The following is a 143,654-nucleotide window of genomic DNA, read 5'->3' on the forward strand; positions in this document are numbered from 1 at the left end:
CAGATCACTTTTGAATTGACAACTGACCATGTGATAGCACGATCCACGTTCCTGAGTGGGTCCGATGTATTAAAGTATCCCCACTACTTCATCTTTGAAACCCCGAAAGATTCTATATACAAACATATTTTTTCTTTCTGAGAGTGTACGGTGAAGTTCAGCAGAGTGGTTGAATGTACTGTGTGACTCGCAGTTTAATACAACTCTCTCTCTCTCTCTCTCTCTCTCTCTCTCTCATATATATATAGTCCCCGTCCCCACACGCTGGGGAAGCTGGTGTGGGTTGGCCGATTGTAATCATTTGCCAATTCATCCCCAACACTAAAGACGTTTCTTACCATCTGCTCTACAGGCGCCTTCCAAAGGGTTTATTTATTATTATTTTTTTTTTTAAAAAAGCCTTTTAAACTAATCATTTTTCTTTTTTTTTTTTTTTTTTTTTTATTTGATTTTGGATTAAAACCAAAAAAATAATTAAAAAGTAGAATGGGGTGCTACCTGAGAAACGCTTATTTTCTGATGCCGTTTGTCGCGCTGCACTTCAGTAAGTATAATTTAAAAATGTTTCCGGTGTGGTTGTGTTCAGAAAAATAGATATTGGCCTTTTGAACAACTTTGTAATAGTTGTTGTTTTCTGTAATTACATTGTTGCTTTGATTGGGGTAACAAGGGGCCAATGCCAAGAGTGTTTGCAGGAAAGAGTCGGCTTGTATTTTACTTAAGTGGGCGTCTTCCACACATGAATTCATTTTCGGTTTAAAAAAGTTTAACCCTAATATAACCCTAAGCAACATGCTGAGTTGCATTTGCATTCTCATGCTTGTGCGGTGTAACAGAGAGAGTTAATGCATTACTCGTAAGTAATTTCAATGGAAGAATCGGGCAGGAGGTGTTGTCTGGCCGTTTCAGGAGAACCGATTGAACAGTAGAATTGAATCAATCATTTTCTGTTAACGGTAATTTCCAGCATGATCTGAATCACGGGTCTGCGTTGTTTGGAGGAACGGCAACAGATAATTTGTAAAGAGCTGTTTGTGATTGACAAGGGACCGAGGTGTGTCGACAAAATCCCTTTTACTATGTAAAATCTGGGTAGTTTTCTAACCGATAATCTGCGCAGGATATATCGATTATATAATAGTGTTGTGAGAGCGAGCTGATATCACAACGCATAACATTGAATCTAAACATATTTTTACGCAAGATTTTCAAACGGGTGCCTGTTTGCACGCCGGCATTTTGTTAAACTCTTAGCGAGGTATCGGGTATCCGATAGGAATTGCGGGAGCTCTCATGTATTCAGAGTCTACAATTTACTCCATTATTCAATCCTATTCATCACGGAGCGACACGGGCAGCATTGTCCAGCGTTTGCAATCAGATGCAAGATGACGTGACACAGTCCCCCAGGTCAGATTTAAAACACATGAATGGATCGCTTTCTTTTCAATCACTGGGTTTCTAATAATAATAATAATAATAATAATAATAATAACACTAATAATAGTCAATTTTAGTAGGCGCGGTGTGGGGCAGTATTTTGAACAATGTAACTTGGTAATGTCACACAACACTACAGTGTGTGTGTGTGTATATATATATATATACAAGGAAATATACATAAATGAACAATACTCTGACAGCGCTGGGAGTTCAGAGCTGTCAGTCTTGAGCTCAATTGAGTGATGTATAGGAGACCCTCTGTGACCCTGTAGCTGGTATTGATGCATAATGCAATATACAGATCCGGCATTTACAGGAACTCCCAGTAATACACAAAGTTACTTCTGTTGCTTACAGCACATTTTTTTCTTTGTTTTATTAATGCTGTCAGTCATTGTGGAGGAAGCAGGCGTGTAATAAAGCTGGGTGTGTGGCTTGAGCTGTGTGCTAATGCAAGCTCTCCCACTGCTGCTGCTAATATAAGGCAGCGTTGGAGCGAGTGTCAGCAGACTTGAGTGCAGTAAAGGAATGGGTGTATAAGGTGGGGAGGCTCTTGTATGCTCGTACAGTTTCAGACTTAATGGATAGTTTGAGCTATAGCTGCTCTTAGAACCTTGCAGATAGACTTTTCTTGGTGAAGTACACTGGACAGGGGTATATTTGCAATTACATTTTGAAAATGCATAGGAATGCAATACCTTACCACTGAATCAGGCGCCACATACTTCCCCGCCTCTAGAATGTACAAAAAAAATCTACAAGTATTGTGCAGTGTCACTTCAGTTACAATGTAGTGTGCTGCAGTGCTGCTTTTCATACAGGGCTGGGGTGTAATCTTGAATCTATAGGATTTCCTTTGTAAAAGTGCAGATAATAAATTTGGATTGATTAAAAACCACAATGGAAGGGAGGGTAGGGGCTGGCGGCACGTCGGTGATTTTGTAGCGAGGAAATTTCACCCGTCCTTCCCTGGGGGGGGGGAACGTGTGCATTGTAAATCACTCCCAAACTTCTTTTTTGCAAGAGAGCTTGAATCCTACAAAAGCTGTTGTGTTGGTGTCCAAACCCTGTAATTCCGTAGCATTGAAATCCTGAACAATTCCATATCATCTTGAGTCTAGTGCGTCTGCATAATTAGGAGAGAGCGAGAGATGATACTTTGTAAGTGGGTTAGCATCCAGTAAGTATGTGCAAGAAGATTCATTATATGCATACTCATGTCCTGCATGTGGGAGGATTACTGTGTTTTTGAATGATTTGCTTTCCATTATTCAGTTACACATGGCAGGTGACGGGACGAAAGCTAATTTGGGAAGCAGCAGCAGCAGCAGCAGCAGGGTACTGTAGGTGCAGCTCAGCCCTGGCTCTGAAGGATGATACACGTGAAAAGATTTGAGCTGGATGTTGTGAAGCGCATGATGTCTGAGAGCGGTGTGTTCGACAGGGTCTGATTGAGAGTCACCTCCCAGCAGAACACAGCGCACACATTGCAGCCTACTTGTGAGATTCTTCAATTATAAAACTGAAGGCTTGTGAACTCGCACTTCGGTCTTGTGAAGGGTCTTCATTATCGCTCTTTCCGTCGCCATGACGTCCTGCAACGTGGGGGGGATGAGCAGAACATCAAGTCACACCGAGCCCAGTCGTTTCCTCCAGTCTGTGATTAACTCCTGGAGAATTTTTCAGGATTGTCAACTCAGAAGTGAGGACTTGGTTCACGCCAGCAACCTTATAAATGTTTCCCACAGAAAAAGCATAGCAAAGTGTAATAAAGCACAGTTGAAAGGATTGCAAAGAATAGCGAGGTATGGTAAAGCATATTAGTAAACATGGCAAACCAGGGTAAACTATGGTAAACGAAGAGTGTTATCATGGACAAAGCATGGGGAAAAATACTGCAGTAAACTTTTAGAAGGGCAGCTTGACATGCTATAACACAAGATGAGCCAAAAAAAAAGATTAATCAGAAAGTTACCATCTTAAAACAATCACAAACAAAAGCCCAAGTCCTTTAAAGCAACATCTGCAATATTTTTAAATCAGGTAACACATTATTGAATGTTTACTTAAATCTGTTTGGATTCAAGGGACACCTAACACTCTTAAGACTAGAACTGAATTGTTTCAGTTTTTCTCTTTAAGTTCAGATTATTGTTCTGAGGAGAGAATAGAAATTCTCACAGGAAACCGAAGTGACTGTGATAAGTTACGGCCGGTAACTCAGGTGTTTGGTCAATAAAGCCTCATTAACGGGTCGGACCGGTCCTGCCTGGCGATAATGAGCAATGAGAGAGATCAATACGCTGTAGGGGGATCGTTAATAAACAGCCTGTGATGAACTCTACAGCAGGCAGACATGAAGAGAACACTGCAGCACTGGGAACGCTGGACACAGGCACCCATGTGAAGCAAAGACTGGGCACGATGCGGCGACCAAAAGAGCCAGGCTTCTTCACTCTGTACAGAATCATAATGCTGCCTGTAACGACAAGCAGTGATACTACAGTGCTGTGCTGATACCAGGGTGCTGAGAGCAGGGAGGGAGTCCGCAGGGGGAGTCACAGTAAACCAGTTGGAGGGCAGGGAAGAACAGTGCAATGCTGTCTATAGTGTTTGTAGACAGGCCCCTGCAACGCTTTAAGAGAACCTGACAGGTGACTGCTTTGTGTCATTCCTATTCAACCATCATCACCTGGTAAAAGCGTTGAAAACCATGTCTCTGTTTGAATTCTGGTACAGCCCAGATTTGCTGTGTCTTGTAACTGGGATGCAAAAATGCTATGGTTAGTAGTTGCTTTCAAATAGGAATTACATAATTCAGCAGTGTTTTAAAATATTTATTCACACAGAACAATGCAAACATACGGTACATATTGTATTTTTCAGGCATGGTTAGAAGTACATGGCAAAGCATACAGTAGGTAAGCATTGTAAAGTCCAAAGATGTGTAGTGTATAACCAGCTACAAAATTACCATGCACATTTTTTGGACACACTACCTGAATTCTATCAGTGTTTATGATGCTGCCGTAGCTCATAGATGTGGTGAGATTCAATACAAATACAGTGTGCAGTGCTGCTGTAGTCTTGAACCAAGAACAGAAGGCATGAAGCAGACACAGGCTGCATTAACAATCGTTTCTTAATGCCACTGTAAGGCAATCCTTTCTATTTTTGTCGTATCATTTCTTTTTTTTGTTTTTTTGTCATAAATTTATCATGTTGTCAGCGCTTTGTGGAAACAGTATGTCACTGCTGTGCAGATTGTCAAAGCTGGAGCCTGGCTCTGAATTGGGGGGCAGTGGTTGTGATAGGAAGCTTGCCCCCTCCCTTGGTGCCTGGACCCCGCTGGGACAGGGGGAGAAAGGAGCCTAGAGGAAAGGGGCTTGCGCATGTGCATGCACAGATGAAAAAACATTTACATTTCAAATCTGACATCCCTTAATGAGGGGCCTTTGGGGTTTCTGGCAGAGTAGTTTTCGGTTTGGAAAGTGATGTAACACTTTGCAGACTGTAGCACGTTTTATAAGAGGTTCTTTGACCTCTTGAAATCAAATATTAAAGCAGATTCATCCCGCTCTGTGCTGCACGTTCTTTATTTATTTTATTTATAGAAACATCCTTTTATGTTAGTGTAGCATTGGGATGGCTGCTTGACTAATAGATCAGTAGGGCTATATATAGTAACCACTTTCCTTCATTTCCTTCCCTGTGTCAAAGGAGCAGAGCCTGTGCATTTTCAAAATGATTTAGATACATTTAAGAAGGTTCTTACTTTAGGTAACCCAATCTCAAACAGTTCCTGTTTTGTTTTTCTTTTCTATTGCATTGTAATGTGTTCTGATTTACATGCAAGATCATTCGGTAAAAATGCAGACGTGCCTATTACTGATTTTGAGAAATATATATATATTATATGAGAGAGTTGTAGTCAAGAGTATAAAAGGGTTAGGGTTACAAGGACAATTGCTTAAAGTTTGCAAAATGGCATTTGAATGATGGATTTGAGTTCTGGTCAAAGGTTTCGTGGAGTGAAAATTGAGCTGTTTGGTCATGCTAATAGTTGTTACATTTGGAGAAAGTCTGATAAAATGGATTCCATAGAATACCAAAAGATATTGGCCAATCATCTGAAACTCTCCGCTACAGAACATGGTTTAGTGCGTAACTGGACATTCCAACATGGCAACAATGCTAAGCACACATCAAAAGCTACTTCAGAATGGTTGACTTTTCTCAGAGCGGTTGTCATAGTGCTGTGACATTAGAGTCCAGGTTGGCGTGACACTGAGCGGAGCACTCCAGAGTCCTGAATACCACTGCGTTGTCTGCATGGACACTGTACCAAGAGCATATTCTTGAAATGCCAATAACATGGAAGCACAAGAGCTTAATACTTTGCTGGTAATAGTCATTAAGGATGCATGGTACAGGCAGTGTCTGTTATCCCAAAATCAGCTTAACTCAGTTCAGTAGCCATCAGTTGTTAAAAGTGATACCTGCTCATCACTATGCATTTATGGATTGAAGTGCATACTCACTTATGGTTCATGTTCAAAGGAACCCATTTCATGAAAAGAACTTGCTTTGAGCCACATCACACACACACACACACACACACACTTCAATGAAAACGAGCCTGCAAGTGAATTCAGTTACATTTTTCTGAACTGATTTTTTTTTTTTTTTTCGCCTTGAACTGAAACATCTGAACAGAACTCTGCTTGTACGCCTAGGCAACCTCAGAACGTTTCATGAGTGGGGAGTACTCCTAAAAGCTGCATCTCAAATCAGTCACAAGGAGCACGACAGCCAATCTGACAGGATGACAGCGCGCACCGGGTTTGAGTGAAGTCTCTGGTGTAGGGGGGAGTTCAGAACACACGTCACTGCAGATTTCCTGATGCGCAGTTCTTGAAGGCTGCCTCATTGGACTCCTACAGTTGTAAAAGTGGGGCTGCATTTTCTTCCTTTTGAACTTCCCTTTATGAATTCTAACGAGATTAAAACATGTGCAGCCAGCCCCTGGCGCTCCCTGTACACGACTCTGGACTGAGTGAATGTCTGACGCTGTGGTTTAGCCCAGCACAGATTAGCAGAGCTATTGACAGCTCTCGGCTTCGCGGCGTGTCTAGGGAGCTGCTGTACAATGGTAACAATCCTAAGGGGGTGGTAATTTGAAGATGGGTCTTCTTGCTAATTGCTAATTACCTGAGCAGCTCAGCTTCACATGTTGTTCTCACGCAATGTGCCCCTGCCTTCATTAATCTTTCCTTAATAACCAGCCCAGCACCCAACTTATATAACGCAGTGAAGAGGTAATGCTAGCACGCAAGTGTTTTTCATTTTCGTAGTGCAGCTTGCTTGCTTCCCCAGTGTATGACGACACCACTGCACTGGGAATTAAAAAACAAGGTTCATGATGAAACTGGCACAGCGCTATCCATACAAAACCAGCCAGCAATGTAAGAGTTAAGCAGGGATTTACAAGTGCTGCTGCACACCATGCAATTGCATTGCAGATCTCATTGAATGACCTTTTCATAATCCCTGTGCACAACAGTGTTTAGATTGGGTTAGGGTACAAAAAACACAAGCAGGGATAGACATTGTGGATCTTGTCACAATCGGCATGGTAACAGAATGAGCATGCGGTGACCAGTGAGGGCAAGTAAGGGCAAGTCATGAGGGTTAAATGCATGACTTTTTTTTAATGTGGGTTCTATTGATATTGTAGTTCTAGAACGTCGGGTGGGAGTGAGGGTGTGGGTTCTGTTGATATTGTAGTTCTAGAATGTCGGGTGGGAGTGAGGGTGTGGGTTCTGTTGATATTGTAGTTCTAGAATGTCGAGTGGGAGTGAGGGTGTGGGTTCTGTTGATATTGTAGTTCTAGAATGTCGGGTGGGAGTGAGGGTGTGGGTTCTGTTGATGTTGTAGTTCTAGAATGTCGGGTGGGAGTGAGGGTGTGGGTTCTATTGATATTGTAGTTCTAGAATGTCGGGTGGGAGTGAGGGTGTGGGTTCTATTGATATTGTAGTTCTAGAATGTCGGGTGGAGTGGGGGTGACTGTAGATATTGTACAGAAAGCACTGCAATGTTTTTTCTGTGATGTGCAGTGGCTTGTACTTCTTTAACTGGGGAGCTTGGACCTGAACGAGGCTTCAGATCCTCACAATGATTGATTCCCCACAATGCCCCTTTACAAATAAGACTGCGTGTGTGAGCATTTTCTACACGTGTAGTAAATTCACATGAAGCTGAAGGTCCATGGTTCCGTGCTTCAGAAGCACTGTGTGGATACGGACAGAGAGAGGGCACAAGGTGTGCAAAACTCACAATGTTACACTAAATTGTCCTTCTGTAAAAAACATTGAAAAAACAAAACGCTTACAAGTATGTTTCTTGTATTACGATTAACTCAACAGTGTTTCTATAAGTTTACGTTATCCGACATGGCAGTCGTTATATATCTGAGATAATAAATATGCAGTAACTGAAGTAAAATACTGTATAGAAAAACGCTGGGATTTTTTTTCCCATAGACTTTTCAGGGTTGAAGGGAATACTCTGTTGTATTTATCATTACAGCGTTGTGATTTAAAGAGAAGTGTTATTATACTGAACCAGGGCTTGACTGACTCATCTCGGGGCAAACCCCCCGAAAGTGAACAGTTTACCCTGCTCAATTCTTCAGTCGGAAAGGTCCACATGGTCTCATGGTTGACCGCTGCCATCTGTGTGCTTCCCCTCGCTTGCTCTGTGCTTTACACATTCACACACAGCAAGACAGGAGGATCTCCATGACTCAGGGCTCAATCCGCTTGAGTGCATTGCTGGATATTCCTCTGTCTGACAGGTGGAAACTGAGCTAGGGATCAGCTGATCACATGCTTCAGAGGTGAGGTGACAGTGTCTAGCAGTTGACCCTGAACAGACAAACCAAAACTTTTATTTTAAAAGAAAATTTGTATGCAAAAACAAAAAGTCCACCTCCAGTTGTCAGTGTGCCTGGAGCTGTGCAGGTAACAGAAGTGTTCATCTCAGCGCGACGCTTTGAAGCCCCACTCCTTTCTCCTCTCGTCTTGTTTGCTCACAGGAGCCTTCATTAAATTTTCATGCAGATGAATGAAACCAATGTTCTTGCTCGCTGCCTAGACCGACCTAACCTGGAACATTTTCGAGGAAATCGATAACTATGCCTGTTGGGAGAGAAATATTCCATCAAATATTAATCAGGCTTGTCTTGTACTTCTGAGGAGGTGTTGGGTGAGTTCCAGATTCTGTCTGGTCCAATTAGGATCCAGCTCTGAGTGCGCTGTCAATACCCTCCCTGGTGTGTTTGTTAAAGGGATGTGTTCCCTTCGATTGCCTTGCTAAAGGTGACAAGTTCATGGCCTCTACTGCCGCCCTGATCCTTCTCCTACCAAACCTCCATACAGCCCTGCGATTTATACAGGTATTTCATGCAGGTGTTTATAGGGGAATCTGTTTAAGAAACTAGAAATGGTTCAGTAGGAGCTCTCAAGTTAGTATACTGCTTGATAACACTGGAGCATCAGTAGCATGGGGTTTACAGCATGGAAGTAGGGTCGCTGAATGTTTTGACTCTGCTGATTAAGGAATACATCTAAGCTAAAACTGAAGCTGTGTTTGTTCCAGCCAGTGCTGCGGTGCTCGGGTGCTGGTTTTCGTGAGCCCAGTTCCCAATGAGCACTCAAGAAAAGCAAGCATTTCTATCCTGCAGGGTTCACAGCAGCTCATTGGTGCACTTTGCTGTGTTTGTGAGGGTTAGAGGAGCATTCTGCAAAGGGCAGCTGATTTACAGACCTGGGTTCAGGGGCGTGCATCTTTGCATCTGATGCGCTGACTGATGCTTTTGCTTTGGATATTAAATTGGATTGCTTTTCAGATAGACTTGGGGAGGTGGTGGTGTAAAGCAATACAGAACAATGTTTAGTGTATAGAACACACTATCACTGCATGCATTCACATGTGTTTGTGGCAATTTTATTGTAATATTCGTTTTGCCCTGCTTGTATTGCATATTTTGCTGAAGGCTTCAAAATCAATTTAACAAGCAAGCAAGCAGTGTATAGCTGAACTGCACACAAATTCCCCCATGCAGAGTATACAAAGCAGTTGCAGGTTTTGCAATCAAAGCCGATTTTGCAGCAAACCCTGCAGCCATTTCCCTAAGAAGATTTCTGAATGAGGCCCTGTTATTTGGACGCGGTGCCTGAATTCGCTGGACTGAGCGGGATTACATTCAGATTGTGTGGATAGCTGGCGCAGGCTGCCGTCACACAGGTTGAACACCCTTCTCATTTGTCCTCTTTTATTCCTGCAGTCCTGGCCCCCAGCCTGGTGAGTGCGGCCGGACGGAAGTGTGGCTATATCTACAAGGGCTTCGCGGAGTGCCTGCTGAGGCTGGGGGACAGCATGACGGAGAGCATGCAGCAAGGCGGCGAGGAGCTGCTGGAGATCGACTCCGTCTGCAGGTGAGCCTGGAGCCACTGGCGCTCACACACACCCCCTGCAGGAGAGTCATGCACACTGAAACAGATTGCACTCACACACAACTCCTCCAGAAGAGTCATACACACTGCGACAGACTGCAACGGGATTGAGTTACTGAGTTTTACCTGGGCCCCGCAAGGAGAGCTATGTTGTTCTTTGCAAACTCTGCTCTGAAAAGATGTGAATAAATAAAAGATCTTCCCAATCATCTCTGAACATTAGGTGGATCAGAAACAGTCCAAGGTAAATCCCCTGCGGTGTCACAAATTATTTATTTAATTTTTAGTAATTTTAAAACAGTTTATGTAAACTCTATGAAGTTCAAGAAGAACCATACATGCATTATAAAATAGATCCACAGGCAGAAAGCTTAACGTGGTTAAGTTGTACATGCAGTGACTGAAGGGGATAGAGAATGGATTATTTTTGCCAGTGATAATGTGAGTTAGTTGGAGAAAGCAGAGGCAGATGGCTGGTTTTTGTGGATCTCTGCGGTGGTGTGGTTCAGCTCCCCAGTGTTGTTTATTCTACGTTTCTCTTCAGGCTAGAAGGGGAAGAAAATCCCATAATGTTGCTTCCTGCTGAATCTCATTCATGTGATTTCATTACTGAGTATTACTATGAAATTCAGCTTTCCTACCCTGCATACATAATGATCAGAGCGACATGCATTGCCTTGAGGGATTGAGTCGGCAGGTCTGTTCCTAGCTGTATTGTATAAGGATGCATTCACTGTGTGTCTGTTATATAACTGCCTCTCAGCACGCACACAGCAGGAGAAGACAGCTGCTGATCACAAATTAAACTTCTGCTTTGCATAGTCACTGTGTGTTTGTATATATGACATACATGTTATGTGTGTCAGTCCATCTGCGCAATGACAATGCGCACACCGGACACATTAAGGTTTACATAGTGGCTTAGCTTTTCCTCTGGAGTTTTTACATCTGAAAAAAAATGTTCTTCTCAAATCCAATGAAGTATTCTTTAACTTGGGATAAAAATTCTAGCCTCGTTACTCATTTTTTAAGATGTGCTGTGGGACTCTTCTCCCCCTCCTCTCCCCAGGTCCTGGGATGAGTTCCACCGCTGTGCCAGCGCGGCTCTGGCGGGCTGCCCTGATGAGGCGGCTGTGGTGTGGGAGTCTCTGAGGCAGGAGTCCAGGAAGATGCAGTTCTCTGGGAACCTTTACGACATGTGCAGCAACCGAGCCAAACCTTCCACCAGCGTGCAGAACCCCAACCAAGAGGAGACCAATCAGGAGTCCCTGCGGGGCTCCGCCTACCTGCCCGGTCCCGCCCACTTGCTGGCGCTCTCGCTGGCTGCTCTGGTGGTCAGGATGTAGCTGCGCTCGCTGGGCTGGTCACCTCGGACCCCAAGCCGCTCTGGACTCCATAAACACTCCAAGACGATTCACAGCATCTCTGCTCTGCAGAACACTCAAACTGTGTTCCTTTATTCAGGAGCCAGGTAACGGACACGCCACTCTGTTATCTGCCAGCCCAGTTTCTTGTTAGAAGTTCATTGCGGTACATTAATGTTGGCCGACACCTTGCTTCTCCTCACCTCCGAGTCCAGAACTAATTTTGTACCGTCTCTCCTGCCCCCTAGACACACTCCGCACATTACACAACAATACCAGCTCTTTACATCTATACAATTACTTGCTGATTCATGATTATCTGTGGCTTTATTAGTGTCAACGGAGAACGGAGCGGACTTTTCCACTTCGATTCACACCTTGGTGAGAAACGAAAGTGTAATTGTCCGTTTACAATCCCAAACACTGGGTATAACAGACATCCTTTAACATATGGTCCTCAAGGGCACTATGATGGCAATGCAATGGTTCAGTGGAGGCACAAAGGGCACTCTGGTGTCATTGGTAGAGTGGAACTAGATTTTTGATGTACTTTCCTCATCCCAGTGGTGTGCCCCAGTAGACGGTGGGAATCCATTGCAGTTCCATGATACCGTTTTCAGTGCAGCAGTCCGTCCAAATCCATTGTGTTGCCATTGCAGGTCCAGGATATCATAGGCACAGTAGTAGTACAAGTTTTCCATATTTCTCTATAATAGCTTCCAGGGCTGTTCAATATCCCATGAGTGTCCCTCCTTTATATCCAGCTATGGGAGTGTAAAAGCTGGTGTACCCCACAGCATTTACCAGCAGCTTGCCATAATAGAAATCTGTATCCAATAAAAATGGGAAATGCACTTTCACTGAGCACATAATGACTGGGCCTTTCTATTTATTGACTCTCGCAAGTTTGTAATAAATATTAGGAAAACCAAGCCCACTAGAGAACATGGTGAGAATGGATAGCACACGTTATTTTGAAATGCGAAGTGGTACTGCATTGCTTCTAGGCACCCCTAATTATAACAGTTAGTTATAATTAGGGGTGGCTGGAAGCAAAGTTTAAAATGGATATGCCACACAGGTCCGCTAGCAGGACGGCAGCCCGTTCGAGTGAGCTTCAGAAGAAACCAACACAGAACGTTCAGGCCGCGCACATCGTAATCTAAACTAGGTGTAAGGGAGGGGGTGCAGAAGATAGACTTAAATGGAGCTTCTAGATTAGTACTTGCATGTATAAAATGTCAATATTTTATAAAAACCATTGGTTCGGAAGTTATCCTTGGTTTCATAATATCTACAAATCAATAACGAGGGAGTGCGGTAATGAGACAGAAACGAGATTGAGAAAAGGGGTGAGTGGAGCTCAGAAAATAGTCCCAAGCATGCCCTGCCATGCAGCTCTGTTCAGTACAGGCCCTGCACTTTGAGACCTGTGTACTAATGGAAAAGCAGAATGGGTCGATGGATGGAATGGTGTTCTTAGCTACACTGAAAGTAGATTTTGTAGATGCCTTTGGGGATGTATATGTAAGGTTTGCATAATGTTTACCCAGCACAATATCACATGGGACTTGGGTTACATCATTAATAATAATAATAATAATAATAATAATAATAATAATAATATACATTACCTGTCCAGAGGCATAAATAAATAACTAGTGATTACACGAAGTGCTGGCACAGAAACTAGCCGTTGTGTTTTTTATTTTTGAGCAAAGCATCCGTGGCATGAAAATGTAACTGTCAAGAGGATAGACAAAGTGAGGAAACATTCCAAATTATATTTTTGATATCAATTTTTTTTTTTTTTTTGTATCAGTGGTTTGTATCTCAATATTAAAAAAAAAAAAGTGTTTTTTTTTTTTTTTTTTTTTAAATATGAAATACATATACGAAATATCTATTTGTTTATCTGTTATGTCATTTATATATTGTATGTTTTGCAAGTATGCAGTGGTACAAAATAGTATTCATAAAACTTCGGCTCATAGCTTTAATTGTGGGTTTTTTTTTTTTTTTTTTTTTTTAAGCTCAGGAGTGAAATCTTTGGACCGGTATTCTATTAGTAAATCTACACACACAAATAGGTCTAGAATTCGATTTATTTCTTTATCTATAGCTCTATATTGTATCACACTCTGACTTAGTCAAAAACACAGTGGAAAAGAGGCTGAAGACAGATAATACATTCTGTAAAAACTCAACTCAATTTTTCAAGGCGTGCATGTCTAAACAAGGCCGACAGCAGCGGTGCTGTAGGACGAGAGATCCATCGATCCTGTGTTTGTTTGCACCCTCAAACACAGGCTAAATGCTAAATGCGATTATACATCTTATAGCCTGAAAGCTGGCTCCACTTATCTTTGTTGTTGGTGATTTGTGACTGCAGGCATGATGTGCAGTCTGCAGCCTTTGCTATCTTATTGTCATTGTTGTTATTGTTATTTTCAGTAGACTAAGCTCTGCGTTTTTATTACCAGTTCTGCGTAATTCCTGCACGCTTTTGGAAATGCTGCAGAGGATTTGACTAGGAAGTGGAGTTGTGGTTTTTAAGAACGTGTAGTGTCACAGAGGATTGGAGTCTTCAGCAGCTGAGCAGGATCACAAGAGCAACATTGTGTCATTTGTGTTACAATAAACTCATTACGACTCGCTGTCACTTTCTTGTGTGGTCAATTTTATCTGTTGTGTTTAAATTAAAACCCATAATTAAAAAATACTTTAGTTTTCTATGGCCAAAACTCTCTATCTTACTGTAGTAAACTACAATCCCTCCCCCTTTGAGACTCAGGTTCTGAAGGGATGTTGTATATGCAAGGTTAAAAAGGAATTCATTATTTACTTACATGCACGTATGTAAAGACATGGAACTGACCTACAGTTTATGTATAAGCACAGGAATTGTTTTCAGTCAATATCTGTAAAAAAAATAAAAATAAATCCATTGAGTATACTTTAACAATTGTCTTGTGTCCACTATTTTAGGATACTGCAGTGTTGTTTTTGGTTTTTATATTTACTCTTTATGAGAAATACTTGGCTGGAAGACTATTCAACCTATTGCGTTATATCTTTACCGCTGGAGTCAGGATTCAGGAAGTTGCTGCGTTCCAGAGAGCACTGTGAAGAAGCTCCTTCAACTGGCAGCTTCCTGTCCCGGGCCTTCACCCAAAAGAATCTCTTTCAAACTTCTATCCAGGCTGTCTCTCAAACAATGTCCTACAGCTTCAATCCAAAGGAGTTCCTGCTGCTTGACTGTCCAGTTACAAGAGCCAAGAGCACCATCTGGGGCAGGCAGGAAAGACAGACCCTGCTCACTGCTCCAGAGCTGGCAGTGGCTGCAGTATTGCACTGACCTGTCTTTATGTTTTGGATCACGTTATTATTTCCATGCTTGCCCAGACTGCCTGGCTTCCTGCATTTTTCATATTCGGCAGCTGCTCTGATAAACAGCAGGGCTCTTTCAGAATAACATTTCCATCCAACAGGTCGTGAGAATCTAATCCCACTAATGCTATCCAAACAGCGTTTATAAGAGACTGGGGGTAATACAGGATAGCAGCACCGGAAGCTTTTATATATACATAATGATTTGGTTTTCTTAATGAAAGTATGTTGTATCTGGCCAGATTCAGCTTTAAGATTTTACGATCTGTATTAAATACCTCTAAATATATTTTGTATCGGGGAGGAAGGGGTCCGTTTCAAGACACCCTCGAGTGCTTTCAATCGAAGCGGGTGTGAAGATTTACCTCATGAAATATTGAATCCGGAATCAATCAGAGATGCAATTAGGCTGGCTCCTAGAGCAACTGCCACAGCTTTTGTCGCTGTTTACAAATGCGTGTCTGGGGCCATCTGGGGTATGGCAGGGAAGTTCCTAGAATATCAAACAGAAAAGCAGGAGAAATTGGCAGATCTGCTTGTGTGTCATTTAATCTGCAAATGTCAAAATAATATTTCTTTAGTAACATCCGATTACCTTAAACACACAGCTTGGGTAACTGAGTCCCTGAAAGACCCAGAATGGCTTGTATGATGTAAATAGTGCACCTCAGGTGAGCCAAGGGATGTTTCACCCACAGAAACCTTTATGAAAGGAACTTTTACCAAACCTTCATCGTGTTTCATTATTCTGCTACTTTGTTTCCCATTTCTGCTTGGACTGTGTGCTCCCGGGCTGGGCTGAGTGCTCCCGGGCTGAGCTGTGTGCTCCCGGGCTGAGCTGTGTGCTCCCGGGCTGGGGTGAGTGCTCCCGGGCTGAGCTGTGTGCTCCCGGGCTGAGCTGTGTGCTCCCGGGCTGGAATGTGTGCTCCAGGGCTGGGGTGAGTGCTCCCGGGCTGAGCTGTGTGCTCCCTGGCTGAGCTGAGTGCTCCCTGGCTGGACTGTGTGCTCCCTGGCTGAGCTGTGTGCTCCCGGGCTGGAATGTGTGCTCCAGGGCTGGGGTGAATGCTCCTGGGCTGGGCTGAGTGCTCCCGGGCTGAGCTGTGTGCTCCCGGGCTGGAATGTGTGCTCCAGGGCTGGGGTGAGTGCTCCTGGGCTGGACTGTGTGCTCCTGGTCATGATTTATGAAGCCCTGGCATGAACACTATTTGAACTCCTGCATGCCAGTTTATTCATCTCCTATAATGACACAGGGGGCCAGATTCACAAAGCTCTTTACGCCACAGCACAGATCATTTTTTTCTGAAGGGAAGGGAAAAATAACACATCATTCAATTCCAAAAACAAATCAGAAACAACTTCAGACTGCCCACAAGCCCTCACTGTACATTGCATACAAAGGCTGCAAAATACCCATGTCACGGCCAAAATCTACTTTTTACACCCGCTATCAAATTAGCACTTTGCCATTGTTAATCCAGTTTAATGATATTGAAATTTATTCAAATGAAGATAAGAGCATGGAATTGGGCGGGGATATAGAATACTAAGAGGGTGCAAACATTCTAATGAGATGTAAGGATTTTGCCTTGCACTTGGGCAATTGCTGACCCTCCAAAAACTTTGTACCTCCTCTTACAAGGCGCAAACCATTACAGAAGCGAGTAACTAAGAGCTGTACAAAACCACACACCTTCAGTCATTGGCCTCAGAATGGCTGCTGTGGTACACTTCCTGATGCAGCGACGCTTGGTTCTTGTTGAGTACAGAAAGGAAAACCTTTGGAGGAGAAGGAGAAAAGACAGAGAAAACCCTGCATATTCAATCCCAGGGTCACTTTGTTTGGGATGCCGGAGGATAGGGTGGTAAGGTGCTATCGTCTCACTCTGCAGGTCATCCTAGACCTAATAGATGAATTTCACCCTTCCATCATCTGGTTGACTGTCCTCCTGGTAACACCAACAGCATTGACTTTCTCCACTATAGAGGACCATATGGCCTCTTTGGTAACATAAGTGATGTTGGCTGAGGCTTTTCCAAATAACTGCTTTTCATGCTGAGTGACTTCAGCCGTAAGGACTCTCAGCCAAGAAGACTTTGCTTCCCTTCCTTTGACATATTTTTTTGTTTGGTTTAATTTTCGTGGTCCACAAATCTCATCCAGCGCCTACTGCTCTCTGCACTCTTAACTCTGTCACCTCTGGGCTGCAAGTGTGGCCACTAAGAGTTGTTTGTTTCTGACTTGGTCTCTTTTATGGGTGCGGTCCTATCTTGGTCTTATGGCGATTTGCATCTTTGATAATCTTGATAAAAACAAGACCCAGTCACACATGCTGTGGTGTTCTATAGGCAGGTACACCTTGCACTTAGCCTTGATCCCTCATATATATATATATATATATATTCTGCCCTATTTTCAAAGCACCTCCTTTAATTAACGGACGAAGGATGTTAATTTTATAACAGGAGAAACAAACGCCTTGAGGATGAGAGCTGGGATTGTATTATTTAGTTGCGGCTCAGGAGTTAATTAAAGAATGGAAGAAACACTTTGAAAACATGGCCCATTGCATCTTATTTATCTATTTTCCTAATTAAGGAATCAAGGAGGCAAACAAGACAGCACTGCATTTGAAACAAATGGGCTCCAGTTTTTGTAGTCACAGTGTGCCTGAGCTGCTCAGACATAACTACATCGTAACTTTACTGCAGAACCCCGCCCCTCCACCTGGCACAAGGAAACATCACATTCACAGCAAGAACAAGCAGCCCCTAATCACTGACACTGCTTCAACAGGAATAGAAACACACAACTGAAACAAATAAATATATATGTGCCAAAGCTGCTTGCTTTAAGGTTTGTGTTGTATATGCATGCACCGTTTGAATTCCCTGGCTGCAAGTTAGCATTGTCTTATTCATATACTGAGGCACAGATAATGCGTTTTAGGTCTTTTTTTTTTTTTTTTTAATTAAATCCCATCAAACATGTACCATTCAAGGGCTCGTTATTTGTCGATTGCATGTCAGTGAACTGCTAATGACTACCTCCAGAGTCCCATGAGCTGGGTCAGCCATTCTGCAAAGTGGAGGGGGGGGGAGCTGATTCGACGTGATTGATGTTCCTTCGTTTTTGTCATTTTGATTTTGATGCAGCGGATTGAACAGTGTTAGTGAGTCCCAGTGGAAATCATATTTCATTTTTTCTGCATTATTAAAAACACTGTGATAGGCCAGAGAGCACTCTGTATGCAGAGTACAAGAAGAGATAAATAATGAATCCTTTGAAAGCGGGAGTCAGCGAGCTGCAGGATTTTTGTTTTAAAGGGGGCTTATAGAAACGTTACAATGGCTCAGGCGTTATCTTTTATACCGCTTTTCTTTTATCTATCTTTCTTTTTTAAAACCATTAATGATGAATCACTTCTTGAAACTATATTAGATTTGCGGCATTAGCGTGGTCCAAGGAAACCCAGTTTTGCCAAGCGCCTGGTAGAGAGGATTAAGAGAGATGTATTTTCAAAGCCAGCTGTTATACAAAATGTCATCTTTTGCTTTTGTTACCTTGTAATACAGTAAAGCAGTTATTGGAATTATAAAATAACAATAACAGTTGGGTGGTGTTTTACGTATGTAAAAAACTAAGAAATTTCCCCATTGTTTCCGTTTAAATTCACGGTTCATATTTGCATTTATTTAATGAGGGTGAAGCGCATCCTACAGACAAGAAATTATTATTGTCATTATGAACAGCCTATAGCGGTACCACTACACATTATAATAAACATTAAAACACCAAACCCTCCACCACTGTCTCAGTCATCAACGTCATTCAGAAATATGTATCAATGGATCTTCACACCTATTATATTACCTTACACACATAATGCAGGTTCGGTGTCTGAAAGTGTCATCGCTCCTTCCATCTTCCTGTTGAGGAACATGAAACACTGTTTCAAATAACAAGAGGTTAGCTTAACAACGCAAGCTTCTACCTCTAAAAATAGGCCTGGAATGTGGGTTTGAGATTGCAGAAGGACCAGGCCCAGGCTAATTGATGGATTTCTGCTCGCTTAAAAGCTTTTGTTGGGAGGAAGCACTTTGTCTGATTGAAACCAAGCCTCTGCTTAAGCCTCAATCTTGTTGTTTGGTCAGCGGAGAAGGGTAAAGAGAAGAGCTGCAATTACTATATATATTGAATTTCTCCTCAATAACCACATCTGCCTGCAAGCAGGGTCCTGTAGATTAACGCTGCAGAGGATGTGAGTCTAATTAGTCTAATTGAAAATCAGGATACCCCTTACGCTTAGCAAGCATTTTAACAGCTGCACAAATGAAATAATGATGATTAAAGGAGCGATAGTCGAGGCTGCGATAAAAATCGACTTTCTTTCCTCTTGTTAGTATTAGCAACCTCATCACCGTCCGGAGATTGTTCTGGAGAATTGATTTTTGTTCTTTTTTTTTTATTTGAGATGTGCCGATCAGCACAACACAATAGCGAAACTGCATTAAGAATAAACCTTGGTTCCTTTTATTATAAAAGGGAAAGTTAATATCGATGTGAACCAGCTTAAAAAATTTGATCAATCCATTCCTCGACAGCTGGATTTTAAAATAGATTTTTACAGTACTATGGAGTCCACTTGAGTTGCATACAGTGTATGCCATAAACCACCTATTATAGAGATAATCCCTTGCCAAGATCGATAACTTGGCATGAGTATGATTGGAAAGTCACTCGTGTGATTCACTCTGCACTACAAACAAACAGCAGTGTTTTCCCTGGGGGAGACTGGGCCCTACTGTTTTCTAGTGCTTTTGAAGACTACATCGACATCTTGATGACATTGATAGGTGTCCACGTCATAAAGACCACAGGGACAGCAGCACCGGAGGCTGCAACTAGAGCAGCCTGCATTGCCACTGCCTGTGTTGTACCTGCTCTGTGGTTTTCAGACCGCCAATCCAGCAACATTCACAAGCACGAAAATAAATATATCATGAGAGAAAAATAAGCTTCATGACAAGTGACAGATGAATGACGAGAGCTTGTCGGGTATAAACCTGGGAGACAGAAGCAGTTGGAGTTGGGTGGAGAGAATTAGACTGGATTACAAGGTTGTACTGAAGCCAAGGCCAAGGCCAAGCTTTTAAATTGGGCTTACTGATCTCTTTCTCTTCTACCTGAGCAAACCAAGCATCGATCCGTCAGTCTCATTACATGAACCCTGTGACCTGCATATACACGCCAGCCTAGATGATATGAAACAGCACCGTGACCCTGTTACACTGGGCCTTGACCTACGCTTTGGATACATCAACAAACACTATTAATGCCCCTGACTAAACTGAGCTGGGTACTCTGCACTGACCCTGAGTTTGACCTGTGCTAAATAAACTCTTGTTCATCAGTTCCTGTTCATACGATCAGTAGAGGTTGCCTATTGAAATTATAACAGTGTGGCAACACATGCAGTAAATGGCATGGGAAGCTTTTCAGAGGGCTGTGAGCGGCTCAGTCTGTGTTCCTGCAATGAGGTGTTTACACCTGGGCCCAGGAGCAATGGAAGAATGAAGTCATCTTTCAGCCGGTTAAAATTAGCACAGGTGCGTGCAGGGGGTCCGCAGGGAGAGGGAGCCGACTGGGTTTATAAACTAGCACAGGTGCGTGCAGGGGGTCCACGGGGAGAGAGAGCCGGCAGGGTTTATGAAGTGACAGGTGCGCTGAGTGGTGAGAGGAATTAGTGCCACAGTTGTATAAATGGGCTGAACATCATCTTCACAGCACAGGTTAATACTGCTCTGAAATGTATTCTGTGGTATATAAAATCTGCATCTTCCTGTTGCTTCTGTTTCAGCTTCGGTAACAATTGGCCATATGGAAGATATTAGAGACTTTGCTAGTGGGTGATCGGTTGGCAGGTGCTTATCAAAAACTATGCTACGTTATAAAAAGCTATATGAAAACAGTGCTATCAGTTTGCACGTCTGTGTAAAAAGTAAAACTAACACAGACATCAGTATACTGCACATTATTGCAATATTATTAACGGATTTGATACTTATGATAATACATGACTTCTAGACTGCACTAGTTACTATTAACAACAACAATTCAGTAGTTACTTAGTAAACACATGTGTACTGACACATAATTACAACGTTATCATGCTTGATTACAATGTACTTAATCTATAAATTACTGAAGTACACTGTAACTATGCATAATAACATTGCAATTGTGTGTAAGTACACATGTATTCACTACGTAACTGCTATGTGAATACACAGTACCCAATCTGGAATGGTCATGCAACTCTCCAAAGCAATTTAAACATGTGCAGTCCCTGCTGCCCATGGCTGTCCTACACACCCCTATTGACAGACGCTTCACAGGTTTTGGTGCTAATGTGATGATCAGGTGTGCATGGCTGCAGTGTGGGGCTGGGTTGGAGTAATGTGATGATCAGGTGTGCATGGCTGCTGGTAGGGGCTGGGTTGGAGTAATGTGATGATCAGGTGTGCATGGCTGCAGTGTGGGGCTGGGTTGGAGTAATGTGATGATCAGGTGTGCATGGCTGCAGTGTGGGGCTGGGTTGGAGTAATGTGATGATCAGGTGTGCATGGCTGCAGTGTGGGGCTGGGTTGGAGTAATGTGATGATCAGGTGTGCATGGCTGCAGTGTGGGGCTGGGTTGGAGTAATGTGATGATCAGGTGTGCATGGCTGCAGTGTGGGGCTGGGTTGGAGTAATGTGATGATCAGGTGTGCATGGCTGCAGTGTGGGGCTGGGTTGGAGTAATGTGATGATCAGGTGTGCATGGCTGCAGTGTGGGGCTGGGTTGGAGTAATGTGATGATCAGGTGTGCATGGCTGCAGTGTGGGGCTGGGTTGGAGTAATGTGATGATCAGGTGTGCATGGCTGCAGTGTGGGGCTGGGTTGGAGTAATGTGATGATCAGGTGTGCATGGCTGCAGTGTGGGGCTGGGTTGGAGTAATGTGATGATCAGGTGTGCATGGCTGCTGTGTGGGGCTGGGTTGGAGTAATGTGATGATCAGGTGTGCATGGCTGCAGGTAGGGGCTGGGTTGGAGTAATGTGATGATCAGGTGTGCATGGCTGCTGGTAGGGGCTGGGTTGGAGTAATGTGATGATCAGGTGTGCATGGCTGCAGGGTGGGGCTGGGTTGGAGTAATGTGATGATCAGGTGTGCATGGCTGCAGTGTGGGGCTGGGTTGGAGTAATGTGATGATCAGGTGTGCATGGCTGCAGGTTGGGGCTGGGTTGGAGTAATGTGATGATCAGGTGTGCATGGCTGCAGTGTGGGGCTGGGTTGGAGTAATGTGATGATCAGGTGTGCATGGCTGCAGTGTGGGGCTGGGTTGGAGTAATGTGATGATCAGGTGTGCATGGCTGCAGTGTGGGGCTGGGTTGGAGTAATGTGATGATCAGGTGTGCATGGCTGCAGTGTGGGGCTGGGTTGGAGTAATGTGATGATCAGGTGTGCATGGCTGCAGTGTGGGGCTGGGTTGGAGTAATGTGATGATCAGGTGTGCATGGCTGCAGCGTGGGGCTGGGTTGGAGTAATGTGATGATCAGGTGTGCATGGCTGCAGTGTGGGGCTGGGTTGGAGTAATGTGATGATCAGGTGTGCATGGCTGCAGTGTGGGGCTGGGTTGGAGTAATGTGATGATCAGGTGTGCATGGCTGCAGTGTGGGGCTGGGTTGGAGTAATGTGATGATCAGGTGTGCATGGCTGCAGTGTGGGGCTGGGTTGGAGTAATGTGATGATCAGGTGTGCATGGCTGCAGTGTGGGGCTGGGTTGGAGTAATGTGATGATCAGGTGTGCATGGCTGTGGGGCTGGGTTGGAGTAATGTGATGATCAGGTGTGCATGGCTGCAGTGTGGGGCTGGGTTGGAGTAATGTGATGATCAGGTGTGCATGGCTGCAGTGTGGGGCTGGGTTGGAGTAATGTGATGATCAGGTGTGCATGGCTGCAGGTGTGGGGCTGGGTTGGAGTAATGTGATGATCAGGTGTGCATGGCTGCAGCGTGGGGCTGGGTTGGAGTAATGTGATGATCAGGTGTGCATGGCTGCAGCTGGGTTGGAGTAATGTGATGATCAGGTGTGCATGGCTGCAGTTTGGGGCTGGGTTGGAGTAATGTGATGATCAGGTGTGCATGGCTGCAGTGTGGGGCTGGGTTGGAGTAATGTGATGATCAGGTGTGCATGGCTGCAGTGTGGGGCTGGGTTGGAGTAATGTGATGATCAGGTGTGCATGGCTGCAGGGTGGGGCTGGGTTGGAGTAATGTGATGATCAGGTGTGCATGGCTGCTGGTAGGGGCTGGGTTGGAGTAATGTGATGATCAGGTGTGCTTGGTTGCAGGTAGGGGCTGGGTTGGAGTAATGTGATGATCAGGTGTGCATGGCTGCAGTATGGGGCTGGGTTGGAGTAATGTGATGATCAGGTGTGTATGGCTGTGTGGATTTTGCTCAGTCACAAACAATCCCAGCTGCCACACTGAAGACCACTGGTTGAATTATTTCATGTTGTTTAAGGCTTTCATTGCTAAGTACCTGATAATCCCTGTAATCCTGGTTTTATTGTATTTAAAGGGAACCTCAATTCTGGATAATCTACATATTTTTTCATTAGTGTCCCTTTCAAAATCCCAAATTTGAGGCTGAATTCAGGGTAGACTTCAGCACAGAGTTTGAGGCTGAATTTGAGATGGGCTTCAGCATGGAGTTTGAGGCTAAATTTGGGATGGGCTTCAGCACGGAGTTTGAGGCTGAATTTGGGATGGGCTTCAGCACGGAGTTTGAGGCTGAATTTGGGGTGGGCTTCAGCACGGAGTTTGAGGCTGAATTTGGGATGGGCTTCAGCACGGAGTTTGAGGCTGAATTTGGGGTGGGCTTCAGCACGGAGTTTGCTAAGAGGGTTATCCCCCTGCTGCTAATGCCTGTTTAACGCCACGTCAACTGAAGCCAGATTGTGTTTTTTAAATCAACTCTTCTACCCAATCAGTGCTCATGCAGGTGACTGAGGGATTGTGTTTTCTGTTTTCTGTTTCAGCTCCGGGACATCATTTGATTTACAGGAAGAGCAAGATCTACAATGAGCAGAAATGAACTAAAATAGTGTCATCATTGTGAATTTCTGTTTTAACATTGACAATTATATTAGATTAAAAAAAAAAAAAAAAAAAAAAAAACAAACAGGTATATATATATAGTAAATGATTATACAGTAATATTATTAACTGTATCTGATACCTTTAATGACATTTGACTTATAGACATTGATTATGAAAGCTATTACTTTCTCTTTAATTTCAAGTCCCCTTAAGTATAGTACAGGGTAAACCTATATATTATATATATATATATATATATATATATATATATATATATATATATATATATATAAAAAAATACATTTAGGTGTCGGTCCAGACCGTCTTATCATCTTGGCGAAATTTACGTTAAGCAATTTCAGGATGTTTTTGTCATGCACGCTATTAATGAGTACAGGCTTAACCCAGACAAGCCTGGTGCAGATTGTAAAACTGAATGATTTGAATTTCCTTCGCTCTTTGGAGGATAATGCATTCATCCCTTGTGTTGAGGTCCAGGGCCAATACATTAAAATAAATAAATAAATAAATAAAAGGTTTTTAAACTCAGCCCACCCTTGCACATCGTTAAGTGTAATTTACTTTCTCTGACATGTAATCCCAACATCTGGTGTGTGTGTGGGAGTGTGTGTCTGAGTGCCTGTGTGCGTGTGTGAGTATGTGTGTGTGTGTGAGTGTGTGCGTGTGTGTGAGTGCGTGTGTGCATGTGTGAGTGAGTGCGTGAGAGTGTGTGCTGTTTCCAGATCTGCAGTGAAGCTGTTGTATAGTTCACAGACAATAGCAGAGTGCACTACAGTTTAAATACAATGGAACCACACTGTGATTGAAACACAGACACCCCCCAGCTCCTTTAACCATTCTAACCATAGGCTTCACGTCTTAAAAAAAATAAATAAATAAATAATAATAATTACTATGCTTTTTCTCCAGTGCATGATTTGCAGTTTTTTTTTAATGACAAAGAAAAATTATTAGAACTAAATAAAGATATTTGCCTCAGAGTGCACTTTCACAATTTTTGGAATATGCATACAGGAGTATTTCACAAAAAACAAGATTCAGTAATCAGGCGCCCTCTAGCTACTTCAAAGGGTACAACTAAAATCTCATCAACCTTTCAATTATTTTTAAACTTCCAACACTGTGTTGACAGTCCAGTTTGCTTACATTTCCTAAAGTTAGTTTTAGTTTCCGGGGGTGTGTGTTCCTTTGTGTGTCACAAACTGGCATTTATAAAACCTACAAGTTCTGATATACCTCAGGAAAAAAAAGAAAAGAGGAATAGCCTTTGTCTGATCATATTGATACTATATTACAAAAAAAAAAAAAAAAAACTACAAAGCTAAAGACGTATAATTATTTTCACACATGTTCATTATTTGCAAATAAAGATAAAACGAAAAAAAAATAGTTTTTTTTTTTTAAACTATTAAACGGTCTCCAGGAATTGATAGATGAAATGATAGCCGTATTAGTCCACAGATGATAGACAAAGAGAAGGACGTGTGATACCTTTTATTGGACGAACTAAACAATAATTAATCACAGCTTTCAAGACCTCGAAGGTCTCTTCAGGTGAAAGTAGGGCAGAAACATTGACATCAGACAGCTGTCACCAAAATATATGGTCTAAGTCTGCTCAAAATCGATATAAAGTCGAGGCGGGCAGGAAACAGGGGACATGTTGGTTCTACAATAGAGAACACTGTATTTAAAACTACAGCGGTAGTGGTGCCAACATGGCGAGAACTGGGATGCAGTTTCCTAGCATTCGACTCCCAACAACAAACTTGGAATCTAAGGAGCTGTGCTTGGTATCCAGGAAGTGAGATCAGTGGCAGTTCGTGTAGTTGTGGGTCCAAGATCGAAAATAGCCGAGTTCTTTCCAAAAAAAAAAAAAAAAAAAAAAATTCCCCTAAAAAACTGGGGTGGTTTAAGACCTACATTTTTAAAAGAAATGGATACAGAGTTAAAAAAAGAGCTTTAAATATTTTGTATGGTATAACCATGCAAACATAGAAACTAAAATTGGGTAGGCCTTTAAACGATGTTCATAGACATGTTATTATTCTGCTTCGTTTAGGAGGAAAGACGGAAGAAGCGAAATAATAATAAAAAAAACAAAAATCTGTAAAAGCTAAAAATGGAGAGAGTAACCAGCAGAGAAGAGAAGAGGGGAGAGAGGCAGGGAGAAGCTGAGGGATTAGGAAATACACCTGGTTACAAACGGATGTAAATTAAAGGTAACATGGGTCGTCTTTTTCTTACTTTTCACAAAAATACAAAAAAAATAAAAAATGATGTCAAATTCTTTTTTTTTAATTATACGTCGTTTTTTTTTCATAACAGAACGTAAAACACTACTAATAACTGTCAAGTCGTTTTTGTATAACGTAACTAGCAAATATTCCCTGATGCTTGGCCTACTAGTGCAGGGTACTGGCTTGCGCTGCTCAGTATAACAACATTAGATACAGCAGGTTTTGAATCTGCATTATTTTAATCATGTAGAAATATCGCTTTAACTGCTAATTTTTCAGATTATTTGTTTTGTGTTGCTCGGGACAGTATTGTAATGTATCTGGACTTTTTATTATGATTATTGTGCAACAGGTAATTAATTCTCCCATCTTAATTGGATGTCGTGACTACATACCGTTTTTTTTTTATGTATATGCATGACTATATGAGAAACATGCTCTGCGTGTTATTTCGGTAGCTACAGGTTTTTAATTCTGTTTCGAAAACACATTTAGGCACTGGTTTTACAGTTGGCTGGCCACTGGTAAATTATTAGCCTTTAAGTTTCTTTCAATGGATTAGTCATATGGACCTACAAAGTACTGCAGTTGATTCAGTAATTGCATTCATACTAAAACTGTTTAAAAGTGAACATTTAAGTATGGACTTTTTTTTTTTTTTTTTTTTGTATTTAAAATTTAAAAACAATCTTGTGCAATAAAACCATTAATCTTTAAAATTAAAACCATTAATCTAAATTGATTTCACCCTTTAATTCCCAAGGGATATATATAGATATATATGCAACAATTGAAAAAAAGTTTCAACAAACTGCTCAGTCTCTTGTGGACCTTAATGGGTTAAAAGCTGTAGTACCAACCAGTTTCATCTGTTAAGAGACATCATTTTGCCCTCTAGGGATTGGACCCCTAAAGTGTCAGGGGTAGTGGAGTGGTAAAATATTGGATGATATCGATTTAAAATTAAACCCGATGTGTTTGTGCCACCAGCATGGAATAGCTCTGCAGGATACAGTTTGGTCTGTCTCTGCAAACCTCTTGGAAGCTTTGTATCAGGAATACTTCCAATGAATAACCATGGCAGCTATTTGTATTTTCCTGTGCTAATGCTTAAGCAACATGAAAGTACGCTCATTTTCAACATTATTAAGCATGTCATGGACATATGTGTTCCTCTTTCAGTCGTACGGCTGTTTAATGCATCTGCCGTGTTGTTTTCTTTGGCAGCCCATGGGGTTCACTTTAATTGTTGATTCTTTTTAATGTATTAAGTTTTGAAAGCAGTACTTTGACAATTTGTCCTGCTGTAGGTAGCTGCAAATGAGACAATTCACGTTAAAATATTGCATTATTTTTGTTTTATTTATTACAGATTTAAAAAAAAAAGAAGCAAAACTGTTACTTCTAATAACGAAACCACGCCAGACTAGAAAATGGCACTACGGTAACCATGCCCGTTTGGACCAGCGACCCAATCGTTACGTGATGGGCTGCGGGGCGACTAAAGTACTTCCTGAGCCGCCCAAGGATGTCCAGCTGGACCTGGTCAAGAAGGTGGAGCCCTACACCGGCCAGACAACTGACAAGTACAAGCACTTCATCAAGGACGATAACAGCGGGGGCAAGGCTGTTGACAAGATGGGCTCTCCCTCCCCGCCACAGGCCACCAACAACCCCAACCCTGGGGGACTGGTCAATGGCCACCCAGACCCTGGCGACCCCAGAAGGAACAAGGTGGCCAAGTACCGGGCCAAGTTCGACTCTCGGGTCACGGCCAAGTACGATATCAAAGCCCTGATCGGCCGTGGGAGCTTCAGCAGGGTGGTGCGGGTGGAGCACAAGAGCACCAAGCAGCCGTACGCCATCAAGATGATCGAGACCAGGTACAGGGAGGGCCGGGAGGTGTGCGAGTCGGAGCTCAATGTGCTCCGCAGGGTGCGGCACACCAACATCATCCAGCTCATCGAGGTGTTCGAGACACAGGAGCGCGTCTACATGGTGATGGAGCTGGCCACTGGCGGGGAGCTGTTCGACCGCATCATTGCCAAGGGCTCCTTCACCGAGCGGGATGCCACACGAGTCCTGCAGATGGTCCTGGATGGGGTGAAGTACCTGCACACCTTGGGGATCACGCACCGCGACTTGAAACCAGAGAACCTGCTCTACTACCACCCGGGCAGCGACTCCAAAATCATGATCACGGACTTCGGTCTGGCCAGCACCCGTAAAAAAGGGGATGAGTGTCTTATGAAAACGACTTGCGGCACACCTGAGTATATTGCCCCCGAGATCCTTGTGCGGAAGCCGTACACTAACGCTGTGGATATGTGGGCGCTAGGGGTGATCTCTTATATATTGCTTAGTGGGACCATGCCATTTGAAGATGATAATAGGACACGGCTGTACAGGCAGATATTGAAGGGAAAATACAGTTACTCAGGGGAGGTAAGAAGTGTGTGTGTGTGTGTGTGTGTGTGTGTGTGTATGTATATATATATATATATATATATTATATGCTGCATTGCTATTGTGCATGCATAGGATAAGAAAAAAACAGCCCATATAATTCAGTGTTTTATCTAGGGTTGAGCACCTTGCATAAAGCAAAAAACTTGAATCACAGAAGAGTTCATTGTTATAATAATGGCTAAATATTTGTGTGTAGCGGAGGTGTGTATTGTCATAGGATCAGAACACAGCCCTGCACTGGGGGAAGTGGGATTGCAGCAAGAGACTGTTGGTTGTTTATTGAGGGCTTATTTATTTGTTTATTTATGTCATGTTTTAAATGAGAAGATAATCCAGAAAGTTAAGTCCTGCCTTGCTGTGATAAAAAAAGGATTGAGGATCAGAATCTGCAGATAGAGAGATGCCTGTCCTTATCTTTTTAACTATGCTAAAACACAGGAACTCACTGTGTATTCAAAACTGCCTTGTGTAAATGAAAACTGAAACAGATACTGACAGCTGGAGAATTTGTACTCCATTGCCAGTCTGCTGAACCTCCCAGCCCCTAAGCATTGAGAAGTCGGCCAGCTCCTGTGACTGATTTAAACTGCACTGCATTCATCAATACCCTACCAGGTGGTGGCTTTGCCTGAGTAGATGGAGAGGTTCTCCACTGCCTAGGTCTCCCAAATTGTGTTATCTGCATTCCTGCAGAGTGAATGATGGGGCTGCGGCAGATCTGTCATCTCCCACAGCTTTGGTTATGACAGCTTCAGCAGTGAAGTGTAAAAAAATAAAGAACAGATGAAACACATCCAGGCTCTGAAGAATTGCCTCTCTGTTACATGTGTGTTAAATTGATATAGGTGGAACTGACAAAATGTAATGTCGTTGTCCTTCTAGCTGATCGACAATAGCGGAGTGGTAAAATCCATTACGGTTGCAACCGTGAGAAAGATTGTTCCATGGAAGCAATCTCTGTGTTATCAAGAGGGTCAAGAGTAGAAAAAAAGTGCACGCAAGAAGCAATAAAACACTAGAGTAGAACACGCCTCACTTTTGATAAAGCCTGCACATAAATTAGAATTTGCACGTGAAATGAATATCAAATAGACGTCTGAATGTGTTGCTTGTGGGCATGATTTACTCTTCAACGTTGTAGCGGCAAAGATATCTTTCTGCTTATTGTATCTGGGATGGAATGTGGGCACCTCAAACAGAGCTGAATCTGCTCACAAAAACTTAGTTAGGTAAAGGCTGCAGAAAATCTGTACTCCCAGACAACACAGAAGTGGAACACCTACGACATGTCAAACCTGAAGAATGCAGAATTTCATGCAAATGTATTGCATGGTACCACCAAAGCGCAGGGTCATTCCTTAGTAATTGACTTGGTGCTTGAACCAAGACTAGCTGGCTCCAGGTCCCACGCTGTATGAAACGTGTCTTCTAAGAAGACGACCCCATTTAAGCAGGAAACACTGCAGTTGAGCTGTGCAAATACCAGACTAAGACTAAATGGAACTGGGATTTATTAAGACCGGCATAATGAATAGAGGATGCATGACAAAAATAGGAATTATATTTGGATCAGCTAAAAGACAGGTGTATGTGTGATTTATCTATGGTTCCAAGAATTGTGTGCACAATTTTTATACTGCACCAAGAACTTTTATAAAAGTGAAGCTGATGCATTTATATTAGTCCAGCATGAAAACAGGAACACTTAAACCAAAAGAGAATGTAGAGCAAATCAAGGCAAGTAAAGCTTAGCGATCAATTAGAGTACTATATTTAACCATTTAATAAATATTCGTTTGTCGACACACTGTGACCCGCAGGAGATGAATGCATGACTTGTGTACTTAATAAACAAAAGAATGGCAGCAAATCAAATAAAGCGCTCTTTAAACCCCACACTAACTCAGGTAGGCAACTCTTTGTTTCATTCTGCTCAGGAATGACCTTTTTTTGGTCTCACCCAGCACTTAGGATTTTCTACTGCCAATGTCTCAATGTCCCGATTACAGAAGATGAATGGCTGTATTATGATTATATTTCATTAAAAATGAATACATTATGTTTTGGTACAAAGCTTCATGACTCAACATTTCCAGGAATGCTTTAAAATCAATTTTATTGCTACATATCAGCTTTGTTTACAATGTTAATGTTTTCAGCACTGCAACAGCACATAGGGAACTGCAGACCGGTAAACTAATCTAGTATATGAATACATATATTTTGTCACTGAAACAAGTGGAAGACACAGTTTAATTACTTGTTCTAAGGTAGTTTTTTTTGTTGTTCTTGATTTGTATTCAGGATATGCAAATATTTTAAATACAAGTCTATAGCTAAATGACTGTACCCTGGTGCCTTTTCTGTAGGTCATATGCTCTGTTTGCAGAGTAACCAACAGGTCTTGAAAAGAAGAAATAGGGGCCAGTGAGAACAATTCTAGCGCTTTTATAGTGATAAGAAACCTCGACACATTTTTACACTGTAATATTTAAACTGTGATCTTCCACTTAAGCAGGTTATACAGACAGGCAATTGATGGACCTCGGCCCTATTGCGTGCTACCACTGTGTGGAAGTTTTCAAAGACAGGTGTATTTGCGTGATACCGAGTGTCAGTGTCTGGCCCTGCTGGCTGTGCCTTACTAGTTATGCATATTTTGGCACTGAATGTTGGCTTCTGATCGTTGCCAGCTTTGGATGCCCTGGAAGTTCCCTTGCCTCTGACCATGTATGTTATCTGCCTGTTAGGTCTTTATGTTCTCTATTGGTTAAAATAGAAGGCTGGTCCACATTGCCTTTTTAGTGGCGCCCACCTGGATGTTAGTTGGAATATGTGGTTGTCAGTGGTCTATAAATGAACCATTTTACTGCCACATGTCAATAATACATAGCCATTTGACTAAATATGTTTAAAAAAACAATTTGATCTGATATGACATTATGCCCCTGGATATACTTTGCTTTTGTTCACAAAAAAGAACATTTATTATAATATTATTATTATTATTATTATTACTATTATTAGAGGATTTAAAGACCAAAGTACGATTGCTTCTCAGGAAGATAAAATCAGGATTCAACATGCAAGCTTCTGGTGCCTCATGCCTGCATCCTTCGAATCATGCTTACTCTTGCTTCTATAGTGTAAAACATTGATTGCATTGGGAGATTAAAGTGTTAGGAAGGGGTGTAGGCCTTTACTTTGCAGAAATAGGCATCCATGTGTAACACTTTCCTACACAAGTGACATCAAACAATATCAAGTTAATGATATTTGACGTCTGGCAGATCAACATGACCAGCACAACAGAATTGAGGACTAAGGTCTAACATGCTTTTTGATGCTGTTAAGTCTGTGTGTTACTGACCTGTAGTTGGATCTTTTGAGTCATTTTCTGATGCAGCAGTTCTTTTTGATGCTGCTGTTTGATCGCATGAAAGACCTGCTCTTGCTGCTCTGATGCCAGTGTGCAGTAAATGCTAAGAAACGCAATGAAATCTTGTCCTTCTGTTCGCTGGTTTTAATTAATGTTTTCATGCCCAAAGAGTGCGAGGTACAGTAACAGCTATGCTGGGGGCATCGTTTTAATTGGTAATTTGGAAAGATTATTTTGTATGTGCGGCATACAGAACAAAGTATAATGAAATATTTTTCTCCCTTAGTCATGTGAGGGGCCTACAGAACTGCCATGAATATAAGATGAAGATGGAACTGAGAACACAGCACTTTATTTAAAAAATAAACCCGAATTAAAGCATTTAAAGCTAAAACTGAAAATAGCGCATTCAAACTGGTACCTGTCATTTACTGTGCTGCAGTATAGTCTGTGTGTTTATTGAAGCCTATAAGTTAGCAGTTACAGCAATATGTTACATTTGTTGATGGTTTTCTTTGGCATCAGTAAACGTGCTCTCTGCTGCCATCTATTGACACCGTATTAGGATGAGTCAGAAGTCAGTTTCTCCATTCTGAGTAACATGTATATTGAGAGTGCCTCTGCATCCACAGCAAATTGAAGAACTTCAAATATGACTGAAGACTGCCTCTGTGTAGCATTTAGCAGAGCGCAAGTTTTATTTCTTATAAAAACCTGTTGAAATAAAATAGAAGTAGCGTCACTGCAATGTTTTTATCTTGAACAGTATCTTAAAAAAAAACCTTGAAGCCTGAAAGTTGGGTTTGTCATTTCCTCTTTCTTTTCCTTATTTCACCCTTCAGCCCTGGCCGAGTGTTTCCAACCTTGCCAAGGACTTTGTTGACCGTGTGGTTACTGTCGACCCCAACGAGCGGATGACAGCCGGCCAAGCCTTGAAGCACCCCTGGATTGTGACCATGGCTGCCTCCTCTTCTCTGAAGAACCTGCACCGCTCCATTTCCCAGAACCTCCTGAAGAGGGCGTCGTCTCGCTGCCAGAGCACCAAGTCTGCCCAGTCCACACGCTCCAGCCGCTCCACCAAATCCAACAAGTCAAGGCGTGTGCGGGAGCGCGAACTGCGGGAACTCAACCTACGCTACCAGCAGCAGTGAGAGGGAGGGCTGAGAGAGAACTGCAGGAACTCAACCTGCGCTACCAGCAACAGTGACAGAGAGGGCTGAGAGAGAGAACTGCAGGAACTCAACCTGCACTACCAGCAACAGTGAGAGAGATGTCTGAGAGAGAACTGCAGGAACTCAACCTGTGCTACCAGCAGCAGTGAGAGAGAGGGCTGAGAGAACTGCAGGAACTCAACCTGTGCTAGCAGCAGCAGTGAGAGAGAGGACTGAGAGTGAACTGCAGGAACTCAACCTGCAGCAGTGAGAGAGAGGGCTGAGAGAGAACTGCAGGAACTCAACCTGCAGCAGCAATGAGAGAGAGGGCTGAGAGAACTGCAGGAACTCAACCTGCGCTACCAGCAGCAGTGAGAGAGAGGGCTGAGAGAGAACTGCAGGAACTCAACCTGCGCTACCAGCAGCAGTGAGAGAGAGGGCTGAGAGAACTGCAGGAACTCAACCTGCAGCTGAGAGAGAGCTGAGAGCAGCAGTGAGAGAGAGGGCTGAGAGAGAACTGCAGGAACTCAACCTGCAGCAGCAGCATGAGAGAGAGGGCTGAGAGAACTGCAGGAACTCAATCTGTGCTACCAGCAACAGTGAGGGAGAGGTCTGAGAGAGAACTGCAGGAACTCAACCTGTGCTACCAGCAGCAGTGAGAGAGAGAGGGCTGAGAGGGAAATGCAGGAACTCAACCTGCACTACCAGCAGCAGTGAGAGAGAGGGCTGAGAGAGAACTGCAGGAACTCAACCTGCGCTACCAGCAGCAGTGAGAGAGAGGAGCTGAGAGAGAACTGCAGGAACTCAACCTGCGCTACCAGCAGCAGTGAGAGAGAGAGGGCTGAGAGAAAATGCAGGAACTCAACCTGCACTACCAGCAGCAGTGAGAGAGAGGGCTGAGAGAGAACTGCAGGAACTCAACCTGCGCTACCAGCAGCAGTGAGAGAGAGGGCTGAGAGAGAACTGCAGGAACTCAACCTGCGCTACCAGCAGCAGTGAGAGAGAGGGCTGAGAGAAACTGCAGGAACTCAACCTGCACCAGCAGAGTGAGAGAGAGGGCTGAGAGAAACTGCAGGAACTCAACCTGCTCTACCAGCAGCAGTGAGAGAGAGGGCTGAGAGTGAACTGCAGGAACTCAACCTGCACTACCAGAGAGAGAGTGAGGGGAGGTGAGGAACGGCACTGCTGAACCCCAGCTTTCTTCCACTGCACACTTTTTAAAACATTTTTTATAACACTTTAGTTTAAGGATCTCTTACAAATTTATAAACAATCCAGTAAATTATTTATAAATGGCTACTCTCGAGCCATGATGGTCAATCTTAGATTGAAACAAAAAAAATATATATATATATATATATCTATATATATATCAAGCCGTACCCATGGGTAGGCCTCCGGAATCAGATATTTTTTTGGGTGGTACCATACTATTTTTAAATTACATTTAAAAAAAATTATATAATATACAAAATTACGTACTAGGTATAAATTTATGATATATCATGTATATGTAAATCAACGGAAGTCTAGACATCTGAAAACAGACATTGAAAAAAAAGTCATGACCCTTTGTAGCTTTATTATTATTATTTTTTTAGAGTCAATTTATTCTCAGTTTAATTACAAATACGTGCACTTCATCGTAGGGACGTCCTGAGAAACGCTGTATATAACCGGTACAAGGCGTTGAAGCAACTGTTAACATGGCTTTTGTTCAGTTTTAAAACTAATGCAGTAGTACAGCACCCCTATTACGTTATGGTCTGATGCAATAGCTACCGTAAACTGAGCCAGCTGGGTTTTGACGGCAGTCACAAGAGGCGTGCGTCTGTTTGATTATAACAATGAAGTGCTGCTCCTGATCACTAAATCTTGTGAATACATAAGAAAGGCATCCAAGCAAAGCAGTGGGTGGAATTTCTTTACCAAGCAGGAGAAAATGTAATTTGCAAACTCTGCCAAGGAAATATTTCATTCAAAGGAGGAAGCACACTTACTTATTGTGTTCCACATTATTTAATTTTAATTTTATTTATTTGCTTATTTATTTTTAAATAAAGGCTATTTATTTTATCTTTTTGGAAAGAAACTATATTTCGTATTGGAAGCCACACAGTTTTTATTAATGGATCGCCGAGTTATCACTGACATAAACCAACAGGATGTTATGTTGTTTTCTTTCTGATTTAGTTCCTGAGAAGAATAGCAGCCACAGTTCTTATTATTGAGGTGTACTTGCCGCTCGCTGTGTGTTACTGTTTTCTGTAAAACATTGATAACCTCTCAGTTAAGAAAAGGCTTCATGCAAAAGCTTGTTTTAACATTGTCTTTATTATGCCGGCTAGAAACCTGCCCTTACAACTGCATTGTCATATTTTCTACATTTTCTTTAAGTTCTCAAATTAATAAATCAATATCCAGGTAGTATAAAGAGACCCAGGTAGCGTAAGATAATTTATAATTTAAATTTTTTTTTAATGAATGGAATGACACGTACCTTATCTTAATTTTAGACCTATTCCAAAAATTCTGAAATTAAGGCAATATGAAAAACCCTTAGAATTGCTTAACATGAACCATTCAGATACTCAAATAACACCTGTCTAATTATCTGCACCATTTATCAATTTGGTTTTTATTGATCCTTAAGCTATAGTGTGTGATATATGTGTGTGTTTGTGTACCATACATGACCAATCTTTGCACACTGTAAACACTCACTGGATATACAACAGCTGCAGAGCTACTCACCTGCCCCATCAACAGCGCCTAGCCAAGGGTCAAACGTCACTGCTTCTTCTAAGTCAGTCCTGGTTAGGACCCTTCACGCTCTATCTGTATTCATTCACCCAGTACAGCCCTGCTGAGTTTTACTATAAGTTTAGCAGTTTTCCCCAGGATCACTCCAGTACCTGAGCTGGGTTTCATATCGCTTTGCATCAGAGCATGTTTCCTCAGAGCTACTCTGCTGGGGTGCAAGGAGGACAAGTGACTTTCTGCAAGAACTTGTCTAGTTTCCACAAGCAAACTGGGCCTGGCCTGATTTCACAAGACTGTTTCCACCACTGATAGCTGGGGCTTAACTAGGTTGTGTGTGCTGAATTAGTGCCTGGCTACAGTAATAGCAGGACCAAGCCATGTATTGTGATGGAAACATGAGTCCATGGCTAAGCCTGGATTGAATCCATAATCTCCCTGTTCTAAGTCGTGTCCATTGATGTTGTCTTTGCAGGTTCCCGTTGTTCTCTATATTTTCATGAAAGGACTTTGGGTTTTAACAGGACTTCATGTACAATATGGTTGTACATTTATATTGCAGACTGAGCCATGGTTAACATACAGCCACTGACAGCACCAGGCTACTCTGTATTTGACCAAGTGGTATAAACTTTACCCTCTTATGGCAGCCAGCCAACCAGCCAAATGTAGTTGAAGTATTTTCGAGTTGCACCGTGCCAGGAATCCATTCCAGCCAAGGATCATCTTTCTCTTTCAATGTGTTTACAAAATGCCCTGTAAAGTAACAGAACCCCATGCCCCAAAAGAACCAAAAAGTGTTTTGAACTTTATTTTGAATGCTCTCCCATGCAGATAAGTGCCTTTAGACCTTATAGGCATAAGTGAGATATTAACATGCCTTGCCTATTTTAAAAAGCCTGTAATGCATAGTCAGAAACGCAACCTTGAAGTTATTGCCCTCTAAGACACTGTGAACTATGCAGCAGTACCAGCTGTTTGTGCTACACGATTTCCGTCATGCTCTCTAGTGATTTAGAAATTGCATATATTGGAATTCAAGCCACAAATCCAAATAATTGTTTGCCTGTTCACCTTTTTAAGTTATTTGTGTAACGCATTAAAAAGATGTTTGCAAAAGTGCCATATATTCTATTAGCTAATGACAGTAATATCCTGTATAAACTGATAACATAGGTTAAATACCTCCATGGTTTAAGTATTGAGAATATTTGGTGATTAATTTTTAATGTGTTGAGGGGATTTGCTAAAACTTCAAAATCTGTCGCTAGTAAAGTACATTTGATAGTTATTATGCACTTCATGTAGTTCATCCATAACATCAAACTAAAATTGCCAGTTAGTGTTGTTGTTTGTTACACCCACGTGCCAGCTACAGTAGGAACTGCCCCCCCCCCCCCCCCCCCACACACCTTAGATTGCCTGTTCATCAGCAAGTGAACCCTTTGCAAAATACAGGGTGACTCATATTAAATATGTTACTTGAAGAGAGTTCCAGTCGTGGTAATAATGCTGCAATGTATTACCTTGCTAACATTAGCTGTGCTGTGAGGTGGTCAAAGCTGATTGATTGATGAAAGCATGGTGTGTTCTGAATATGCCAGTGGGGAAAAAAGACTATCTGGAGAAATGACTTTGCCACTCAGCCAGAGTGAGTGAGTGACTGGAACTGATGAGGGATAAACATGTATCAGTTGTGGTCCATGCTGTCTGTGTTTTCATGTCATTTGTAATACCAGTGTTTCATTTGAAAAGGAGACTGATTTGATTTTTTGATTACTTTGTACTTGTCACCAGCACTTTTAAAGGGGCCTACAGTGTGAACTGTAGGCTCAGAAATGGTACTTGTTATTAATAAATGATCTTTATAGACCGGGCAGCCATAGGCTTGTGGCATGACCACTCTTAATCTCCAGTATCAAAGAATTAATCGATGGCACAGCATTGCCAATATCGGAATAACCTAATATCTTTATGCATTGGATTACAAATGTTAAATCAGTTCTGCTGGCCATAGCCTAGTATCTCTCGGACAAATATAGAAGTTCAGAAGTTTGTTCTGCAGCCTATTGTGGCTTTTTAAATGCTGCTGAAAGATTAAAACTGATGAGCAAAGTCATCAGATTTTTTTTTTTTTTTTTTTTTTTTTAAAGGATCAATAATTGAACCAATATACCGAGGCTTGTGACTTTCACAATGGTGTGTAATTAGCAAATATTATTAGAAACTACAGGTATTGAAAAAACATTTTTTAGACATGCCTAAGTAAATTGGAAACTTTGTTTTGTACTGTGGCAATTAATGTTGACATTTCATATGTAAAATACATCCTGAAACTCATTCTGATTTAGTTTTTTTTTTTTTTCATTTGGACATTTTGCCCCATTGAGTACAAAGCGAAAAAACATAATTGTCTCCTTAAGAAAGGTTGAATTTGTAGATTTGTGTATTTGTTCTTGTCACAGATATGTTTGTTATATGTTTTTGTGTTTTTATAGAAGGCTAATAATAGATTTTTTTTTATTTTCTTTAACGATGAACTGGTTCCGTCTTGTTCATAATGTGCCTAGGAAATAAACTATATAACTGTGTTTAGTTTAAAATGAACATGGATTTTAAGATTATTAAGATAATCTTTCGTTAACTACACTTGTATACATTTTTAGTACAGACCTACACCCCCTATTACTCCTCCTCCATTGCATCCCTTTATACGATTCCCTTTAAAGTCTGAAATGCTACACTGGGCTTCTCAATAACCCTCCTAATTTATTTCCATATACTCAATGTGACAAAATGGTGAGTATATGGAGGAAATTCCATTCTTCGCCATATACCTTATAACCCTTAACCATCTTGGTGTTGGAATCGTCTATTTCTGATCTCGCCAGTTTATAACCTTGAAGTGGATAATGTCGGTTTATGATACTGCACACAGACTGTAAACAACTAAAAGTTAGAACTACTGAAATATTTAGAAATGAGAAGGATTTGGCACCGGACCCTGAAGAGGGGTGGACCTGAAAAATGTTCTTTGCAGAGATTGTTATTTCATGGATAGGTAAGCATTTGAAGATTACTTTGACCAAAAGCTCAATTAATTTTCTTGGGATATAAGTTAATGTGATAATAACCAGAGCAGATGAGGAGCTATATTATATCCTGATTTCATTTACATATAATCAAAGATGCATTCATTCAATTCTAATACATATTATTCCGCCTCAGTTCATGGCATGAACTTATTACAGCATATCGCAAAATCATTTTTTACCTTGAAAAAAAATTAATAAAAAAAACTTAATTGTGTTGCCCCATACTGTAAGTTTTCAAAAAGAAAGGTCACTAGTTCTTTCCTCATTATTCTGCCATTCACCGATTAAGATACATTTGGATAATACTTTAGAGGCAGCTCAAGTCATTAAATATGTGTTCTTATGGCAATGTTTTTGCAGAATTGTTTTATTTTACTATAATATTACACAAATAGAACACCAACATCTGCAAAACTATATATTTGTGGATTCTGCCTTATCCGTGTAGGTGTTGGACAAAACAAGTGTGGAAGACTACCATGAGCAGCAAAGATAGGCAATGTGTACATTGTTATGGATAGATAATTCATCATTTAATGATTTATTACCTCTTATAATTCCTATGTATGTTAAAGACCAAATTGTATTGAAATTACAGGCCGCAACAAACTGGATGTGTTATTAAAAGAAAAAAGTTTGTGTAGAATACATAAATGTCATACTGTAAATGTCAAATCTGAAAACGAATAGTTTCATATTGTAACTGATGGTTACAGAAACAGCTTTATTTTTTAACTGACAATTAAATGTTTAAACATAAGCATTTTTTTCTATCTTAAATGAATAACATATTTTGAAAAATAAATAAGAAACAAATGGCTAATAATAATTGCTGCGTGCTATTCCCCCAACTGAAATGAAAAGTAGTTTTTAAAGTTTTTAAAGGATAAAATTGGCCACGGCTAATGACACTGGTAAGCCATCACAAAATGGTCAGCCATGCAATTCAACCATATTATTTTCCAGTTGTTACAATACAATGCAGCATATTCATTGGCAATAATAATATACTACATTACTTGTTAAGGAGCCATTTAAATTGGAATACACTTTATAGACAAGGCAATCCCTCAAGCCCCATTGGAATCCTATTATCACATGACCGCAGTGCATGCTTTCTTTGATCACATTGCCTGGTGGTCGTGGGGTTGTCTCCTCTCCCTAATCTAGCTCTTCTATTAGAAATGTGGTTGGTTTATCAGGCTCATTCACCTCTGATGTTTCCAAGCATTCCAGTACCTCCTGGATTAGGGGTGCTTGCAAACCGTCTGCTGCCTCTGTCTCTGCGCTACTGCCGAGAGGTTCCAGCAAGATCTCTTCTATCATCATAGATTTCTTTAACGGCTTCTGTCTTTCTGAGCTTCTGATAAACAAATCTGGTTCTGGATTAGCTGCTGTAGTTTCAATCTCTTCTATTAACTTTTTCCCTGCTGTCAACTTTTGAATGTCTTCCAAGTCAGAGTCACTTTCATCGCTCGCTGCAGAAATCACTTCAATTTTCGGTCGATACACTGGCTAAAAAAGAAAAAAAGAAAAAAAGACCTGTTTTCCATTTAGAGCATATAGCAGAGATGCAATAATGATGATGAGGCAGTCCTGTAATAAGAATGGATTGCCAATAGGTGGCAGCAGTGTAGAATATCTGTATTTTTATATCATATTAGCAACTAAAATTGTAAATGTGTGAAATACATTATTGTTTTTAGAAAGATGCAAATAACTTTATTTTCCCTGCAGACTGGGTTACTTAATTTGTACACTTATTGAAATAGAATATGTTTGTATTTTAAATTATCACTTTTTCTGGCTGTTTATAACATACAGTTTAAACTACTTAAACTTCTTAAATATATTAGGAATCCTGATAAATGTACAGGTTTAGGTAAAAGCAAAAGCAAAACAAAGCCAATCTAATACAGAAAGAACCACTGTTGTGTGAGGACTAAGCATAATAACAACAACAACAAAAATAATAAGAAAACATACCTGTGAAGTTAATATGTCTTCAGTTTCAGATATTTCTATTTCTTCCAAATCTGGCAGATCCTTTTAAAAAAAAAAAAAAAAAAAACATTTCAAAAAACAAAGAAAGAGATGGAGCACTTTATCAGTGGACAAACTGAGGTGTATTGGTTGGAGAATTAATACCAGTAAAGGAACCTGATCATAGGGGTCCCGTACCTTTATTACTGAAAGTGCAAAATGTATATAAACCAATCTACATTTACAAACATCAACATTTTGAACAGTTTTTGCCAAATCTAGGGCAGTACTCGCATCAATATAAATCTAGGGAAGTACTTGCATCAGTATAAATCTAGGGCAGTACTCGCATCAATATAAATCTAGGGAAGTACTCGCATCAATATAAATCTAGGGAAGTACTCGCATCAATATAAATCTAGGGAAGTACTCGCATCAATATAAATCTAGGGCAGTACTCGCATCAATATAAATCTAGGGAAGTACTCACATCAGTATAAATCTAGGGAAGTACTCACATCAGTATAAATCTAGGGCAGTACTCGCATCAATATAAATCTAGGGAAGTACTCACATCAATATAAATCTAGGGAAGTACTCACATCAGTATAAATCTAGGGAAGTACTCGCATCAATATAAATCTAGGGAAGTACTCGCATCAGTATAAATCTAGGGAAGTACTCGCATCAATATAAATCTAGGGCAGTACTCACATCAATATAAATCTAGGGAAGTACTCGCATCAGTATAAATCTAGGGAAGTACTCGCATCAATATAAATCTAGGGAAGTACTCGCATCAATATAAATCTAGGGAAGTACTCACATCAGTATAAATCTAGGGAAGTACTCGCATCAATATAAATCTAGGGAAGTACTCGCATCAGTATAAATCTAGGGAAGTACTCGCATCAGTATAAATCTAGGGAAGTACTCGCATCAGTATAAATCTAGGGAAGTACTCGCATCAGTATAAATCTAGGGAAGTACTCGCATCAGTATAAATCTAGGGAAGTACTCACATCAATATAAATCTTTTCGTGATTCTCCAGGTCGATGGTCTCGATTGTCTCACTGTTTTCCAGCTCTGTTACCAGGGCACCACAGATAGCCATACTGTTGGTTTGTTTTTCTGTTACACAACAGGAAGAACAAAAATAGTTTGTAAAATGCTTGTGAAACTGAGCTCGACTTGGGAGTTATTTGTTTCACTAATAGTATTTGCTGCAATGCTGTAATTCCTGATAGTAGAAGTTTAAGGGCTAAGTCTAAATGCTTGAGGTCAACCCTTTGATATAACTTGTGTTTCAAACCACACTAGAGGAACAATTAACCACATCATTATGTTTACAAGTCCAGCCTATGAAGTATTTGGCCTGCTAATGCTCTCCTCATGTGCCACAGTTTCCATGAAACCCTGTACCTACATAAAGCTCCCATTTCACTTTACAAACTTTGACAAGATACACACATTAAATGTATTCATCAGGACTTGAACTGTTACCTGCTACTGGGATTGCAGATGGTACTGCTTCATCTTTATCAGTATTACAGTCTGAATCTGTTGATGCAAGCTGCTCTTTCCCTCTTTCTGAGCTTTCCTGGAGGTCTTGTTCGACTGTTCCTGCCATTTCATCAAGGAAATCATCATGGGCTTGCATGGTTTCATCCACAAATGTCTGAATCTTTTTCTGGGTGACAGGGTCAGTAGATTGACCAGGAATATCCATATTGTTTCCAGCACCCTTCTCTGAGATAACACCTTCATCTATAAAGACATTACAAAGGGTTAAATATAAATAAGTGGTTTGTTTAATGGGTAGATGTTCACTGCCCATGAAATAAAGTGAAAACATCTAATGAACCATATTCTAAATATACCCGAAGACATATGGAAACACAATTACTTAAGAAAAAAGCAAGAACACTAGCATAATGTCTTAATTCAGAATTATACAATATAGTTATCCATTTTATTATGATAAGTCATACTGATATGTGGGCCCCAATTCATAAAACTTTAACTCTCACTTTAAAGAAATGTTTGAGAACATTCTCTAGATCAAATCAACACTCAAATCTTTCTTAATTTGGCAAAACAGGTTTTTAAAGAGTAAGTAATGGGGTTATGAAAAATATAGTGTTACAAGTCCCCATGTGTTGCTACAACTGTTTAAATAACGTAACTGTCATTTTTCTTTTCATTGTTAACATTCTGACAACTTTTTACACTTACAAAAAACTTTAAAGTCTGTTTCAAAGCGCTTTTCAAAAAATGGCCACTCTATTGCACTGGGGTTTGAGATCTGTCCTCTAAATTACTGCAGTAAAAGCAATTAAAAAAACAAAAACAAAAAAAAAAAAAACATTACAAGTGCTCTGGCTTTTCTGTTCCGTACCACATACTGGATCGTTCTTGCTGTGTTTCCTGTTTGACAATGTGGGCAATAATCCTTACTCTATTAGTGCACTAGAGTGGACATTTTAAAAAGAGCTTTGAAACACAGACTTTAAAGTTATGTTATTAGGATGTTAACAATGAAATGAAAAATTACAGGTACGTTATTTAAACAGTTGTAGCAACACAAGGAGAGGTGTAACGCTGTATTTTATGGAACCCTTTACTTACTGTTTAAAAAGCCTTCAAGAAAGTTAAAAGTTTATAAAAACATGAAGACGAAATATAAAGAAATTCCAAATAGACACCGTTTTCCTTCATGTCCTTGTGCCCCTTCTTCTCTTCTGCCTTCTTCCTGATTTCGGACAGAGCGTCAATGCTGTCCTGGATCTTCCTTCTTTCTCTTGTCTCCCACTGTTGCCGCTCCTCTTTCTCTGCTTCCCAGCCTCCTATGGTCCATGCTTCAGCACAGGCTCTGGCAGGAACATATTTAAATGAATAAATATTGCAAGTAACACCAGTGCAGTATCTTAAGAACCAGTCTTGTTATTAACGGTTTTGATGCAAACAATGAAACAAAGGGCCTAATTCAATTAATATTTAGCAGGGGAAACAGATTTTAATAGAAGGAGAATAGAAATAACCCATGTAATAACCACAGCATAATTGCAAAAGGAAAATTAATAACCCCATGCTCTGCCTGTGATTGGACTAGCATTTAATTAAAAGTTTGTATTCAACATGTGCTAATTAGATCAAGATAAATATTGCTCCTTATTCTGTTTGTTTATTGCACGAACTTATATTTGGTTTATTGCACTGACTTTTATTTGCTTAAAAGTATTTGTCCTTGCAATAAATTGATTGAATTGGGCCCTACAGGTAAGTGTCACAGAAGTTTCTAATGTACCTTTTTTTCACAGTCAATGCACTCTCTCTGTACTTACCTGTCTTTTGGAAACACAGGCCTGTCATCCAGATATGTCAGCTTTTTCAGACGGACTGTATAAACCTTCCTGTAGTTAGAGATCTTCTTAATCACTTCATTACCCATTAGATTCAACACTCGCTGTTAACAGAAAACACAAAAGCAGTGAAAACAGCAGCCAAGACTGAAATGCCTATGCAGTACAACTGACACATGTAATGATTTTAATAACGTGTATTAAGGTTATATGCATTGCTGATTGATATGTATAATATATTTATATCAGACTTACCAGGTTAGGCATGGCCTCAAAGACATAAAGTATGTTTGGATCATCCAGTTTGTTGTAAGAGAGATCAAGAACGCTAATGCTTGGGCAGTCCTTTAAATGCTCAATATCCTGGACAGTCTGTACCTTATTGTGGGCCAGCTGCAGAGTACTCAAGTCTTTAAGGCAGGCTATTAAAATAAAAAAAGAAATAATCAAATAAAAATAAACAAAGAAATAGTTGGTTCTACTTTGATTAGCCAGTTATGCTAAAAATAGATTGTACAGTGGGTTTTCTTTCATGAAAATTAAAAGTTTTTCCAGCAAAAATCTGGACTTTTATCCTGTTTTTGTGTATATATTTTCAGTGTGCAATAACCTACTTTAACTGTGTTCCTTTTACAGAGTGATGTTGTTGCAGCCCCTTTACTTCCCTACTTTGTCCCTCGTTTTCTCAAAGGGAACTTAAATAACATGTATGTAAGCAACAGCCCTCCAGTAATCTTATCCTAAATGCAGACTCACAAACACGGTCACAGTGAACACCTACAGAGGTTTTCAATGGTCTGAATGTAGTTATTGTTGAGGTTGAGTGAATCCAGTTTTTGAAGCGGCTCAAGGTTTTCCAGTTTCTGAATCAGGTTCTGATGCATGAAGAGGCAACGCATCTCAGTCTGTGCTTCCAGGTTCTCGATTTTCTGCAGGCCATTGCATTCTAACCACAGGCACTTCAAACCTGTATACTCCTCCAGATTTTCAATGGTGACAAAACCTAAACAATGCAACACAACAATTCAGGATCTTCATGTGCAACTGGGGGAAATATTACAAAAAAACAAAATAAAACAAAAAACTATATAAGAAAAAAGAAAGTGGTATTTTAGGTACTTAAAAAGGTAGAATAATTGATTACAAATCAATTATCAGCACACTTCAGACTATAACTCCATCGGCTGAATACAAAAAAAACAGTACTTTAAGAAGTTGATACAACCATATCTGAAACTGAAGACATATTAACTTCACAGGTATGTTTTCTTATTATTTTTGTTGTTGTTGTTATTATGCTTAGTCCTCACACAACAGTGGTTCTTTCTGTATTAGATTGGCTTTGTTTTGCTTTCACCTATGTTTTATATCAACTTCTTAAAGTTCTGTTTTTTTGTATTCAGCCGATGAAGGACTTATAGTCCGAAGCATCCTGATAATTGATTTGTAATCAATTATTCAACCTTTTTAAGTATACAAAATACCCTTTTCTTTTTTCTTCTTTTTTCTTATTGATCATTTTGGTACACAGCAGTCTTCCTTTTTCTCAGACTTTTTGTAGAGCTGTCATAATTCTCAAATGTGAATTCTAAAATCTGGTTCACACTTTAGTGAGACCATCGCTCAGGGAGTTTTCCAGACTCTCTAGTCGTGTGACTGTTACAGTCACCCTTGGATAGTCAGAGTTTCATTTTTCTCAACTCTTACTGGTCTGTTGCACACCTGTTTCCTGGTAATCACGAGATTGAAGTATGAAACAACCTTGAAGAGGCCAGAAGTTAAAGGGGGGCAGATATATAATTTACAATAGAGATTTAAAAAACAGCTGCTGGTACAACCTTTATAGTGCAGGTAGAGTGTATCGTTCAGATAAGGCGTCATGTACAGCTTCTGTTGTTTGCAATGGTCCTTCAGGAATTTCTTGGTCATTCTATAAAGAATTAGAAAAAAACCTATGTCAAAATTCAATAAAAGACAGTGGTCAGAAAATCCCATGCATACATTCTGACATGAGTGTTACAAGTTGAAATATGTATTTATTTATTGTTATTTTATTTAATTTTACGTTCTTAATAGCACACAACACAACAGCATCCTAAATACCTTGGACCAAAGTCATTTTCTTTTTTTGTTGGTTCCTGTATCTGGGCTTCATTATTTTGTTCATTGTGGGGAATAGTTCCATCTGTGTCTCCATTAGCAAAGGAAACAGCTTGAGCTATTGGGAGGGAGAAATGAAGAAGCAATCCTTTTAGCTGCTGCCTGGGCATATGTTTGCACCATATTATGAAAGTATTTTATAAAATTTCAAAATAACTTTATCATCATAAGTTTACTGGTAAATTGAGAAGTACAATGTGTTTTTTATGTGGTGATACTCCACAGATGGTCTTATCCTACCCTATCATACATGCATTCATATTTTCTTGATAAAAGTTTGCTATCCTAACATATGTACGGCTCCCTCCAGTATAATACATCTTTTCATCTGTGATATTCAGCTCCACCTAGGGATAATACAGGTAACTGCATGGAGGCAAGACGAAGTACAACATTTGCACAAACTGCATTTTCACTTAAAGGTGCAACTTTCTGGAATTAGTTACCAGACAACATTAAAGGTACTCTTGATTTTAAAGATTGTACTGATAAAACTAAAAGTGTGGTTAAAACAAAAACAAATCTGTGATCACTAATTGTAATTATACTGTTTTATTGCATTGGCACTTTAGTATGTTATTAACTGTGGTATATTCATAGATTTTAGCAAATTGTTGTGCTGATTTATTAAAATCAGGAGTGGGAAAGTAATTATTTTGGTCCTATGAATTGTAGCTGTTTTCTTTTTGTTATTATAACTATGCATTTGTTTGAAGCTAATGATTGCATTTTGTTTGAGGAGATCACTTATTTAATCTAACCATTGGAAATTGCTCCCTTCTGTAAATGTTACTTTATCTGTAGTATTTTCTTTTTTGATTTTTTTTCTTCCTTTCTATACACTTGTCCAGGGACGGCGAATGAAAATGAGCTCATAGCTAAATATGGGTGCAATACAATTCTACGTCATCCCTGCCAAATAAATAAAGAAAGAAACTGATAGCCATCATGACCACAATGTACAGTACTAGTGACATTTAAAACAAGTCTAGCATAGATCTGATATAATCTGCAGGTCAGTGAGTTGTTGGTTTACCTTTTTCGGGGGTAACTTCTACTACTCGTCCTTCCATCAATATTGGCGATTCTCCAGTTCCTTTCAGGGAATCCGCATCACTACCTTGCAGACTGTGTCCCGTGTCAACGGCGGCTTCTTTAGACACGGACTCCTGCTGTTGTGGCAGCATTTTCACGTCTTTAAAAAAAAAATAATAATAATAATAATAATCACTCCGATAATAATATGATATTCCATGCAATCGAGATACGGTTATGATGTCATAAAGGGGTTTTTATTTTTTAAATTTACATGTTTATTTTTTTTTTATGTCGCATGCCGTTTACTGGAAACGTTATATTAAACGATATTTGGAAAAACACAGTGCTTTGTAACATGACTCACATGATAAATTGTATTCAAATTAACGCCTACAACTCTGGACTCAAAACAGCTCATTGAAGTGTACACACACACACACACAAAACAGTTACCCTAAAGTAAAAAATACCCGAAAAGTTGTATATTCTCATAACCGGTAAAGCCATACAGTCTTTAAATACACAGCTTAAGCCTTTTTTTAAATTGGGCATAATTTCTGTTCATATGCCGAAAATAATTTTACACCGCTTACCTTGTTTGTGCTTTACAGTTCTATAACGCTTGTACTGTAACCATGGCAACAGTTAACCTCGAGAACACAGGCAAAACGCATCTTCGAGGCAACTACAGCGACTCATCTCATCTCTCGTCGTTGATTGGCAAACACCTCTGCCGATCACTTTTTGAATCCCCGCCTACGGAATTTACTCTTTCGATTGGTTAAAGTATTTTTTTTTTTTTTTTTTATTTAAAGATTCGCTTTCGCTCTGATTGATTAAAATCACTGTCACACTTATAAAAATCTAATTTGATTGGTGAAAGTAGTCGCCAGTCGAGTACAATGGGGCGTGAGTAATAAAATTCCCTTTTTGGATTGGTTATCGCTAAAGCTTGTGTCCGAAGCTTTTCCATTCGCATTTGTGATTGCTCCCGAGGAAAGTCTGTTATGTTTAAGCCCACCCCACTGTGGGCGGGAAGACTCGCTCCCTGAGGGAAATCAGCGCTGCAGTATGCGGGTGGTAAATGGGAATATTGGGGGAATCGAAGAACTTTGTTATTGAATTTCTGCACTAAATAAATAAATTAAAAAAGATCCCAGACAAAAGCCGATTCGCGTGTTTTTACAAGACAAGGGTCGTGGTTTTGAAATGCTGAGGTAAGAACCACATACCGCTATCCCGTGTTGTGATTTCTAACGAGCAAATGCTGCACTAATAATAATATTAAGTTTAGGTAAACATCATAAGGCCTGAATGGTTTATTGTCCAGCCAGTAGTCGAAATAATTCAGACATTTAACGGTGCTTGGCACTGTTTTATCACACTGCATTCATTCACCAGCTTTAATAAATACAGTTTGCAGCAGTACGGATAGATTTCGCGTTTGTTGGTTGTTGTTTTGGTTGAGAAAGCGTGGGTCGATGCGCACACACAAGCTCCCATCTACGCTACATTATCACAGGAAGTTTGCAAGCTTTCAAAAGAACATGACGTTGTTGTTAACGTTTTTGTAGTGGTTTTCGCCTTTGTGCGTACGATTCTGTAGGTAGAAATCTCTTGTTTATTATCGGAAGGAAAACGCATACGTGCAAACTGCTACTGCAGAAACAAACAGGACAGATCTGAAAACTGTACGAGACAGACCTTCAGGAGGTTTATAATCCCAGCAACACATCGTCATTCAGGTTCATCGGAAAAGTCTAGAATATGGGGCACGTATTTTCAGCTGATTGAATATTATTAAAAGCTACTTTGAATCTGGTAATTTGCCAAGTTGATCCATTCCACAGTTGAAGTGTACACTGTATACTCGGAAGTGAATTGCTGTAATTTTAAATCTAGTATCAAATAGATAAGCTTTAATAGTAACGTTGGCCTGTCTTCAAATGTGTAGAAAGAAAAGCAAACACAGCGCAGTAAAATGCTGAAATGACAGCTGGGACGTTATTGCAGCCTACAGATAATGGGTTAATGCAGTAAGGACACGGTTTTGAGTGCGCTTCTGGGAGGGTCTCAAGAGGTCCGGACTGGTCTTTCTCTGGGTCCGCATCTGGCGATGTGGTTTTACCAGTTGTTTCAGAGTATTTTGGGTGCTTGCCAATTAAATAGTTTTTACAAAGGAATCGGGCAAGGCAGACATGACACAAGAAAACAAGAGGCGAACTGTACTTGCTCGAATGCGTGTGCAATAGAAAACTTTCGAGACCTGTTTTTGGGTTACAGCAAACCAGCAATTAAAGGGTCTGCCCCGTACAAAAATAAATATGAAATACATCTGCAGTAGCACTTCCAGATGAGAAGAAAGCTACTGTAGCACAGTGCTGCATCTTGTCTTATTTAGTCTGATGTGGCTTTGTAATAACATACTCTGATTTTGAGGGTTGGGAATTCACTTTATTACCACTTTAGGCTACTGGATAGACCTGTAGACCAGTGTGTTGGCTTTTTAGCATATCTAGTACTGTGTATGTAGTGATTGCTATTCCTCGCAAATGTGGGCATTAACCTGGAATGGTCCCTCTAAAGCTGTGACCAACAAAGCAAAATGCTGTAATTCTGGTGCATAGAAGGACAGCAATGTGTGTGGGAATAGGTTCATAGTTAACTTGCTTCTGGAATTCATTTGCCTCCAGAAATTCACTTTATTTATTTATTTATTTTGACAGGTTAAGGTGTTGAGTTACTAGCATTCTCAGATTCCTTCTGAACTCTTCCCTGTGGGAATGGAGTCCCAGATGCACACACAGTTGCACACGTGAACGTGGAGAAGGGGCCTTCCAAAATGGAGAAGAAACGCAGAAAGAAATCGAACTAACTGCCTTTTAAACCAGGCTGCATTGAAATGGACCATGGAACCTGAACTTTCTGTCGTGTGTATTTATTAATAACTTAGTTTTAGCTTCGACCGTAATGAATTGACTCCCCTGTAGGAGTGACATACACAGATAGTTTTTTTTTTGAAAAGAAGAATTAGATTTGTGGGTGCTGTGATAGTTCTACATTGACCATGAGGCTGGGGAGTGCCTGGTTGTGGATGCTGTTGTTTCTGCTGTGCAGCAGAAAGCCCGTGGGGTCGGAGCTGGGCCATACCACCATCACCAACCACCAGGGTCTCCGCTGCACAAACTGCTCCCACCTCACCCTGAAAGTGGAGTTCTCCACCGCTGTGGTGGAACACGGTGAGGTGTTCAAATGATTTAACTCTGTCTGTACACGAGTAATAGGGTTTAGGGCTAGGGGTGGGGGTGAGATGGCTGCTGTGTATATTTTAAAATAAAAAATGTATCTGTCTTTTAAATGGTTTAAACAAGGATTTCAAGTTTTGGAGTAGAGGTTGTGACATTTCAGGTGGTCTGCTGCTGAACCCTAGCAGTCCGTTTCGTTCTCCCCCCGAAGCAGCTGTCTAAACACCCCTCTCGCTGGTAAAAGCTGAAGCAGTGTAAACTTTGGCGTTAGTTTTGTGAAGTTAGAGCAGCAGTCAATCCCCCAGTTATTTCTTCCCTTGGGGCAGAAAGAATATAAAGTTTGAACCCCCTGCTACCCTAGCGTGAATACAGACCCTTGTAATAATTGAATCTCATCATGTGACTGCCAAGAGTGAGCTCATGATGGCTGGAAGTTGATCTGCAACATCAAAAACAGGAACTTGAGGTGAGGAAAGGGCTTTGGCTGCAAAGGGAATGCAACCAGTCTCCTCTGCTGACTCTTTCTGGGCTGTTGACTCGCCACCTACCCATAATGGTCACGGCATAGGTGACATCATTTGCAGAAGTATCATTTCTCAAGTGTGGCGCCCATGCTATATATAATGTGTGTGTGTTAATGTGCGTTTTTAGTTTCAAATGTTGTAGCAGCCATCCTTTACATCTGAAATGTAAGCCAGCATACAACATTTGATAGTCGAGCACACTCTGCAAAGAGGTGTGGATCATTTAACTTTACCAACAATTTAGTTGCTTGGCAACCAGTGGTACTGATTAGTGAACAAAATAAAGCAGGTTTCAGCTGAAATAAAAATAAGCAAATATATTGTTTTTTTTGGTTAATAGCAATTCACACAATTAATTGATAAGCTACAAATCTGCAAAAATACTTGATAATGACTAGCGGCAAAAATAGAAGTTCTCATACATCAATGTGCACGTGTGGACATGTTTACTGTGATTTTGAATAGTTGTTACAAAGTAAGTACTGTAAGGCACAGTCCCACAGCGCTTTGTGTCTGGAATACTGCATCAGATAAGCTAGTCAGACATCCCTTAAAGATCGATGAGAGAGAGTTACACACATGCAGACACCACAGTAGCGAGTCCTTTTTCTCTGGGTTATGCGTTAGTTAGTTCATGATTGAGTTGGTGGGCTGCAGCTCCAGCCGAATTGGATTCAGGTGCCTACAGGACTTTCTATTTATTGGCTGACATCCCCGAATCTGGAAATGCCTTATTCTCAAAGAAGCAGTGTCTCAATAGAGACCCAGGCTATTTCTACAGCTGTGAAATACTTGCGCGTTATTGCAACTGCATTCTTAGTCCTGAGTGGTATTTCATTGTGACGGGCTGACAGTGTTTCAGGTACGGCCAAGAGCGCCAGCTGGACAGCTGTGATGGGAGTGCAGGAAATGCTGCTGTTTTTGTCATAGCCAATTGTCCATCATGTTAAAAAATGCTTACCAGTGTTTAGCTGGGGCATACAGTATGTGCCAGGCAAATAGCTAAACCTCAGCAACTTCCAGTCATGTGCTTTTGGTGCCAGTGTAATGCATAGAAAAAGACATGCTAGTTTTTAGAGTAGGTTTGACCACAGTATGTTGTGTTATGTTTTAATTGTTCATTATTTCATTAAGAAGTTGGTGCCACAACAGCAGTCTGTTTAACTTAAGAGTCAGATTGCAGTATTTGCTTGCATTGGATTGCCATCCACCATTAAAAATAGAAAAAAAAAAGTCTGTAAAAAGGACTTATTTAAATAACCTTTCTCCCCCCACCCCCACAGAGTACATAGTTGCTTTCAAAGGATATTTCACTGCCAAAGCCAGAAGTAAGTTTATTTCGAGCGCACTGAAGAACACTGACATGGTGGACTGGAAGATTGTTCCCCGAGACAATCCCGCCAGTGATTACCCCAGCGACTTCGAGGTGGTGCAGATCAAAGAGGCGCACAGAGACGGGCTCCTGACACTGCAGGACCATCCCCACATTAAACGGGTCACACCACAGAGAAAGGTCTTCCGTACCCTCAAATTCACACACTGTGAGTACAGCACCCACATTCAGTGCCTCTGTTACTGCACAAAGGAATGCTATTGGAAATGTCACGTTTATAAGGATATTTACATAATCGGTAGTATTAAAGAAACTTTGAACCATTGACAAAGATCCAAGTATACTTTCACCATTATGTACAGCAGGAACCTACTTTTTTTATCTTGATCTCTTTACTACAGAGTTCAATATGATAGCATTAGCATGCAGGCAGTAGGCTAATGTTATGGATCAAGAGGTATGTGAATTGCATGACTACAAAGAAAGCTTGCTTTATATTTTATCAATAAGTGCTGCATGGGAGGTTGTGCAATATGTACTATTTAATTTATTGTCTGTCATACGTAATTATTTGAAAAATAACTGAGTTTGGTTTGTGTTTTAAAAATTCAGACTTTATAAGAGAACACACCCAACAGTTTGGCTTTTGAGCCACCAACTGAATTCTAGCTTTTGAAGTGAGGCTGCGGTAAATACAGTGTTAATGTCTCCAGCTGCAGATGCATACGCGTAATCTGTTCTTAAATTAGTGTGGCTATTTTAAGGATGTCTTACATTATGTAAGCAAATTACAGTCTAAAGTATACAATGTTAAGGGTAACCCGAGTTGTTATATCTGTAGATACTTTTGATTAAGAATATTGTAGGTTTGGCACCCAGGCTAAATGTGTCAAATTGGCTTTTCAGTGCCAGCCAGGGCAAGGATATAATTGAAGACATCACCAGCAGTATAAATTCCTTGTTCATTGCCATATCTAATGGTATGTGATGTTTTAGAAACTACAATACAATGAAAATGTTTTCTACATCAGTTCCTAAATAAGATTTTTTTTTTTGGTGTAGCTTTGCTTTCTCTCTGGAAACTAAACCAGTTTTAATTTTTTGGGACTTTTCAGCAGCTGATGAGGTGGTGCCTTGCAACGACACCCGATGGACCCAGAAGTGGCAGTCTTCCCGTCCGCTGAGGAGAACCAGCCTGTCTCTGGGCTCCGGGTTCTGGCACGCCACTGGCAGACACTCCAGCAGGCGCTTGCTGAGAGCCATCCCCCGGCAGGTGGCACAGACCCTGCAGGCTGACGTGCTCTGGCAGATGGGGTACACAGGTAGGAAGTGATGAAGGATAGGGCTCTTTCATTTTACTATCTGAGACAAAGTAGACTTGTTACCTTTTCAGCAGATGCTGGGGACTCTAGATGCCATGGGAAGTCTCCAGACTCTTGTAGAAGAATTAGATGCAAATGTGCAGTTAGGCAACCTAGTAATTTGTTTGAAGCTGGGTTGACTTCATCTGTGTAAAACTAAAAGGGTCACATGTTGCTTTCCATTGTTATGAAATGTTGTGCTGTTGAATATCAGAAGAGACACTTTTTAATGTAATATGTATTTCTGAAAAGAAAGTCTTCCTCAGGGTACCTTACAGCTGCTGATTTATGATAATTGGAGACTGGAAATAATGTTGACATGATGCCTGGGTATTAAATTAAATGCATATTTAGCCAGGAATTGCATAACATTTATATATTTTGCATTATTTAGATGTTGCTACTTGGTGAAATACTGTGCGATTACTTTTTAATATTGTTTTTTCGATAAGCACTGTGGAAATATGTCATTATTTTTACATGGGAGCACCTGCAAAGTGTATTCACATACATTTTGTTTTTAGGGGCTGGTGTTAAAGTAGCAGTGTTCGATACAGGGCTCGGTGAGAAGCATCCACATTTTAAGAATGTGAAAGAAAGAACCAACTGGACCAATGAAAAGACCCTGGATGATGGTACGCTGGTTGCTAAATTATTTTTATTTGTTTATTATTGCTGTCAAAGTTTTGCATAAGTTGTTATCTTCATTTGAAGAACAGCACATTCTGTTAACAGGAAGTCTTCTTTTGTGTTTATTCTCAGGGCTGGGTCATGGCACTTTTGTGGCAGGCGTGATAGCCAGCATGAGAGAGTGCCAGGGTTTTGCTCCTGATTCTGAGCTGCACATTTTCAGAGTATTCACCAACAATCAGGTACCTATTCCACCAGGAAACTGCCATTTTTAACACCCTCCTCTAGGGTAGCTTCATTTACATGTTATGAAACGTTATGATATATACACAGAACCCCAATTAAGCCGAGTTGTGAATCGCTTGTAGAATGACTGCTGTTCTGATGGTCTCAGGTCTCCTACACATCCTGGTTCCTGGATGCCTTTAACTATGCCATTCTGAAGAAAATCAACATCTTAAACCTCAGCATAGGAGGACCAGACTTCATGGATCATCCTTTTGTTGATAAGGTGAGGCTTATAGCAGGTGCATCCTGTTACAGTAGGCATGGAACATTATGCATATCATAAACTGCTGTTAAGACTTCTGTAAAATTGAAGTCATTAGTGTTGGGGATATTGGGTCCTAAACCGATTGAAAGTGCTAATAAAAGGTTTCATCTGCAGTCTTACAAGAGTAATGGATTTAAAAATGAATACAAAAATCAGAGATTGAAATCTGTTACCTGCTTTTTATTGCCAGGTCATCCTGATAAATATATATATTTTTTATGGTCCTAGAAAGTCCTAGAAATGTTTAAAATTGGATTTCGCTGTGATGGTCATGGAGACCCGTGCCTGTTATCCTCCCGATTTACTGGCAGTACTAAACCAGTAAATGCAAGTAAAGCTTTTAATATATTTTTTTGTATGTAGGTTTGGGAATTGACTGCCAACAAGGTGATTATGGTCTCTGCCATTGGAAATGATGGGCCTCTTTATGGGTGAGTGAATGGACAGGAACTAAAGCAAACTGTTTTTATTCGGGTGGAAACTTTGAGCCTGATTTATTGTGCTTTTGATCTTTGTTTTAAGCACTCATTTCTAACAAAAAACAAAATCCATGTTTAGACTTGTTTTATTCTTAGATTTCATTGTGAAATGACAAAGTGTTTGCACTAGAAGTCTTCTAAACAGATTTTAAGCTAGTTTTGGGATTTATTTCTGCAGCACCCTAAATAACCCAGCAGACCAGATGGATGTTATCGGAGTGGGTGGGATTGATTTTGAAGATAATATTGCTCGGTTTTCCTCTAGAGGAATGACAACTTGGGTAAGCGTTTTAAAACTATTCATAGCAATGCATTACATTTCTAAACTCTTAGAACATATTTGCCAATGTTTGCAACAGCAGGAGGCTGTAGTGGTTTATAATGATAAATGTGAGTATAGTGTGAAGATTAATAGTGATCACTAGTTCAGTCTGGACCAGAGTTTGTTCTAGATTGGATCCTGCTGGTTGGTAAAAGCACACAAACATTACACAAGACACCCCCTGCAACAATGGTTAACAGATGATAACATTTCTGGTTGTAATGCTCAGCTAGAACAGTTGGACTGTATACATGCACCTTAATTCCTGGCATTTCACTCAGTTTTTAGCTTAAGAAAACAAACAGGAATTTAAATAGCACATTAATGGGACCCAGAGCATGTTGGGTTACAATTGCTAGCAACAGCTTGTGTTTTTTATTTTATGTTGCAGAATATTAAGGATTCTGGAGCAAATACACATACCTAATTTAGCTATGGGATCCTGGGTAACAGTTGCTTCGTTTTCTGCTTCACAGGAGCTGCCTGGAGGTTATGGCAGGGTGAAGCCAGACATTGTCACCTATGGGTCTGGGGTCCGAGGGTCTGGCATTAAAGGGGGGTGTCGGTCTCTGTCTGGAACCAGTGTCGCTTCACCAGTGGTTGCTGGTGCAGTCACTCTGTTGGCAAGGTGCCTTTTGTTTTTTATGTTCACATTGATTTATTCTTTGTTTGGTCCCACCCGTGGGAGCAACTTTATTTGCCCTCCACTTGATAAAGAGAATGTTGTGCTGACCAAAACTGAATTTTATACCGGTGTCGCCAAAAAAACAGCCCTTTGTACAGCTTGTATGTGGTCCAGCATGACTCTCCAGAGGCTCTTGTTCCAAAAAACAATTAAAAGGCAAAAGCACACACTCCTGTCTGCTGTTTAGATGTAACTGCTTACTGATGTACCCACCATTTGAAAGTAATTGACTTGTAAATAAATGACGGGTGGGGCAGCGAGATAACAGAACATAATGCAAGTATTGTTTTAAGAATAAAGGGGAAAAAAAACTACAAACTTCCAAGTTTCTTTGAGCATGCATGTGCTATCAAATCTGGAGGAAAATGTCTTTACTCGCTGATAAAAGGATTGCCAGATGTTTCTGTTGCCTGTGACAGTTTACATAAATTTTTTATTACCTGGCCAAGACATTGCTGCTAAATCAGTGTTCACAGGAGGCTGTCTAGCTACCACACCTTAGATTTTGAAGTGTAACCTTTGTGTTTCCCTTGGCAGCACTGTGCAGAATCGGGAGCTGATCAACCCTGCCAGCATAAAGCAGGCTCTCATTGCCTCGGCACGCAGGCTCCCAGGAGTCAACATGTTTGAGCAGGGGCATGGCAAGCTGGATCTCCTCAAGGCTTACCAGATACTCAACAGCTACCGGCCCCAGGCCAGGTCAGTCCTACTGCAGTGCTACCTCATGGAAGTGTAATAATTGGGGACTCGGATTGCATTAGTTTGAGCAATCATAGGTTTTAATATAATCTTGGATCAGTCACATACAAGGTAAATATTACAAAAGATTGTCTTAAGCCTGGGACACACAGACAGACAGACAGACAGGCGCGATGCAGCATGCAGGGCATTTTGCTGTCTGTGTTGCACCTATTGCTTTCATATGGCGTTGGATAGATCAGCGCGGGACGATACTGCTAGTCCCGCGATGACGCTGAGCGGTACTGCTTAAATCGAATCCAGAGCGATTTGTAAATGTATTTATTTATTTTTGGCTGCCGCACACTACCGTTGGTTTATTAACCCATCACAGTCAAGTGCTCACAACATATGTTTGCCAGGAAAAGTCATGCATGAAACTTGTATATGAAGTGATTGATCCCTCCCATAGTTCATAAAAGGACATGCCAGTATTTGATACATCGCCCCTGGTAAGCATTCTTACTTATGAGGGGCATTACAGCTATAGTGAACAGTTTTGCATCATGACCTATAGAATTAATAATGTTACGTTGACATACTGAAATTACATATCGCTTTGTAGTTTTCTAAAAATTGAATAATGTGACATTTTGAAATCTAACATTAAATCCTGTAGTAATATTGTAGTTTCCAGTAGAGTTTTGAGATGCCATTTTGTAGTTTCTTAGATTACATGATGTTAAATAAAATATCAAAATTATGTTCATATAGTTTTTTTTTGTTTTTTTTAATTGTCTGCATCCTAATATTCTATTAGGTGATGCAAAACTTTTGGCCATATATGTAAATTCTATTAGAGTAGCCTGCGGTGTGGTACTGACAACTATTGTACCGTGCAGTGCATACCGCTCCTGTGTGGCTGGGTGGAGACTTGGTCAAATTGATATTTGCATAAGACCAGTGTAATTTTCTTAAATTAAGGTGACTTGTACAATTTAGACCAAGTTGATGATTTCAAGATGAAAACTATTATCCTGAAACTTTAAAAAGCACATTTTTACATTTCCCTAAGCTTCTACACAAGGCCATATTATTCCGCTAACCAACCTCGATAGTGAAAACTGGACTTTGCCTACCATTGTCAGCCAAGTATGTTTATCAACATTTTTTCCTGAACTGGCTTGAATCCATTTGTTTGTTTTAGCCTGAGTCCAAGCTACATTGATTTGACTGAGTGCCCGTATATGTGGCCGTATTGCTCCCAGCCCATCTACTATGGAGGAATGCCAACCATTGTGAATGTTACCATTCTCAACGGGATGGGCGTTACCGGCAGGATCGTTGACAAGGTAAATGAAAAAGCTGTTATTAGCTTTTGTGTTGTGACATGCACACTTGATTATAAAGGTGTGTCTAGCTGCAGCCTTCTGTATGTGCACAGCTGAGGGTTTAGAGTCTTGTTCCTAAAGTGAAGCCCCAAACAGGTAACCTCCATTATTAATCATATTAATCATCTCTCTTGAAATGTTTACACTAATCACGCCACCAGCAATTTCCTGTGTGCAGTAAATGTTTTTTTCTATTGCAAGCCATTCTGTTGATGATGACTTTTGTCTTTCTTGCAGCCCATCTGGCAGCCCTATTTGCCCCAGAACGGAGACAGCATTGAGGTGGCTGTGTCGTATTCACACATGCTCTGGCCATGGTCTGGTTACCTTGCTGTCTCCATCACCGTAGCAAAGAAGGCTGCGTTGTGGGAGGGAATCGCTCAGGGGCACGTGATGGTGGTTGTAGCATCGCCAGTGGAGAATGATGTAAGTGTTGTGTTGTGGCTTTCAATTACAGTGCATCTCCAGGTAGGGTTTAGTGTGTCTGCAAATTATAATCTTGTTTTAAAACTGCATATACATGATCAAATCTTCAACAATTTTTTGTTTTTGCTAAAAAAAGATTTTCCATAATGGTTAAAATGCAACATTTAATACAAAAATGATCATGAAACACAAACACTGCTCTAATGCCTCAACACAATGCACTTTGTCTTCCTCCTTGCAGTCTGAAATGGATGCGGAGCAGACTTCAACAGTGAAGCTCCCTGTTAAAGTGAAGATCATTCCGACCCCTCCGCGCAGTAAGAGGGTTCTATGGGATCAGTACCACAACCTGCGCTACCCGCCGGGATACTTTCCCCGGGACAACCTGCGGATGAAGAATGACCCCCTGGACTGGTAAGGCTTAAAAACAAACCAGTCATACACTCTGCCCTCTCAATTTAAGATGACAGGTTTACTGTATGTGTGTAAATGAGTTAATTCTGTGTTGTTTTTTTTAACCCTGTAATGGATTTTGATCCACACATGTATGTATAGTCCAGTGCTTTGAAGATGAGCGTCAATGTGTCTTTCCTATTGATTAGGAAAAGTTGCAGATCCTTTTGTTTTCTGCTGTTAAAGGAACGGAGACCATATCCACACAAACTTCAGGGATATGTACCAGCACCTGAGGAGTATCGGGTACTTTGTGGAAGTCCTCGGAGCACCAATCACGTGTTTTGATGCCAGCCAGTATGGTGAGGAATTGGGCAACTTGCTCGGCAGCATTTCATCGAATAGCTTCACAGTTTAATATTTACATAGCTAAAAAAGTGTATGACAATGGCCGGTCTGGCACAGTGTTGACAGGTGCCATAGAAACCTGCTTTTGAATAGCACGCGCTTGTTTGTGGACAGGGACCCTGCTGATGGTAGACAGTGAGGAGGAGTATTTCCCAGAGGAGATCATTAAACTGCGGAGAGACATTGACAACGGGCTGTCTCTGATCGTGTTCAGTGACTGGTACAACACCTCTGTCATGAGGAAGGTTAAGTTCTTCGATGAAAACACAAGGTAGGACCTGTTGCCTGAAGCCATTGACCTTTTAGTTTATTTGCAGAAATAAAACCTGAGGATACCTCCTTTTAAGTAGTTTAGTGTTTTGAATGGAGTTTCAGTGGATTTTTTCTGTACTGCAATTGCGGTGTGTAGTTTTGATTGGAGTGAACTCCTTTAAAAGTTGAGACCTGTATACTGGTCAAGGGTATTTTAACATCTGTTGTAGAAAAAACTCAGACAGATCACTTTCCTGTAATGGATATAGTTCTCATCTCGGTGACACACTTTGGGTAAATAAGTACTGTTAACAGCATTAGAATTGTGCTTAAGATATAAAATGGAAATTGTATTTATTCACATGGGGCGCCCTCTAGTGGTGTCCCTCCCCCCACAGGATTTTCAGCAATTTGTTTCCTGCGCCACTCTTTTGCAGCTGGTCAGTTACCACAAAATCTGCTGAGTTGTGCCCTTTGTTTTGTTGCAGGCAGTGGTGGATGCCAGACACAGGTGGGGCTAATATCCCAGCCCTGAACGATCTGATCTCTGTGTGGGGAATGGCATTCAGTGATGGTCTGTATGAAGGAGACTTCTCAATGGCAAACCATGACAGTAAGTGCTCCACTGATCTTTGCTTTTAATGCATTTACCATCGGTTTCAACACTGAAGAGATTGCTAATGGAGTATGTTTTCGTGCTTCACTTTGTCCATTGCAACTATACATGTTTTATTCTGAACATTGAAATACTTCAAATGTAATTTATTTTAAAAATATCATTTTTCAGTGTACTATGCCTCTGGATGCAGCATTGCCAGATTTCCTCAAGATGGAATTGTCATAGCCCAAACCCTGAAGGACCAAGGTATTTGATTTTTGCACATCCTAAACATCTACTTCTGAAAGTATGGTTCATGGTTGTCCTGCATCAACTAGGTCTTTTGTTCATTTGTGCATTCTGACACACTGCAGTCTTTCCTCAATTTATCAGTCTAAAAAGGAAAAGGAAATATATATATATATTTTTTTTTTGCTGCCATATTGTTTCTTACTAGTGTGTCACTTCTTTTTTTTTCTGTCTTTATGCAGGACTAGAAGTGCTGAAACAGGAAACGATGGTGGTGGATAGTGTTCCTATACTGGGTCTCTACCAAACACCCTCAGAAGGAGGGGGCAGGATAGCCCTGTATGGAGACTCCAACTGTATAGACGACAGTCACAGACAGAAAGGTGTGGAGCTGTGAGCAACTTGGATGTGTTTCCTCTGCAGAAGACGAGCAATACAGTGGTGTTGACACTAGTGGGGTGGGGGTGATGGGTCTTTAACAGGTAGCAGTGCTATTTAAGATTGAAACAAAGCTACAGTTCTTTGTGGGAATACTGATTTAAGCTGCCTGATTCTCTCCCTGTTAAGACTGTTTCTGGCTCCTGGATTTCCTGCTTCAGTACACCTCGCACAGTGTGATGCCTCCCAGTCTGAGTCACTCTGAGAACAGACAGCGTCCCCCCACAGTCAGCGAGCAGCCACTGCCGGAGAGACTGGAAGGTAATGCAGGGAGGACACCAGGCTGTAGCTCAGCAGTCTGGACCCTTGGGATTGTGTCAGATGATGTCATTTAGAGTTGGGTTAAAAATGATGTGACGGGTTTGGTAGTTTACCGATTCAGTGACTTGCACTGATGGAGTGTTTAAGCTCTGCCATTTAGGTGACCTTACTTTTGTTTTGAAAAAGAAGCGTCTTGGGTTAGGTTGCATGTTACACTTTGTCATGATCTATGTATATAACATTGATTTGTGATAATTGTTAAACAGTTTTTGTTAGTGTGTGTTTTTTTTTTAATAAGTAATTTAATTGTAATTGGTTTAATGTGTTTCTGAAAGCACAGTATGGCTTTTCCTATGTCCTGGATAATTTAGACTAATTCCCTTGTAATTGCAACACAGGAAACCACTTGTATCGCTATTCGAAGGTGCTGGAAGCTCACCTGGGAGACCCGAAGCCCCGCCCCCTTCCTGCCTGTCCTCATCTGTTGTGGGCCAAACCACAGCCCCTCAACGAGACTGCCCCTAGGTCAGTATTCTCTCAAGGATATATGATTCACAACCTTGTTTTTCAGATATTGATTTGTGATTCAAACTCCAGTCACACCAGCTTAGTCTTTCTTCATTCTCTGAACCTGAAATATTCTCTCAAGTACAGCAACCTCTGGAAGCACCAGAAACTGCTGTCAATAGACCTGGACAAGGTGGCTCTACCAAACTTCAGACAGAGCCGGCCGCAAGTGAGGCCTCTGTCCCCTGGGGAGAGTGGTGCCTGGGATATTCCTGGGGGTAAGTGCTGGCCAGTGTGTCTGAAAGACACCATACCATGAGACCATAACAGATGTGCTCAGTGCCTAAAGCATAATTAAGTGCAAATTTATATGTTACAGTAAAAGTCAGAATCTGGCCAATCTTAAGTTTTACTAATAAATGTCAACATTTGTCCAAAATTATAAAGAAGTACATCGATTTTTGGACATTTACCAGTTAATCTTACTATTTACCAAAGCGTATTGGTAAATGCAGGTATATCATTGAAGAATGTGTTTATTTGTCAATTAACAAAGTAATCATTTGACGTTCAATATTTATTTCTGCACACACGTTTTCTATTAACAAAATAATCTGGCAAATTTGTGTGTAAAACAATTCACACTGGTGTTGAAAGATATTGTACTCCAAATATGTAGTAGTTTGATGAAAAATAACATTGTTAAATGCAAATTAAATGATTTAATTGTTTTTAACAGAATATTACACTTTGGTTATGACACAAAACATGACAAATACAGGCACTAAGTAGATATATGTACTTACTTATTGCAGCATGGTAGATTCTTGTGACTCTTGTCCTTACACAGGACCCCTGAAGCCCTACAATGCGCAAAAGCAAGACATTCGCTCATTAGTCACATTAGGCACGTGGCTATTCTTGATATTCTGGTAAATGTCTAAAATAAAGCGTTCTGTTTTATTTTGGACGTTTACCACTTTGCTTGGTGAATGGTGACAGTACCAGTAAATCTTAATATTTGCCAATATTACCGTAACACATATACTTAATGAAACTTGTAACATTTAATCCAAACAGAAATATCCAAATTCTACTTTCTTTCATAACATCCAATGTGATATTTGATAGGTAAAAGCCTATTGACCAGTTGCTCTCTCTCTCTCTCTGTCTCTGTCTCTCGCTTCTTCTCTCCTTTTTCCTCTCTGTCTCACACACAGGTATAATGCCTGGTCGCTATAACCAGGATGTCGGGCAGACCATCCCAGTGTTTGCATTTCTGGGGGCTATGGTGGTGCTGGCGTTCTTTGTGGTGCAGATCACCAAATCCAAGAGCAAGCCAAAGAGAAGGAAACCGCGGGTCAAGCGTCCTCAGTGCTTGCAGCAATCTCACCCACCCAAAACGCCGTCCGTCTGAGTAGGTTTGCCTGCCAAGGACGATGGCACAGGACTGGGTCGTCTGCTGTGCACAGGATACCACCAAAGTCCCTAGTTGGCTGCTTTTGTTGATCAGTATCCCACCCACTAGTTCAAGTTGTATTGTGTTGTAATCTGGCACCCACATCCACACAGGGGAGGTATGACTGGCAGCTAAGGTGTGTTCTGCATGGATGCCTTTCCATTCTCTACAGCTGGATCTCCTACAGACATATAAAGTGGACCTCAATTCATACTGACCAAAAAGAGGACATGTTTCCTATGTGTTCAATGTGTTTTTCACATTTATTGTTTTACATCACTCTTAATTGATGGCAGTTCTGGATGGATTGAGGATCTGAAGAACAAATGAACTTTTTTTTTTTTTTTCAATTTTTTTGAGAGATCTTTTAAATACACTGTTGTATTTTTGTGAAGTAATGGTTGCTAGGAGCCCTCTTCTCTCTGGTTTTTGTGGTTGTTTTTTTAATTTTTTTTTTTTTTATAAAATGGCATCTACCATGACATTTTGTAAATATTGGTCATTCATTTCACCATTGTCGGTGGAGCAGGTTTTCAAATATATGTTATCAATTTTATGAAGCTGAAAAATGTGTCTTGGCTTTTCATTTCTGACTTCATTTAAGGCACTACAAGTGTAGGTTATGGGTAGCAACACACACACACACACACACACACACACACACACACACACACACACACACACACACACACACACACATCCTCTTTTTAGATCAATTGTACAAACAACAATGCATATCTATCTATACATCTCTTATCTTTTATAAATGTATGGGCAAAAAGGATATGAGACCAATGAGATACAATGAGAATTTCAAAGCAAAACTAGGCTGATTTAAATATTCAAAAATATATTTAAATATATCATTTTCAAAAAGTTCTGCTCAAGTGTTTATAATGTACTGTATTTACAAGATCGCAATCTGTCTGAAATAATGTAAATTGGAGTTAGTTATTTGTGAATTATTGAATAGGAAAATTACAAGGGAGCACTGTTTATATCTCAAGTGTCTGTTTAGCACACTAAATAGCCAGGCTAGATATAGTTCTGCTGAACAGCTGTAATAAAGGCGAGATAGTTAAAGAATGTTCTCAATCTCATTATTTCCCAGTTAGCACTGTGCTAATGGCCACGTTTATGGACTGTAGGAGTAAAGCCCTGATAAAGGCACTCTAGGACTTTTGTGTAAAAGAAGAGTAAGCCTGTCATTCAGCACTAAGTAACTTTATAGAGAGACTACCCAATAACAATTTATCAAATAGTTTCATACTGAATTAAATACAAATGTGTTTACTTTAGTGGTCTGCAGTTGTAAGTGGAGTTCTCTTTCCTATTGTGCAGTTTTGTAGTGCAGATCAATTGTACTCATATCTAGTTTATTTAGTTAACTATTACATAAGGGAATCATGTATCATACTCTTAAGATTAGCTCTAGAGGCCCTTTGCTTTTGTTGGCATGTTTCCCAGCTATGAGCTAAACGTTGGGATGCTGAGTAATGCAGTCACCAGGTGTTGCTGATTCATGCTGGTGAGGCAGAATGTTTCCAGCTCCGCCTCCCAGCCTTGTAACTCCTCCTTGCATTATCAGCCTCATGCATTTAAACACTGCTGCTTTAGCACTGGCACACTCACACAGGGACATTTCACAGTAAAGAGCCTCTGGTGTACATCAGGTCAAATTGATACAAGGTAGGCACTGTTCTTGTTGTTTAAAAAGCAAACATTTTTTTTATTTTATATAAAATGGTAAGAAGATATACAATGCACAGCAGGAAATGTCAGTTCTCACAAGAAGAGCTAGTGTTTACACTGCAGATTGTTCCCTCTGGGAGGCTACACCTGGTGGTTGTAAACTCTGCACTATGGATGTGTGAGATTCAGGTAATAGGAACATTCGAGGATTTTGTTTATGATGTGTTGGAATGGAGTGGGTTACTTTTTTCAATATTATCTGTGGCTTTTTGTGCCTTGTAGCTCACGTTAAACAACCTCCAAGAGTCATGACCCCGCTGTTATAGCCAGGAAACAAGACTATTCTGGTTAAGACCTGAAAAGTGTCAATCAGTGTCTGTTTAAAAGCCATGAATGAAGTTGAGAAAGGATCCATCCGAATCGCTCTCAACAGACCTGTGTCTTTAATGGCCTAGATCTCTGACACATTGTATCACTGGTGCAGTAACCATGTGTGAGGAAGTTTACTTTATTGTATAAATTATAAAACAGCTTAATCATTAACCCAGTAAAATGGTTCCCTATCTGGAGTTAAACAGAAAAAACGGGTCAAGTCACCAATGTTTGATTTTAGCAATATGTAAACCTTTCATGCTTTTAGCAGTGTTCTGTGCTGTATACAGAGTGCAGTGAAGACTGTACCCTTTGGATAATGTTAACAGCGTTACCATGGAGATGCCTTTGGCAGACCACATTGTATTCTGATGATCCAAACACCACCTTCCCAGAATGTATTTGTATTGTCTTCAGTGGTGTTACTAACATGGGTTTGTGCTGAATCTTACCCCTGGATACACCACTGTTTGGATCATTAAAGTAGACCCTGCGGTCCTGCATTGATAGGGTATCCTATTGCTGCAATGATCATCCCTGGGGATAAAATTTAAATGTTTCATTCATTGCAGATTGCGAGAGGATGGACCTTCCATTTGCACAAGCAGCAACGTCTCCGGAGCTGGAGCAGCTTCCTGAAATGAGCGAGCGGCAGCCTCTTCCAGTTGTTATAATAGGTAAGAATTTAATATAATGGGTAAGAATTCAATATAATGCCCCAAACACACCTACACCTTATCAGTCAAAAACAAATGGGGCCAGCTACAGTAAACCAGAATGGGAAATAAAGAGCCAGCAACACCGATCCACCGCTGAGCCCCGTTGGGGTGCTATCACTGCTGTAATTGTGTGTGTTTGGGATCTTTCTAATAGGGAATGGGCCCTCTGCAATCTGCCTCTCCTACTTCTTGTCTGGCCACAGACCCTATGTGAGGAAGGGGGCAGTCCATCCAAACCCCATACTCCAGAGAAAGCTGCAGGACATCGCTGGGAGCTCCGTAGTGGAACAGGTGAGAAACGATAAATGTAGAAGCAGCCAGTCGGGTGGGTTGACATAGGAAAATAAAAGTTAACTTCAGTAATTTAAAAAAAAGTTAAGAACCCTGTGTGAAGCCAGACACAGGGCTCCTGGCTGCTGTCAGTGCAATGAAGCTCTCCTGGCAGGTTGTTTTCTTTTTATTATTAGGTTGGTTAAAGTTGAAAACTTCGATCATTAAATTACACATGCCTGTACGTGATAGTAATAATAGAAGCTGCAGACATTTCAGTCTTCTGGCCATCCTCCATTCCCAATGTGTTTAGCTAGCAGACTGACCTCAATAATATAACATATAAATAGTTGGCATACAGTACGTGGGTGCACTGTTCTTAATCTCTTAACATCTAATTGATAAACCTGTGGTTTCACAGATCACCATGAGCACTAGCCTCGGATTATCTTTGGCAACATTAGGTGGGCCAAGTTTAGAGCTAATCAGGGTCTGTGAAACCAGTTGAAACTCCTCACCCCCACTTTGAGCATGTTCGTCTAACCCCTTGGTTTCCTTGCTCTCGCCACTCTGTTCAGGACCTGGAGTTCCTGTCTGAGGGGCTGGAAGGGCGCTCTCAAAACCCCCTGGCTGTGCTCTTCGATGCCCTGGTTCGCCCGGATGGTGACCTGGGCGGGAGGGCGGAGTCAGTGCTGACCTGGAGATTGGAGCCCAAGCACCTCGTTCCACACCTGGTCCTGGGCAAGGGTCCCCCGGGAGGGGCTTGGCATGTGAGTGCGCTGCTTTTGTGGTGAATTAAACTTTCATTTGAACAGAACAGTCCAATCAGATTAAAGGACTAACAAAAGAAACTGATAATATAAGACAGAGCCCAGCTTTATAGGAGACACAGCATTCGTAGGGTACATGATTTACATGCAACCAGGAATCAGAGCAACATGATGCAATTTTTGGAGTGATATCCAAAAAAAAAAACATTAACCCAGCCCTCCCTTGCAGTCTATTGAGGGCTCCATGTTCACTCTTAGCCTCGGAGACTGGATGGAGCTGCCCGGTCTTCACTTCAGGGACTGGATGAGGAAAAAAAGAAGGTAAGCAGCTTAATACAGTCAGGATCTCGCTATGCACCTTTTGTTGCAAAATAATTTTAGACAATACCATGAAGAATATGTTTTTTTGGGGGGGGGTGTTGGGATGGGGGGGGGTATTATAAATAAATAGATATATATTCTTAAAATCATTAACAGGAACTTGAGGAATGACAGAGCCACGACTCGAGACATAGCTCAGTACTATGAGCACTACGTGAAGGTCCTGGGACTGCAGCAGCACTTTGCCTGCGGGACCGTGGTGACCTCTGTGAAGCCTCTCCTGCCTAGTTCAGCAGAGGAAGACCACGTGGAACCCCTGACTGCCTCCCGCAAGCTCTATGAGATCCAGGGCTTCCACCAGAACTCTGCAGGACTCCAGAGCCCCTTCTGCATTCATGCAGAGAACGTGGTCCTGGCAACAGGGACTTACGACAGCCCAGCTTGGCTGGGGGCAGATGGGGAGGACCTCCCCTACGTTTTCCACAAAATCTCTGATCTGGAGACAGCTTTGCAGAAGCAGAGGCTCGGTCCGGACTCTGACCCTGTCCTGATAGTCGGGGCGGGACTCACGGCAGCAGACGCTGTCCTCACAGCCCGCCACAGCAACGTCCCGGTCATCCACACCTTCCGCAGAGCAGTGACGGACTCCGGCCTGGTCTTCAACCAGCTGCCCAAGATGATGTACCCAGAGTACCACAAGGTCCACCAGATGATGACTGAGCAATCCCTTACCTCCAGCGGACCCTATAAAGGCTACTCAAGCCTCCCAAATCACAGTGTTGCACGCTTCTCTGCAGACAAGAAGTGTGTACTTGAGGACTTGAGTGGGAAAAGAACCGTCTTCAACATCTCCATGGCTTTCGTCCTCATCGGCTCGAACCCCAACCTGTCCTTTTTACCCAGCCATGGGAAGCACCTGGCTCTGGACCCAGGACAGACAGTGAACTCTCGTCGCAACCCCATAGACACGGACCCCTTTACCTACGAGTCCGTTCAGGAGCCAGGGCTGTATGCTTTGGGGCCCCTGGCAGGGGACAGTTTTGTAAGGTTTCTGCAAGGCGGGGCACTGGCTGTGACAGCCTCCTTGCTTAAAAAAAGGAACGTTGATTGAATGAAATGACATTTGGATCATTGCAACAAAAAACATTAAACTGTAAGCGCCCCTTCCGCAGTGTTGCTGCTCCTTCTCCAGATATGATTCTCAATACTCGTAGTAGAGCGCATGTGTGTTGTTCCTAACGGATTGCTTAATTTGATGCCTGTTATTTTATTTAGCATATTAAAAATGGTATTTTGTCACAGTTGCACTTTTTCTGAGCTGGGTAGCTCAGTGGGAAACATTCAAACATGATTTTTTCGCTCCTGTATTATTTTCAACAGTAGAAGGCATAATTTGAGTGCCTTTAAAAAATGTATCTAAAATATAATATGTCATTTTTGTATTAATTGTTGCCATAACTAAAATCACCCAAATTCTGTATATCACTATGGAAGAGTGTTATGTTTACATAAACATGTGCTGTTCTCTGTGCAGTTTTTTTATATTGACTGGAACTAAGGTGTTGAGGGCTTGTGGTGACATTGAAATCCTTCTGTGAAAAATATATATATATAGATATATATATATATATATTATATATATATATTATATATATATATATTCTAATGTACTTGTAATGTCATTTACTATATAGTTATTTCCAAGCCGGTGGTAAATAAAATACCTTTTGAAAAGAATAGTGTTTTTTCTAATTTGTTCATATTTTAATGCTGTAGCAGTGACATAGTTCAAAGGCATTAAGGCATCATCTTTGTCTGGATGCAAGTTCATTTTTTAATCACATGACTGCTGACTGGTGTGATTATAATAGCCATGCTGTAAAATGCAGATTGGGGGTTGAAGGTGGGAAGTGGTACCCCAGGCCCCTCAGTGTAAACCAGACAGCATCATGTCCAACCAGGCCTGGATTCCTTCCATCCAACAGCGTATCAGATTCGTGGAACAAGAACTTCAGGTGAGGTGTTTTTTTTCCCGCTATTCATTTATGGAACATCCATATAGCGAATTGTTGCATATAGGTTGAATGGGTTGGATATACAACCTATATGCAACAACTGGCAATTCCATGTGAGCATTTATATAATAGTTTTGTATGAAGGTTGCAAAGGCAATGCACTCAGCACCTGTGTGGTTGACTCAGCAGGGATGACATAATGCAACCCTTTCACCTTTACTGCTGTGCGTGTTACTACAAAGCAGCCAACACCGTTACTGTTACATTATTGACATACAGCACTTTGCCTTGGCTTGCTGAGTGGCTGCACAGCAACAGTAAACAGGTACGTCTGCTTTATCATTCCACTGGGAAACGAGTACCATACAGGAGACGCGAGAACCAAGCAATCGGATGACAAAGCAATAAAAAACCAAGTCGAGTAATACACAGACGTAGCTGAGACTTGTGTCTGTTTTATTTTTGTGTGTGTGTTTTAAAGTTATAGATTAACAATTTAGCTTCAAATAATGATATTTCCAAGGCAAAACTAAATTAAGATCTTAACTGCAGTTACAAAATACGGCCACTTGGCGGTGCTGAGTGATAAGTTAAAATCCAATTTATTTACACTGCAATTACACACGGTGGGCATTAGTGGCACTGTGTGCCTGCGATGCAAAGATTCCATTTAAATTACACTAGAGAAAAATCCCTTGCATACTTTTCTTTTCTGAAAGCGAAATCATCAAGACTGTCAGAATAGAAAAGATTTATGGGACTTATGGCTTATAGAATAAATATTTCATAATTTATGATTCTGATTCCAGTTGGAAGAAAAATGTGTGTACGACTGCATGTTTCACATCAAGGGTACATTTTGAAGTTGTCCAGAGATGACAGGGCAGCGCAGTTGAAACTGCAAGTCGGTGAAGAGGTAAGTGATGAGCAGGGAGGAAAAAATGTATTGCTGGTTAATGAAAAAAAATCAAATAGTGGTTGTACTTTTTTTTCTGTTCTCTCAGTGTTCGAGCAGCTTTGGTTTAACAGTACTGCCACACTCTTGTTCCCCAGGAGAAGGGGGGGTCCTCACTCCTGTCCTCCTCCATGTCTGGCAGACGCAAGCTGCTTGAGACTCCGTCCCAACAGCACAGCCGCGTGGACTGGTCGATTAAAAATGGACTTTCACCTGGAAAACGTTTCCACCATCCCCTCATCTGGAAAGAGAATTGAGGCCAATAAAGTGTGTCTATTCTTTATAGCATTACAAGAATACTGACTTCAGTATTTCTTATAAAACCCTGAACCAATTTCTTGTCTCTGTGCCTTTGAATGTTGCATTTAAGAATAGAACTAGAATCTCCTCACCACTACCTTTTAGGAATGTTAACTCTTCAAGATATAAAAGCCTCTTGACTCGGGGGAGGGGGGGGGGGGGAAAGCCATAACGTCGTCCTTTTCATTTTCCCAGCTATAAAGTCACCTAATTCCATTGATGGAGGTCTACAGTTATTTATTTTAAACCATTTGATCCACTTTTAATAGGAATTAGTTCCCTGTGAAAATGTCATCGGCGCTTTCGTTGGCAATTCGAATAAATGTTAAGTATCTATAAAACATGAGAACTGACCCTGTGACCAGTATCTGCAGTTAACAGGATTTAGAATCTCTTCTAAATGAGGTCACATGCCCTTTTATTTCACTGGAAGGCTCCCAAGCCGCCTTCTAACTTCCTCTTCCAGTCATTAGGTTGTGATTGAGAGGTGGTGATTTTCTCTGACATCTCAAACAGCCTGCCCAGGCCTCTGCTGGTATCGGCTCTGGTCTCAGCGCTCAGTGCAGTGTGTAACATGCGGTCCTCACGAGACCCAAGAAATATGCAGTGTGGAAATGGCTCAGTTCACTTGCAAGAAAGCACCCAGGTGTGATTTTATACTTTTTTTTGCGAAGCGCAGAACATATTTGTCTTCACTGTGAGATGTGTGTGTGTGCGGGGAGAAGTGCAAACACAACAAGATCTACAATTTATCTACAGTTTATGAAGTTAATTACTACCTGAGCTCGATTTCTCTAAGTCACAACCATTTATTCTTTGTAGAATCTAAGTAAGGAAATCTATGTGTACAGTACAACCTCAGATATCTCTGACACTTCTGTATTGTGTTTACTAAAGTGGACTTTAGATCAACTGTTTATTTCCTGAGCCAGCATTAGAGTCTTTCAAACCACATGCCCATCTGAAACACAGAAAAACTGGGCTGCACTGGCTTACCCTTATATAGGGTATTTTCTCAGGGTATTTTTGCAGTTTACCCGTGCTTATACTATGTATTTCCCATAGTTTGCCATGTTTATTTATATGCTTTACCATACATCACTATTCTTGACAATGCTTACCTATGCTTTCACTATGTTTTATTGCACATTGCAATGCTTTTACTATAGTAAGTTTTTATAAATGTAAAGCCAGTGCTGCAGAGCTTGACCAATCCATTAGCAATTCCATCTTTATCATAGTAATATGGTATTCTGACTATGCAGTCCAGCCCAGCACCAAAGAAATCCTATCAAAGACCCAGTGAATTCAATTTAACCTCTTTACACATGCTTCAGGGCCAAATGGCAATTTCTGTAAATAACTTCAGCTAATTACCCTCCGATTCCCATGTCAGGACTGCTGTGAGGTCGCTCCCAGGGTCGGTTAGCTCCATCACAAAATGTTTATCTGGCAATAAATACGCTGGTGCTGTCAGAACAGTGAGAGCATGCATGACTTACCTGCACTGAGGGCTGTGCACCAAAAATCCAACACAGGTCTCACCCAGGAATCCAACACAGCTCTCAACCAAGAATCCAACACAGCCCTCACCCAAGAAACCAACACAGCTCTCACCAAGGAATCCAACACAGCTCTCACCCAAGAATCCAACACAGCTCTCACCCAAGAATTCAACACAGCTCTCACCCAGGAATCCAGCACAGCCCTCACCCAAGAATCCAGCACAGCTCTCACCCAGGAATCCAACACAGCTCTCACCCAGGAATCCAACACAGCCCTCACCCAAGAATCCAACACAGCCCTCACCCAGGAATCCAGCACAGCCCTCACCCAAGAATCCAACACAGCCCTCACCCAGGAATCCAACACAGCCCTCACCCAGGAATCCAGCACAGCCCTCACCCAAGAATCCAACACAGCCCTCACCCAGGAATCCAACACAGCCCTCACCCAAGAATCCAACACAGCCCTCACCCAGGAATCCAGCACAGCTCTCACCCAAGAATCCAACACAGCCCTCACCCAAGAATCCAACACAGCCCTCACCCAAGAATCCAACACAGCCCTCACCCAGGAATCCAGCACAGCCCTCACCCAAGAATCCAACACAGCCCTCACCCAGGAATCCAACACAGCCCTCACCCAGGAATCCAACACAGCCCTCACCCAAGAATCCAACACAGCCCTCACCCAAGAATCCAACACAGCCCTCACCCAGGAATCCAACACAGCCCTCACCCAAGAATCCAACACAGCCCTCACCCAGGAATCCAACACAGCCCTCACCCAGGAATCCAACACAGCCCTCACCCAAGAATCCAACACAGCTCTCACCCAGGAATCCAGCACAGCCCTCACCCAAGAATCCAACACAGCCCTCACCCAAGAATCCAACACAGCCCTCACCCAGGAATCCAGCACAGCCCTCACCCAAGAATCCAACACAGCCCTCACCCAGGAATCCAACACAGCCCTCACCCAGGAATCCAACACAGCCCTCACCCAGGAATCCAACACAGCCCTCACCCAAGAATCCAACACAGCCCTCACCCAAGAATCCAGCACAGCCCTCACCCAAGAATCCAACACAGCCCTCACCCAAGAATCCAACACAGCCCTCACCCAAGAATCCAACACAGCCCTCACCCAGGAATCCAACACAGCCCTCACCCAAGAATCCAACACAGCCCTCACCCAAGAATCCAACACAGCCCTCACCCAGGAATCCAACACAGCCCTCACCCAAGAATCCAACACAGCCCTCACCCAGGAATCCAACACAGCCCTCACCCAAGAATCCAACACAGCCCTCACCCAAGAATCCAACACAGCCCTCACCCAGGAATCCAGCACAGCTCTCACCCAAGAATCCAACACAGCTCTCACCCAAGAATCCAGCACAGCCCTCACCCAGGAATCCAAAAGAATTCAATAGAATAAACATTACACAGCAACCAATGAGATACACGGTAATTATATTGCCATTGAACTGCACTTTAAACGCAGTAGCAAGCAATGTTTAAGCTTTTCACTGAATGAGTACCATACTCCAAGTGAAATCCAGCTGGTGTTTTCATTTTAGTACAATCGCAGTTGAATGTCTTTAACCCGTAACTGCTACCCACCAAAAAAAGTTAATTAAGCAGCGGTGGAAATCTGTCAATTGCTCTGGGTCGCTAGAACCGGCGCGGATATATGAGTTATGGGTTAAGTACTACGAGAACACTGCGATACAGATTTAAGCGTCCACTGGAAACACAAGCACGCGTGTTTTTAGATTATATAACAATGTAGTGTGTCGCACCGGCTCCACAGATGTACTTTTGGAGGACCAATCTGTTGCAACAATGTTGTCGCCCCCTTAACAGGTTTTACACCAGTCTGTTTAAACTGTACTTGGTTAATATATTTTAGAGTTGTGATTGAAAAAGCATGTCCAATCAGGTGACAGAGGGGACGGGACGGGGGGGGGGTCGGTGCGGGCTTCTATTTTTGATTGGTTTGAAAAGTTTGCCACACCTCCATCAACTTTTTTTTTTTCATGGTGTAGAATTTGTTTCTTGGAGAAAAAAAAAAAAAAAAAACCCCACCTTGACCATTGGCACGAAGAGGTCTCAGTGCGGAGCAGGAGCAGCGACGGAAGGATGGAAGAGCTAGCGAGGGAGAGCATCAGCTTGCTGTCCAAGCCCGTAGACTCTGGGCTGTCGTCTTTTGGAGCGGTTTTCATCATGCTGAAGTCAGCTCTCGGCGCGGGACTTCTTAATTTTCCATGGGCTTTCAGCAAGGCGGGAGGCGTGAGCACCGCTCTTGGTGTAGAACTGGTGAGCATAGAGAAAGCGTGGAACAAAACATACTGCAGATTGATTCGCTATTTTACATGCAGTCGTGCAATCCATTTACCGAGAAAATACTCATAAGCACTTAACTGTAATAAATTAAATGCAAACGCTCGGTGTGCAGAATGTACAGGTATTGTCCAGGTACAGCAGCACGCTCACTCTGCAGCGGCGTTCTACCAGGCGCAGTGCACTCCACGTGGCTCTGTTCAGAAATCTGGAGAGCTCAGGGTTTACAGTGACTTAGTTTTTATAGATGCCCTACCCGTATAACATTTCTTTACAATCGTACTTGAAATACCTCGATTACCTGTATAGCTGTCATTTAACAAAGTTAGAGCATCTCCTTCTACTATGCGGCATGTGACAGCGAGTTTAACGTTGGTAAGTTCAGAATATGACAACGCCAATCTTGTTGCTCTGTGTGCTAAAAATGCTACCCCCAGTTTCCACTTGCTGTAGACATTGGTTACAGTTTCAAAATACAATTTTCATATTGTTTTGAGAGGAGACCCCAGGTCAGATTGATTTAAGGTGTATTTGCATCTGGCTATACACATCTATTCTGTACTGTTTCCCAAGAGATCTTCAAATCTGTACTGGTCATCCATGATCTAAACACTCCATGTTAAGGTATAGAAGAAAAGATAGCTGGAGAGAGAAGCCTTTCTCATAAATGTGTTGAAATTATCTCACGATGGCCTTGTTAAAGGTTTCACCTCAAAAGCACTCTAAAATCTTTTCAGTTTTCATGAAAGTTAGTGCAGGCTGTGCATGTGTATTTGGGTTCTTTCTTTGTGGCCAGTTTAGCTGTGCAGCACTGTGGACTGTGCCAGGTATTGTTGGGAGTAGTATTCCCAGACAGGTCTTCGATGGAAGCTCACTAGCTTGATGAGGAGTGAAAGCTGGGGCTGGGGCTCCCATTGATTAGATAAGCCTCTTATAGTAATCCCAGGATAATGGTGGTGCAGTAAGGGTTGATTTCCCCAGTGCTGTGAAATGCCCAAAAAAGTTTTGAATATTGAATATTTGTTCTTGAACGCCCCCAATCAATTGTGGTTTGAAGCCCATACTTTCTAAGGCCATTTCCTCCTCCCCGTTTTGCTGCATTCAACGTTTTGCTTTGTGGAAACCCATGACTGTTTTGTTTGTGTTTATAAACTGAGCTACCTGTGAAAAGATGGACCTCAGTGGCATTGAGCCTGGTTTGCATGTGTTGGTTTAGCTGGGGAATGCATGCTTCAGTCTTCTGCTGGAAAATGACTGGCCCAGCACCTCAGCCAGCCTTGATGCAGGTCCTAAATTAGTAGGTGTCTGTGACTTCTACTTAGAGTAGAACAAAATAGCTAACAGAGAGGTGAATTTGCTGGTGTGTTCTTTTAGATATCCCTGGAGAGGTGGGTGGGGTCCATGAAGTACAGCCCTACTGAAACATTGTGTAAAATCAATCCATTTCAGCAGAGCCACTGTGTGAATGAGTAGATGTGTGTGTGTGAGTAAATATTGGGAGTATCGGGCCATTTCTAGGTCACTTTTTGTTTGACCGCAATTATGTTCCGATTTCCAAGTTGAGTTTAGCCTGTGTTTACATAGTGATGACTTTCAAATGATCCCTGCCTGTTGAATTTACTCAGTGTGGTGCAAATACAGAGCGATCTCTCTCACGTAGATGTGTTAATGAAGGGGGTGCAGGGGTCAGTTAGTTATTTGTTGATCCTTGCAAATGCCTCCTAAATCCTGTGAAGCCTGAGCTTCTTGTGTCCTCTTGGTTCTTTTCTGGAAGCAGTCAAGAATGATCACATTCCCATATGATCTTTTTTTAAACAAATTCTACTAAATTGCAAGATTTGGCTGAGCAATCTGTTATATAGCTAATACGATTTCAATCCCACTGGGTGAATGAATAGTTTTGCAGTTAGATCGGGTTTATGTCTAGATGCTCCTGGGAGCTTTGATGTGCCTAGATTTCAGGGGTGGAAGTAAGACTCCCATTGCATAGTGGTTTGATCCATTCCTGATTTTACTATGAGTTTGTGACACACATGAGCTTGTTACCCATACACTGTGTCTTAGGAAGCGTGTAGTAAAACCTGGAATGGGTGAAACTTCTATGCAACATGAGTCTTATTTCCATCCCTGCATTTGGTCAAAGCAACAATCTACCAATAGAAAAGTGAACTTGCTGATGTTGTTGAATTAGTAAAGCCATTTGATTGTCAGCCACTACAAGTTGCCCAAATTTTGTGACATGACATATACTGGTCCTGCTGATTCCAATGAGATCAGCGGTTATTGCTCCTCCTCAGAAGGAAGATACTCCATTCCAAAGCTAGCTCAATGAACTAAAAGTGAGCTGCATGTTTGCCAAGTATTTGACACCCACCCAACATGAGTCGTTGTTTGCTGTTGCAACAACTTCACTAACTGTATGTGTGACATTATTTAATGGAAACTCTATTTGACACAGACCTGTCGAATGTGCTGCAGTGGTTCTGTAAAGTGGAGAGCCCCCTATGGCTCCTCATATGAACACAATGATTGCTCAGTTAGGAGTGCTGATTCAGTGGCCATTGTAAATGTGCAGCTTCTGTAACTAACGTCTAGCTCATACAGCTGTCATGACTACAGTACAGAACCTGAAAATGATGTGCCTTCTGTTACAGAGCACTATCAACAAACTAAACAAAATACTTAGTGTGGATATTGTTTTAAACGCAACTACGCCCGTAATAATACAATTTGTGTTGCTTCAATAAACTTTTCTCGGGGGGGGGGGGGGGGGGGGGTTTGCTTTGTATTTGAGTTTGGCAGCATACAGTATGGATGCATTATAGCAGTGGTTGAGCAATTCTAGCATGTAGCAAGAACATTTCATCACAATCAAAGGAAACCTCAATACAGTAGCTAGAATGTTTGTTAGGCATCACATATATGAACTGCTGGGGCGCTGTGTTAAGCACTGCTGTTTTACAAGCTTTGGGGTGTGGGAAGGGGTTGATGCCTTCATCCCATCTAGGAGGTTTTTCATGGTCCTTCTGGCATTGCCACAGAAGGGGTAAAGCGATGGAGTAGCCCTGGGCTGAATCGGTGCTTCTCGTCCTGCAGGTCTCCCTGGTTTTCCTCATCAGCGGGCTGGTGATCCTGGGCTACGCCTCCTCCGTCAGCAATCGCTCGACGTACCAGGACGTGGTGCGGGAGATCTGCGGCTCGGCCATCGGGAAGCTGTGCGAGGTCTGCTTCGTCTTCAACCTCTTCATGATCTCTGTGGCCTTCCTGGTGGTGGTGGAGGACCAGCTGGCAAAGTGTAAGACCTCCCCCATAACCTCGGAGCAGTCGCTGCCATGCAAATCTCTGGGTGTAGTTTGTGAAATCCAATACCGGGGAGTCGGGGTGTAACGACACACACATCATGACGCGATACATATCGCAATATGCAGGTCATGATACGGGATGAATCGTGATAGATGGGAGCCCTGATTGGCTACTTTTTATAATGCATAATAAGATCAAACCATCATTTAAGGATGGACCATTTACTTAAAAGAATTAAATTATACAAGGAGAGTATGTATCCATAGCAACTATAAAACACGCGTATTCTTCATTTGAGAACTATTTGGTGATCTACAATGAGCTCTGTTGTGCTTTTGGTCTTGTATCACGATGCAAGTGATACAGACCTCTGTTCTGCTGATACGATATATCATGTAAAGAAAGTATCGCGATCCGTCAATGCGTGATGAATCTTTACACTCCTATTGGACAGTGCCACTGACCCAGGCTCTTGTTCCTCCCTTTCAGTGTGTGACTCTCTGTACCTGAATACAACGATGTCCCCTGAGACCACAGTGCCGTACCACTGGTACACAGACCAGCACGTCGCTCTCTCCACTCTGTGCGCTCTGGTCATCTTGCCTCTGTCCATCCCCAAGGAGATCGGGTTCCAGAAATACACCAGGTAAACTGGAGTCCCAGCCTGTGCAGTGGATATTATAGTCCTAAACCATTGTCAAAAATTCCTGTGTCAAATATAGAAGTTAGCCTTCGTGTTCATGCGGTAGTATTTGTAAAGTGTGTAATATATATATATATATATATATTCCGAGTCTGGGCTGGGAATGGAGGATTGGTGTATCTCAGGGGGGCAGTGTGAATGCCTTGGCACAGTATGTCAGTAATGCAAAGCCATGTTTATGAAATGGTCCTATGATAAGGGTTTGATGGGATGCACCGCTCATGACAGTGTTGTTAGTAATGGAGACCTCTCTTCTGAAGTATTCTAGGTACCTTGGCAGCGACGTACTTGACAGTGGTGATCATCATTAAGTATTACATGATGAAGGATCACATTGTGGTTTATCACCCTCCACCTACCAGTGGGTGAGTGGACCGGACTGGCTGTGCAGTCAGCCGTGTCTTTGTGTGTGCTTTTGCTACATTTATAAATTTAAGGATCATGTCTGAAACTATAAACCGGAAGGTTTGAAAATGTTTTCCTTTCATCGGCAGGCACATTTACAGCATGGTGGTGTCAATGCTATTGTCACGCATTAGTGTACCACCACCGTGCACAAACTTATCATGTAGACAGGGCTTGTGCCTTCAACAGTGTAAACCTGACACATACACTAACAAATATTATATGCGACTTTTGTGTTGTAGTTTGATAAAGACTTCCTGTGCTAAATTTTCTTTTCAGTACTATTAAATGTTTCTTATTGTTGATTTGTTAAAGTTATACCTTTTATTAGAATAACCAACTTCAGCTGGGTATAGTTTTGTGTATGAAGTGTATGCTACACTGTACGTCGCAGTTCACTGCAGTCTGTTAGTGACTGCTTCTGCTGGTTCAAACACCTTGTACTGAAGAAAATGCAGCTTTATGAAGATGGAGAATACCACTGAAAGAAAACAATGAGCCTGCCTGTGAGCTCAGTGAAATGGCTGAGGAGTTGAACCTCTGTCACCATGGCTGGTGATCCAGTGGGGTTTAATTGTGTGTGTGCAGCTCTGTGCCTAACGCTGCGTTGTTCTCTGGTGTTTCAGCATTTCTTCCTGGGCCTCCATGTTCAGTGTCATCCCCACTATATGCTTTGGGTTTCAGGTAAGGAAAAGCCATTGTTCTGGGTTACGTGATCGTGCTTATGTAACGGGGAGTGCTGTGTGACACTGCGGTTATGGATTCTGTTCCCTGTCAGTGAGATGAGATTAAAAGCTCTACAGTCACGAATGCAGGTGAGCCTGGCTCTTTTGTATTGTGGCAAGATGCCCGTTTACGGTGTGCCAGGCCAGCGGTTCACACCCAGCCTCCGCCCTGTCACAGTAACTCTGTAACTTGTAGCTTGACGGTCGACGACTTTCGATACAGTCCCAAAACATCAAGAGAAGCCCAGAGAGATCAGTTTTATAACAGAGAGCGTCAATCTAGGTGAACGAAGGGAAAAGTAAAAACAGCGGAGTCACAGACTGAAGGCAGTGTTTGTTCCTCTTGAAATAATGAAGCCACGTGAAATTGGAGCCTGTGATTTACAGAGTTATGAAAAATGTATTTGGAAGTGGGATTATTTATAGTGGTATTGTAAATCGCAAATTACATTAACATTTAATTTTTTTTTTACAGCCCTTCTGTTAGATGATCATGTCTAGTTCTCACAAACTTCTTTGAAAGGGAGCACAGCTGGCTGTCTCTGTGCACAGCAGAGGCGTTTCACTATAGTCTCGCTCCCTTTATCAAGCAGCAGACGGGAAGCTTTGCCCTTGTCATTCAGAGCTCTGCAACACTTTCTAAACTTCATGCAAAAACATTTTTCTGCACTTTCAAAGAGTATAAAACACACAGCTGTTATAATGAAGCAAAACTACTTCTGCAGTAAGGCACTGAGCGTATTGATATTTGTTCCGCAATGCCTGTGTGAGCACCTTTAGCTGGGTAGTGACATTTTTGGGGGAAAAGTTTCATCATAAATATTCATTAATTCCTTACCCAGTGCTTTCAAAATAATTTTAGATAGAAAAGAAAAAACAGTGACATTTTATTACAAAAACTAAATGATTTTCCTGCACTTTGTTTTAGTGCCATGAGGCTTGCATTGCCATCTACAGCAGCATGCAGAATAAAAGGATCACACACTGGGTTGTCATCTCCATCATCTCCATGCTGTTCTGCCTGCTTATTTATTCCCTCACTGGTTAGTAGAGCACTGCATCTGTGTTAAATAAGTATAGGAAACCGCAGTAGAGACTACAGTAGTCAAACGGCTGAAAATGTAAGTGTAGTTTTGCAGATAGCGGCACTAACTTCTCCAGTTTTACAGGGTCACTCAGAAGGGAGCTGCTTCTCCATCTGATTCCGAACATGACCCCCAGTGGTTATCTGGAGAACGGGGAAATTCATTATTTGACAGTTTTATGTTTTCATAATATGGAAAGCAGCTAAATGTGTCTTGAACTTTGCAGTCTTATGAACATATTCTCCTAGGAATGTATTGATGAATAAGATGTTTGTTGTTGTGTCTGCGGTTGCACCTTTTCAATTATAATCCCTGTATTGTAAGTCACTAAGCCCCCCACCCCCCTGTCTTTCCATTTTAGGCATTTTTGGCTTTTTAACATTTGGGGAGGGTGTCGCTGCTGACATCCTGATGTCATATCCTGGAAACGACGTAGTCGTCATCGTTGCCAGGGTGCTCTTTGCTTTGTCCATCATCACCATCTATCCAATCATCCTGCTGCTCGGCAGGTTGGTCACTCGATCACTTGGGTTTGTTTCTCATGAAAGAGAGATGGGGGCACGTCATGGGTTACCTTTGAGGGTCGACGCCTTGCAGGTTCGTTGTAGAAAAGTGATCCGGGGGCTTGCGACTGCAGCAGTGGGGCCCATGCTGAATCTGCACTCAACTGGTTAAAGTAAGCAGTCACCTTGCATTGCTGTCTTACCTTCCTGTTGGTTTTGTTTAAAGACTGGCACTCAGTAAGGTATCAGATTGCTGAAAACAAGGTCACTGTGAAAGCCAGGACTGGGTGCAGGGAGAGTTCTTTTCCCATCCTGCAGTTCTCCACATGTAGCTAAATGTTTGGGTATAACCCTGCCCTCTGTCTCTCTGCAGGTCTGTGATCCAGGACCTGTTGGTGAGGCACCGGCGGCGGCATGGCATGGTCACCCAGTCCTACGAGAAGTGGGTGCGGATCTCGCTGACCGTGGCCTGGATCCTGGTCACCCTGATCATAGCCCTGTTCGTGCCGGACATCAGCGAGGTCATAAGTGTCATTGGGGGAATCAGCGCGTTCTTCATCTTCATCTTCCCAGGTCAGCAGACCCCTGCCTGGCGCTTGTCAATGTGTTCTGTTTATTTACTGCAGGCTGTAGTCATGTACGTCCATAACCTTAACCACATGTACCGTTTGTCTGCGTTTATTTGCTGAGTTTTTCTTTAGCATTGCTGTAATCAAGTTCTGATTTATAGGTAAAATTGTGTGCTTTCCCTGTTAAACACAATACACATTTGTTTGCCATTCTGCTGGTATAAGGTCAAGATTTATTTTACTATACTTCCAGTGTTGCTTCTGTCCTGGAGCTCTGTTGTGTTTCTATACACAGCAGAGTTCCATCTGTCTGGTCTGAAACCTAGTTATATATCATCCTGACTTAGAGTCACAGCCTTGGATGACGTTAATCTATTGTCCCAGTTCTTCTGTGTATAAATATTGCATGTTGCGGTTGATTTTGAAATGTTACTGTGTTACACAAGACTTGTACATCATTGGGGTTGGGGTAGTGGGTAGACCGTGCTCCCTTTCAACACAAAGCAGCATGGATACTAGTCAATGATATTGATTCTTGAAATAATGTGTAGTTGGTTTGACAAAATAATGAGCTTGGAGACTATTGGGTTAAGGCCCCAGGTTAGACAGACCCAGACAGACCCATTGCTGTGAGAGAACAATCTGTACACAGTGCATTGCTCTGCTGCTACTTCGTCTTGCACGGTGAAATTATACTTGTGTTTTTTAAATTTTTTTTTTTTTTATTTCTAATCCCCCCTCGCAGGTCTCTGTTTGATATTTGCAATGCAAACTGAGCCAGTTTCTCCAAGAACGAGGTAAACTTGAAGTGTAAACAGCCTCACTGTTCTCAGCTGAGCAAAAATAAACTAAACAGCAATTTAGCATGTCTGGCAGTGTATAAATGACCTTTGACATTGAATTGTTAGATATCTCACTTCTAGCTCGGTTTTCATAACTATAATAATATTCTATAACCTGTGTTGAAATAAAAACCTGGACCGGTGTGGGAATTTGAGGATCAGGTTCGCTATGCAACAATTCGTCTTCTTGTTTGTAAGTGAGCAGAACGCATGTCTCTCACCCTCTGTCTGTCTTTACTTTCCAGACTTTGGTTGACAGTGTGGGGTGTCATCACGCTCCTATGTGGAGCCTTCATTTTCGGGCAGAGCACAGCCATCGCCATCATGGAACTTTTAAACAAATATTAACTTGTATCTTTTTATCTGTTTTTTTTTTTTTAAATGTTTTATTTTAACTGTTTTTTTACATTTTTTGAATAAAATGTAGAAAACCCCCCAAAAACTTTGTATTTATTTATTTATTTTTTAATTTATTATTGGAAATGGTATGCTTTTGCAGAATCAGGAAAGTGGTAATTCTGCAGGAATCAACCTGGAACCTGTGTGCATGTTGAAGAATGCCCTTTCTGATGCAATGTGGTTTGCAATATCAATGTATAACATGAGTCATCATTTGAATGGCAAAGGCACAGAGAGACTGCACCTCACAATTAAAATGTGGTTCTTGGAGTACTTGGTTCAACTCTTCATTCAAAGGCTTGGTTAATTTTACCTTAAAGTCAATGAAAGAAGCTCTTCCATGGAAATGAGATGGCTAGTGGGTAAATTCACCACCATACTGTGCTTTTTTTTTCTCCTTTGAGTACTGGGTTCAAATCCAGTGTTGTTCTTCCTTTTTTTGAAAGAATTGTTTAAATGACCTTATAATCGTGTGTGAGAGAATGATTTCTTGGGGAAGCTGGTGGTGCAGTGGGCTAATCCCATGGCCTTCTCTCCCTGAAGATGGGGGTTCAAATGCAGTGTCTGGAGGTGAGTTCCTGAGGTAAGTGATGATGTTGGTTGTGTTTCTGGAGGAGGAGGAAGATGAAGGGTAGGAGAGAGGAGAGAGGAGAGAGGAGAGAGGAGAGAGGAGAGAGGATAGAGGGGGGGGGGGGTCTGGCCCCCCCCTGCCAGGGAGGAGAGTGGGATGTGGTGTTGCTGCTGATAAGTCTTTTTTTTTAAAGAGACTTGTGTGTGCACAAGTTAAAAAGAAAAAACAAAAAGATGCTTATCAGCAGCAACACCACATCCCACTCTCCTCCCTGGCAGGGGGGGGCCAGACCCCCCCCCCTCTCTCCTCTCTCCTCTATCCTCTATCCTCTACCCTTCATCTTCCTCCTCCTCCTCTGGAAACACAACCAACATCATCACTTACCTCAGGAACTCACCTCCAGACACTGCATTTGAACCCCCATCTTCAGGGAGAGAAGGCCATGGGATTAGCCCACTGCACCACCAGCTTCCCCAAGAAATCATTCTCTCACACACGATTATAAGGTCATTTAAACAATTCTTTCAAAAAAAGGAAGAACAACACTGGATTTGAACCCACTACCTCAAGGTGAGCACTATAGCATAATCACTGAATTAGCACACTGTGCCATATCAATTTAACAGAAGAGTCTGCTTTAACATTGTCTATATAGGAAAGTATCAGAGTCTTTGGAAATAAAGGAAGGACTCCACTGGATTTGCACCCAGTACTCAAAGGAACACATAACAGTATGCTAATGAATTAGCTTACTGCACCATCTGTCTCCTTCTGCTAGTCTAGCAGGCTAAGCTTGTATAAGAAATTAACTTCCCTTTTCAGCGAGTGCACACACACAAGGATCTTAATGCACAATTACAGAGTTTCACACCACTGAAGAGAGGAGGGATTATCAAACCCAAACCTATTACACAGTGTGTCTATGAGGTCAATACCAGGGATACCAGGGGCCGTGCTATGAGTGTTAATACTTTTCATATATATGTAATAACCAGGCTGGCTTCCATAGGAAAATCAGGTTCTATATTGTGTCCCTGGCCAAGCTGTGGAATGTGAAGCTGCACAGCTGAAATAATTCCACTTCTAGCAGGCTGACTTTCTGCACAGTTTCTTAGTGCTGAAACAGTAAAAGTTGAATGTTTCTCTTGCCATTGCACTATGAAGTAAACTTTCATACTCCCTACTACTGTACTATCTGCTCTTTTAATTCATTATACTGATGAATCAAAATGAGCAGCAAGCTTTCCTACATGGGCAAAGCTAGCACTGCTGTCTAGGTGTGAACACGCCTCAGCATTACCAGTGTGTGAACTGGATTAGTAAAGAAGTGACAACAGTGGGTTTTTTTTCCAATACTTTATTATAACTTGTATTCTTATTATCGTTTTATTTTGGATTAACTTTACTGTACATTACCTGTAATAATTAAACTAATATCAGACTGAATATAATATTGCCTGCATCCCTGCACTCCCTATGCTCAGAGATGGGGAGATTACGCAAACATATAAGAAGTAGTATATATTTAAACAATGCTGTAAAAGTGATTCAAGCAGATTCATTCTTCACTACCACTTGTTGTTGTTGTCCTTTATAGGATACAAAAGAAAGAAAATTAGAAATGCACAAAGTAGCACGGCTAAACTCTACTGCAAATAACTGACTGTACGTCCAGAGCACATGCACTTGACATAAAGTGAAGGAAAGCAACAAGAGGTGCCCGGGATGCTGTACAGAGGCTGTATATTCCAGCACTACAGGTAACCTATCACGTTACTATTAGATAAGCTATTTCCTTTGCACAGGTATTCAGTTTTATGAGGAATTTTAGAAGGTTTACTTTTATTTCTCCACAGCAGAAGGGATTTTGTCTGAATCGTCCCAAAATAAAAGATATCAGTCTGATGCGTGTGTGTGTGTGTGTGTATATTCAGTGTATTTCATAAGCAACACACCATGTAGGGGAAAAAGTGTTGCTCTTGTGTTGCGAATCTAGCACATGATTTCTCTCTGATTCTAGTTAGCTCAAACGCTGTCCCAAAGGTCAGGGGTGATGATGTTTTCAGTCTGTTTTCAATGTTCTGTAATTGTTTAGCTGGATCGCGTTGCTGTGTGTGTGTGTGAGTGCATGAAGGAAGGGAGGGAGGATTCGGGTGTGGAAAGGAGAGTAAGAGACGGTACCTGTGCTCTCAGACATGCACTGCTGAAGCACTCAAAGTGAACGTCTCCACTGAGGTGCTCTGTTTCTGTTGGGTTGTTTGCTTTCCTTCACTTTAACAGTAAATCACAAAGCCCTCACAGACCCTACGTTCCCTGCGCTGTGCTTGGTTAAGTATCTAACAAGCACTGCTTGGAAACAAGTCATTACAAAAGATGCAAGTAAGTCCTCAGCAGTGGGGGAAGAGCATTCAGTGAGCAGCTACTGAAGAAAAGGGTGGTCTGGGGCCCCGACCCCGGCGGGGCTGGGGCGGGGCCCCGGGCTGGGGCACGGGCGGGGCTGGGGCGGAGTCAGTCCCGGTTCAGAGAGCACCACGCAGCTGAGGAGAGAAGGGAAAACAAACCACACAGATATCAGGAGCCTGGATCGAATTCTCAATCATCAATCCTTATTACCTGTAACCTGAACAAGATTTTGTTGCCATCAGCAGGAAGTGATATCCATACACACCAGATATGAGCATCCATACGCATGTTAACTGTTCAGGATGATGCACACAAGTATAGCTGTTGTATTTAGGTCTGGGGTGTCTAATCACAGTCCCGAAGGACCAATCCACTCCAGATTTAACAGGTAAAATTATACAATTAACTACTTCAGGGTCTGGATGGAGGTTTAATTGGTTCAATTAAACCATTTTTAACAAGGTTCGAACAAAGACCAGGAGTGGAAGGGTCCACTTTGGCCTCACCCGATTTAGTGTTTTTTCTTTTTTTTTTTTGCCATCAGATGGCAGTATAAGTCAGTATACCACACAAGTGTTTATTAGGTCTGGGTGAATAAGGCTCTGATCAGGGTTATGTGTTTAATAGGTCCAGGTGAGTAAGGCCCGGATCAGGGTTATGTATAGATGCTGCTGGAGGATTGGATGCTCCTAGATCTTCTGCATTTCGAACAGATTGGCAAGGTGCGTGATGCTGCAGACAATGGTTCAAACAGGGCAGTCTCTCTTCAAGGGGGCTCTAAGAATGAAGGTGCCATGTGTGGGACAGGTTGCTCAGCTCACCTGGTACAGCAACGCTGGAGACGGACTCAGGCTGGGTCAGAGTGTCCACTTTCACATGCTGAAACACCTTGCAGGGCGAGCTCTGGAGGTGTCTGACGGGAGAGATGCCGAAGAGCATTAGAACACACACACACACACACACACACACACACACACACACACACGCACACACACACACACACACACACACACACACACACACACACACACAGACATGCACGCACACACAAGCACGCACACACGAAACTCCTAACACTAAACCCTAAACCTGTAACCACACACTTATTTAAAACATCAGCCACTTCAATTCTCCTTCACTGAAGTCGAGCGCTCCACAAGGGACTGTTTAAAAGATGCACTTCACTTCATGGTCCTTCATGTGAGACAGTATAAAGCAGATACTGTAGTTAGGCAACACTTTAAACATCAGTCATGCTAAACGAGAATCCAATGTCCCAGTTAAAAACTGGACCTCTAGCAGAGTATCAGTATTAAAAATAGAAAGCTGTCAAATGGAACAGACTTCCAGGGGCGTTAGTTATGGCTTACAGAAAGTGGACCACTGACTTAAGGTACAGATAGTGCTACCATAGCAACAGCGTTCAAGCCTGGGTACTTAATGTAGGCAATCAAAGCTCTTGAAATCTAGGCTGTCGACAGAAAATCAATAGTGTTTACTAATGGCACGAAGCCGATAATAATTGGAACGCTGTCGATAGCTGCAGCGGAACCTGAACTAAATGAAAGAATTGGGAAAGTGGAATGCTGGCTGTTGATCCAGGTTGCGCCCATCACCTCAGGGAAATGGGATATGGGATCGCCTTTGCACGGTTTGCACTGAGAATCACACTAATCCAAGTATCCTGGAATGAGTGCCCACTGCAATATTCATACCCTTATTCAATATGCTGTCTGTATATACTGTATATATAATGTACATTACCTCTTCCATTCCTCCTCTCCCTCCCAGAACTCATATACAACAAAGGTGATTCCATCAGGCAGCCTCACTGCAGTAACACTGGGGGATAGAAAAACAAAGATTAAAAACAGCACAGATTCAGGTCCACTTTAACAATAGGTGCTGTAGTAATGAACAGTACAGTACACTGGAAGGTGACCTAACTGCTTCTGAGGGCTTCACACAGCAAAGGGTTAAAAGCAAATCGCTTTCTTTTTCAAAACACAGTAAAGCTGCAGAAGAGAGCAGAAGTTCGATCAAGACCTTTTAAAAAGACGGCACTAGATGGCAGGATATTCTAATGAACAACAGAAACAAACAAACAAAAAAAACACAGGTGGGCAAACTAAATGGATTTCAACAGGGCCAATGTTCCCACACGTGTGCCCTCTATGACTGGCAGTGGGTGGTGCATTAGCATAACAAGCAACCTACTCTGTAGGCACTATCGTCCATTGCCTCTCTCTCCCACTGCCAGTTTCAACAGGTATCAACAGAGGACCCGCACTCTAGGTGACGGGCACTCTGTCTGGACTACAAGCTGACAGCACTTGGAGGTGAGGGGTGGTGGGTTTACAGCTAGGGGCTAAGATCAGTTTTGGAAATCTTGCTTTGCTCTGAAGACTCGAGAGAGCCAACGCTCCAGGTCCATGGAGGCTCTTGAACTTACTGAAAGCAGTCCCTCTGTGCCGAGACGTTCTTCATGTACTGCTTCAGCGCCTCGCAGAACTCTCCCAGGTGCTTCTGGGATACGCTCATCTCTTGACGTACCAGGTACAAGGACTGGAAAAAAACAGAGAGACAGAGCATGTACCTTTTCTAATGCACTGTGCTCAAGTATAAAACACGTGTGCTGCAGCGGACTGGTGTGAACCAGCCGCGCTCACGCGAGCCCTGCATTCAATCCAAATTGCAGCACTGCTGTAACACTGTTATCTGCTGCTGAATTGGTATGTTTGTATTTCATTTCATTTTTAATCTTGCCTTAAGCAAGAAAGGGATGGCCACTAATTCCCTAATCTGCACCTGACACAGCACCCAGCATTGTGTTCCAATCAGTTCATTTTATGTTCTTTAATCAGCACAAGAAAAGAACTTCAGTCTAATTACAGATGGATCCTGACATTAACCCCCCCCCCCAAGCGACTTTCATTTTTTATAACTGCAGTGATTGATGGTTCTCTCTTTAGGTATGCTACCAGCGCTCTTAATGCTTCTCGTTTAGTAGGCAAGCTTGTTCTGAAAATGTTCATTGCCATTTCCATTAAACTGCTCAAAAGCTGAGCAATGCAATTCTCCCTACTGATTTCACACTTCACTACACTTCTTTGGCCATGCTTCCCTATGCAGGGTTCATAGTAACTCCTCTAGCAGTTCCCCTAAAATGACACCTAGCTAGAAGTATGACCACATCCCAGGCAATGCTTCAGCATCCTGGCTCACCCCAACACACGGACACAGACGATGATGAGTCGGAATTTACTAAACCTAGGAAGAAACACACACACACGCACACACACACACACATCCCAGCTCTCCCTCCGGAATGATCTGTTCTCAGAGACACAGTCAATCAATGCACTAAAAGTTCTCTCCAGTCCCACAATAAATCTCTATCAGATTGTCTGCCAAAAGCAACCCTGACATTGAAACGGCAAGAAAGAATGCAAATGTTGTTTTATTTTATTATATACCGTACAAAACAGCAAATGTTGTAATGTTGTTTGGCTGTGTTCAGTTCTCCTCCGCTTTGCGCTTGATGGAAATTAGCCCTGCATCTTTAACAAGTGATCAGCACTACACTAGAGTTACTGCAAACATGACAAAGGTGGCGGTCAATGGGATGGGATCTAGTGCACAGCTAATCACCCAAAACATTACAAACAAACCACCACAGAAATCTAGAATCTTACACAATGCTGGAGCCTAAATGATGGGTGTGTATCTGTGCATGTGAATACTACTGCACAACGATGCTTGTGAACATATTGCTGCAACCTTTAGTTGCAATGACCTTTCAATAATACCAGCGCAATAAAGTAAGACTTCATTAAACAAACACTGTATGAGCAGTCTAAAAGCAGTGCTGCTCCCATTGATTAGTTACGCTTCGTTCCCACATGCCACCCCCTCATCCTCTCTGATAGCATAGAGCTCATTTCTAGAACGAGAGCGAGAGACGTCTTTTTCATTTTCATTTCAACCTATCCCCCCCCCTTTTTTTTTTTTGATTGCTGACATTTGCATAAAAAAAATAAATATCTGAAAATGTTTTAATCCATCAGTCAGTTAAACAGAGCTCTCCCAATAAACAGTGCCATTCATACATCTTGTTGATTTTCCAATCTGTTTTTATAAGCAGTGGTTGGCAGGAGGGAGTCATGAAAACGAATTGAAACCATTAGTAACCTTTGTAAGCAGCAACACACTTTCTCCTGCTCTCTATAGACATTTCCACCAGTGATATTAGAAATAAACAAAGACCTATTATAAAACTCTCAGGTGTATTCCCCTACATAAATGCAACCGTTTTCGATCTCTTATCAGATGTGCACACTCATTACTGAAACGGACGTGATTGCCCAGGGTTTGCAAACAGAGGAGCAGCTGTTCTGATATTTAATAGCCCTTTGCTTTGGGAATGATTGTATGTTTTAAAAGCAGAGTTGGATTTCTCCACAAAGAAGTGCATTAAACATCGCATTTTGGGTACAATCTTAGTATCCTACATAAAATAGAAATGACTTGGCTATCCCATAAACAACTGGGCTAGATGTATTCAACATTTAACACATGCAGCGAATAACCCACCTTATTGATGCCAGAGCTCCTACATAGATCTGCGGGGGTTCTTCCTAGTTCAAAGAGATCCCATTTCCACACTAGAATTACTGATCACTGTATAAACCTTTGAGCCCCAGTGCTTTTCATATGAAATCAGATTCCCTTTCAAGAGATGCTCTCAGGGAGTGTTGTGTTCAAACACATTTTCACTTTAGTCACATTCACGCCTGGAGTGTGTAATAAAAACATAAGGAATTCGGTACAATTTCCCTGCCAGATGCAAAAGAAAAAATTACAAAAAAAAAGCCCTCAGTAATCAGCAGCTAAGCAATGTGTTGTTCTCAAATGAGAGCACCTCCCACACACATGTATATTACTGACAGTTTGCAATGCACTGAGGTTTAAAAAGATACAGTAATTACAGTGGATTGGCACCAGATTTGTATTTTGGATGCCTCTGCATCAGGAGTCACAAACTGCACGTCTTGGGAGAAAACACAAACAAACAAACAAACCACTGCATGATCCCACAGAGAAAGGCCGCCCCTCTCTCTCGCTCCCTGCAGTCTTCGGAGCATGAGCTAACGAGGCCTGTGGTGGTCTCGCTGAGAACGATGTTAAAGGGTGACCATCATCCATACAGAGACGTGAGAAAGGTAGAATTTAGACAAGGCGTGACAAGGTGCCCCTTACCCAGCGAGCCCTCCCCATGGTCAGCTCTGTGGCTGGTGAGAAGGTGCAATCGTGACAAAAGGCAGAAAATTCTGCAGTGGCTGATTGCGGAAGCAACCGAGGACAGACATGTCAGATAAAGAGGAGCCAAGGCAGGAAATCTTCCCCGTCCGTCACTGCCTCCAGCATGACTGGTGACACAGTGCAGCAGAGCTTTATTGCCTGACTGTGCATGAGAGGGATTAATACTGAAACACAAAACGCACCCTGCTGGCTTCCAGGCTGGCTCTGATACAGGACTTTTGCCACTGAGATCACAACAAGGGTTAGGTGTCTTGAATTCTTGATTTCCAATGCTTTGTGACTATCCAGCAGGCAGACAGCCCGCACCACAATCCAGCCTGCTCATGTTTGACCAGGGTTGTCTTGGTTTTGAGACATCCTGGTGTCCGGACAGTGTTAGGAAATGAGGGCAAATTCCCAACCTGATAGTTTTCACACTGAAATTGCAGGAGACACACTAACACATGCGTATTAACTTACAGTAAAATGCCTTGACATTTAATAAACCGCCACCAAACCCATGCAGCTGTGTGGATTTAGAATTGGTTCTGAAACCGAAGGCTTGAGATTGGTAGAAAATTACTCATTGGAACACTGCAAGAACTCATGTGCACCTTTTTGGACAGCTGTGTTGTCATTCTAAAATCGATTTCTTCTCAAACTCACTTTCAAACCCCCATGTGGTCTTGAAACATGTTACGTTAGTTCAATAAAAAAAGTTGTTTCTTCTTTTCCACTACCTAAAACTTTAGATTTTTGGGTAACACCAACATTCAAAAAAAGAAAAAAAGTTTTTGTGACCTTGCAAAATAGGTGGGGTGGGGAGGTGGCATGGTCTATGCTCTGCCAGTTGTGTGGATTAGCAGAGCTTTCAACCTGCTGTCAATTCCCTCCATGATAACGAAATCCATCCCAAATTCAAAATAAACTAAATAAATAAGAGAACACATCCGCATGCCAGTCAGTCGAAGGCTGTCAGGTAAGCTGCTGGTAATCTCATTTGAGGTATACATGAGAGAATGTAAAAGCTGATAAGGGCAAAAGCAATACAGATATAGAAAGCATGATTCAATTTGTTTTCATTCTTCAAGCCTAATGCCAAGCCTAAATCAAATTTAGGATTCTCGAAACCCGAATATGGAATTGCTTTAATGTATTCCACAGGGTGGGAAAGGGAGACTGCCTACGCTGCTGTACATGCACTTATAACAGTGATGAAATCAACGTGGGAGCATGCTTTTAAAACATTGGTGGGATAGAAGGAGGGGTGCAAAGGCTGAACCCGAGAGGTACATGCCATCTGCTATTCTTTATAATTCGTGCAACAACTTCAGCCACATGGGATTTCGAAAGGGAATGCTACTTACTGCGCAGGCTGTGCCATCAGTGTCAGTCAGCCTCTGGTGCAGGTCAAGCCACACAGTCTGCAACAAGAACCACAAAGAACCACACATGAGTATCCGCTGGGCAGAGGGTAGCGCACCCCGTGCCTCAGCACTGTGGAACACTGTCGCACTCTAGAGAAGTCTAGGATCTCTAGCAGGGGACGGGGGACTGCAATAGATTGAACTGGAGAGTTTGCACCAGTCCTTTCTAAAAAAATAGATCTTATTGTCTTTACAGCTTCTTTTATGCTAACCATTTTTAACCTGTACAAAAACACGGGAGCAACACGTTTACAAGGGTCTTTGGAAAAACACTCCAGTACGCTGACACTGCCCTAATGTTAATGAGCCACATTGACTGTGGGGCGAGGCAGTTTCAATATAGTCGACTGTATGTTAACAGGAACGAACCAGGGTTAAAGTCACCTTAAGGTTTTGGGTGCAACCCCAGCTTGCTGTTGAAATACATGCACTGGGACAGGCTAACTCTAATGATAACGAACACAACGTCAAGTGACGCTACCTTCATAACAATCCTTTAAAACCATTGGGGCTCGTGGAAAACACGATCAAACAGTACACAGCTACTGCATGGGCTGCCATACTGTAGCAGGAAACGCGCGATACACCTCAGTGTTTAAAGGGGTCCTTTCACACCGATTGCACGCAGCTACACTAATGATTTTTTGCAACATGTGTTGCTTTTTTCATTACTGTAGAGGATGTTTGACTCCATTATACTGTGAAATGATTCTTGCAAGGAAAGCGCAGGCTTTCTACTCTCTGTGAGTACATTATCACAATGCTTTAATTGCAAGAATTTAACAAAAATGTAACCTGGTCGGTGGAAATCTTTAGATGGTTTGTAAAAAAAAAAAAAAAAACTAAACAAAAACTAAGCACTGCATCCCATTTATTTGACATCCTCGCAGTTGGCAGCTTCAATTCTTGAGCAGGGAAAGCACAGTCAATTGGAGAATCACTAGTAATAAAGAAATGCCTCCAAGGTGCATGGCTATTCAATAATTCATTGTCCAGTTGTAAGATTCCCAAAGATACGTTATCAAGATGTATGGGCCGAGCTCACAGTCCGTTTCTACATGCTCAACAGACCAGCTGGTCTGAAGCACGACACAGCACTCTATTCTGCACAATTCTATCACCTGACTGCCCCACACTATGCATTTGCAGGAATTGGAAATGTCCAAAAGCTATATTGGTTTAATATAGTGCCTTTTATCAGCAGTATAAAAAACAAACAGAAAAGAAAACGTAAAACTATAAGAAGATATTTACAGTGACAAGTCGCCTAACACATTTCGAAGCCAGTTAGTATAACACGTGCTTGTGTTTGCTTGTTAGTGTTTAAGTGTCAATGCCAATGAATGTACAAGCTTGGCACCACAAACAACACACTATATGGGAAAGCTGAACTGTGCTCAAGAGATACACACAATGCACAACTATTTTATAGGTGGTTGCTTTTAAATAGCTTATGGCTTCAACAAGTCAAAGTTAAGTATTATTAAATTTCTGATGCCTGTAGCATATATATTAAGATAAGGTAATAGGTTCTTAAGCACCATCAAAGTGGAATGCTTTTGTATGGGATGCTTTTAATAATCCCAAAGCATCTTTAACACTTGGCTAAAGCTGGTTTTGTGGGCTTGTCCTTCCAATTTTCTGGCTGTTTTGTGGGTTGTTAAAGGGCCACCACAGTCAGATATATAAAAAGATGTAATTCAGTCCTTTATTACTCTGTGGTGCAGGTTAACTGGACCTCTTCAAGTGAACAAGGGGAGTGAATACTCTTATAAAAAAAGGTAGCTCACCTGGTTAAGAGCACAAACTCTAGCAAAGAAAATTTGAGCAGAGATGGTCCAGATATTTGGGCCTCTTCGGGCATCTTTAAATGTGCCAATCCATAGAGTGACAACCGAATCCACTTGAAAAACATAAATTCATCTACTTTAATGAGTGGCTGCTTGCATCATAGAAATATTAGACGCCTTGAATTTCTCAGGGAGACAGGCTTCAGAAACTGGCACGTTTCTTTCTCTTTACTGTTTTCTGCATGATAGGCATGGGTACAGTTTGTTATTATTATTATTATTATTAGTTTTTTAACTTTCCTTTTCAACTGGTTCTGTACACAAACAACCCTATATACTACAATAATACTTCATTCATAGCCTGTTCTTTTGTTGCAAAAAAGTAGAAAAATCAATAAAATAATTTAATGGTAAAACAGAAAAAAAAGAAACTAGGAACGATACTAAGACAATGTAAGCTACACTATCCAGCTGTGTCTCTCTCCTTTAAAATAGAAAGACCTACAGCAGCAGCCATACAGTCATGCATTTTTAAAGAAGCACTGGCTCAGCCGGGACCCATTGGTTCTGTTATGTACCCATAATGGAGCGTTTTTTCAATGCCAAGTTACATGTGAATTGTAACGAACAGCTGTTGGATCAGCAGGCCGGAACCGGGACTGTGTTGGCAGCTGACGTCTCTCTCTTTTAGTCAGGCAAACGCACAAGAAGTGAAGCAATATTAACCCGTTCGTGCACGATAGCTGAAAAATAAGCTTTTTAATCGGCATGCATGAATGGGTTAATGCATTTGCAAAAACAGCTGGTGAAGGAAGGAAGGCTGCACAGTCTAGATCAGGGGTCCCCAACCCTGGTCCTGGTGAGCCCCAATCCTGCAGGTTTTCTAGGTGTCGTTACATCATCAATGGCTAATGATCCGGAACACATGTTAATCTTGACTTAAGCCAATAACTGGTTCAATTAAGTAACTGAGAACTCGGTTGAAATGAAAACCAGAAGACCCCATAGCTCTCCAGGACCAGGGTTGGAGACCCCTGGTCTAAGGTGTCTCAAATTTGCCCTCTACAGGGGGCAAAGGGAAGTTCAGTCTCCATGCTCCACTCACGCCAACATATATCCTAGGTACAGCAATGCCTCTATTAGCTCGCATGTCCGTTTAAAAATATCTTCTCAATAAGAACTAGGCTGAGCTCCGTCACAAGTCCTTTCATATCACAATGCACAAAATGCAGATGATTTTAAAAATGCAGTTCCCAGCACTATACTAGCATTCCCCATTTTATATTTCTTTAATTTGGCAAATATCTACAGCTATGAACTTGTTTGGTCTACAACAGGGTTATAAAGAGGTTGTGTTGGTTAGCTTGTTGTTAGATCAGAAGCCTGCTTCATCTAGTGTGTAATAATACGCCAGGGTTGCTATTATTATTGGAAGAAATTGCACTAACAATGACAATCCATTTGCTGGACACTCCATTTGGTAATCTTCAGTGCTTGTGAAGATGGGACTCAGAGGGACACCAAATCAAGCTGAAGAAATTGCTGCAGACTCCACCGCAATTAGATGTCAAGCTCCAATAATTACTCTCTGACAGCCCCAGCCAAGGCAAAACAGTAATAAGCAAGCGGTTTAAATGACTGGGTTACCAGAGGCCATTCCCAACACAAACAGGGCTGTAATGGCATTGTCCTGCTGTGAACCCTGGGAGAATAATTACCCCCAGTTTTACTAATTTGTTTTTCTCTGTTTTTGGTGTTTATTGAAGGTGAGGCGTGAAGGCCAGCTGGCAAGCCCAGTGTGACAGTGACAGGAGAGGTACTTAAAAGAGACAGCAGGCTTGAGAAGACAGCAGAAAGCACTCTCTCTCTCTCTCTCTCTCTCTCTCTCTCTCTCTCTCTCATAGACACACACAGTCAGCGATGGGTTATATCAGCAATGGATTTGTATTTAATAGGAATGGAAAACAATCGCAACACAGTGTAACCAACTGATTTGTAACACATACTGGTAATTATATGGTTCTTTCAACCACTTGTATCAACTGCACTACACAATCTACAGGATAAAATGAAATGGGACCCACAAGCAATGCATCACGTTTTTAAAATGTTTTTAAAGCCTTTTGGCTATTGCCTGTTAAGATGAAGCGCTGGTAATGAATACTGCACAGGAGAGTCAGTTCTGTGTTTTTCAGGTATGAAAAAAGTGCATGAAAACGCTGCCTCGTCTAGCTGGTTTCCTACCTTGCTCTCCAATCTCCCAATCAGCTCAGCCAGTCTGTTTATCTGGGCTTCCAACCCCTCTTCTTTGATCTCCACTGGACCTGGGTGGGGAAAAAAGAAAGTGTTGCATTTGAAATATTGGAAACAGAAGAAGCAGAGTAGACGATACTCTGCCCTTGTTCTGAGTGGACACCGATCAGTAGCATACAGATTAAAGAAAGGAACATTAGAAACGTCCGACAACTGCTGCAAACATAAACCATCCACAAACTTATTGGTCTAGCAATGCTGCCCATCTTTCTTCAGCTGCCTGCTATACAGCTGCGATGCTGTCATCAAGCATGTCACAAAGACCTGGCCCAGCATCACTCGTGATGACTTGTGCACACTGCTGTTCAGGGCTGGCTTGCATTGTGATGTCACCTTAAGCAGATTTCAGGACCAAAGACAGCGCCTCTGATGATGCTCTGTCCGTGGTGCTGAACTCCACTCCTCCCTGCTTACAGCAACTCACACTGTATTACAGGGTGTATTTGATTTGCTCTGTTACCCTAGCATCTCTGCTTCCTATTATGCTTAATGAGATGATAGAAGCCTTCTTTACTATACTCTGTAAACTTATCATTTCTGAACTGCAAACGGGACAAACATACTATAGTCTATCTATTGCACATTTTGGCTTTTTATACCACATAACCTTTATGTATAACCTGATTGATTCTCTAATATTAATAATCGCCTAAAACCAGAAAAAAATGTATTCAAGTTAAAACAACCCCTGGAGTTCCTGTGGAGCGTATCTGGGATTTGTGTCTGAGTTGTACTTGATCTGTGCTCTATCCTGGCAGTGTGCTGCTGGTAGATCCAGACGAGACAAGCCAGGCAGCAGCTACAGACAGGTGTCAGTGAGGCGGATATAGACCTTTATGCCATGCCAGGTGACCCTGCATTGCTGCACTGCAGCGTACAAGCGATTCATTAAAGTAACCCAGAGCTAACAAGGCTGCTCTAACACCTGGGGCCCACTGCACCTTGGATCAGCAGGCTGGATCTCTCTCTTTGCCTTGTTAAGTTGTGTTGAAAACTACAACTCACTTATTTAACTAAGAAAAGTTTTAGGCATGTGCAGTCTGTTTAGAGTAAAACTAAACGAGAGTAGGAGAGTACAGTAAATGTCCTGGCAGCGGCCACGCTTTCAATAGTATTTACTGTAACATTGCTTCAGTCGTCTCCCGGGGGGACTGAATTGCAATTTGCTATTACGGTTAGAATTAAGATAAAGGTTTGGATAAGGGTTATGTGTAGTTGCTGCTGGAACCGTGGCTCTTCAATGTAGAATTTACCTCGGGGACAAAGTGACAACGTGCAGCTCCCATTGCTGCTAAACTCTTGAAGAATCGAGCTTTATCTCTTCAGACCAGCTTTTGCTAAGTGTGTCATGGTTGCATTAGCGGTTCATAGGATGCAGCTCATAACAACAAGTATGACACATGTCAGAATGAAACAGAAGCGACGAGAATCCAGTGCTCTGCTGGGTCGATGATCGGACAGGTTTCTCAGCAGACACTCAATAGGATTAAAGATGTCAAGAACTAGCCGCAGTGATTTGAGATGTACATCTGTCTTCCACTGAGAGGAGAGAGCAGGAGCTCTTTACAGTGATGAATGGTAGTGACAACAGCTCCGGCCTAGTGCTGCTTGGAGGCCATTCTCTGTGATTTATGAGCACTTCACTCCAATGTGCCAGATCTGCCAAAAGCAGTGTCCAAAGTAACACAAACTAGCGTACCTCATCCCAGAGTTAAACTATGTACTTTCCCTTAATCTTTCTTTCTTTCTTTCTTTCTTTCTTTCTTTTTTCTTTCTTTCTTTCTTTCTTTCTTTCTTTATTTTGCGTACAAGGATGGCAGACCTGATTATTACCAGACTTAGTGTCAGTTCCTGTTTTTCCATTGCAATTCCAATTTAAACTCAATTCCAAATTCCAATTCCCTTTCCCTTTTAATCAATTCCAACACATCACTGACCAAAACTAGCAGTGGTCTGCAAAAAATAGCTTCTCACAGACACAACACATGACTTAAGTCACTGTTGTGTTAGTCAATTAACTGTCCTCAAATGAAAGCAGTTGAACAATCACAACAATTATTATGTCTCTAAAACCTATTAATTCCAATTTCTTCAAAAGATTGGGAATTGAGATTTGATTTGAAAAAGGAATTTACCTCAACCCTGATTATTACTGTTCTAAAATACTTTACAGAGCTTAGACTTTTTTTCCTTTTTTTGAAAAAAAATGACCAATCATAATTTTTCTTAATTTATTTTCCCCCCCAATTTGGAATGTCCAATTATTTTTTCAAATTATTTTGCCATATCCAGTGATTTATTTATTTGAATTACTGTTTGACATATAATACAACCAAAAGCCAAGGAGGCAAAATAACCTCATTTCCCAGCAGCAGCAGCAGTCGCTGTCACATTTAACAGGACACATTTATTAATGTAATCCGCAAAAATGCTTACAAAAAATGAATCTATTTACCAACGGTTGTAATCTAGTTTTAGAGACCCTTTACAATAAATCAGCGCTATCATGTGCAGTACGTTTGTTTATAAATAGAGCAGCAGTTTATGAACCAGTGAAGGCAGCAGAGCCTGATTTAGTTTATGAACCAGTGAAGGCAGCAGAGCCTGATTTAGTTTATGAACCAGTGAAGGCAGACAGAGCCTGATTTAGTTTATGAACCAGTGAAGGCAGCAGAGCCTGATTTAGTTTATGAACCAGTGAAGGCAGCAGAGCCTGATTTAGTTTATGAACCAGTGAAGGCAGCAGAGCCTGATTTAGTTTATGAACCAGTGAAGGCAGCAGAGCCTGATTTAGTTTATGAACCAGTGAAGGCAGACAGAGCCTGATTTAGTTTATGAACCAGTGAAGGCAGACAGAGCCTGATTTAGTTTATGAACCAGTGAAGGCAGACAGAGCCTGATTTAGTTTCTAGAAATTGTAATTGATTTGGAGAATGTAGGTTACAGGATGGTATTTTCACTTTTCTCATCTCCTTCTTATCATTTCTGTTGTAAGTTGGGAGCGTCCGATTTTGTTTGGCCCAATTTATAATATCCAATTACTCTGTGTCACTCTAGCGACTCCTCACAACAGCCAAGGAGAACTGAAGGCCAGTGTATATCCTCTGATCCCAATGCCAAGCCAATTCCTTCTTTACACCAAGGAGCACGGCAGGGGATGTCAGAGAGCTACCGGCCCCAGGAGGACAGAGGCTCTGCTCAAGCTCACCCAGTGCCTCGGCAGCAGGGGCTGCAGTAGCATGGTGCAGATAAACAGTCTGTGATGATTTTCCCTCCTCTACCTGTGGGAGTGACACCAAGAAGAACAACTTGGCACAACTTGGCTCCCTGACTGCAGCACTCACCCCGCACACCACACGGCCGTGACTTTACTAGGCAAGCCACACAGGGATTTAATGGACAATCTTTGTGTTACACGATTACCCATGAAAAAAGACCAACCAAGAAGTCTTGTTTCATGATGTCGCTATAACCATTAAAATAGACTTGTAAAAAGTCTTTAAAAAACTTAAATAAGTTTGAGCTTTGTCAACTGGATCCCTATTTAAATGAAGCCAATTCAGAATGCCAATTTCTGATAACTTGATGTGCACAAATCTGTTAAAAACAATGTTCATCAAACACATCTCTGCACCGCTGTCGTATGTGCAGAGATTTCTTTTGCAAACAGAACCATGGCAGCTCTCTATCGAGTGACCTCCAGCTCTCTTGATCTACTGCACTGTGACATTGCTGCCGGATGGGTCAAACTGTAATGAATTTCTGAAACGGGACAGGAGGAGAAAGCTGCCCCATTACCAGTCTGGATGTTCCTCTTCTGCTCCCTGGCGGTGACCCTGTTGTTGGGGGGGTACTCATGGACAGGGTTCTCGTACCGGGCCTCCGAGACGTGGTGACCCCCTTTACTCTGGTAGTGACTGTGTGAGAGAAACCAGCACAGTGAGGTCAAGCCAGGCTATATGTGCATTCGACACACCTTTCTCTATAATCTCCATAAGCAGAAACAGACAGCAACCACACAAACAAATACACAGAATCACAAGCAGCAACCGCACAAACAAAAATACACACAGAATCACAAACACAAACACACATTCACAATGTACACAAGCAGACTCATGCACACTCACAAAAAAACACACACACACAAATAAATACACACAGACTCACAAGCACACAAACACACTCACAAATATACACAAGCACACAGACTCACACACAGACTTGCAAGGCTATCACAGCTCACAGTACAGCAGTACCAAAAAATATATATTTCAATTTTATATGTATGCATGAATTGAGACATGGGGGTAGATTCTGTACTATATATGCATGTTTACTGAGCATCAAAAGAAATGTATCACTTATATATTTGTGCATAAAAAAAAACCCTATATTTGGATAAAATTCACTTGATGCGAACGAAAAATGACAAACTCTGTTTTAGAGCAGGTGCAGTGACTTTTTATTTATTTTTCTGTGATTTTCTTTATTGCTTTTATTCAAGCTTGCAAATCAACAGCTGAAATCACTCCATATCCAGTGTCCAATCAACTGTCTCACTAATTAGGTGATTAAGTGCATATGCTTCAGTCACAGTCACTCCAGAGTGTCGTGGTCAAGGATGAATGATCTAGTGATTAAAAAGAAACCAAAAACATTTCGTCTCCAGTGCTGGAAAGCCTTTTGAAAGTCTAGGAGCAAAGCGCTCACTCTCCTCTGTGTCTGCAGTAAAAACCCCATGAAGAGAAGCCAAGAAAAATCCAGTGCTTCTCTCGCAGCTTTTTAAACAAGCTTGTTCTCAGGTCTTACTCAAGAGGTACCCGAGCGCCAAAACCAAACTAATTGGGTTTGCTTTAATGCACGCACTGTCTTGGTTCTGCAGCCCCTTCCATTTCTCTACCGTTTCTCTCTTTCCAACCCCTCACCCTCGCCTCCTCTCCCTTCCTCACGTGGATGTTGATGTTGACATTTTCATTAAACAAATTCATTAAATCTGAACTGTCTGGGTTTTTCGGTCCCACATTTTCATATCAAAACTCAGTTGAAATCTGCATTTCCTGTTTGATAAGTTACAAAAATATAACACACAATTTTAGGGGAATTTCTGCATGTTATATACTGGTAGCACATTGTGTATAAGGTTCCCTCCGCACAGTTACACACATTGTATATTATATATATATATCTATGAGAATTACGGTAATAAAATCATGACGGCTTACCCTGTCTGCTGGGAGGTCTGCTCTTCAATGGCATCGACTGCGCTCTCCACCGAGTTCAGAAGGGACTGAATCTGATTGGCTGATTCCTTCAGCAGGAAGCGGGTCACAAACTGATCCACATTGGTGCCTCGCTCGTACACCTGGGAGAGCAAGAGATGAAAGATGTTGCGTGGGTGTGTTTCACGCAGACAATGGAGTCTTAGTGCATATTTGTACCAGCATTTGATACAGTCCAATTTAAATGTAACAGGAGGACCTCAAGGCACAGTAAACTCCTAGCACCCAGCTCACTGTTTCAAGCCACTTCAGTCTGATGATCTCCCACAAAAGGAACAGTTCTCCATTATGATTAAAGAATGTCCTTACCAAGTTTCAAGTAATAAGAACCATTAAGAATGACTGCAAACATAAGAATGATTGCAAACATAAGAGGGAAAGGGATACTGCCAAAAAAAAAAAAAAAATAGTAAAAATTATGCTGCTTGCTCTTTAAATTATACATGCACCCTTGCAGGGGATAATCAAAGACTAAACTAAAGCGAGTTTGCAAATGCATTGAGGTGAGATCCTCACCTCTCAAATCTTATGGCCAGCCGGCACTAAAACCCACATCATCAATTATTTCTCTTGCAGACAAGAAGATGCACAGTTCATTACCGTCCCATGGAGCAGCACAGAAGAAAAGCATTTACAGGGGAAGCCAAGAAGAATGAAAACACCTCACTGTGGTCATTCCTAGACTCTGAGGGCAAGCCGAGCACTTGAATTGTTTTTATTTACAATAAGAGTTTCATTTTTTCAAATAGCCGCAAGGTTCTTCCACCTGAGTTCTCAGTTACTTTATTGAACTGATTATTTTCTTAATTGGTCAACACAACGGGTCTTGATGATTTAAAAATACCCAGAAAGCCTGCAGGATTGTGGCTCTCTAGGACCACGGTTGGCCACCCAAGGCAACAACAAAGGCCCACTTCAAAAGTAATTTAAAAGCAAGGGAGCAATTTTGATCCTTCTGACTACAGTTATGAAAACAGCCAAGCCGACAATAATAGGAAATAGCCATGTGTCGGAAAGGGACTGGACTCTCTTGTGGAAAAGAGAACTTCCAGCAGAAACACAAGCTGTCACATTTCATCAACAGTCCTATTAAAAAAGCAGTCGCTTCCTCAAACTTTAGGTCAGACAAAGGCTGTGTGTCTGATAATGCATGTGGTAAGTCGAAGCTCGTTAAAAACACTGAACCCTCAAAGGCTTCGGTTTGATTTGCATCTTATTAACATGTGCACCGCGCATGAAACGCTTTGTAGAAATTGCTATCTTTTCGCAGAGGTATAAAAGGTGAAAAGGGAGGGCAAGGCACTATGTACAGGATTTGAGTAAAACTAAATAAATCATTTAAAAAAGCAGAGAGGAAAAAAGTATTACATATAAACGGTTTTGAACCATTAAACCAGTCCATTAGTGCTGGTACATGTTGTCTTGTAAACAAATCTACTGCTGAAAAGAAAAAGAAAGGTTTTTTTAACTTTAGGACTGTGGCGCATGTTCTGTGCATGGGATGACATCTGAACACGGGATAAGATGTGTGACAAACCCTTAATGGTGATAGATGATAAAATCACATGTTGATTTATAAATACAGGTAGAGAGCTATGCAGAATTGATATTACTGCTTTTCATGAAGAACGAGAAACTGCAGTTTTAGTTAATTGCTTAAACAGCCCTCCCTCTGACTCAGCTCAATCAAACCCTTCCACTCCTACAGTGCTGCTGACATTCCAAGTCAGATGAATATTCATATCAATTTGAATTGGAGGTGTTAGCAGAGCACTGTATCACAATTCATTCTACCCTCCCGCATTGCACACTGTATTATTAATCCCAGCATTCTGCGGACTGGACAAGCACAGCATGCCCTTTAACCCTTACAATGACAGCGAGGAGCAAAGCAATGAGTAGCAACAGGGGACAGGAGGCGAGCTGTGTCCGGGCAACAAGCATCAGTGGAGGAACGCAAAAGGCATGGGGGCTATGAAGTAATTAACTCTGACAGCTCGGAGACAGCTGCAGGTTTACAGCTTTGCATAGTGATCTTTGTTGCTTATGAGACTGCAGTTTGATGTAGTAATCAATACATGCTTTTGAAATATATGATGACATAAAAACCAACAGCAACGTTTTTAAAACCCCTCTCTTGGGGGGAGGGGGGAGGTGTACACGCTAGCTTTTCTCCTCAGGGGGTGAGAATCTGGCCGGGGTGAACTGGTTTTCAGGCTCCATGCATGTTTCCAGGGCACCGAGACGAGACTCTCCAGCTTACAAGAACATGCAACTTCCCTTATCGACCGCTCTCTTCTTAAGAGAGTTTCCCCTGATCTTCAAGGACTTTCTATTTTTCCTTCCTTCTAAATTGCAGGTGGTTCACGGTCACTAAACTAAAGACTCAAATCTTTAGAGTTTTCATGGCACTGAGCTGCCATCCATCCACACAGCAGATCTCTGTACAGAACACATTTTTGACAGCCAATTTCTATTTCAAGCCATATGAATATTTTAAAAACAAAATAGGACTGGGTGACTCTGGAGACGGCAGTAGAGAAGGAAATAAAAAAATAAAAATCCTATCAAGGTGTGAAATGAATAATAAACAGGTGATTTAAAAGGACCTGCATGAAACACTTGATGTGCACATTTCCAGTTTTGTAACTTAGTAACAGGTGAATTCCCCACTTTGCATAAAGAGCTGAAAATGTCTGAACACTCTCCCTACCACCCAGGCAGAGGGACTGGGCCAGCCGATTCATCAGTGTCATATTTCACTGTTAACAACGGAGGACCATTAAAAATCAGTTGATTGCGGGTAAAAACATTGATGGCGTCAGCAGAAATGCTTACTTCAGCATTCATCAGCGCTGCTGTGCCATGAAGTACAGCCTCCCTCGATAATACCAGACACTACTTCTCTGAATGAGTTCCTATTGGAAGAGGAAATGAGTTCCTCTGGGCTGGCTTTTGGTGGAAGCTTAAAGAGCTTTTCCCGAGGCTGTAAGTCTGTTTAAGATGGAGGAGTGTTTTTTTTTTTTTTTTACACTTAAAATGAATTATGCACCTCGGCTCACTGTGGAAATGAAACTCTAGTTTGAAAAAGCCGGTAATGCCAAGGCTGTTTTAAAATTTTAAAAAAAAAAAGCAGACATTGCTGTGCAGCACGTTTCCCAGAATGGATAATTAATAATGACTAAGTAATTGCATTTAATTGATGCACTTTGCTTGATTAAACGTCTGATGATAAATAGCATACTTTTGCTTTTATTAACATTGGCATGCCCGGCCTGTCTGTAAACGAGCTGCAGAACGGGAGTCAATAACATGCTTTTATGCTCAAGTGAGCACACACTGAAACAGGTGAGCTTTTAGCAGAGCTGGGAGGACACTGGGGTCCAGAACACACAGACCAACTTAAGCATCTTGCTCCTGACTGTCACAGCTAAGCAACATGTTCATCATTTGCTACAACACGCAATATATTGTAGCAACCAATCCTAGGAAAAGCAGCATCAGATACTATCCTGCAGTTTCAATGGTGTGTTAGAGATTCGGTGCATATGAGGAGTGCTCCTTATGAAAGACTACCATAATAAAAGCAAAGCAAAGTGTACTAGAGTATAGTGAAAGCATGGTAAACCATAGGTAAGCATGGTAAAGAATAGCAAGGTACGGTTTAAACACTAGCATTGTTAAAATAATAATAATAATAATAATAATAATAATAATAATAATAATAATAATAATAATAATAATAATAATAATTCTTTCGAACATTATAACAGAATCTTACCCTTGCTCTGTGCAGTACAGCGGCTGTTGTCTCTTGATTGTTGCAAAATGCACAAGGGAGAGCATTGCAGAGCCTCAGTTACTGTGTCTTTTGTATTGTACTGCAGATCTACAGTAACACTCTGGTATTTTTCCATTAGTTTTTTTTTATACTGTATGCATTACGCACTTTAAATAAAATATATCTGGTTATTATGATGCAAAATACTATAACTGCCCCGATTTCATCAAAAACACCACAAAAAGAGACACATTTTGTAAAGGTTATTTTCGACAAGCTCTTCCCTTGAAGATCTGAATGCTGGGTTTAAAAAAAAAAGGGTGCGCAATTATTAATTGTATTTATTTTTCCCCCAAATTTGGAATGTCCAATTATGTCCCCGCACAGCGCAGACGTTCTGAGGGCATGTGTGCATCCTCGCAAGCCTAAAGCTGGAAGCGTTTTTACGCCTGGCTTAAAGCCTCATTCTTTTGTTTATTACTCGTGGGTGGTGTGCTCACAGCCATTGTCTCCACGAAACGAACAAGCACTTAATTCAAAATGATGAAATTCACTTTCAACTGCACGGCCGGCTTTCACTCTGTGATCGAAATACGCATGCGCCAGCGAGCGGTGTCGAAGATCAAGTGACGAAATGTCCGAGATAAAGAAAGTGAAGGAGAGAAAATAAACAATATTAAACACGAATCAGTACAGAGAACACAAATAATAAACTCGACCTGCTTATTTTTACTTTCTCTTTTTTTCGCTTTTGTTTATTATTCTTTTTTCAGGTCATTCGAGTCACCCAGCATTTCACTAGGAGCTGCACTTTTTGGAAGTTTGGAAGTGGCAGAATGAAGACAATGGCTCAATATAGGAAGATAGATATATTCATAAGTGCAACGTTAATCTCCAAGCAAAAAATAAGCAAAAGCCATCCATACAACTACTGATTTCTTTGCTGAATATAGAGGTGTGGGGTTAAAGAATGAGAAATGCGCTTGGGAAGCACACTGTTCTGAGTCACTGGTATAGGCACCCCTTCTTAACCACTTCTCTATGAGGGTTTATAACACGTTACTACTACTGCTGCCCTTATAAATTGTAGTTGTGCACAGTAATTTAGCAGTTTTCCCATGCTTTCCCCATGGTTATAATATGCATTTATCACACCCTGATTCACTGAACGAACTCCATAATGCACTGCTCCAGTCTGCACTGTGATCAATATCCCACCCTGATTCACTGAATGAGTTCCACAATGCACTGCTCCAGTCTACACTGTGATCAATGCACTGCTCCAGTCTACACTGTGATCAATGTCCCACCCTGATTCACTGAACGAACTCCACAATGCACTGCTCCAGTCTACACTGTGATCAATGTCCCACCCTGATTCACTGAATGAACTCCACAATGCACTGCTCCAGTCTACACTGTGATCAATGCACTGCTCCAGTCTACACTGTGATCAATGTCCCACCCCGATTCACTGAACAAACTCCACAATGCACTGCTCCAGTCTGCACTGTGATCAATGAACTGCTCCAGTCTACACTGTGATCAATGTCTCACCCTGATTCACTGAACGAACTCCACAATGCACTGCTCCAGTCTACACTGTGATCAATGCACTGCTCCAGTCTGCACTGTGATCAATGCACTGCTCCAGTCTGCACTGTGATCAATGCACTGCTCCAGTCTGCACTGTGATCAATGTCCCATTACTTTTTCCATTCTATGCAGTACATTTAATGAGACTGCAGCTTGTCAAAGCAAAACAAAACAACAAAGAGTTCATGCACCCTAACTCTTCAGTGTTTGGTAACATTCCTGGGGTCTCGGTAAATGGTCCTCAATGTTTGCTTTTTTTCATTCACAAAGCAGCAGTGCGCACAGAAGGTGGATCAGAAATACTGTGATACACTTACAGCCACACTGCAGCATGAGCAAACCTACTAATAATATGGATGTCAAAATTCGGATTATAAAAGTAATGAAATGGGACACGTTATCTTCAGTAAGATGTATGAAAGTGAATGGCTTTTTAATTCTTTCCCTAGCAAGATTAGCATAAAGAAAAATGTAATAAAAAAAGTGTCAGATTGACGATTGAGTCTCTGAAGACTGAACACATGTGAGGGGGGAGATAAAGTCAATAACAAAAGCATTAAAAAAAAAAAAAAAAGAAGAGCCTGCTTTTCAAGGCTGAATTGTGGTCAGACTGGGGCTCATGTGAAACTTTATAATGTGTTCACAAACCCTTTCAAAGAAGAAGAGATCAGCCTGGGTTTCATTCTCTTCAAAAATTAAAAAAAAAAAAGAAAAAGACAATTCAGTTGTTTCTGCACCAGCCTTTGATGAACCACTGTGTAATGTCTTGGCTTTACTCCACAGCATGCAGCCGTATGCCTCATTGCTCCTTTTACATTAGGACCCATCCTTAGAGAGTGTCTATTTCTGGCTCTCGTTTATTAGTTATCCCCCTGTTTGATACAGAGGCTGTAGACACAGCCTGCCAATACAGTATGCACCGTTATTTACTAAACACCGGGAGGCTGACAGCATTCCATTTCAAATGATTTGTTTAAATTATTATGGCTTTAAAAGTCAGGAAAGAAAACAGTTGGCTTTATTTAATGGGTGTTCACCAATTAAGGGATGTTCCCTCTATAGCCTGAAAGCATGCTGCCGTGCAGATTTAGAATCTTGCATCCCGCACCTCAAATAAGGTACATTTAAGCACCTGATTGAAATAAACTTAAACAGACCACTGTATAGAAATGCCATAGGTAGTATTATATTAAAATACTGACATTGCCAGTGCTGCATGACAATACAGCCAGATCAAGCAGGGCCAGCGACACCTATATAGCAAAATACTAACAGTATGGTACTGAACTACTGTACGTGATGTGCTAATCAGGTATCATACATTTCAACAAGACGACTGAGAATTTGTATATGTCACTGTCGAGAAAATGCCAAATATCAGAATAAAGGAGATTAAAAAGGACTGGAATCCAGCCAGCAAGTCAAGTCAAAGGACCACTGAGCATATGAAATAAATTGTGATTATGGACTTTTACTTGCTGGTGGCAAATGTCATAGATAATGGGGGAGGAATGAATCAGGGTGCTTTTAAAAAATCTCTGTTCAAAAGAGCAGAGGGAGGCACATTTGGTCCTGCATTAGCTTGATCTGAATATATTGAGGCCATCAGGCCACTATTTCTAGTAAAGTTACAGCAAACAGCTTTTCACACAAATGTGTTTTAGGAAATAATCAATGAAACACAAACAGTTTTAGACTAAATCTTCTCCTACAAAGCGAGCTACCTTGAAAGCAGCGAGAGTATTGACAGCACATTCAGATGATCCTTCCATTTTTACACCATTAGTGCAGACATGAGCAGTGGGGCGTCTGTGAAAAACGGGACGTTTCTGAATAAAGCTGTCTTTCTGTAGTGTAATCGATCCTGTGTGCAGGCAATGCGGCAAGTTTAATACTGACCGACCAGAACATCCCACAGCCATTCACACCGCCCAACCACACCCACAGCCATTCACACCGCCCAACCACACCCACAGCCATTCACACCGCCCAACCACACCCACAGCCATTCACACCGCCCAACCACAACCCACAGCCATTCACACCGCCCAACCACACCCACAGCCATTCACACCGCCCAACCACACCCACAGCCATTCACACCGCCCAACCACATCCCACAGCCATTCACACCGCCCAACCACATCCCACAGCCATTCACACCGCCCAACCACACCCACAGCCATTCACACCGCCCAACCACACCCACAGCCATTCACACCCACAGCCATTCACACCGCCCAACCACACACCCACAGCCATTCACACCGCCCAACCACACCCACAGCCATTCACACCGCCCAACCACACCCACAGCCATTCACACCGCCCAACCACACCCACAGCCATTCACACCGCCCAACCACATCCCACAGCCATTCACACCGCCCAACCACACCCACAGCCATTCACACCGCCCAACCACACCCACAGCCATTCACACCGCCCAACCACACCCACAGCCATTCACACCGCCCAACCACACCCACAGCCATTCACACCGCCCAACCACAACCCACAGCACCGCCCAACCACACCCACAGCCATTCACACCGCCCAACCACACCCACAGCCATTCACACCGCCCAACCACACCCACAGCCATTCACACCGCCCAACCACACCCACAGCCATTCACACCGCCCAACCACACCCACAGCCATTCACACCGCCCAACCACACCCACAGCCATTCACACCGCCCAACCACACCCACAGCCATTCACACCGCCCAACCACACCCACAGCCATTCACACCGCCCAACCACACCCACAGCCATTCACACCGCCCAACCACACCCACAGCCATTCACACCGCCCAACCACACCCACAGCCATTCACACCGCCCAACCACACCCACAGCCATTCACACCGCCCAACCACACCCACAGCCATTCACACCGCCCAACCACACCCACAGCCATTCACACCGCCCAACCACACCCACAGCCATTCACACCGCCCAACCACACCCACAGCCATTCACACCGCCCAACCACACCCACAGCCATTCACACCGCCCAACCACACCCACAGCCATTCACACCGCCCAACCACACCCACAGCCATTCACACAGCCCAACCACACCCACAGCCATTCACACAGCCCAACCACACCCACAGCCATTCACACAGCCCAACCACACCCACAGCCATTCACACCGCCCAACCACACCCACAGCCATTCACACCGCCCAACCACACCCACAGCCATTCACACCGCCCAACCACACCCACAGCCATTCACACCGCCCAACCACACCCACAGCCATTCACACCGCCCAACCACACCCACAGCCATTCACACCGCCCAACCACACCCACAGCCATTCACACCGCCCAACCACACCCACAGCCATTCACACCGCCCAACCACACCCACAGCCATTCACACCGCCCAACCACACCCACAGCCATTCACACCGCCCAACCACACCCACAGCCATTCACACCGCCCAACCACACCCACAGCCATTCACACCGCCCAACCACACCCACAGCCATTCACACCGCCCAACCACACCCACAGCCATCCACACCGCCCAACCACACCCACAGCCATTCACACAGCCCAACCACACCCACAGCCATTCACACCGCCCAACCACACCCCACAGCCATTCACACCGCCCAACCACACCCACAGCCATTCACACCGCCCAACCACACCCACAGCCATTCACACCGCCCAACCACACCCACAGCCATTCACACCGCCCAACCACACCCACAGCCATTCACACCGCCCAACCACACCCACAGCCATTCACACCGCCCAACCACACCCACAGCCATTCACACAGCCCAACCACACCCACAGCCATTCACACAGCCCAACCACACCCACAGCCATTCACACCGCCCAACCACACCCACAGCCATTCACACAGCCCAACCACACCCACAGCCATTCACACAGCCCAACCACACCCACAGCCATTCACACCGCCCAACCACACCCACAGCCATTCACACAGCCCAACCACACCCACAGCCATTCACACAGCCCAACCACACCCACAGCCATTCACACAGCCCAACCACACCCACAGCCATTCACACAGCCCAACCACATCCCACAGCCATTCACACCGCCCAACCACACCCACAGCCATTCACACAGCCCAACCACATCCCACAGCCATTCACACCGCCCAACCACACCCACAGCCATTCACACAGCCCAACCACACCCACAGCCATTCACACCGCCCAACCACACCCACAGCCATTCACACCGCCCAACCACACCCACAGCCATTCACACAGCCCAACCACACCCACAGCCATTCACACAGCCCAACCACACCCACAGCCATTCACACAGCCCAACCACACCCACAGCCATTCACACCGCCCAACCACACCCACAGCCATTCACACAGCCCAACCACACCCACAGCCATTCACACACGCCCAACCACATCCCACAGCCATTCACACCGCCCAACCACACCCACAGCCATTCACACCGCCCAACCACACCCACAGCCATTCACACCGCCCAACCACACCCACAGCCATTCACACCGCCCAACCACATCCCACAGCCATTCACACCGCCCAACCACACCCACAGCCATTCACACCGCCCAACCACACCCACAGCCATTCACACCGCCCAACCACATCCCACAGCCATTCACACCGCCCAACCACACCCACAGCCATTCACACCGCCCAACCACACCCACAGCCATTCACACCGCCCAACCACACCCACAGCCATTCACACCGCCCAACCACACCCACAGCCATTCACACCGCCCAACCACACCCACAGCCATTCACACCGCCCAGCCACACCCACAGCCATTCACACCGCCCAACCACACCCACAGTCATTCACACCGCCCAACCACACCCACAGCCATTCACACCGCCATTCACAGATTGACATTCAATAATGTCAATCTTTCACTACTCTCTTTCTACACAAAGGCAGGCAGTATTCAAAGACTGGCCAATCATCAATTTTGTGCACTACGTAACACACGCCATTTGCTAAGCAACAGGCTTAGCGACCACGAACTCAAACACACCAGCCACATGGCATCACGGTTTTATTCAGTGATGAACCGAAAAAGTTTTTAGTAAATATAAAACAGCTGTACTGTTATGCTTCAACTAATGCATGTTAAAACTATTGCCAAACAACAATAATAATAATAATAAATAATAATAATAATTATTATTATTATTATTATTGCTACATAAATATTAAACCTTAATCAGAGTACAATGATTAATGTTTAATCGTCAGGGAAAAAATGTAAATAACTACTTGTATGCTGAGATTAATTAGTACAGTACGTTGTAGTCATACAATGGGGTGGGCAGAAAAAAAAAAAAAAACATGAACTGTACTGCGATAGATACGCGGATTGTAATGGGCGTAAAATTAAATCTGTTACTTCTCACAATTCAAAATACATCCAGAGATCTACATTTTCCCTAATGTGGACATCCTCACTTCAACACAATAGGTTAGCGTTTGTGTATGTGTTAGTGAAACCAGGGTGGTTCAAATCAGGTCACCCGGTCATCAAATGCGACCTTCATTTATAATATGGCCAGTAGATTTTACCATAAAGTCGCCACATTCACAACTAAGCTTTTACAGGATATACAACAGAACTTCGGTTCTGTAATAAAGGCTTTCTGCTTCACTGTCAGAATCTGCACTGCCCTGTTGATCCCGCAGAGCCAATCATTTCATGAAACCAGACCACTCTTCTTGTTTCCATAGGAACGAGCACCAGCCAGTCAACTGATTAAATAAGTGCCCCTGAAAGGTGTCTGATTAAACAGGGCTGGAGACTAAAGACAGCTTATCTATCATTGTGCTTATTTCCCTGCACAGGATATACTGTAACTCCAGTCTGCCCAGGAGGGACCAGCCTCTAAGGAGGCCAGATGAATATTTTGCGGCACTGCCCACACTATCCTCACCCACGCTGAAAAGTTAAAAGCTTGATTCCAAGAGAACAGTACTGGAACCAAAATAAATGGGTATTCGTCAGCTGAGACCCATCACAAGGCAAGCACAGGAGCAGTTTCCAATGGATCTCGTAGATTCAATCTCAAAAGACATGCTGTTGAAAGTACTGAGTAATTATTTATTTATTTAACTGAAAAATATTGAGTAATTACTTATTTCAATTTAGGGAGGACAGATGTTACAATATTCAAACTTTCTGTAATTGCACCTGCTTCATATGTTTCATGGGTTATTTAACTCGAATGAAGGGGCACTTTCAACATACAGCACTGTACCTAAGCTGTCACACATGCTTTGATAAAGCAGGGTTGACCTGTGTGACAGACGCAAGTAAACAACATGTGTATCAATGTCCTGGAAGCAGCTTGTTACAGAGCTTCTCTAGATTGAACCGTAAGCCCAAATGTTGATCAGATTAAATGTTTCTTCATCCCTGCCGCAGTCTGGCTCATGGCGTGTCTCAAGCAACAACAATATGGCTAAACAGAATAAACAAAAACGCATGGCTGATTGTTATTTCGTCAGCCATCGTTGGGACCCGGGTTAACCCAGGTGTGACCCAGGTACATGGTTTCACACTACATGGGATTGTGACCCGAGTAGCCAGAACCCGGGTCCTGACCCAGGTATAAGTACCAGTGTGTAAGGGGCTTCAGACAACCCAGCTGAGCTGCTGCACATAACGTTTACACAGCCAGTTTGGTGCCTCATTCAGTTTCTGAAAGGTGTCGGACTGACAGCTCTGAAGATAATGGTGCAGGATGGCTGTCACTGCTTCAATGCAGCACTTCTTACATTGCGTTTATGATAATCTGGGTTTTACATCTCTATTCCCATTGCTCAGTCAAGCAGCATGATTGAACTGAATGCTGCAATCATCTCACAATGGTACAGCTACACTGAACATCTCTTTAGTGAGTATTGTTTGATTGGTAAAGTAAATCCTCCACACAGCTGGCAATGAATTAATAAGTCATTTGTAAGGGAATGTTTACATGAAATCAGTACGAATATCTTCACTGTCACTTATTTTTTTACATTAAAAGGCATTCTTTATAGGAACGTGTCAATCTGCCATCATTCTAAAAAATAAGAAATTGACTGATTAATAGTTTAACAGACAAAGGAATAGCGCATCCCCCTGATACCAGCCTCGCGTTTCAGAGAAGAATGCCGCTTCAGCTGAAAAAACTGTTCTTAAATGCAGCAGTTGATATATAGGGCCTTTTAACACAGAGACACCTCATTGCATCGCACACAGTTTGTGCCGAGCTCAGCACTTCCTCCCACTCCAGAGGAGTCTCGAACGGAGCAGGCAGCAGGTTCGGCTGAGTAAACAAACCCCCACACAGAAATAAAGAGCCTGCCAACTAGCCATCTAAAAACACCCAGTGCTCAGCAACTTCCTGCACACAGAGACAGGCGTTTATCTTTTCAATGCTGATAGACGCTGGACTGGCAGATTATCGTTTCTTTCTTCTCTCTTCTTCCCCTAACTTCTCTTAATCCCCAGTCTCTATCCATTTCCCCCTTTTCTCTCATCTGTCTCCGCTCTCCCACCCCCTCTTCTCTCCTGAAAAACAACTGCAGTTAAACAAGCCTTAGTGAAAATGCACTTAACATAGGGTGTGCGTTTCGTAAAAAAAATAAAAATAAAATAAAATTTCATTTAACTTAGAAAATGTTCCAAATAATGCAATGCAGTATGCTGTACTTATTCAATTGCTTATTCAAAAACGTAGTGAAATGAATATCCTGCTTGAGAACTTACAGCTCTGGACAAAAGTTTTGCATCACCCAGAATTACAGGATTGAGACAATAATAATAATAATAATAACAATAATATAATAATAATAATAATGCACATAAAAAAAAAAAAAACTATATGAACATAATTTAGATATTTTATTTAACATCATCTCAATCAAAGAATCTACACAATGATATCACAGAAGTCTAGCCAGTACTTGTACAGTATTTAATGCTGGATTTCGAAATGTCACATTTTTCAATTTTTGGTCAGTTTTTTGTTAAGTATATGGAAACCTACAAAGCAGTATGTAATTCAAATCTGTTAACGTAACATTATTCAGCAGGTTTCATTTTACTTTATGAAGCAAAATTAGTTAAATTCTATAGGATGATGCAAAACTTTTGGCCCTAGCAGTGCAGTGCACTTTCCCATTTCCTTTATATAGCTCCCCATCTCTGTCTCTCTCTACCTCGCTGTCTCATGCTCACAAACACATACGGTCACACCAACGCGCAAACGCAAGCACGCACACGCACACGCATACAGTATTCAAATCGGCCCCATTAAAGTAGCAGGAAAGACAGATCTTTGATCCATCACATTAATTTGAAGAATTTTTACCCACGGGCAATAGAGTCTGCATCTCAGTTTAAAAATAGGAACTAAATGTCTTCAGAGCCTGTCAGCACTGCCTGCCAATGCATTATCAGCTTGTGGATGAAGAGGCTTTCATTCAACAGGCAGCTTACAGAACGAAGGGTCCTGGGTTCAATCCCCAGTTGGGATTCAATAGTACTGCACTACGGCACTGCCAGGGAAATCTACGTACATGTGCCACTCCTTTGGGTTGAAGATTTTATATATGGATTGAACAATATCTTATAAGGATGTGTTGCTGATAACTGATGCATTCTCCTAATGCATTTCTTTCAGACTTCAAAGCCATTCTGTAGAGTGCATAACACTGTTTTTATTTATTCCCAAGGTGGAACCTAATTCTTCACTGAAGAATATTTCCAGTAAAGGCAGAATATATGCAGATACTACACAGATACCCACATACCATACCAGTAATAAAAGAAACTTAGGAAAATCACAAGAAGACAACGATAAAGGCTTCTCGTTGAACAGTTTGTCTAAGATGTTAGTATCGTTTAATGTGCAGAATCCTGCAGTTGAGTGTTTAAAGGTTTGGATGAACCTTTAGTATACACCTTAAACAAGCGCAGATTGTAAAGGCTGGAAGTTTGTACCTGTGATCAATCGCTGGCTGAGGGCAAGAACATTGGGCTGGATGTTCCACGTCCCCTCTTCAGTATAGTGTGTTGAAAGTGTCCATTTGTGATTGTTACAAGGTTCTTTCTCTATGGCAGCGAGACAAGCTGTCACTGCTTCTTGTTTAATCCCAGATACTTGAAGGGTTTGTGTCGTGGGCTCCAGACAGACCAGCACTCTCACATCATCAAGTCAATGAGGATCGGCACTCCAGAGAGGCCAGCGAAGCTGTGCAATGCTCCTCACAGCCCACAACCCCACTGCCCAGCACTGTCCCCTGAGCACAGACACGCTACATAATGGATCAGCTAAAGGAAATCTTTGTGTTTTTCTCCCTTCCCCCACTAATTACATGGCAAGCTGTTCCTCTGGTGGTGCCTGACAGCGCTTTAAAGAATCCGCATTCATCTCTGTGAAAGTAATAACATTTATTAGCCTTAAGACTACAGAATAATCAGTATTTCGTTTTACCATCATTACCTTAGCTGTTAAGGAAAAATCTTTGGGTTTTTTTCAGGAAGCATGTATTGTACTTTATGCTTCAAATGTGCCTTGAATCATTGCAAGCTGGCCACTTACAACAGACTGCCAACTTCTAAAGAGACAGGTGGCTCTCAAAGCCCTAGACCAGGGCTGTCCAATCACAGTCCTGGAGGACTATTCCTCTCCAGCTTGAGCAGATAAAACAACAACATCATTAAATACTTCAGGGTCTGAATGGAGGTTTAATTGGTTCAATTAAACAATTCAGCACAGGGTTGGAACAGACAAAGAGTGAAGTGCCAACTCTGGCCACCCCTGCCTTATACCAAAAGTAGAAAAAAACACCTGTTAGAAAACTAGAACTAAATAGCGCAGATACTCAATTTCAGGCAGTCAGCATGTGTTTAATTTTGTAATTGGAGTTTTTTTTTTTTTTTTTTTACCCATTTTGAAAAATGTACCGCGGCCGGATATAGGTTGATCCAGTTGACCCTTTGGTTGTTTTGTAAACGTAGCAGCCGTTTTCTTCTTTCAAAAAAAAAAAAAGCAACAAAAAAAACAGGAATTCATGAAAAGATGAAGGAGGTCACTATTTGAAAACAGGCCTCTCAAGTGTTCCATTCCAGGGTTATCGAACCCCTAACCCTTCATGTGTTCCACAACAAGCTATATTACCAACAGGCAATATGAATACGCTACTAACATGAATAAGCATTGAATGCACAATCAGTTAAAGAATTCAGTGTTTTGGTTCGTTTATAAATTACTTTGTTATTTTTTCAAAGTGAGCATTATTAAATTAATGTTGCAATGCTGAGCCATGAGCTGCTCCTCACTGTTGAGGTGCAGTGCATCTTTAAAAGCTTAATTAGATCATTTAAAAACAGACTGCAAAGCCAGTGCCCGAGAGCAATTTGTACATGAAATATATTCAGTGGAATTAGGATGGCTTCTGTCAAACGTTTGGGATCTGCGCTACCGACTAGTCATCTATACCCCCTTTTTTTTTTTGCTGCCAACATGTTCCTGTTGGGAGAGCTTCCTCCCATGAGGGCCTTTCAAAGAGCGGATCTCTGTTGGCTAAAAGCCAGTGGAGCAGAGAAGCTCTCGCGGGAGTCAAAGGAATACAGTGTAACTGTGACCCCACTGTTGAAACCCGCATACTGAACCTGGACCAAATAAACAGACGAACCGAAGCAGCAGATGCTGCCGAGCTACCGAACCCTGGATATGAGTTCGGCTGGTCTCTGCCTGGCCTCATCTAGCACAGCCAGTAGGGGGGGCTGTGGCACAGGGAGGTGAACCAACTCCAGGCAGCACATCAGTCAACAATATGCCCATTTAGTGCATTACTTCACCATATCTTCCCCTTGGGGTTGTTGGGTAAAGGATCATTTTGAAAAGGTTAAATCAAATCATTTGAAAATAAATCACTTGTCAAGACCATTCTCTCGCATGTCAAGCAGACAGATAATCAGATGCTATGCAGCCCAGCCTGTATTCTCTCTGGCCTGGGAGGCAGGGTCTCCTAGCAACATCACTCACAGCTGGACACATACCAGCAGGCATCTAGCAATACCTTGGAAAACAACAATCCTGTGTGGAGAGACTTGTAAACTGTATTTCACTTAATTGCGTCTCCAAGATCATCCGAAATTGCCTCTAAACATCAATACATGACTGATGGCAGGGTCAAGGGGGGTCAAGGGGCGTCTTGGGGGGGGGGGACCCCAGTTGAGAGCCCACATTGAGATACAAAATATATGATACATCATTAATAAATATTAAGTTAAATACAAAAATCTAACTAATATGTGTTATTGTCAAGGTTGTATATTTTTTACAAATTAGGATCAGTTATACCCTCCATTTGCAACCCCCTTTTTAGGGTCCCCTTTGTCGCAGTATGTGACGTTTTCTCATCTGTGCATTTCGAGGGCATATTGTAGCATGAAATATTTGACTTGGGTGACCTTTTCCTTTTCTATAATGTCCCCCCACCCTAGTGCACACTGTGCCGCTGGGCCTTTATCAATGCAGACAAGAAATGCACCCTGGGGTTTTAGGATTTCTACAGTGTGTTAAGATATGGGGAGGGAGGAAGAAAGAGAGAGAGAGAGAGAGAGCGATAGCAGGCCTGATTAGATTGTTGTATTAGGAAAAAGGTCATTTAAAAGAACACGTATTGTAAATGTGCCAATATCACAGACACAGCACAGGCCCTCTAGATTCCAGAGGTCGCACATTGCACACTGAGGTGCACTTTTCATTTTCAAGACCTCTGACGTGCATGTGGTAGAAACACACACATGGTAAAACACAGAGACAGCAGTTTGTGTTTAAGCCAAAGGACGACTAAATAACAGGTTTGATCTGCTGACATATGATCTCAATGCTGGGTTCATTTAGAATGATATTTTAGGAACTATTTCGGCATTATTCCATAAAGAAAGAAAACAGCAATGTTTTAATGCAGCATTCCCAAATTTCAGAATTTGATCAAATCTCATTCATTTGGATGGTCTGACCTTGGCATTGCTGGATACATGTTTTTTCAGGATGATGGTAAAGTTAAGCTACGTAGATCCCAATGCTTTTCAGTACGGTTCTGGTCCTTGGTGGTGTGCATGATTGCCATCTAACAGGACTCCTTTATAAAGGAAAGGTTACATCTCAAGACTTATAATATTAAAGTTTTAAATAAAGCTGGGCTTGGCAAGCCTTACTGGACTCAAACTCCCAAAAGAAAAATAGGGACACAAACACAGATAGAAATGATTTATTCTAGCTCTTCATTCTGAATGACACTAGACAATTCCACATCAAAGATAAACTGCTTTCAGAAAGACTTGATTCCGAACCTGAGAGCTGAGACAACAATGTCCACTGGGCTTCATAAATAATTCTTGCTTCATTTAAAGAACGCCTTTTACTGCTAAAGAATAAACACAAGGTTTCTCTCAAGTGTTTCGAAACACAAAAACGAAGTCCAAGCCTTCTTCAAGGAAGGTAAAGCAAAATTATTTGTGCTTTCAAAAGCGATTAAGCTGCTTATTTTTTTAGGCAAGCCTCTTCCTTTCTGTAAAAAATAAATCTAGGGCATAACTACAGCATCTGAGAGACAGGTTTTCGCATGGGAAATGATTGCATTGTTACCAGAATTATTGCCAAAACAACCTCAATGACCTCCCCTTTCAAAATGAATTATATATATTTTTGCAGACAATATTTATTGAATGCATCAAAGGGATTAATCAGTAAATTAAACATGTCCTGGGAAAGCCTCCCTGAGACTGTCCAGGGATCAATCCAGAGGATTAATCCAGCTCTGCTCTATCCGGAGAGGCTGCAGATAATTAATGAGAGCAACTCATTAAAATAGTTTGATTAACGTCCAGGAATTATCAGAGGAAACCTGGAACGGGTTTTAACAAATCAGCTCATCTGGAACGAGGAGGACTTTTTTCTGAGTTTTTTTTTTTTTTTACTCTCACAGACATTCGTGTTTATTGGTAGTATTTAATAATTCATTTAATTGTATTTAATATGTTGTTCACCAGGTCATCCCCCAATTAGATGAACACTCTTGTTTCGATCCCAGGGATACAGGCTGGAATTCTTGAGTGTACCTTGCCAAACATAATACAAGCAAGCTCCAAGCCAGCTATGACAGTGACAGTTTGACAGTTATGCAGTTCGTTCAGGTATTGATGAACTGAATTCCGTCCTAAAAAAGAAGGCAAACATGCTGCAGCCCAGCACTGGATCGGGTTCTGGGACAGAGACAGATAACAGAATGTATAAAACGAACGTATCAAAAATACAACAAGCAAAGGAAACGACTTTGTAAAGGTTCATCCGAAAAAATAAACAACTACCCTACTGCTGTTTCTCTTCTACGGATTACACTTTAATGTTTACAGCTCATTCAAAATTAAACAAGTCTTTGAATGTTCATTAACATGGCGTCATTGTCATCTGGGCACTAGGTGGGTTTAACGATTACCACTGCTCGGTGCAAACATCTTCAAAAGGAACCGATACATTTTCTCCTATGTTATTCCCAAATATTCCCAAAAACATCAATATTGTAGGTGATTCACACCCAAAATCCAATGGAATAGGTGTTGATAAACTGCAAATGAGTGTAAATGACCACAGAAGCTCTAAGTAAGAACTTCAAATGTATGCAACCCCTTTTAATAAATAAACTGGGCACTTGTGGAATTCACTGCACATGCAGATTATTCAGCATCGTAAACCCATACTCACCCCTTCAGCACTTAAAAGCACAATAAAATGCTTCATCACCATGTGTTTGTTTTTAAAGGAGAGATGCTGCCGTGCTGCAGGATAGGAGGCAGGGCAGTGATAGCATGGCTACCGTTCATTAAGTGTAACTGTTACTCTTATTTAAAGAGATCCCGTATATGTAAACACGCACACGCACATGCTCTCTCCCTTTTCCAATTGCCCCTCTCCGGAGTTTCTGTTTGTTAGCCCTGGAAAGCTCGCAGCAATTAGGGATTCACTGCGGGATGCACAGCTGGGGAATACCGGTGCTGATCTTCTGCACTGAGAAGCATAGAGGCTGGGCACAGAGCAGAACAAGCCCAGGAGGGCTTGTGGAGATGGGATAGAACATCTTTAAATGCAATGTGGGTATCTGCTCTATTGCTTTTGTTGTGTTAATGTTTTACTCTCATTATAAACAAGCAACTGATACATTTGCTGTGTTGACAAACAGCTACAACATGGACAGGAATACCAGGGTCTTTATTTGTACTCTGTGTGTGTGCGCGTGTGTTTATCAGTGTACGTGCAGCTTTTCTTGTGTGTGTGTTCATGTGCCCTGCCCCATCGCTGTTCTAACGCAATGCATGCCAACAGCTTTTAAATGCGATACACAATGTATGAATCGCCGTGGAGCCAGCAGTCCCAGTGATTGAAAGTGCTGTTGAAAAGTCCACTATGAACCGCATTCAGACTAAGGAGGCTGGGCAGGTATTCGAAGGGATGTAAGCCGATTTCAAAGGCCATTCATCTTTACTACCCCGAACACTGCTGCAGTAGGAGCTGGTCTTACCCGGTATAGAGTTTAATTCATACTTTTTGTTTTTGCTGTTCTTGATTCCCTTTCTGTATTCCAGATATAACACAAAAAACACTGCAACGTTCATGATAAAATATTTAAACATTTGGCAAACCAGCTGATAAGGTGAACTATGCTTTTGGGAAACTCTTCTGAAGTGTAATTGTGTGGCTGGTGTATGCCACAGCTTGGTTCCTTTCAGTCTAAGCAGGGATGTTACCTGCTGTTTGCCAGCGCATTGTCAACCACGGACTCAACCCACAACGATCACTTCTGTTTTCCCTCTGCAAAACAGCTCTAGAAAAGGCGTGCAATGTCTGTTAGTGAAATCTCGAAGGGTATTTTAATGAGGCACCATGCCCACGACCCACTGCTAGTGTTTTGGATGGAGGAGGGATTCTCACTTCTGAACGCAATGGGTTTGCTCTTGTTGCAGTGCTGCAAGTGGGATATGGGCTAAGAGGTTCAGAATACAATGTAATTAAGAACGCCCACTCAGGATCACAACCAATGCTGAATAATAAAATAAAACGCATTGCATCAACCAGCCAGACACACACACATTTATACAAATATATATATAAAATCCCACTAGACTCAGTCTGGAAACTCTATCCAATATGCTCCTTTATTTATTATTATTGCCAAACAGGATTGAAAAAAGCACCACATCTCTGTTTGTTGTCCCCATGGTTCATACATGTAATGTGTTGGATTAAAGGTAAAAAGATTTTATTCTTAATAAAGGAAACCAAAATATACCCTACCCTCAAGTATGGGGCATATCATAGTTTTGGTGTGCTATATACAGACTGCATGCTCTATGTAACAGGGTGGAGGCAGGGTGTGAACCAGCGACCCTGCGCACTGTAAGTGATTGTCTCAATCACAATGCATGTTGCCAGTGCTGCTTCTCAGTTGTCTCTCAATCCAGCCTGAATCTCATATTGCCAGTTATCTATTTCCAAGATTCTATTAGTGACATAAAAAGCAAAACCTTTGGCACACCCCAGGGTTTGACCCAAACACACCGCACAGGATTTATCCTGGCTTCTCAATTAACCCAGGGACACTGGATTCAATGTCACTGTGCTGTTAATAAGGGCATTAATAGGAACTCCAGTTCAACATGCATTGAAAATGTGTTTTTGTTTTTTTTTCACTGTCAATGCAAACACAGTCACTGAAGAGCAACACAGGTTCACATCTTCACAATTACATTGGTTGCACGTGTGGGACAAGCTCTCGGTGGAAATGAAGGTTTAATGAACAGATTCTTATTATGAAAAAATATATATAGCTACATTCTTCAAGACAGCAGTCAATTTAAATGTTCAAAAAAATGGATAAGAAAAAAAACGTAATTCAAACTGCGTGGGAGATTACTGCTATCCAGCAGACCTGCCACATTTTACTGCTTTCCCTCCAGCATGCTTCGGTTTCTTTAAGCTTCTGATTTAGCTTTGCCTCCAGGAACAGGATAAAAGGACACACTTCTCAACCTTGGAAAAAAAAATTAAAAACCGGTGTCCTGAGTGCCATGAAATTCCTTTGATGTATTGAACGAAGCTCCAGCACAGACAGCAGTAACTAGACAAGCTTTCATTACAGCGACACCAACACCAACACGTGCTCCAAAACCAGAGCGAACGTTTGGGCAATCTGCCCCGGTGCAAAATTCTGTCCGGGTCCTAAAGCACTTTATCAGTTCATCATGCACTGTGACAAGTCCAGGTTTTGGACCCACAGGGGTGCTTTAAACTTCTGAGGTTTAAAAACCTCACTGAAACTGCGATTCTAAACAAGGAGAAGAATATATTAGTAAAGGTAAGTGGGATATTTCAGACCCATACCAAGACTCTGTGGCAGACCACTACATTGAGTGCTGTGTTAATAAGAAGGGCAAGAAAATCTTAAGATCTTACTGCTGAAATATGGCACCGGCTCTGTGCACTTTAAGGTCAGCTAACCTCAAACTCATGTATGTTTCTTGTATACGAGTTAGTAAATTATGCAAAGCTGAATAGAATAACTTTTTTTAATTCTTTTTTTTGTTTGTTTTACATAATCCGGTACAACAAAAACTCAACACAGCGAGAGCAGAACTTGAAAGGAGTCTAAAGTCAGAACAAACACATATGGATACCTCATTTACATTTCAATATGCATGGTTTGCAATGAAATATCTAATAGAAAGGCTCCTAATTTTAGCTCTTACAATTACACAGAAGCCACAAAGTCACTTTCAAAACTAGCTTTGCATAAGTAGAAGCTGCACTAAAACAGCTCCACTGAAGGCATGCCCCTAAAAGGAATAATAGACAGATGCAAGCAGAGGCACATAACTTACCTTTACCAAAGAGTTTTTGCACAGTATCTTTGCCGTTTCACCATGCTTTTAATATGCTTTACCGTACTTCGCTGGTCTTTACAATGCTTGCTTAGCTATGCTTTACCATGCTTTCACTGTGCTTTACTCCACTTTGCTGTGCTTTTACTATGGGAAACTTCTATAAGGGTATGTTTAACAGCATACCATGAATATGTACAGAAACAAAAACTATACATGTAGGGGAGTGCCTGCTGAGGTCGGATAGACCTGACTGAGGAAAGACTGTCACTCACCCTTTTGGTGTAGCCCATGGCCTTTAAGATGGACAGGTTGAGGGTCTCCAGGGAGGCCAGCACTTCCTCATAGTCCCCCATGTGAGAGGCAAAGTAATCTGAGGGAAAAAGAAAGGGTCATGTGGAGAGGCAGGAGCAGGGAGAGCAACAGAGCAGCATGCATGAGGGAAGAATCAGGCAGATCACATTAAAGAAAGGATTGGGGGTAAACTGATGGAAGCAGTGCTTGGATCAAATAAGAGGCAGTCTCAAGGGCTAGAGGGTCACTTCATTGGAGATTGAAATCAGACTCCTATTGCATAGCTGTTTACCCCATTCTAGGTTTTACTAAGAGATTAGACTCACACAAGCTCAGGTGTGTCTTATTAAACTCGTAGTAAAACCAGGAATGGATCAAACAGCTGTGCAACGGGTATAATCTTTAAAGACATAATTTCAATTCCAAAGTAAATCAAAAGGTCATATCAAGAAGAGGAAGGCTACTCACCACAGAGCTCATTGGTGTCGACATTACTGTGACACCGCGGGGAGGCAAGCGGCAGGTAGAGAAAGCAAGAGACAAGAGGAAGAAAGAAAAAAAGCAGAAAAGGGGCAAGTCAGAGAAACAGGGAAAATATGAACTGCTCTTCTGCACTGCATGCACTTCAACAGCACAAGGGTCATTGTTTTGCACTTCATTTTGAAAAGGAATGTGCTGCTGCTTGATATAAATGAGGGACTCGGCCATTGTAGCGCAATCCGTAAATGATGGCTTCCATTGAGAGGACTGTGCGACACTGGAAGTGTTGCAGATGTGCAGGTCCACTGAACATGTGCCTGGAGTCCCAGGTGTTTCAATGGGCTTGCTCAGGTCTGTGCAGAAGGGGAACGATGCACTGCAGTGTGCCAAACAAGCCATTGGCAAGGCAATGAACACTCGCGCTTTGAAGCAAGTGCAAAGGCAAGAATAAAGCAGTAGGAAGTACAGTAGCATTAGTACAGTAGCAAGATACTTGTCTGCTACAATAATGACCTGTTTTTTCTTGCTAGTTTTTTAAGGCAGTTGTTTTCTGTTTCTATTGCACCACTTTCATTACCAGCCTAAAGAAACAGGGCCCAGTCCCGAACAGGTCTCTATGGACCAGCAGTCTCACGTAATACTCAAGGGTTCAGGTTTCATTTCCTCTGTAGAGCCCTCTAGTGAACCCCTGTCTTGACCATTGTGACTGAAACTGATTCAGAGCAGGGAATTACAGTCTTTACATAATGGCTTCAATTTGCATAACAAGGCGAAGACTTCAAGAGCAATATAAAATCGCAGAGGGATTTATATTGAGCAGCCCCGATTAACTCTGTCAAGCTAATTCGCTTTATAAATAACAGAAGGAACGGATTTATTATTTTTTTCAGCCTACTGTATGTAGCTGTGTTTTTTTTTTAATCATTTTCTTCATGCAAACCCCCCCCCCCACAAAAACTTTAGCTTAGGTATCTGTTATAAGTGATCTATAAACATGTTATTAATTATGCTATTCATTATAGGATAAGATTAGACATTATTATACACTTTTTTGTTGCTACTGCTTTTAATCTGTTATAACGGATACAGTCTGTCTGCCTGTCTTTCTGTGCCTGTCTGACTGTATATTAAATAGGTCTCTCTCACCAATGGTATGGGGCTGCTTTGTTTTTGCAATATAGTTATTATACACTTTTGCCATTTTTTTTTTATTTCTTATCTGTCCTTCTCCATAAGCACACAGACAAACAGGCATACAACAACTTGCATGCACTGACTCACAACGCGCACACACAGAGACAGTGCATCTTCAAAGAGCAGTGCTCTGTCGATAACCCAGCAGAGCCCTGCCTGGCTCTCACTGATCCCAGCATGCCCCACTGAAGTGATGTCCACATTAGAAGCGGTCTGCCCTTTACTCTCTTTGAAGTCCCTTTCTTCTGTCCGTGGTACAGCAACTGCAATCACGTCAGTCATTTAAAACAGAAAGAGCAAAGCTTCTCGCGCAGAGCAAGCCATGCTGAACACAATGCAGGTAAAAAAAACATTTAAAAAGTGCTCTTCTGCACTACCTATGTGGCCAAGCTTAACAGAGCTAATATTAAATACCAACCTTGTTTCAAATACTTTGTGACATTAACAGGCACTGGCAGTCATGTTATTTTTTTATTATTATTATTATTATTATTACTTTTAAATTTAGTTGCTGGCAATTACTTTTATTGTTTTCTTCCAATTTGATTTGTCCAATTATTTTTAGGCTCAGCTCACTGCTACCACCCCTGTGCTGACTCGGTAGGGCGAAGATGAACACACGCTGTCCCCCGAAGCTTGTGTTGTCAGCTGACCACTTTTTTTTGCACTGTGGACTCACCATGCAGCCTCCCAAGAGCTACAATGCCGGAGGACAACACAGCTCTCGAATAGCCAGGACTTGAAATGTGAAATAGCCTGGACTCGAACCAGTGAGGTCCAGGCTATAGGGTGCATCTTGCACTCCATGCGAAGCACTTTTACTGGATGCGCCACTCGGGAGCCCCCTCAGTCTGGTTATTTTATTTAAGAAATTCAATATTTACACAGGCCATGTTCACACAGGCAGGGAATCAAGCTGAAGCAATTAAAATAATGAATCCGTTAAACAGCAAAGTTCAGTACAGTGCAGCACGGCACGGCAAGGCACACCCAAAGGAAAACACAGGCTGCAGCAATAAATATCCCAGCAGTAAAACAAGCTAACTTGGGAGATTGATGGACACGGGGTGGACAAACAGCACAGGTCGGAGTAAAGCGGGCAAGTCGATCGGTAGTTTAATTTTGCAGAGAGACGGATCTCAATTCCAATCACACAAGCCTCTTTGTTTGTTTTGCTCATTTCCAGCATAGATGACCGCAGCCAGCCTCTCACATGGCTGGTCACATCCTGTTTATGTGAAGGGGAACATCTTTACCTGCCCTGTCACTGCCTCTGCCTGTCAGCAGGTTTAACCGGAGGACCAGTGACAAAAGATACTCTCCAAAAACTAAAAAAAAACACCTGACCATGCATTCTGGCATCTATTTTCTTTCTGTGGGTGGTGTTCAAATTGAACGTGGCAACAGTCTTGCCAGTCGCTCAACACTGCAGAGTGCATTTTTTGATGCAAAATTAACAAATGCCCCAACCCCACAGGTTGTAAATGAGTCCTCATTTGTTAACATGTGCTGTCAGTCTCCGAAGACCCAGTCTGAAGTAGTGCAGAAATATATTTAAAAAAACAAACGAAAAAATGTGGTCCTGTTCCCATGTATACTCAATAAAGGAGTTTCTTCTTCAGCGCAACAAAAATAAATCTGGACTGAAAGAGTTAAATAAAAAACAAATGTACCAACCCCAAGTGCTCTGCATTTACGAATGTGTCCCAATAGTCTCTGGGTCACGGCGACAATGGTTATTGGCACAGTATATTAGGATGCCACATTTCCTATTTCAGTATGCAGGGCGTACAGTTGAGCGATTATTATAACCACATCTGCTACTGACATGGTGCTTCTCTGCAGAGGAATACTGAATGCTATAAATCAGCGAGATATCCATGCAGAAAGAGGACAGACAAAGAAATAGGTAATGCACAAACAACTAAAAGTTGTAATTGCTAGAGGGAAAGTTGTCAGCCCTTACAATGGTGATATCCAGCTGTGGTTTATCACAGTATGCTAATGCAACTCATTTCAACAGCAATCTGCAGGGCTGTCCGCACCTCTCATAAAATCATCTCTGCCATTATCTACAGTGAATCAAACCCATCCATTAACCTTATCGAACAGGGGACCCAATGAATAGCACTGGCCTCTGCTAATCTGGGTTCATATCTGAGTAATTCCATTGCCCAAGTCTGGCTACAACTTACTAAGTGACTGATCCCTTTGTGAGGTCAGAGAAGGCGGGTTCGCTGAGCCACACCCCAGAAGGCAGGATGGTGGTTCTGCTACCATCCTCTCATTTGTTGCTACTTTTATAGATATGGACATAACTGCTTAAGTGATAAAAAAAGACATACCAGATAAAACACTCAATAAAAACCAATGTGAAAATAATAAGCAAGAACACTTTCATGAACTCCTAAACAAAACTACAAATAAAAATGCATTTTTTAAAATTATATATATATAAATATTAAAAGATCAGCTGGCTGCGTGGAGGTCTGGAAGTCCAGAAAATCTTCAGATTGAGCTCTGCCTGTTCTATTTCTCGTTGGAAATCTTAAGGCTCCATTATGTCATGCATGACATGAAAAGTGCCCCGTGATAAAAAGAATACACTGAGACAGCCTCTGTACACCTCTCTTAACAGCTTAGCTGTCATGGGAACACGTCCCTGTTCCCCCCTCAGTAATGGTTTTAACCTTTACCGCTGTGATAAATCTAAGAATCAGCAATTATCTGGATGTACACGGTTGAGATGCAATGACCTGTGCAATCTATGATTGTTTCGATTGAAGAGTGCACAAGAGTACACTAACAACACTGGGGCTTAACAGCAGGATACATTAGTGTACAGGTACTGCACCAAGCCCATTAGCATTTAAAACAAGACTGGGTTTAATATTGTGACTGTTTAACAATAATACTGGTGTTTCTGAAGACATGGATATGTCTGGCTAAATTACTCTACAAGCTGAAAACAACATTCTTAAATTATTGTTTTTCCTTGACATTCTGAACACTTGTCAAATGTTAAACTAAAAATCATATATTAAAACGAACTCAATGCCGGCAGACAGCCCTCCCTCTGAACAGCAAACAGCATAGTCACAAAGGCAATAGACAGCCCATAGCAATAGGCTTCACTGCTTAGCAGAGGAGTAAGGGTCAGTCCAGGCAAGTTTTTTAATAAACCTCTTCTAAACACTGGTGGGCCAGCACGATTGGAGCCATGTGCTCGCTCTCAATTCAGTCATTATGTTCTGTGTGGATCAAACCCATGTGTCTGTACTGAGAGGTACAAACACCTACATATGGGCCTCTGGGGAAGAAAAAATAATGATAAATTCACATAAAGTAGCGGCTTGTGGTTTTAGCAATTTTGAAACCTCATCATTAGTTCCTAGTGGGACCACTTGCAGCAGCTTTAATTTGAATGCCAGGTCAAACCCTTGGCCATGCTTTTCCTGGCAGTGTAACTCATCTCACAAGGGGAGAGGAGGCGAGGTTGCATTGCTTTGCAATCCAGACTGCGAATGTTTACCCTCTTACCTCCCACTCAGGGATGACGGTACCGTTGCCTTGGTTTTATTAAAAATCTACCGAAGAGGGCTTCCCTTTGAACCTACCGACAGACAGCACTTAATTTTCCAACCGAGTACCTGCACACTTAGATTATTACTGAAATAATCAAAACGCAAATTCAAAAAACTTTAAACCGAAGACAGGACTTGAAGTTATCCCTGACACCCATCCTAGGTTTCAGAACTCTACTCAATTAAGTATATTATTTAAATGATCAGGCTGAAAGTTGAAGGTCTTGAGTAAGTTTAACCAATGGGAGAGTCAAAGATCTGCTCCTTTTTATGGAGGTGTCCAATCATGAGCTAGCAGAAGCGGAACATAAACCTGAAGGTATTCTCCGTTTCCGTTGAAGGTCTTGGGAGTTTAACCAATGGGAATGTCAAAAATCTGCCATGGTTTTGCAGCTGTCCAATCATGAGTGAACAGATTCAGGACATAAATATGGCAGGTTAAGCGGTATATGAATAGCTAAATTTCGCATGATATTGTTTATTATAGAGACCGTTATTGAGAATTATATTGAGAACTGTGAAGTAATATTTCAAATCAAAATGTCATCAGACCATGGAGACACCGTATTCTATTTGGTTACGAATCAATTTTCAATCGAATGCCTAATGCCCATAAATGAACCGTTTAAAAACTGTAATTGAGTGACAGCCCTAATATATACATAGATTTAGCTGCAAAAGATCTTTGGGGGGAACAATATGATGCAGGGAATCTGTGGGAATGACATTACCAATGTTTAAGCCCACAGCATATCGTTAGATTCCCCCAAGGTGGCCCAGAATCAATATCACCTCTCCTACCAAACCATAGGTTTTAAAATGTATTGCAGTCAATGGAAAGTCCTCCTAAAGTATCAAATATGATGTGTGTATACACACACACACACACACATACACACACACACAAAAGACCTTTGGGGAACACAATATAGTGTAGGGTATGTATTTATAAAATATATCTCAAACAAACTCTTACTTGGTGTTGTCCGAGTCTATCGAGTGGAACAGCTTCTCCAGTTCCTCCTCGTTGAGAGTCCCGTCAGAGAAGAAGGCCTGGAACTCATCCAAGGACAGCTTCCCATCATCTGGAAGGGAGAGAATGACGATGACTGAGAATGACTATTATAGCCTTTTTTTTATTATAGACTGGACAACAGAAATCTGGTAAATAATATTTATTTATTTATACAGTATATATATTTTTTATTATATTTTACAAAGATGAAAGACAATTAAGTACAGTTGATTGACTGCTAACAATCTGACAAGTTGTGATCACCAATAAAGATCAATACGAGTATTTAGTCAAAGGATTGGTTGGCAATTTCCAATAGCTACATTTGCAATAGCTGGAAGGTTTGACAGCTAATTTGAGCGACTGCAGCAATGATCCAATTGCTTTTTGATGGACTCCTGGACATTTGTATGTGTCGCAGTAAAACACAAAAGACTGATACCCCATTTTATATTCCAAGCAACATTAATCTAGACACACGACCTGAACTAGTCCAGTCAGCAGTGCTCAAGGCTCCAGGTCAGCTTAGATAACTCCAAGATTTAGGATAAAGCTGATGGTTACTATCACTATTGCTACTAGGGATGATTACAGCACATTGCAGTCTGGTTCTGCTGCAGGAGACCATCAAGACCACTATCAAATAGAACACAACAGAGGTGGACTCCCTCTCCTCTCACAGTCCTAAGTGGCTAGTTTGCAGCCCTGACAGAGGCAGCTACATCAGTGTAGGCTGCAGGTGAGACAGCAAGCATAAGAAGTGTGAAGCGCAATTTCTATGATATATATATAATATATATATTTATATATATATATATATTATATTATATTTATATATTTTTTTTTTACAGTGTTATTTTTTTCATCCATCCATCATCATCAACAGCTTAATCCTTTACATCCGGACTCTAACCTGGCAGACACAGGGCACACTACACCCTGGATAGGACACCAGTCCATCGCAGGGCACCACAGATATACACACACACACACACACACACACACAGGGCAAGTTTCAGCATACGTATTTGGGAAAACTGATAACTCGCTGATTCAAGTGGGGAAGAAATTACCAGAGAGCACCCCTAGTGGTCACATTAACACTGGCGTCCTTACAGTAGTTCCACCTTGCACAGGCTTGCACCCAAGATCAAATATGCTGTGCCTTTATTAGATATGCCAAATATCTACCTGACACTAAGTAACAAACGACCATTACCAACACAGATAACATCTTTCAACAATGTGCAAATTCTGAAAATCTAAGAGAAATTAAGAGAAAAAAGTGTAATTCGATTAGAAGGGATTTAGAAACTTGTTTGACTGCCTGGTTAGACACCTAGAATTATTTTTTATTCCCCGGGGAGACTTGGTCAGCAGTCCCACTTGTTGCCTAGCAACTGCTGCACTTTTAAAAAGTGCCAGGTGGTGGCGTTCCAAGCAAGTGACCTCCCACGCACCAAACACAACGTCCCTGCCTGCCTGCGAGTCTGCCTGCCTGCGAGCCTGTCTGCCTGCGAGTCTGTCTGCCTGCCTGCGAGTCTGCCTGCCTGCCACCCTGCCTGCTTGCCTGCGAGTCTGCCTGCCTGTGAGCCTGCCTGCCTGTGAGCCTGCCTGCCTGCGAGCCTGCCTTCACAGTAGTTTCTAGCACGTTGTATCTATAAAGCATATCCCTTCTGGTAAAATGACACAAACCTTTAATATGTGTGGTTTCATGTTGATTTTTATATTATATATACTTTTAACCAGTGCTGGGTGGTGGCGTTCCAAGCAAGTGACCTCCCACGCACCAAACACAACGTCCCTGCCTGCCTGCGAGCCTGCCTGCCTGCCTGCCACCCTGCCTGCCTGCCTGCGAGTCTGCCTGCCTGTGAGCCTGCCTGCCTGCCTGCGAGTCCTGCCTGCCTGTGAGCCTGCCTGCCTGCCTGCCACCCTGCCTGCCTGCCTGCGAGTCTGCCTGCCTGCCACCCTGCCTGCTTGCCTGCGAGTCTGCCTGCCTGTGAGCCTGCCTGCCTGCCTGCCTGCCTGCCTGCCTGCACAGTAGATTCTAGCACGTTGTATCTATAAAGCATATCCCTTCTGGTAGGGAAGACCATTTTACTGTGTTTGTGAAATTCCATACACGTCAAATTATATAAATATAATATATATATATATATATATATATATATATATATATATATATATATATATAATATATATAGAAATATTCAGGCCTGTCAATCATATCCACAAGTGAGGCATTACCGATGCTTTTATGTCTTCAGTCCGTGAATAATTTACTGAAAAATGCTTTCTGAAGAGCAAAAGCTGTGCATGGCCCCGGGGCTTGAGAATAAGAAAAATGAAAGACAAGAGAATCCACAGCATTCCAGACGTGTTCAAGGAGCTCCAGGCTCCAGTTGGTAACATGTTGCTGCCTTTGCACTCCTGCATGGTTAGGGTTGCTCTAAGGAAAGGGATGGGGAACACTTAGTCATGGTTTACGAAGCAGCGAGCTGTTGTGGTTTCTTGTTTCTGTTTTCCTTCGAAGTTATCTCTCGGGCAGGCTTTGCTTGTTTGCAAACAGATACTCTCTCAGTGCTCAAGCAGTGGAGCAGAATATATTACTGAATCAGGTCTGATCTCACGCTATGAGTAGGAAGATGCACACAAGATGCTTTTAGCACCTATTGTACTTTCTGGATGCCTGTTCACCTTGACCCAAGGACTAACTGTACTACCCTTGTATAATCTCTCTGGTGTACTGCTGCTGTAGTTATGAGCAGGCTACTGTCACTTTCTCAAGCTCGCACCACAGCTTTTTTGAAAGCAATCTTCGCAGCAGCAAAGTGGAAAGGGGTCTCTTCTCCAAGCTAACCTCCTGATTAAGAGAGAACATCGCCACGCTCCAATTAAACTGACAACAGGCTAACGACAGCGAGTGACAGCTTATACATGCACGGATCCCAGAACCAGATTGCTTTTTTTTTTTTTTTTTTTTTTTTAATATTAAGGCCAGTTTCAATTATTGAGTAGCAGAGGATGCAGTCAGCCCTCTCAGGAAGAGAATAAATCCATTTTCATCTCCCCAGTACATCCTAGGTATCTGATACGTATAGTGAGCTGACCCAGTTTACAGCTATAGTTTCATGGTGGCGAGTTTGTGTGTAAGTGAGTGAGTCTACCCTGTGTCAAAATGGATACAGTGAAATACTGCACTGCATACTGTACCCATCTATACAGTGCTTGCACGACATCTGAAATACTATACAACATTTACTGAACTGGCTATAATTCATTAGATTTAAACCTCTTCCAATGAAGAATCCGATTCTACAAAGATCATGGGAGGTAATCAATTAAGGGCACTTTCTTTTCCAGGCTGGGTAGATAATGAAATTCTATTGAGTTACAGTTACAATGAAGTTTAAGCCTCAGTTTGACCTGGGTGCTATCAACGTGTTTCTCTTTGGTTAGAATCACAAGCCCCTCTGTTTAAACCTGTAATGAACATAAGGCTTACTGTTAATGCTGTGTTGTTGTATTCATAATGTGTTTAGAGACGGTAAGTTTCACTAGGATTTTAATGTGCTCAACAGGCTAAAGTAGAAATACTGCCACTGTATATGCGCATGGGTTTAATTGTCACTTTTCTTTAAATATAAAAAAGAACTCTCAGTTCTAAGCCCTCGGGTTTGAATAATTGCATTTTTCCTTTCACACTTTCCTTTGATTTTTACTGTTGTCGTCATAGTAACCTGTGTTTCAATGCCCCCTCATTTGCAACTCCCAACACAACACGGGTGTCTATTACCTCTGTACATTCATCATAAGTGTGTTTCTTAACTGCTAATGTAAACCTTTCTTTTCTTTTCTTCACCCCTGATATTACTTGCCCTGCACATCTCTCTGAAGTCATTTTGCTCCAGTCTGCATTTTTCTTCACTAAAGAGGGGCTCTTCCTGAGAGCTCTGGTATTATGTGTTAACAATGTGCTCCTCACACGGCAATGAAGTCCTGGAACATCCCAGCGAAGAAGACATTTCCACCGCTCCCCAGAAGAGACATCGACTTCTGAGCTCTTCGAGAATGGAAAAGGTCTGATCACAGGCGAATTGAAGAGGGAAACTTGCTGGTTAACCTTTGAGGTGTTTAAATAAGGAGAATTTTAGAAACACGCTTCAGTGTGAAAATCCCATTAGATGCAGTCAAAAGCCATTGACAGCTACAGCATATTTTCCCCAATCACACCAGACCAAAGAAAGCACCGCGGTTTCGACTAAAGTAAACCTGCTATACAACTGCCACCAGGAAACTGCTCAGGCAAAATTTTGCAAAATTAGGAGATTTCATTTTTTCCAGCATTGACTCGTCAGCGATGACATCCCGTTTTCCTGTTCAGTAACCAACCAGTTGCTTTCTATAATATTTAATATGATTGTAGCTGCCACTATTATTACCTGCTATATACATTTCCATTTGCTACATAGGTAAAAAAAAGAAAGTGCCGTTTTGAAAGAAACACATGTGTTTTCATTTTAAAACATTTGGTACTACTTTAGGTTAAGACAAGTTCTCTGTTTGTTTGTCCTTTTCTCGGGGTATCTGTTTGCACTTCCTGTAGTGTCTCCTGGGTCAAACATGTCAGTCAAAAGGGGAATCAGCTGGTTTGTTAATGACAGGAACAAAGTTGTCGGAAGGGGGTCAAAAGACCAAGCAAGTGCAAAACTGGCTCCCGTTTGTCCCATAACACCATTACACTAGCATTCTTATTGAGACAGCTCCAGACTGCTGCATTATAAAAGGTCTTTTTTTTTATTAACTTTGCTACGTTATCAAACATTGTGTCGTCAAATGAAAATAGAGTTTGCTATGATGTTTCTATCAACATAATTTGAGACCTTGCTCATTCCACTGCACTACAGGTCAGATTGATGGGATTCCAGCTTTACTAGACTTCCATTTCAAAACAGATAACCAGACAGCTGGGGAACACGTTCTCCCTTGAGAGAGTCCACGAGCATCGGGGTTAAGAAAATGAATACAGCCGTCATCAGCGCAGAAACAATGGGTTTCAATACAGAACTGACAAACAAAATGATATCCAGTCAAGGCAAAGCTTAAAAGGATTGCAAGAAATGCTAATTTGACCATTTACATCAATCACTTGAAAATTAGCTTTGTCTTAAATTCCCCTAACCTTTAGAGCTCTTGACTGGCTTCAATCAAATTTCAGTCTGTCCATTTTCTAACGCTTCCCTAATTGTTTATCTGTTGAGGTTTCTATAGCGAATGCCAATTATTTGCGCAACTCTGAAGTCATGCATCAGTTTAGACATGCAGCATGAATAAATATTTTTATTCTGGAAAACCGCGTGCAAACTTTTTCCAGCCCCCAGAAGTGTATCTAACCAAAGCAAACCCTGGCCGGAGGTATGAAATCATTGAACCTACAGTACGCTGCTGTAATGGGCAGTGTTGTGTGACACACGGGCGTTACGGATTATGCCCCCTGTTGGTGAGATGATGTTAAAAGCTCTAAAACCACGAATGCAGATGAGCAGCGGCTCTTTTTTGCATAGCAGTTTAGACGCTTGCTTTCAGTGCTGGTTCGTGCCCAGCCTCCACCCTGTTAGACTGCATTACCGTGAACTTCCAAATATAACTCACACTGTGTATGATGATAGAGTGGCCATGAGTTACATCCCTTATATATAATGTTCACCTCTTAGAGCAAATTTATGCATAATTTACAAGCTATTTAGATGGTTTTATGATGAGGCATTTGAAGGTGCTTTTGTTTTATGTTACAGAATGCAATCACATGGACACAATGGGCCAATACCAATAAAACCAAAAACAAACGCTAATGATCGGAGGCCAGTAATACAGAGTTTCTTTTTGGTTTTATTGTTTGTAATGATTTTCTTTTGTTTAATTACAAGCAGCATAGCAATTATGCTGAGAATACACAGAGAAGTGGTGTACTCTTCCGCACCATAAAAGCACAGTGAAAACACCAATTATCTCACACCTAAATGGCACCCTAACAAACAGCACAGCATAATGGCCGGCAGAGACAGTCGTACAGTACAGCTCTCATCATAAAAACAAAAGAAATCAGCATAGTCTAATGAGAGAGAGAGAGAGAGAGAGAGAGAGAGAGAGAGAGAGAGAGAGAGAGAGAGAGAGAGAGAGAGAGATCACATACTCTAATAGCTATTATTCAAATCCTCACAACCGATTAGCCTTCACACCGCTCAGCCATAGCAGATCTCAGGCACCTTTGCGTCACTGCTTACTGATCCTAACCACACATTCTGAGGCACGCCTATAAGGAACAAACACAAGCAGACAAACACTTCAGCGAATGGGCTAGGAGATCCCATCCAAGTGTACCTCCCTTCACTTCCAGTATACTCTGTCTAGTTATGCTTGAATGCCGCTGCAATATAACCCTGTAAAGTTGTCCTAGAATACAACTGGCTCCCAGTAAAAACTGGTTACAGCAACACCGCACTGAGAGTGATCCCCTCTCCACCTGGATGCCACTGCCTTCCAGCTCCCCTGTTGTTTGAGTTGATAAACATCCCAGGACCTGCCATCCTAGTGCTGAGTTTGTAAAAAAAGAAAGGACTGCTTAACTGACATGAGATGTGGCTGAAGTCCAGGCAATCTCTCTTCTTTCATCTCAACAGATTTTGTGCTGCAGTAAGACATTTTGACGCGATTGACTATTTTTTTTTTCCAGGGTTGCTGTTACTGTCTATACAGATTAGCCTCAGGGCATGTATATAACTGAACTGATAAAGGAATAATTGTCTGGGAACGTGTGTGAGGGGATATGTGTTGACGGTTTGCCAATCTTCAGCCCACTGTTCTGCTAATCTTACCCGAGAAAAAGAACGCTCTTCTGAAGACAGCTCTTTCCTGGAGCATTGATTGCTCCTTCGAAGCAGCTACTCAAGGCCTCTGTGAAGGGAAAGGATTAGCTTCGGTTGCTGACGATGCTGTCAGGTGATTGGGGGCAGCGGACAGTGGAAATGTGGCACTCGACAGTTGTGTCAGTGAGGCACCTCTCGTAGGATACTCAGGACTGATATGTCTGCAGTATCACTTGAAGTGTGTTTGCAGGTAGCTACTGTACCCTGAAGCGCCTGTGTACATGCTTTGCCAGAACTCACAGATCGCTAATCTGTTTATTTCCAATGTGACATCGGTTACAGTATTAGTCACACTGGACAATGTTTTCAGAAATGCGGAAACAGAAGATGTTTGTCCTCGAACTGTCAACAGAAGAAATATCTTTCCCCACCACTCAGCTGGGTAAAGTGCTCACCATGCGCAAGTCAAAGTCCATTTCTGTTTCTATGTGCCTGCCGTCTACCATGCCATCTTTGTTGTGTCAGAGCAGGGCTGACACACAAATAATGTAAGAGGCACCATCGTTATTGTTGAGGTGGGTGGCGAGCTCAATTAATATTGCAAGCTTGTCACTGCATTTCTCTCACATGTCTTTTGTTCTGTTATCGTCTAAGGGGTTCCATTGGGTTCTCAGAACCTCAACATTATTTTTTGTTTTTTACAGCTTATTTTTCAATGAGCTATGAAAAAAAAGTTGAATTGATAAAAACAAATATAATAACGACTCTTTCTCCTGTTAACATTCTCAACTTACGAGAACCAGCATGTACAGAGCAATAACTGAGGCTGGTCCAGACCCCGCCCCCTCTATAGAGTTGACCAACATGGCTCTCTCTACACTCCACCTGTCGAAGTGGATAGAGCCGAGGATTCCAACCACTTAACTGCGAGGCAGGAGGACAGGCAGTGAGCCACGGAGAGATAGGGCGGAGCTGTCACAACATTGCAGCTAAATCAGAGCTGGGTCTGGGAACCATGTTTGCACAATGTGTTTGACATCATCTCCTGATTCCAGGGCTGGTTTACCTTCCAATCATGGTCCTGTAGTAGGTTGGTACATTTACATATATTTCTACTCTACCTCAGACTGGGACCTAGGAGTCCCATGAGGTTCCAATGTGATTTCTGACGGCACACAATAACCTATTAAGCCAAGATAAGGCGTTACCTCGATGTCCTTCCAGGACTAACAGGGTTCAGCAGTGGTAAGCAATAGTCTTAAGTGTGTTAGGTTTACACCATTGGACATTTCAAAGCCACTGTAGTTTGTTTATGCATACCAAATATTTACCACTAGGGGTGCACTGATCGTTGTACTTGGTATTTACAAAAGAAAAAATCTGTAAACTGACAATGCATGTCAATGAAAAGTATCAGCACACCTCTGTTAATCACAGACCACTCAAATCTTGGGACTACCTTACCTAAGGAAACGTTAAAGTCTGATCTGAGAGATCAAGGCAGCAGCTTCGCTTCCTGTGTCAGAGAGTTTCAAATACCACCAAGACAGAAAAGCCACTGAAGTTGACATTTCGGAAAACGCTAAGCTTCTGACACCAAAAAAAAAAAAAAAAAAAAAAACGGGGAAAGATGTTCGGGAGCTTTCAGAACAGCAAACACCGGTCACGCTTTCAAGGTCAGCCTACCTCAATAATAACCATCTCGAAAGGGTTACTCAGCGCCTCAGGGACCTGCTTTTGAAGCTCTAGGATCCTCATAAATACTCATGACTGCTTGTCAACATACACAAAGCAGCTTGTGAGCAGCTCCGTGCACTCTCTGGAATTTCAAGGTGCTGAGAACACAAAAGCACATGTATCCCAGAACTGAACAGCTCCGGAATGACCCACATATTACCCCCCTCAAATGACATCACCTTAATCAATGTGATCACCAGTCTGAATGCAACTGTATGACTAGGCACCAAACTCCTCAATGATGGTAAAATCGTAAGGGTAGACAAGCGACAGGTACCCCAGACAGGTAAACAGTACCAGAATGCGAGTTGAAAAGCCTGAACTGTCCCAAACTACCTGGTGAGCTCAGGTGAGCTCCACAGCACATAGGGCCTTGCAGATTATATATATACTTTTAGCAGGACCTTGCCAATAACCTTTTTAATGCCTCTATACACAAACTTTTACAGGCAGCCAAAGCATTAACTAGACTTATTTTCATTCTGGCACGACACAGACAATGCCTTAATGGAAAAAAAAAAAAAAAACGTTTCAAGATGTTATCTCAATTTCCATCAAACTTTCCTGCTTCTAATCCCAATCATCACGCTTTGAATCATCTGTAAGTATTTTAACAGCTCGTCCGCAGCGTTCCAGCAAGGAGCTCTCCAGCATAACGAGATTCAGGATGAGGCTTCTCTCTCTCTCTCTCTCTCTCTCTCTCTCTCTCTCTCTCTCTCTCTCTCTCTCTCTCTCTCTCTCTCTCTCTCTCTCTCTCTCTCTCTCTCTCTCGTCATTATTTTGCAGCCGAATGCTTTTGTTATGCTTTGGTGTGATTCACCGTATAAAAAGCTGCATGAAGGGTGACCCTTATTATACAAGTGGGTTTATCCGCCAGAACCTCTGTGAGATAACATCACCATATTAAACTAATTCAATCCTGTTGCATTGTTTAATACAGGGACAGCACAGCACACACACAGGAAGGAATGGTTGGGTTCTGCTAATGATCTCTGGCCATTAACTGGCATTGTGCATCAGTGTGTTGAATTGCTGTATACAGCAAGTATACCTCCCAATATCTGTAACAGGTGGTACAAGCTGTGTAGTGCAGATTACTGTATCTGCTCTGTTTGAAATGCATTTGGACAGCTTGGCACATCTTATTATACTCCAGGCCAGGAGAAACACAAATCCCAGTTTTATATCTCTTCTGGGGATTACTGGAATGTTATCTAGCTTGCTCGAGTTTGTGCTGGGGCAGGCGGTAGGGGGGGTACATTACGGTAAAGGACACCCAAATCAAACAATTTACGTTGCAATATGAGACACCCTTGAAAGGCGTAGATTATAAAACATCACATACTGCGAGGAAAGGGGACCCTACAAAGGGTATTACTGGTACTAGTGTCAGCCCCAGATCTGATTCATTCACCAGCAGGAGAAAAGACTTGCCGGCTCTCTTGGGACAGGCTTGTAAAGAAGGTGTTGGTTTCTCAACCTGCCCGCCCAGCCTGAGCAATCATTCTATAATAAAATAAAACAGACACTGTCCTTTCCAGTCTCACCAGTTCTTGGCAACTGTTATTTCTACTGGATCACAGTGTCATTTGTTTGTAACAGTCCTTTGACATGCATATGTATTCTACACTCAGTTCCATTTACTCTTAGAACACTTAAGACCTGTTTACAGATCTGCTCCACTCAAAACCGCAGACCACTCTAGTATTGAGCACAAATCTAATGAAACCTAATTATTAGTGAATCTATGTCCACTTTATTTAGTAAAAGGCAATGAAGCTATTTAATTTATCCTAAGGTAGTCTTTCTGTAAAGTCAAGCACAGAAAGAGTATGACAAATAAAAGACTATAAGATGATAGACCTATATACAGGTCTGGAAAAAATTAAGAGACCACTGCAAAATTATCAGTTTCTCTGGTTTTACTATTTATAGGTATGTGTTTGGGTAAAATGAACATTTTTGTTTTATTCTATAAACTACTGACAACATTTCTCCCAAATTCCAAATAAAAATATTGTCATTTAGAGCATTTATTTGCAGAAAATGACAACTGGTCAAAATAACAAAAAAGATGCAGTGTTGTCAGACCTCAAATAATGCAAAGAAAATAAGTTCATATTCATTTTTAAACAACACAATACTAATGTTTTAACTTAGGAAGAGTTCAGAAATCAATATTTGGTGGAATAACTCTGATTTTCAATCACAGCTTTCATGCATCTTGGCATGCTCTCCACCAGTCTTTCACACTGATGTTGGGTGACTTCATGCCACTCCTGGCGCAAAAATTCAAGCAGCTCAGCTTTGTTTGATGGCTTGTGACCATCCATCTTCCTCTTGATCACATTCCAGAGGTTTTCAAAGGGGTTCAGGTCTGGAGATTGGGCTGGCCATGACAGGGTCTTGATCTGGTGGTCCTCCATCCACACCTTGATTGACCTGGCTATGTGGCATGGAGCATTGTCCTGCTGGAAAAACCAATCCTCAGAGTTGGGGAACATTGTCAGAGCAGAAGGAAGCAAGTTGTCTTCCAGGACAACCTTGTACAACCAGCTGTGAGGTGATGAGGCGTCCTCGCAGTCTGTGCTACACAACTGAGGTTTACTCCTTCCATGCGATACCTTTCATTTCTTAACATTGAAACGAATGTGCCACAACTCTGTCCAATTACAGGAAAGATCCAAATCCCTTTGAATTAGCCTGGCTACAGTCTCTGAGTCCACTGCTCCCCTGGTTTGGTTTAAGAATCCTGCAGTGTGTGTCATTTATATAAACGAGGAACAACGAGGATCCAAGCTCTGACCCTTGTGGTGGGACCTCACCTAGTAACCCCCCCCCCCCCCCCCCCCCCCCCCATTTCACACCTCTTTCAAGTCTTGTCCTCTCTGTTTCCTTCTTGTTTTTAAAGAACACAGCACACCTCGCAATGCAAGCCTGGGTGAGCTGCGTGGGCCTGATAACCAGCATGATGCTCTGCTCATTACTGTGCAAATGTGCAGTAAATTAGGCTGGTTAATCCTGGAAACAGCACATTGCACTTAGTCTAATTTTCTATAAACGGACGCTGGATCTTCATGTTTCCACTTCAGTGCAATCCAGTCCAATTATTCGCTTGTGATGCGCTGGCAGGCTCCAGCTCTCATTACCAGAAAGTTTAAAAAGCAGACAACTGAACAGCAGAATAATAAACACAGAAGACGCCGAATAACAAATTCAGCACGTTCTAAATCCTGTTCCATATGGAAACGAGAAACTCTTCTCCAATAAGTTGTCGGAAGCTTAGGTAATCAGTTTTTTTTTATTATTCTTCCCAGTCCATTTGCACAGTATAAATAATCCCCGGGAATGGTTTTGTGGCTGTGGTGTCAAAGAGACAAACATACATCTCTTTGAAAATCAAGTGCTCAGTGTACACTTATTCCGAGAGCAATCAGCCAGATTCTTCTCTGAGCTAGTTGTAAATGAACGAAGTGGCCTCATCATTCCTGTCTTCAGAACCATTGCTAAAGTGTTTAATTTCAAACAAATAACTAATTGCAGAAGAATGTTCAAGCTTAAAGCCGGG

General features: G+C 42.0%; 7 protein-coding genes across 10 annotated transcripts in view; 5 read left to right on the forward strand and 2 right to left on the reverse strand.

Annotated features, from left to right (window-relative positions):
• Positions 1-420: 420 nt before the first annotated feature.
• On the forward strand, positions 421-12,964 carry LOC121296523 (neuritin-like protein). Its single transcript, XM_041222193.1, has 3 exons — positions 421-544; positions 9,791-9,941; positions 11,029-12,964. Exons 1-3 carry the CDS (start codon positions 487-489, stop codon positions 11,303-11,305), a joined length of 486 nt encoding a protein of 161 aa, XP_041078127.1. The 5' UTR covers positions 421-486; the 3' UTR covers positions 11,306-12,964.
• A 12,663-nt stretch (positions 12,965-25,627) lies between these two features.
• On the forward strand, positions 25,628-33,121 carry pskh1 (protein serine kinase H1). Its single transcript, XM_041222429.1, has 3 exons — positions 25,628-26,093; positions 27,484-28,556; positions 32,802-33,121. Exons 2-3 carry the CDS (start codon positions 27,597-27,599, stop codon positions 33,108-33,110), a joined length of 1,269 nt encoding a protein of 422 aa, XP_041078363.1. The 5' UTR covers positions 25,628-26,093; positions 27,484-27,596; the 3' UTR covers positions 33,111-33,121.
• Positions 33,122-35,455: 2,334 nt separating this feature from the next.
• On the reverse strand, positions 35,456-48,188 carry dnaaf1 (dynein axonemal assembly factor 1). The gene is made up of 12 exons (XM_041222416.1): positions 48,103-48,188; positions 47,508-47,666; positions 46,415-46,529; positions 46,150-46,241; positions 45,093-45,314; positions 44,567-44,733; positions 44,294-44,415; positions 43,655-43,821; positions 42,453-42,716; positions 41,971-42,080; positions 40,952-41,011; positions 35,456-40,480 (listed from the first exon to the last, which is right to left on the reverse strand). Exons 2-12 carry the CDS (start codon positions 47,656-47,658, stop codon positions 40,127-40,129), a joined length of 1,824 nt encoding a protein of 607 aa, XP_041078350.1. The 5' UTR covers positions 47,659-47,666; positions 48,103-48,188; the 3' UTR covers positions 35,456-40,126.
• A 369-nt stretch (positions 48,189-48,557) lies between these two features.
• LOC121296512 (membrane-bound transcription factor site-1 protease) lies at positions 48,558-64,347 on the forward strand. 3 transcript variants are annotated; one of them, XM_041222158.1, is made up of 23 exons: positions 48,558-48,726; positions 50,236-50,748; positions 52,562-52,819; positions 53,730-53,933; positions 54,497-54,607; positions 54,735-54,844; positions 54,997-55,113; positions 55,519-55,586; positions 55,813-55,915; positions 56,433-56,584; positions 57,179-57,340; positions 58,527-58,671; positions 58,948-59,136; positions 59,378-59,550; positions 59,776-59,891; positions 60,052-60,208; positions 60,678-60,802; positions 60,977-61,054; positions 61,279-61,419; positions 61,604-61,735; positions 62,134-62,260; positions 62,390-62,520; positions 63,463-64,347. In XM_041222158.1, exons 2-23 carry the CDS (start codon positions 50,577-50,579, stop codon positions 63,657-63,659), a joined length of 3,168 nt encoding a protein of 1,055 aa, XP_041078092.1. In that variant the 5' UTR covers positions 48,558-48,726; positions 50,236-50,576; the 3' UTR covers positions 63,660-64,347. The 3 variants fall into 3 exon arrangements, with proteins under 3 accessions (XP_041078092.1, XP_041078091.1, XP_041078093.1); XM_041222157.1 differs by having other exon boundaries at positions 48,559-48,726; positions 53,727-53,933; positions 63,463-64,346; XM_041222159.1 differs by lacking the exon at positions 50,236-50,748 and having other exon boundaries at positions 48,560-48,726; positions 53,727-53,933; positions 63,463-64,345.
• A 954-nt stretch (positions 64,348-65,301) lies between these two features.
• Positions 65,302-69,439, forward strand: LOC121296506 (oxidative stress-induced growth inhibitor 1-like). The gene is made up of 6 exons (XM_041222134.1): positions 65,302-65,390; positions 66,338-66,442; positions 66,639-66,775; positions 67,333-67,524; positions 67,754-67,845; positions 68,002-69,439. Exons 2-6 carry the CDS (start codon positions 66,349-66,351, stop codon positions 68,954-68,956), a joined length of 1,470 nt encoding a protein of 489 aa, XP_041078068.1. The 5' UTR covers positions 65,302-65,390; positions 66,338-66,348; the 3' UTR covers positions 68,957-69,439.
• A 5,263-nt stretch (positions 69,440-74,702) lies between these two features.
• On the forward strand, positions 74,703-83,446 carry LOC121296660 (putative sodium-coupled neutral amino acid transporter 8). The gene is made up of 10 exons (XM_041222428.1): positions 74,703-74,939; positions 78,060-78,258; positions 78,756-78,912; positions 79,230-79,334; positions 80,001-80,058; positions 81,028-81,142; positions 81,546-81,693; positions 82,061-82,260; positions 83,002-83,053; positions 83,344-83,446. Exons 1-10 carry the CDS (start codon positions 74,763-74,765, stop codon positions 83,444-83,446), a joined length of 1,314 nt encoding a protein of 437 aa, XP_041078362.1. The 5' UTR covers positions 74,703-74,762.
• Positions 83,447-86,523: 3,077 nt separating this feature from the next.
• Positions 86,524-143,654, reverse strand: part of LOC121296136 (N-terminal EF-hand calcium-binding protein 2-like) — a 63,469-nt gene continuing 6,338 nt past the window's right edge. The window contains exons 3-13 of one of the 2 annotated variants that reach the window (XM_041221374.1): positions 131,445-131,553; positions 125,679-125,704; positions 125,192-125,289; positions 102,528-102,667; positions 101,101-101,219; positions 97,234-97,313; positions 93,140-93,196; positions 88,924-89,036; positions 88,236-88,313; positions 87,293-87,384; positions 86,524-86,605 (exon numbers count right to left, since the gene is read on the reverse strand). In XM_041221374.1, the coding sequence (XP_041077308.1) occupies positions 86,577-86,605; positions 87,293-87,384; positions 88,236-88,313; positions 88,924-89,036; positions 93,140-93,196; positions 97,234-97,313; positions 101,101-101,219; positions 102,528-102,667; positions 125,192-125,289; positions 125,679-125,704; positions 131,445-131,553 (941 nt within the window). In that variant the 3' untranslated portion in view covers positions 86,524-86,576. The remainder of the gene's footprint in view (positions 86,606-87,292; positions 87,385-88,235; positions 88,314-88,923; positions 89,037-93,139; positions 93,197-97,233; positions 97,314-101,100; positions 101,220-102,527; positions 102,668-125,191; positions 125,290-125,678; positions 125,705-131,444; positions 131,554-143,654) is intronic. The other variant, XM_041221375.1, reaches the window with a different exon arrangement.

Source organism: Polyodon spathula, chromosome 21 (assembly GCF_017654505.1).
Source record: "Polyodon spathula isolate WHYD16114869_AA chromosome 21, ASM1765450v1, whole genome shotgun sequence".
NCBI classification, from domain to species: Eukaryota; Metazoa; Chordata; class Actinopteri; order Acipenseriformes; family Polyodontidae; genus Polyodon; species Polyodon spathula.

What these genes read in the sequence shown, in the direction of transcription:
- LOC121296523 (XM_041222193.1), top strand. Translation starts at nt 487, where the DNA reads ATGGGGTGCTACCTGAGAAACGCTTATTTTCTGATGCCGTTTGTCGCG. An exon ending in GTTTGTCGCGCTGCACTTCA is followed by an intron (nt 545 to 9,790) that starts GTAAGTATAATT and finishes TTATTCCTGCAG; the next exon opens with TCCTGGCCCCCAGCCTGGTG. An exon ending in GAGATCGACTCCGTCTGCAG is followed by an intron (nt 9,942 to 11,028) that starts GTGAGCCTGGAG and finishes TCCTCTCCCCAG; the next exon opens with GTCCTGGGATGAGTTCCACC.
- pskh1 (XM_041222429.1), top strand. Translation starts at nt 27,597, where the DNA reads ATGGGCTGCGGGGCGACTAAAGTACTTCCTGAGCCGCCCAAGGATGTC. An exon ending in AATACAGTTACTCAGGGGAG is followed by an intron (nt 28,557 to 32,801) that starts GTAAGAAGTGTG and finishes TTCACCCTTCAG; the next exon opens with CCCTGGCCGAGTGTTTCCAA.
- dnaaf1 (XM_041222416.1), bottom strand. Translation starts at nt 47,658, where the DNA reads ATGCTGCCACAACAGCAGGAGTCCGTGTCTAAAGAAGCCGCCGTTGAC. An exon ending in CCTGTGTTTCCAAAAGACAG is followed by an intron (nt 43,822 to 44,293) that starts GTAAGTACAGAG and finishes TGTTCCTGCCAG; the next exon opens with AGCCTGTGCTGAAGCATGGA. An exon ending in ATCTGCAATCCCAGTAGCAG is followed by an intron (nt 42,081 to 42,452) that starts GTAACAGTTCAA and finishes GTTGTGTAACAG; the next exon opens with AAAAACAAACCAACAGTATG.
- LOC121296512 (XM_041222157.1), top strand. Translation starts at nt 50,577, where the DNA reads ATGAGGCTGGGGAGTGCCTGGTTGTGGATGCTGTTGTTTCTGCTGTGC. An exon ending in CCGGCAGGATCGTTGACAAG is followed by an intron (nt 58,672 to 58,947) that starts GTAAATGAAAAA and finishes TCTTTCTTGCAG; the next exon opens with CCCATCTGGCAGCCCTATTT. An exon ending in CATCGCCAGTGGAGAATGAT is followed by an intron (nt 59,137 to 59,377) that starts GTAAGTGTTGTG and finishes TCCTCCTTGCAG; the next exon opens with TCTGAAATGGATGCGGAGCA.
- LOC121296506 (XM_041222134.1), top strand. Translation starts at nt 66,349, where the DNA reads ATGGACCTTCCATTTGCACAAGCAGCAACGTCTCCGGAGCTGGAGCAG. An exon ending in GGAGCTCCGTAGTGGAACAG is followed by an intron (nt 66,776 to 67,332) that starts GTGAGAAACGAT and finishes CACTCTGTTCAG; the next exon opens with GACCTGGAGTTCCTGTCTGA. An exon ending in CCCCGGGAGGGGCTTGGCAT is followed by an intron (nt 67,525 to 67,753) that starts GTGAGTGCGCTG and finishes CCTCCCTTGCAG; the next exon opens with TCTATTGAGGGCTCCATGTT.
- LOC121296660 (XM_041222428.1), top strand. Translation starts at nt 74,763, where the DNA reads ATGGAAGAGCTAGCGAGGGAGAGCATCAGCTTGCTGTCCAAGCCCGTA. An exon ending in GCTTATTTATTCCCTCACTG is followed by an intron (nt 81,143 to 81,545) that starts GTTAGTAGAGCA and finishes TTTCCATTTTAG; the next exon opens with GCATTTTTGGCTTTTTAACA. An exon ending in CTTCATCTTCATCTTCCCAG is followed by an intron (nt 82,261 to 83,001) that starts GTCAGCAGACCC and finishes CCCCCCTCGCAG; the next exon opens with GTCTCTGTTTGATATTTGCA.